The sequence below is a fragment of the Rhinichthys klamathensis genome, unplaced genomic scaffold (assembly GCF_029890125.1).
Source record: "Rhinichthys klamathensis goyatoka isolate OS25496 unplaced genomic scaffold, OSU_Roscu_1.1 h1tg000170l_1, whole genome shotgun sequence".
NCBI lineage: Eukaryota > Metazoa > Chordata > Actinopteri > Cypriniformes > Leuciscidae > Rhinichthys > Rhinichthys klamathensis.
In genome coordinates this window covers 2926685-3049898 of record NW_026606701.1, presented here as the reverse complement: position 1 = coordinate 3049898, position 123214 = coordinate 2926685, and the positions used below count along the sequence as shown (strand labels likewise).

The 123214-nt window shown below is 39.0% G+C and overlaps 10 protein-coding genes and 1 long non-coding RNA gene across 26 annotated transcripts; 3 read left to right on the top strand and 8 right to left on the bottom strand.

Annotated features, from left to right (window-relative positions):
• Nucleotides 1-821: 821 nt before the first annotated feature.
• Nucleotides 822-17818, bottom strand: chga (chromogranin A). Its single transcript, XM_056259971.1, has 8 exons — nucleotides 17534-17818; nucleotides 16823-16872; nucleotides 15781-15874; nucleotides 13289-13357; nucleotides 12949-13032; nucleotides 9403-9711; nucleotides 1938-2275; nucleotides 822-966 (listed from the first exon to the last, which is right to left on the bottom strand). Exons 1-8 carry the CDS (start codon nucleotides 17577-17579, stop codon nucleotides 883-885), a joined length of 1074 nt encoding a protein of 357 aa, XP_056115946.1. The 5' UTR covers nucleotides 17580-17818; the 3' UTR covers nucleotides 822-882.
• A 7068-nt stretch (nucleotides 17819-24886) lies between these two features.
• Nucleotides 24887-27623, bottom strand: LOC130091843 (phospholipase B1, membrane-associated-like). Its single transcript, XM_056259970.1, has 7 exons — nucleotides 27540-27623; nucleotides 26973-27064; nucleotides 26641-26722; nucleotides 26286-26387; nucleotides 26048-26143; nucleotides 25767-25838; nucleotides 24887-25659 (listed from the first exon to the last, which is right to left on the bottom strand). The coding sequence occupies exons 1-7, from the start codon at nucleotides 27570-27572 to the stop codon at nucleotides 25522-25524; spliced, it is 615 nt and encodes a 204-aa protein (XP_056115945.1). The 5' UTR covers nucleotides 27573-27623; the 3' UTR covers nucleotides 24887-25521.
• A 150-nt stretch (nucleotides 27624-27773) lies between these two features.
• On the bottom strand, nucleotides 27774-31397 carry si:dkey-177p2.18 (phospholipase B1, membrane-associated). The gene is made up of 9 exons (XM_056259969.1): nucleotides 30303-31397; nucleotides 30016-30080; nucleotides 29699-29789; nucleotides 29384-29442; nucleotides 28773-28840; nucleotides 28570-28613; nucleotides 28354-28474; nucleotides 28134-28185; nucleotides 27774-28005 (listed from the first exon to the last, which is right to left on the bottom strand). The coding sequence occupies exons 1-9, from the start codon at nucleotides 30358-30360 to the stop codon at nucleotides 27784-27786; spliced, it is 780 nt and encodes a 259-aa protein (XP_056115944.1). The 5' UTR covers nucleotides 30361-31397; the 3' UTR covers nucleotides 27774-27783.
• Nucleotides 31398-31583: 186 nt separating this feature from the next.
• On the bottom strand, nucleotides 31584-43626 carry sel1l (SEL1L adaptor subunit of ERAD E3 ubiquitin ligase). The gene is made up of 21 exons (XM_056259968.1): nucleotides 43011-43626; nucleotides 42755-42790; nucleotides 42438-42602; nucleotides 41913-42080; nucleotides 41505-41610; nucleotides 40023-40185; nucleotides 39752-39805; nucleotides 39605-39664; nucleotides 39201-39282; nucleotides 38638-38792; nucleotides 37579-37635; nucleotides 37402-37470; nucleotides 37187-37264; nucleotides 37032-37094; nucleotides 36001-36088; nucleotides 35140-35288; nucleotides 34888-35053; nucleotides 33959-34033; nucleotides 33270-33442; nucleotides 32589-32717; nucleotides 31584-32499 (listed from the first exon to the last, which is right to left on the bottom strand). The coding sequence occupies exons 1-21, from the start codon at nucleotides 43081-43083 to the stop codon at nucleotides 32293-32295; spliced, it is 2316 nt and encodes a 771-aa protein (XP_056115943.1). The 5' UTR covers nucleotides 43084-43626; the 3' UTR covers nucleotides 31584-32292.
• A 937-nt stretch (nucleotides 43627-44563) lies between these two features.
• ahsa1a (AHA1, activator of heat shock protein ATPase homolog 1a) lies at nucleotides 44564-48226 on the bottom strand. Its single transcript, XM_056259789.1, has 9 exons — nucleotides 47807-48226; nucleotides 46580-46770; nucleotides 46416-46498; nucleotides 46193-46310; nucleotides 46030-46121; nucleotides 45432-45557; nucleotides 45200-45301; nucleotides 45074-45125; nucleotides 44564-44792 (listed from the first exon to the last, which is right to left on the bottom strand). Exons 1-9 carry the CDS (start codon nucleotides 47884-47886, stop codon nucleotides 44620-44622), a joined length of 1017 nt encoding a protein of 338 aa, XP_056115764.1. The 5' UTR covers nucleotides 47887-48226; the 3' UTR covers nucleotides 44564-44619.
• A 17617-nt stretch (nucleotides 48227-65843) lies between these two features.
• On the bottom strand, nucleotides 65844-76875 carry si:dkey-177p2.6 (uncharacterized protein LOC568712 homolog). 2 transcript variants are annotated; one of them, XM_056259967.1, is made up of 3 exons: nucleotides 76345-76483; nucleotides 73361-73482; nucleotides 65844-68528 (listed from the first exon to the last, which is right to left on the bottom strand). In XM_056259967.1, exons 2-3 carry the CDS (start codon nucleotides 73402-73404, stop codon nucleotides 67823-67825), a joined length of 750 nt encoding a protein of 249 aa, XP_056115942.1. In that variant the 5' UTR covers nucleotides 73405-73482; nucleotides 76345-76483; the 3' UTR covers nucleotides 65844-67822. The 2 variants fall into 2 exon arrangements, with proteins under 2 accessions (XP_056115942.1, XP_056115941.1); XM_056259966.1 differs by lacking the exon at nucleotides 73361-73482 and having other exon boundaries at nucleotides 76345-76875.
• Nucleotides 76876-77753: 878 nt separating this feature from the next.
• Nucleotides 77754-83472, bottom strand: cdca4 (cell division cycle associated 4). 11 transcript variants are annotated; one of them, XM_056259956.1, is made up of 4 exons: nucleotides 82721-83461; nucleotides 81739-81763; nucleotides 81179-81265; nucleotides 77754-79978 (listed from the first exon to the last, which is right to left on the bottom strand). In XM_056259956.1, exon 4 carries the CDS (start codon nucleotides 79969-79971, stop codon nucleotides 79105-79107), a length of 867 nt encoding a protein of 288 aa, XP_056115931.1. In that variant the 5' UTR covers nucleotides 79972-79978; nucleotides 81179-81265; nucleotides 81739-81763; nucleotides 82721-83461; the 3' UTR covers nucleotides 77754-79104. The 11 variants fall into 11 exon arrangements, with proteins under 11 accessions (XP_056115931.1, XP_056115932.1, XP_056115935.1 ...); XM_056259957.1 differs by having other exon boundaries at nucleotides 81179-81763; nucleotides 82721-82830; nucleotides 82944-83461; XM_056259960.1 differs by lacking the exon at nucleotides 81739-81763 and having other exon boundaries at nucleotides 82721-82830; nucleotides 82944-83461.
• A 3394-nt stretch (nucleotides 83473-86866) lies between these two features.
• Nucleotides 86867-92511, top strand: ftr97 (finTRIM family, member 97). 5 transcript variants are annotated; one of them, XM_056259951.1, is made up of 16 exons: nucleotides 86867-87064; nucleotides 87207-87902; nucleotides 88021-88116; nucleotides 88265-88498; nucleotides 88635-88794; nucleotides 88889-89020; nucleotides 89206-89301; nucleotides 89403-89714; nucleotides 89904-90023; nucleotides 90175-90270; nucleotides 91259-91384; nucleotides 91456-91575; nucleotides 91745-91840; nucleotides 91944-92048; nucleotides 92208-92297; nucleotides 92392-92511. In XM_056259951.1, exons 2-16 carry the CDS (start codon nucleotides 87321-87323, stop codon nucleotides 92415-92417), a joined length of 2391 nt encoding a protein of 796 aa, XP_056115926.1. In that variant the 5' UTR covers nucleotides 86867-87064; nucleotides 87207-87320; the 3' UTR covers nucleotides 92418-92511. The 5 variants fall into 5 exon arrangements, with proteins under 5 accessions (XP_056115926.1, XP_056115924.1, XP_056115925.1 ...); XM_056259949.1 differs by having other exon boundaries at nucleotides 86893-87064; nucleotides 91920-92048; XM_056259950.1 differs by having other exon boundaries at nucleotides 86901-87064; nucleotides 91259-91360; nucleotides 91920-92048.
• Nucleotides 92512-93393: 882 nt separating this feature from the next.
• Nucleotides 93394-100332, top strand: ftr79 (finTRIM family, member 79). Its single transcript, XM_056259947.1, has 8 exons — nucleotides 93394-94156; nucleotides 94276-94371; nucleotides 94520-94753; nucleotides 96383-96542; nucleotides 96845-96940; nucleotides 99224-99340; nucleotides 99486-99581; nucleotides 99975-100332. Exons 1-8 carry the CDS (start codon nucleotides 93575-93577, stop codon nucleotides 100112-100114), a joined length of 1521 nt encoding a protein of 506 aa, XP_056115922.1. The 5' UTR covers nucleotides 93394-93574; the 3' UTR covers nucleotides 100115-100332.
• A 612-nt stretch (nucleotides 100333-100944) lies between these two features.
• On the top strand, nucleotides 100945-102771 carry LOC130091737 (uncharacterized). Its single transcript, XR_008807856.1, has 2 exons — nucleotides 100945-101563; nucleotides 102350-102771. It is a non-coding gene; the product is annotated as an uncharacterized LOC130091737 (long non-coding RNA).
• Nucleotides 102772-117830: 15059 nt separating this feature from the next.
• On the bottom strand, nucleotides 117831-121524 carry serpinb1 (serpin peptidase inhibitor, clade B (ovalbumin), member 1). Its single transcript, XM_056259946.1, has 7 exons — nucleotides 121276-121524; nucleotides 120866-121051; nucleotides 119274-119411; nucleotides 119008-119125; nucleotides 118747-118889; nucleotides 118395-118562; nucleotides 117831-118299 (listed from the first exon to the last, which is right to left on the bottom strand). Exons 2-7 carry the CDS (start codon nucleotides 121031-121033, stop codon nucleotides 117892-117894), a joined length of 1143 nt encoding a protein of 380 aa, XP_056115921.1. The 5' UTR covers nucleotides 121034-121051; nucleotides 121276-121524; the 3' UTR covers nucleotides 117831-117891.
• Between the last annotated feature and the right edge of the window lie 1690 nt (nucleotides 121525-123214).

The window sequence follows — 123214 nt, the reverse complement described above, 5'->3', positions numbered from 1 at the left end:
GTTACTAGCATGGGGTACCTAATAAAGTGGCCGGTGAGAGTATATCACCTTGATAAATTATGACAGTTTATTATTGGCTGAAATGTCCCTTTAAAATCATTGACAAATTAAATTAGCTATTTTGACCATTTAAGTTTGTTGGTCTGTTTTGTGCCCCATCGAATTGTGTTGTATTTGTACATGATGTATACTTTGTAAATATGTTAATTTTTTTCTTTTTCTTTTTTTTGACCAAAAAAAAAAAGAGCCTCTGAAATGACATAAATCAATTCAATGGACAATAAAACCAAACTTAACCTTTGGGAATTATTTGATTCAGTGTTTGTGTGCTGTATTGACATCAGTTGTGGGGGAGTTTTGAGGTTTGGTTCAGACTCACACGTTGAACAGTGCATGGAATCAGTTTGAAACACTTCATTTTGACCTTTATTTGTTTTCTTCAATCCCAAAAAGAATTTAATTACAGTCATCACCATACCTAAAAAAAACATTATTGCCTATGGATCATAAGACTCCATAATATCAGGTACAATTTGTATATTAAAATTTCAACCTAGTGTGATAATTCTGGGTAGTTTTTAGCAAATATTTTACTATTGTACTCAATGCCCAAATTTCTTCAGGAAGCAAGCACGATAAAGCAAAGCGGACGAGCTGGGAAAGGTGAAGCGATCTGACTCAAGACCTTAATGTTTGACACCAGAGGAGTCGCTTTGAGGGTTCATATTACACGCGGAGGGAATGAGCAGAGGATCTGCGGCGCTGAGATAAGAGCTTACGCTGCTGTGGACTGAGCGAAAAGCAAAAATCTCATGTTAACATGCCTTTCTACTGAAGTAGAGATGAAGGGCAGAGTGGAAAGAGAAGGAGAGCTGGAGCGGCTCAGACTCGTCTCAGATCATGAAGTTTCTGAGCCACACTTTCTAGTTCAGACTCGATGGCAGCCAGACTCTCGATCTCCGCATCCTGATGACATAGGAGAGACAAATCAGGCCATTGGTGAATTTTAAAAGGGTTTATGAACATTTATATTCATACACTATCGTTCAAAAGACTCTTATACTCACCAAAGCTGCATTTATTTGATTTAAAAAAAAACAGTAATATTGTGAAATATTATTACAATTTACAATAACTGTTTTCTGTTTTAATATATTTTAAAATGAGATTTATTCCTGTGGAGGGAAAGCTGTATTTTCAGCATCATTACTCTAGTCTTCATGATCCTTCAGAAATCATTTTAATATGCTGATTTGGATCTCAGGAAACATTCCTTATTATTATCAATGTTAAGTTGTGCTGCTTAAGTTCAAAAGAACAACATTTATTTGCAATCAAAATCTTGATTGTAACATTGTCAATTTCTTTTTGAAGTTGACATCCGTGCTTTTATTCAGCATGGATGCATTCAATTCATTAAAAGCGACAGGCTTTTAATGAATTGAATGCATCCATGCTGAATAAAAGGATTCATTTCTTCCAAAAAACAACAACTTTCTGACCCTATTTGCAGAGCAACTAGGAATAGTTCCCCAAAAACCTGACAATATTAGAGATTTAATTCTACACAGTGTGATATACAGTATATATCATATTTGTGATGCCTAAGCATTTAAAACATGTGGTTTTACATATTAGTATTATTACATATGTATTTTTGCTTTTGTTTTTTGTTCAGACAAACAGTACAAATACGCTGTGTATTATAATATCGGTTTACTTTAAGTGATTTGAAATATGATTTGTATGTACTATTTTGATACGTTAAGATGGTTTTTATGTTTTTACCCTTTTTGGAGTTTGACCAACATTGTCACTATGAACCATGGATTTATTGAAAGGGTAAACTCTACTTTTGTGTTGCACAGAAAAAAGAAAGAAAAAAAGAACTTTGGGGATTTGATCCTTTAAGAAAATGTGTCAACTAGGTGTCATACCCCTGTCTTCCTGCTGCCGCTGCCCTCTTCATCTCTTTTGTCCTGTGGTTCAGTTCGTGCCATGAGCTGCAGCTCCTGCTCCTCTGGGCTCCTCCACAAATCTTCACTCTCCTTAGAGTGGTGTGGCACTTCCCAGTGTTCATCCAGTTTTGGGCTGGTCTCCACTCTCTTGTGGGACAGTTTGCTCACGCGACGCTTTACTCCAACCTCGCTCTTCTTCTCCTCCTCTTCTTTTGAATGTGTTCTCTCTGTTTCAGCTTCCTTGTGCTCCTCTCTGTCCTCCATGATGGATTGTTTAACATCAGGATTTGCTTCGAGATTATCTGTGGCTGTTTCCCCTTCAGATAAAAGAGAGCAAAATTCTGATTATTATACTATATCTTCTCTATCTCTCTTTATCTCACTCTTTTCTCTCTTATTATTCTACACACACACACACACACACACACATTTACTTTAGTGCAGCTTCAGCAAAAGCAGCACTCTTCTAAATGAAAAGCTCTCACTTGCCAACTCAATACTCACTGCTTGATTCCTCTTATCCTGAAAAATAAACTCTCGTTCTGCCATTTTATCTGTATTACACAGATTCCCAAATTATTGTTTCTATTAACAAATACACTAAAGTAAAGTCACCCAAAATGTCTGGCATTTTTCACCAAGTTCCTCTGAGATCTGTGGGCCACATTTAACAAGCTGCAGGCAGCTGACTGATCTGGGCAGCCTCCAACATCAATTATTGAATCAATTCAGCGAACCACAGCACAGCGTGGATTTCATTTCATAGATGGAGGCACTGTCACACTGGCCTGTTCATGGAGCACGGCTAAATTCCCCCATCAATCTTCATTTACCATCCCTCCCTACTGACTTTTTTTAACCTCGTCCTGTCGTAGACACGATCTCCTGCTGTTATTCCGAACCTCTTCAGCAAAATGAGTTGTGCCTGTTATATGAATACTCCCCGGACATCCCCGTACTCACACTTTTCAGAGTAAAGATTATGTTGCTATTGATCGAATATACAGTATCATTAGCAGGAGCACTATGGCTATTTGTTCAGTCTGCTGGGCTTAAAGCTGTACTGATCATGGATGGATTATGGTCATTTGAGGTCATCAATGTTGCAAATGTGGGATTTAAAGGCGTTTACACTGGCACAAAAAATGTGATATTTTACTTACATATGACACAGATCGGAATTTGTTGTAAACACGTGTAAACACAAAAATCCGCACGGGATCCGATTTTTTCGCATCCAATCTGAGCCACTTCCAAATGTGGTTTCAGATACATATCCGATATCTGGACATCCGACCTACGTCTAAACACGCATATCCAATTCCCTTTTGAATTCCAATCCACAACAAGGCGAGGACGACACGTTTATTCACAAAGATAGCTTTTTAATGTTGTATTATGAGGGAGACGTGCCTGTATGCGCTCGCTCACAGCTTTTTATTGAGGTGGGAACTTTATATTTAAATCTTTGTAAAGAAAATAAATTGCGCGAAAACAGAAACATTCAGGAGCTGTTTTTCAACCTCTGCCCGTGACTTTTATAAATAAACGACGAGTTTCACTACGTGAAATCTCGAGGCCCACAGAGAAGGAAATGAATAGTTGAATAAAGTCGTTATTTTTGTTTGTTTTTTGCGCACAAAAAGTATTCTCGTCGCTTGATAAACTTAAGATTGAGCCACTGTAGTCACTCGGACTATTTTAACGATGTCTTTCATAACTTTTGGGCCGGCCAGTTTCGATCCCTTAAGAAGCCTTAATCAGATTTAATCAAAAATATCTTAATTTGTGTTCCGAAGATGAACGAAAGTCTTGGAACAACATGAGGGTGAGAAATTACTGACAGAATTTTCATTTTTGGGTGAACTAACCCTTTAAAATGTACTTATAAATACGCTACAGAGGCTTCTGGAGTCGTTTTTGTGAGAATTTTACTTCCGCATCTGAAAATGGGAGAGCGGTCGATTCAAACAACAGGAAAACAATGGATCGCAATGACATTTCGGATGCTGAGGAAATTGTTCATAGTCTTATGACGGACCACAGCCATACAATTATGAGCCTGCTATGCTGCCAAGAGAGTAGGGACAGGCCAGGATTCATGTTAGACAGAACAAGGGTCAGTGGAGAACAGGGCAGGTGTCTTGGTGAGAAACCAGTGTTAGTTTATAGATATATGTTCGCTAATGATATACACTGTGCTCACAATATTGTACAGATTATTACCATCGTATATCAGTTAATAGCAAAGCTATTATTGGTCATCTAGGTGTATTGGAACTTACCAATAACAGAAACTAATAAGCTTTGATCAGGCGTATGTCATGCTCATTAATTCTCACCGAGAGACAGAGAGATATTTGTATTCCTGATACACTTTATCATTCCATACGTGCTTGTGTGGGAAATGCGAGGCAATGTTCACAGACGAGGAAAGTCAGTGCTGCAGGGAGGTTGATGCATACTGGGCCTTAGTGGAAAATGTCACCCCCCAGGTCCTTGCTTCGGCATCCCATGTTAAACTCCATCATATCGCCGGGATGATAATCCTCCGATCTGAAGTGAACGCTACACACGGCCGCGTTTTTCGAAGCCGATGCGGAAGAGAAATCCCGTCTCTTCACCTGCACAAACCACACCCAGGCACGAAAGATAGCCGTCCTTTTTCTTGCTAGAAAACCTGTGGACTCGATGTCCTGAGTCCTGACAGGTCGGAGTTTTTGCAACCTCCACAAACATAATAATTTACCATGATGATGATAAATTAAAATACAAAAACTACCGAAAACACACTGACTCACGACCGTTCTCACTGAATACCAACCTACTCTGCTGCACTGAGCTGAGGCTCCCTTTCTTGACGTAAAATGACGCGATGTTGAACAAAAAAAAAGCGTTTTTTACGAGCAGTCAAAGAAACGCTCACTTTATCCACTAAATTGGTGCCCTTATGTCGTTTTAAAACATTTTAAATCTTGCATTAACTTTTCATATGGTATTTTCATACAAGGTTATATATTAATTTTGATTTTTTTTTTTACCTGCAATATGCTCTTTAAGCAGTATCTCTGGTCGTACGATGTGTATGACGTCATTGGGTCATCTGTCAATTGGGTCCGACTCACAGCGCCGAATGGCCTAGACATTCCCATTATGATTTCCATTACACAAGAGTAGATGTTAAACCTCATGCTGATTTGTACTCGGCTTTCGCCAAGATAAGCACAAACTAAGACGTAGCTTTACAGTAACCCATGCTTCTCTCTCTCCATCTCTCCATCCATTTATGCTTCTTTCCATATGGTGATGTGAATCTCCTTCTGTCCGGCGTTAACGGCTGCAGTATTCTTGGCGCGTCAGTACACACAACGGCTGCAACTACAGTGTGGTCTCCCCAGTGGACCAGAACGACAACTGTCTGGATTGAGCCGAGTAGGGGACATCTCTAGGGTCTTCAAGTGGGCACCTTCCGTCCTCAGTGTTTCGTCGACTAGCCCACGACACCTCAAGAGGGCTCGACAGTGACTCTGGCGTCCCAGAGTCACCCCCCTCTGTCCCCCACTCAACTCAGCCCAGCTTACTGACCTTTATATCCCTCCTGCTACTGAGGTTGCTCCTTCCTCGTAGTTCACGTGTGACCTAACCGCAATCTCACAATCTTGCAACCGAACCATACGCGCCAACCCGTTTGACTAAGGCTGTCGAGCCCCACTGTCTTCGTTAAAGTAGTTTCAGTGGCAACGGTTCCGTATGGCATACTACCTACCGCAAAACACAATATCTGTCCAAACACCAACCCTCATTCACGCAATATACACAGGAACGTAATGACTGTAATTACTATGCAAACCATACAAATAAACCAACAGACTCTTCGAGTTTTTCAAGAATTCTACGAAACCGTAGCGTGGCGGCCTGTACACAGCCAGCCAGAATCTTTCCGTCTCAACCACAGCCAGTTGCTGCTCCTCTCTGCTGCTTCAGATAAGTTCTTTACTGTGTGACGCAACTCTTGGCCACGGAATCCGACGTCTCTGAGGAACCGGGTTGTAGAGTGTGCCACAAATCCTCGACAACCTACTTCCACTGGATAAACCTGGACTCTCCATCCCCGCTGTTCTGCTTCAGTGGCCAGATGAGCATTCCGCAGTTTCTTCCTCTCATATGCCTCATCTACAGCATCCTCCCATGGCACTGTTAACTCTATCAGTTGAACAATGCGTGCTGATCCAGACCACAAAACAATATCTGGTCGGAGGTTAGTGGTGGCAATCTCAGGTGGAAAAATAAGCGTTGATCAAGATCAGCCAGCATTTTCCAGTCCCTAGCAGCTTCCAGTTGTCCAGTTGTTTCTTGGTGGTTGCTCGCCTGGGCGGAGGAAATTGTCTTCTGTGTGTAATATTTTGCTAGAACAGGTGGCAACTTATTGTTCATGTTGCGCTTGCCTTCCAATGCTAAAGCCAAACATCGCAGTACTTGGTCATGGCGCCAAGTAAACCGACCTTGGCTAAGAGCCACCTTACATCCTGTCAAAATGTGCCTTAATGTGGCAGGTGATGAACACACAGGACAAATTATAGGATGTCTGGAAGCAGACATTGAATGTATGGGGAAGAAGTTGCATGTAAAGTGTGTGATTGTGATCAGAGAGAACAACCCCAATGGAATTGAGTTGAAAGGATTACCCGGCATTGTTGGGATGAATGTGTTGAGTGACCTCAAAGATCTATGCATGGCCACTGGAGGTATGAGAAAGATGGACCGGTATAGCCATGGTGTCGGGGAGGCAAAAGTTCAGCGAACGTTGGCTAACATTCAGATGCAGACTGAGGCTTTGAGCTGTGGAGATCAGATTGGTTTTGTGAAAGTTGCTGGGAAGCAAGCAATCACTATACCTCCATTCAGTGAGTGTGTCTTGGAAGGTTGCTGTAGAATACCACCGAAAGTAATCTGCGAAGTGTTGGTTGAGGCCTCCTCAGAAGTTAGCTTACCCAAGAGTGTTTTAATTGCTAATGTGCTCGCCAAGGCAGCTGATGGTAAAGTCCCAGTCAGAGTGTAAAATTCTAGTGAGAGAGCTGTAAAACTCATGCCACGATGTAGGATAGCAGCACTGTGTAAGCCACAGGAGGTTGTCCCTAAAGTGCTTGTCGAGTTTGAGTAGAAAGAGGGTCTGTGGAGACTAGTGGAGTGGCAGGTCGAGTGGCAGGTGTATATAATGGTGACGGGTTGAGTGACGGGTCAAGTGGCAGCTGCCCCTAGTGGAGTGGCAGGTCCAGTGGCAGCTGCCCCTAGTGGTGACCCTAGTTGTGTGGCAGCTACCCCTAGTGGAGTGGCAGGTCGAGTGGCAGGTGTATATAATGTTGACGGGTTGAGTGACGGGTCAAGTGGCAGCTGCCCCTAGTGGAGTGACAGGTCAAGTGGCAGGTGTATATAATGGTGACGGGTTGAGTGACGGGTCGAGTGGCAGCTGCCCCTAGTGGTGACCCTAGTTGTGTGGCAGCTACCCCTAGTGGAGTGGCAGGTCGAGTGGCAGGTGTATATAATGGTGACGGGTTGAGTGACGGGTCGAGTGGCAGGTGTATATAATGGTGACGGGTTGAGTGACGGGTCAAGTGGCAGCTGCCCCTAGTGGAGTGACAGGTCAAGTGGCAGGTGTATATAATGGTGACGGGTTGAGTGACGGGTTGAGTGACGGGTTGAGTGGCAGCTGCCCCCAGTGGAGTGGCAGGTCGAGTGGCAGTTGTATATAATGGTGACGGGTTGAGTGACAGGTCAAGTGGCAGCTGCCCCTAGTGGAGTGGCAGGTCGAGTGGCAGATGTATGTAATGGTGACGGGTTGAGTGACGGTTAAAGTGGCAGCTACCCCTAGTGGAGTGGCAGGTCGAGTGGCAGGTGTATATAATGGTGACGGGTTGAGTTGCAGGTCGAGTGGCAGGTGTATATAATGGTGACGGGTTGAGTTGCAGGTCGAGTGGCTGGTGTATATAATGGTGACGGGTTGAGTGACGGGCCACAGGTCAAGTGGCAGCTGCCCCTAGTGGAGTGGCAGGGTGTGCCAGCTGCCCCTAGTGGAGTGACAGGTCGGGTCTAGTGGCAGCTGCCCCTAGTGGTGACCCTGGAGGTGTAGCAGCTGCCCCTAGTGGAGGTGCAGGTGAATATAATGGTGACGGGTTGAGTGACGGGTCAAGTGGCAGGTCTATATAATGGTGACAGGTTGAGTGGCAGGTCGAGTGGCAGGCGTATATATAACGGTGGCGGGTTGAGTGACGGGTCAAGTGGCAGGTGTATATAATGGTGACGGGTTGAGTGGCAGGTCGAGTGGCATGTGTATATAATGGTGACGGGGGACAAGTGGCAGCTGCCCCTAGTGGAGTGGCAGGTCGAGTGGCAGGTGAATATAATGGTGACGGGTTGAGTGACGGGTCAAGTGGGAGGTGTATATAATGGTGACGGGTTGAGTGACGGGTCAAGTGGCAGGTCTATATAATGGTGACAGGTTGAGTGGCAGGTCGAGTGGCAGGCGTATATAACGGTGGCGGGTTGAGTGACGGGTCGAGTGGCAGCTGCCCCTAGTGGTGACCCTAGTGGTGTGGCAGGGTGTGCCAGCTACCCCTAGTAGAGTGGCAGGTCGAGTGGCAGGTGTATATAATGGTGACGAGTTGAGTGACGGGTCAAGTGGCAGGTGTATATGGTGACGGGTTGAGTGGCAGATATATATAATGGTGACAGGTTGAGTGGCAGGTCGAGTGGCAGGTGTATATAATGGTGACGGGTCAAGTGGCAGGTGCCCCTAGTGGAGTGGCAGGTCGAGTGGCAGGTGTATTTAATAGAGCGTATGAGTCAGTTCTTTTAATGAGTATTTCAAGAAGATCAGTTACTGGTTTAAAACAGTCTGAAACCCTCTGTTGTTTACAGCATTAACAGAGATAAAAAAAATATATATACAAGCAAAGTGGGCAGGCATAGCTGAAATACCCCTAAATGAATCAGAATCTATTTGAATCAAATCAGAATCCGAAATCAAATTTGAATTAAGAGTGTGAATAGACATTTAATTGGGAAATTTAGTAGTATAGAGCATCAGAGTATTCTATTGGTGCTGTGTAGGAGCCTGGAACAGATGACACTTCTCTCTTTTTTTTTGTATTTTACATTGTGGCAGGATTGATGGCACACATTCAAGCACTGTTCATCTATCATTTGTACATCTGCAGTGGCTTGTTTCCAGGTATTGAGCCACCACAAGCTTCTCAGCAGGAGGGCCCTGAATTTGAGAAGCCCCAGAGCACTGGCCATGTTGGGACAGTCTATAATGTGTCCTTGCAGCTAATCTACAGTAAGATTGCTGCTTGCGATATCATATCATAATGAATGCTGTTCTAAACACAAATATAAACTCAGAAAGTAGCACATATGGCATCCCACATATCACATTCATCATTACCCTCTTTATGGTGAGGCGGATAATTTTCCTCTTCCTTTTCCAAGCTGGAGAGTTTCTTCTCCTCCTGTTTCTCCTCATCCCTTATTGCCGCCTCCTCCTGTGACTCTCTTTTCTTCTCTGGGTTTATAGAGTTGGAGATGTGATTGCTAGGACTCTCGTCTTCTTCACGCTCCTCTTCCTCAGCAATATGGTTCTGTTTTTTAGACTCCTGCTCTGTCTCCTCACTGTCCTGGGAGCTCTCCTCTCCTGCTACTCTCTTCTCTGCAAATTCCTTTGGTTTCTCCAAGCCAACCAACATTGACTGGTCGTCTGTATAATGGTAAAATGTTATGTTGAGGTTAAGAGCACATTTGTGTATCAATTTAGTCAGAATAAATATTTTTTTGTTCCTGTTTCATGGATGGATGGATGGATGGATGGATGGTGTGTTGTTAACCAAAGAAAAACATGTTAACACTGACTGCTTACCTCCCCGAATAAGGAGACTGACGTATGAACCGAGTGGGATGACTAGATGAAAGTGTATTTGCAATACATGCAGAACATAGAAATGGATGACACTAGGGCTGCACGATACTGGGAAAATATGCGAAATGCGATGTTGTTGAGTATCGCGATAACGATATTTCTTGCGATATAAAATTTCCCTAGAGAAATGCTATTTTTATTAAGCTTTTAAAAAAAATCATTTATATGTAATGATCAGACTAAAATAAACAGGTAGGCTAAAATATATTCTTCTAATCTTCAGAAGAATATCTCAGTTTTTTTTTCAGAAGGAGTTACACTTGCAAAACTTTTAATAATGGTTGTCTTTGAGACTCTGTTATTGTTACGTGGCATTTCGTTCGCAGTTTTGGTAGATGTGGGCTTACACTTTTTGAAGACTTCATAGCCCTGAGGGTCCGTTTCAGATGAGATGACTGAAGATTAGTTTCCTCTCGACGTAGCCACAATTTTTCCGCACGACTTATTGACACCGTCACTTATGTTCACATATCGCGTTTTTTGCGCATGCAAATTCATTATTTCAAATGCAGGCGCGCGGCAAAGCACGCTCAAAATGGAAGCACATTTGTCCATGCCCGCCCATGCCGCAATGAGATGAGAACATCTCAACTTTTCAGAATGCCGCAAGCTCACCGCAGGTCATGAGACAAAAACCAACAATCAGCTTCGGCTTTTCCGTAACAACATCGAAAGCTCGGCCCAAACAGCTGATCATAGCTGTACAGGGCGGGGTTTTATTTCTCATCTCCATAAATATATCTAGAAGTAAAGCTAATACAAGGGCTAGAAATCAACGAATCCTTCGCTGATACTTCCTCGTCATCATGGAAAGCCTTGAGCGCAGTTCATGGTTGCATAGCAACGACAGACGCAAGCGCTTGTGGAAAGAAGGAGAGCGGCGCGGCCGCACTTTCCAGGCGTTTTTTGACGCGATATGTGAACGGCCCCTTACACAGTAAGGGGCCGTTCACATCATTTGTGACACTTCTTCTCTATTGAAGCCAAAATATTGCCATATTTCAGACGTACAGGCCATGGACGTTCAGGATGTTCTCTGTCTTATGAGGCACACACACGCAAGGTCTCTCGCTCTCTCCCTCACTGCCGTGCGCGCGCTACACGACACGGTTGGAGCACAGTATACGTGTTCTGTCTCGCATGTGCGCTCTTGTTCGCTCGCTCTAGATTCCGGGAGATTTTAACTAATTTGCGGGCATCAGGGAGCCGCTATCAATATGCGGGAGACTCCCGGAACTTCCGGGAGACTTGGGATGTCTGAAATTAAATAAAGTTATTTATCGCACCTCTCTGCAATACGGATATCGCATAAGTTATGCTATTATCGCGATGACGATAATTTTTCGATACATCGTGCAGCCCTAGATGACAGAATATTCAAGGTCAGCTCTTTTGAATGAGGTCAAATGAGGTGAACAACAAAGTACACTGACAACCCACTCACAAATTAAGGCATATATTAAAACACAATCAGTGTTTACTTAATTCTGACACAGAATACAGAATGATATTAGCCTCCACATACTTGTGCCCACAGACTTCAATGCTGACATATCCAATTCAAAAGTCCATGGGGGTGGGCATAGGGTGACCAGAAGTCCCGAAAAATTCGGGACAGTCCCGAAATCTAAGCTGTTGTCCCGAATCCCGAAACCGGCCTTAATTGTCCCGAAAATTATACTAAAGCAAAATCTTGATAAAACATTAAAATTGTCCGTGGAAGTTGAGTCGTCCTGCAGCAGCCCCCTCAAGCTGCAGCAGCCGCGAGGACAGTGAATGTGCAGGCAGCCAGTCTAAACGCTCTTGGAGGATGCTCAGTCTAAACGCTCTAAACGCGAATGGATTCGTATATATATAACTATACGCGGTAGGCGCGAATTTGAAGCGCTATTCGCGTCTTGTGTGAACGCAGCATTAAAGGAGTGATTGATTGGTAGCGTCACTGTGTGCAAAAAAATACTTCGGCCGGGCCTTAATGTCTGATGTCGGGTTACACTTGAAGCAATCATCTACAAAATTATTTAGTTTTCCTATTTAATGACCACAATTTAGTTGTAATAATAATTTTGGCATAAGGCTTATTAGCGTTAGGCTATAGCCTGCCCTCTGCCCTGATTCTGCTAAGTGCAGCACTATAGAGCAGGACACCGCGGTTCACACTAAAATATGCTTCAAGAGCACTGGATGACTGTCTTCTGTCCATTGAAATGTGAAAAGCAATGCAAAATGAAAGTAGCATTTTCACGTGACTGTTTTCTTTGATAGAATCTAGGGCAAGGTGTGACCTTTAAGCCCTCAGATGGCACTGCATGAGAAACCATCATCCTACTGTGTTAAATATAGCCACATGGACTCGGGAGTTCTTTGGAAAACCGTTGTCAATTAATACAGTATGCGGCTACATATGGAAGCAAATAAGAGACATAACTATTTAAAATTTAACAGCCACTGAATACTTAGTTTTGAAATATTTTATTTTGAAAAACATTTATCTGAATTTATTTGCTCTGAATTCACCCCTTTGAAATTATTTTACTTTGGAAACCACATATCTGAATTTATTTGTTTCGAATTTACCTCTGAAATTTAAACAGGCCTATGAAAATTCTTTTTTTTTTCATTTTAAAAACCTGAAATTCGATGAATATTTTTCAATGCTCACAAAAAAAAATAAACTTACAGAATTTCAGATAAAATAGATTCAGATTGATCAAAGTTGGATTGCTCAAATTCAGATCTCAAATTCAAGTTAAATATTCACATGGTAACATCCGGGCTAACCAGGATAGGCCACGCCCCTTTTTACAAACAATTTTTTTGTTTTTTGTACTTTTGTCAGTTAAACAAAGGTTCGAGAGATTTTTTTTTTAAATTTTAAATCACAGATTATTGAATTGATTGCTTTTTACAAAATGTTCTAACTTTTCTGGAAATGTAAAAACAATGTAAAGAAAAAAAGATGTAACAGACTTGTATAGAGTCATGTATCATGGCAATTAAGAAGTGGATTCATCTCACCTGCAGTTTTCTTCATGTCTTTCGGGAGGCTGGTCACATGATTAGGTGTGTCTCCTGGGTGTCTCTGTGCTCTCTCACTGGCTCCTGAGAAGCAGTTTGGTGGAGACACGGTCACAAGTAGACATAGCAAGTTTCTTGGCAATAAAACAGAATCTATGAATTCTCTTTTAGAGTTCTTCAGCAGTGTTATACAATTCAACACTCTACATTTCAAATGACCTAATGCTGCCAAAAAAGCCATTAGCACCCGACTGTCATTCTGCTGCCATTAGCATTTCTCTATAGGAAACAGAGTTGGTTCATGCTGTCCCAATCAAAAACTGGAGCATCTGCCTCTTACCCTCCACAGCGATATCTTGCATCTCTCTGAGAAAGTTTTGGTGGCGCAGGATGCTCACAAGCCTGTCATCTGCAAAATACACAGAACTCCTCACACACAGCTCCTACTTTTTAGCAGTCAGCACTTTACTTTATTTTTACATTATTTGCGTTAATTGCCCTGAAATGTACTGCCTTGTCTGAGCAGCACTATTAATCATCAGGCCTGCTGAGACAGAAAGTGAAAGCAATAAAGAGGGAGAGAGGAGAGATTTTCGTTGAATTAACGTTGAGTCAAGCTTTTCCCTTTCTGCTGACCGACAAAGAGAGCATGCAGAGTCGGCTGCTCCCTTCGTGGCAATGCTATTCACTCTTCTCCATACTTTCCCTCTCAAAATGTCTCTTGTCTTATTTCTCTGCCAGGCTTATTCACAATCTGTTAAAGTTAAGGTAGAAAACTAGCAGCTGTAGTTGACAGAATATTACTGTAAAAAATTACAGAGTTGACGTAAAATGGACAAGCATTAGGGAATGGCATGTTGGTGTCTGTATATTTTTACAGTTATGATTCTTTAGGGTCTTAATGAAAAGTTTGTAATATACTTTAATTAAAAATTCTCATTAGTATTGTAAGAAAACACTAATTTTACCTGGTCAAAAACAGCTCTGTTTTCAGCATGCCATTTAAGTGCATGTGTCTTTAAATGATAATGAGCTTCAGTCACCAGCCCCTCTGTTCTGTGGGGCGTTTTGACACAACACACGTGGAGTGTTGCCTTGACAACAGTTGAGGGTATATTTTGGAGAAAGAATGGCAGCGGGAGTCTCTGAGGACACATCTGTGCAACCGTATCAATTTGAACCGGAGTCGGACCCAGAACAAGATCGACATTTAAGGCTCAAACAGGACGTTTCTGAATGGTGGGTAACATAATGTCACTTTGATCTATCTTTGTATGTACTGGCAAGATAGAGTAGTGAGATACGAACGCTGTGTGTTTACTGATGTATAACGTTACGTTAGTTCACTGACAGATTGTTGTTACAGCTAATGTTCATGAAAAACTTTTTTTTCATGATTTGCAAAAATTAATATAAAGGTTAATAAAACTTTACACACACTTCCTCTGGAGGTGCAGCAGGAACACGAATAGTTGGTACCGATTCTTTTTTCAGGAGCAGCTTCTTAGCAAAACCAGCTTTATACTGATCCTCGTTTATAAAGCAGTCTGCTGAGAAATGATTCGCGCAAACATGAAGGCATTGACGTTGATCGTGGGGAATATTCCCTTCGAAAACAAAACTCAGCCACTGTGTCTTCAGCGGTTCGGATTTAGGAACATCAAAATGACTGCTGTGTTCGTTATTACACCCAAGAACAGAACACCACAATCGCTTAGACGCCATTCTGCTCCAGCGTATCAACAATGACGGACTATGATGACAGCTCGCTCAGGGCGGGTCTGTGTTGAAACGCTGCTGTCAATCAACAATCGTGGGAGGGGCGTCCGACCATGTGACGTCAGACGGCTTGATTTGAGACGGGAAAACATATAAGGAGATTTAAAAAAAAAAAACACTGGATGGATTTTTATCATTATATGATGGTTGTGTATAGGCACTGCCAACACACATTTCAGTACAATCAACTTGTAAAAGTGCATGTACCATTATATGACCCCTTTAAATAATACAATTTGAATCCACTAACTTATTTGAACTATTTCTATTTGTTACGATATTAATAATAAAACAGGTGGCTTTAAGCAGGAAATCTTGGGAATGCCCCCTTTTCGATGAACAATAAAGTGAATCATATTTTATTCTTATATAATTTTTTACAAATTAGAAATTATAATTTGCAATAAATTGTGTACTTGTAAAATATACAATTCAACAAATTATAATGTTTTGAATTATAAGATGAATTACAGTATATACTCACATAATATCATTATAATTTTTTACCTCTAAAAGCAATACATACATTTTTTGTAGAATGTATTTGGTACGGTAAATTACAATTAACTATGTTTTTAGTATGTTTTACATTGTTTCTGTTAAAAATACAAAAGATTTTACAGTGTTTTTATGAAATTCTCCACTTATTTGTCCTCCTCTCTCTCGTTCAGTCAATCTCTGTCCTTCACTGTTTCTTTGTCCTAGACTCATTGTGTAAGCCTCTCACAGAGTGTTTGATTTCACTGTTGTAAGCGTTACCTCAGTAACAATACCTGGCTTGTGAATAGAATGATTGATTTTTCAACTATTAAAGTATCAAAGAAAAAGACCATGCAATGTGACTGGACAGTGCACGGCAAAGCTTCACACTATGACTGCAAAAGTCTTTAATTACTTTGCTCCATTAACTTGAGGAAACGTGCAGTCACAGCAGCAATGACAGCATATATTTATCATATTGGGAAGGTTACTGCAGAGGGAAGAGGTGCACCCAAGTGCAGCTAAATATATGGAAATAGTAGTAGTCCAGGTGTCACTATTGCAGGCACTCACCAGAGCCGAGAATGTCAAGGCAGTCCTGGGACGCTGGGATGGGATGAGGCTTGGACAGAGTATCCGCAATTACTTCCACAATACATTTCATCACCTATATAAAGACAAAGAAAGGTTGGGATAGGGAACAGCACGACATTTTTAAGCTATTATGTCATATGATACATTCTATAGACATTCATGAGATCAATGTGACAGAGGATATTTCTGTAGTGATTCTTTGATCAAAAGAACAGCTTATAAGTGAAACAGAATTTTTTGTAACAATGTTAAAGTCTTTCCTGTCGTTTTTGAATGGGAGTGTGTATGGACTCTACACACATTCATGAGATCAATGTGACAGAGGACACACAGTACTGTAGCAGCAGCTGCCAATAATATCTCAAGGCCTTTCATATCTAACCATCCTTACTGTCTTACATTACACTTTCAATCAATGTCATTTCCTCCTCAGTGCTTTCATTTCCAACACACACACACACACTTGTCTATCCGATTTGTTTGGCTGCACATTCCCCCAAAGTCAAACATTTCTCTGCTGTCAGGGAAAAACAGCCTCCCTCAGTAAGACCAAAGTGTTGCTGAAATGGCGTTATCATTTTACTGAGGAGAACAGCATCTGTTTGCAACTTGACATTGGTGATGTCGTTTTCCCCAAAATCTCAGATTTGTGCAGATTGACCAATATTAAAACAGACCCTCTCTTAAGGTGTTTTTCATTGGCAAGGACAAGAAAGGGGCATCTGATAATCTCATATAAGTTAAATGAATGCAACCCAACATTCATTTAAGTTTTAATTCAGTTGATCAAAGCACAGTTTGCAGTCATCTGTAGTTGCAGCCTCCTCTGAGTAAGCACACATGGCACCAGCTGTCACTAGGCTGAAGTCGTGTTGTTGAGTCACTGTCTCACTTATGCTGCTTTCCTCCACACTTCCTGACAACATGGACTATTGCTGCTGCCATTCTGTGCATCCTTATGCTCCTGTTTCTCAAAAGGCTGCTCAAAACACACATTCAAATAATACTACCTAAAACGTACCTTCACATCCTTATCATCCATGTGACCTGGGGAGACAGGCACCGAGAAGACTGGAAGTAGAGAGAATGTTTTGATCAACAAAATATGGCAAAATATGATATAACCAAATTAGCATAGAATTAACCCTGGGTTGACTTGACGTCTTTTAAAAAGTCAGCTTTAAACTTTGGGTTAAGCAACTCTTACGGCGAGTCGTTTAGCAACAGACAACCAATCATAAACTGCTTCGATGCTTATCTCATTAAATATTCATGTTCTTTGTACAGTCGCAGAAACTTTCACGCGCTTCGTGTAATCTGAGGGGAAACCGTTAAAAATATAGAACGAAGACTCGAAGCGCGTTAATGGACACATTATTATGTTTGCTCTATGTTTTATATGTCTTAAAACAACCAGAGCGGACCTGCGACATTTACTCAGACAATCGGTTATTAAAACTGACTGCGCTGTATTGGTCCGATTAATTTAGCTGGCCTTATGCAAACGTTAACATGCAATGGAACATTATAAACCACAAACGCGTACAAATGTCAAAAGCTAATTTGCGTTCCTTGCTAGTGTTATCCGCTGTCCTTGGTGCTGACAGAGCCATGGAACAGCTCGCATTTAAAAAATGTACAGAATCAACAACACATCATCCAAAATAACACTAAGTATTCCCACAACAACTTAATACGTTACGGTGATCATTTGCACATCTTGCACACTTACCAAAATTCACCAGCACCACGAGACCAGCGCATCCTCGTGCGATCATTTTCTTAATGTGAAGCGCAGGCAACCGTTCGGAACCGTCGTGCCAGAGGAAAGCGAATGAACGTTAGTAGGCTACTTTCCTTTCCTCAGAGTGAATGAAAACACTCGCTGATTTATGGATGCATTATGCGCATGAGGCGTCTGCTCTTATTTGTTTCGCCGGATCCACAGATCACAATGCCTCAGTGTCACTAATCACAACCGCAGCGATGCCGCCTTATATAGAAGACTTGATGAAGAGGAAATGACATCAGTATAATGTACAGCTGCTTAGTTCACCTACTTAGTTTCTACTTTAAAAGAAAAAAAAGTTAATAATGATATTTTGCATCAATACATGCATGTGTATAATACTGTATATGATAAAGAAAAAAGTTAATAATTTTGCTTTAATATATGCATCCAGATATATACACATTAGATAATGATAAATGATAAAGACAAATTGTAATAATAATTTTGATTTAATATATGGATGGATGGATGGATGGATGGATGGATAGATAGATAGATTCATCTATTCATATTCTGCTTCAGGCTAAAATGCATGCAAATGCATAAGCATATTGTCACTTCTTATCATAACATCACCCTCTCCCAAAGGCATATCAAAGCAAATCATGATTTCTGTCAATAATAATAATCATAAATAAATAAAATAATACTAATTCAAAGGTCATGCTCTGTCAAACTGATATCAGTCACAAATGTCAACAAAAATGTATTTGAAAAACATTGTTACACAAAAGTCTTGATTGACTGGTTTATGAAGATAAGATCCCATGCATTACTCAAAGAAGAACGCTTTAGGATCATGATTTCCACTAAGATATTTAAAAATATTTAACTAAGATATTTAAAATATTAAAGGAAAATAAATTCAACTTGCAGTCATTTGGTCCCAATAAAAACAAACTGAATGACCAGCTGAGATAAAGCTATACTGTATTGTTTTGCATAAATCTTTGTGCAGAATACTAAACATAAGCCGATCAGTAGTGCCTGCCATTCAAAACAGAAAGTAATTCAATTAGGGACAGCATTAAACCTTGGCATATGCAGTAAATGATGGATCTCAGGGGAACCATATGTGATTACCCCACCAACTCATTTATTGAGCACAGAGATGCATTAGAAAGAGAGGTGCAGGGGATGAAATAGAGTGAATGTGATCAGAAAGCAGATTATTAGATGTGGGATTAATTCACATGCAAATCTGATAAAACATTTATGCTTAATTGTTTGTTTGCCACTTATACTTTTACGTCTCCATAGGTTGCTTTGATATAAATATGCTTTGTTCATTGCAATACTTGTTAAATGTCCTTGTAGCTCATGAAAACTGTTTATCTGCCATTCATTGTGCATCTCAACAAGCCATTTAGGCTTCATTGATCATATTGTGCATGGATGACGACAGAATGCAAGACAAGGGCTCTGATAATGTGCACATTAGAGGCAGCTGCATTTACACATTTTATTCCTGTTGGGTTAAATTATGTTGAGTTGAGCACAGTCAAACCAAAATTTATTCAGACACCTTTAACATTTCTCACATGATCACATTTATTCGCTATAGTTTAGAAAATGGTAATAAAATAAGAACTCAGAGTTATCAAATCAGTTGATATTTCACTGGTTTTGGCCATCCTTCTGTTAGACTGTCTGAATGCTTAATTTTGTTCAGTCTGTGGTGTAAAAAGGTCGCATTAGCAATTTAAGAAAAAAAAACCATGGTCAGGTCAAAGTGTCGAAATCATTTTTGGTCCCAAATGTTTATACATTTTACTGGTATAATATGTCTCAGTTTACCTTATTTTGCTAATCTCACTTACATAAATGAACTATAGTGTCCTGCACCCACTATTAAAAAAATATAAAAAAATTATATCTGGTGTCTGAATCATTTTTTGTTTGACTGTACACAGCAAAACCTTTTTAGGCAGCAGACAAGTTGACCATTGATTTGTAATGAGAACATAATGCTATTTCTCTATTCTGGACAGACTAAAATTGGATGCAAATCGAACAGTAGGTCTATGAGTATGTGCATGTGATGGATTGCATCTAATGGCCCTCAAAGAGGAAACAAGGTATTGTTTCCTGTTTATATCACCTTGAAATGGACAAAAAACATAATGAATGTAAACTATTGGAGTTTTCACTGTAAAAAAATTTGCCTTAAATAATGTAAGTACAACCAACTTAGATGTTTGAGTCATTTTCCTGTATAACTTATTAAAAAAGTTGAAAATTGCTTCTCTTATTTTGTTAAAGCAATGTAAAAAGATATGTTGTCATAACTTATTAATCATATAATTTTTTACAGTGTAGTTTTTTCATGTATTAAATCATGTTATATTAAAATGCATAAATTTTACATTTGTCCTAGCTGTAGAAATATACTACTCAAAATGGTGCAGTGCAGTTTCTCAGCCATGCATGGATAGAAGTTTTTTTTTAATGTACACAGCTGAACAAGAGACTAAATGAGCAATTTGCTGTTTTGTGGTTTCATTTCAAACAGATTGTTCATAAGTTGCATAACCAGAAGTGAACTACTTTCTGAGAAACGCCCATCATAATGTTTCACTGAGTCCAATTATTTCTGATTATAAAAATACACAATTTAACCACAGAAAGCAGTTTCTCAGAGCTGGGTTAAATCAATAATTTGTTTATTTTAAGTGTATTTGTAATAAATAAATAATTGCAACTCCCAATACGCTTCACTTCTTAACCAACAGTGCATTTGAATTTTTTTTTAATGAATTCTTTTTGGAGGAAATTAATTCACAAAAAAACCTTAAGATTATATAAAATATATTATAAATATATAGAATATTATATATATAAATATCTGCAGATAGTTTCTTTGTAGCGAATTTCTTTTAAAAAGCAAGACTGCTAGACACCGACAGCCCTAAAAGTGGGTCAATACAAATCCCATTTGAATGAAACTACAACCACTAATAACAACAACAATAATAACTAGAATGTACATTTCCAGAAGAAAATGTGAAGTGGTGCTTGCAGTGGCAAAACTCGCCGCTCGGTTGCTAGCGTGCGGTTAGCTAGTTTTTACCAAGATGCTAGCATGATTAGCATGTTGCTAGCATCAAGCTAGCATGATTAGCATGTTGTTAGCATTATGCTAGCATGATTAGCATGATGTTAGCATGATTAGCATGTTGCTAGCATGTTGCTAGCATGATGCTAGCATGATTAGCATGTTGCTAGCATGATGCTAGCATGTTGCTAGCATGATGCTAGCATGGTTGCTATGGTGTTACTAGGTGGTTGCTAGGGTATTATGGGTGGTTGCTAGGGCGTTGCTAGGTGGTTGCTAGGGTAATCTGGGTGGTTGCTATGGTGTTGCTAGGCGGTTGCTAGGGTATTCTGGGTGGTTGCTAGGGTTTTTTGGGTGGTTGCTAGGCGGTTGCTAGGGTGTTCTGGGTGGTTGCTAGGGCGTTGCTAGGCGGTTGCTAGGGTGTTCTGGTTGGTTGTTAGGGTATTGTGGGTGGTTGCTATGGTGTTCTGGGTGGTTGCTAGGCGGTTGCTAGGGTGTTCTAGGTGGTTGCTAGGGTGTCGCTAGTCGGTTGCTATGGTGTTCGGGGTGGTTGCTAGGCGGTTGCTAGGGTGTCCTAGGCGGTTGCTAGGGTGTCCTGGGTGGTTGCTAGGCGGTTGCTAGGGTGTTCTGGGTGGTTGCTAGGGCGTTGCTAGGCAGTTGCTAGGGTGTTGCTAGGGTAATCTGGGTGGTTGCTATGGTGTTACTAGGTGGTTGGTGGTTGTCAAAGATGGTTACTGTTGAGTTTGTTGCATTTCATTGGCATGATTTAGCACTTAGCTAATCAATATTAGCATGTAGCTATTCACTGCTAGCATGTGTAGCATGTAGCAAGTCCTGTTTGCTAGCATGAGTCAAAAGAGCCAACCCCCATCTCTATACGATGTTCTGATGCAGAGATATTGGTCTTGCAAAACGGTTGCTAGGGTACTCTGTTTGGTTGCTGGGGAGTGGCTTGGCAGCTGCCAATCATGAAGCTCCAAAGTCAATGTGAATGTATAAACCCAACCCCCATTTCTATACGATGTTTTGATGCAGAGATATAGGTCTTGCAAAATGGTTGCTAGGGTACTCTGTTTGGTTGCTAGGGAGTGGCTTGGCAGCTGCCAATGATGAAACTCCAAAGGCTTCTTGTCAGTATGAATGATATAAACCAACTCCCACGCCTTTGTGACATTCAGAATGGAAGATATTCCTCTTTGGATTTTTGTTGCTAAGGTGCTTGATAATGGTTGCTAGGGAGGGGTTAGGATGTGTTGAGGTGATTCAGGATTGGCTGTTTGCTGCCCCGAGTCAAACGAGCCCACCCTCATGTTTCTATGACTCTTATATCCTGAGATATCCCTTTGATCTGTTTCAATGGAAGTCTATGGAACTTGTTGCTAAGGAGCTCTAAATGGTTGCTAGGGCGTGGCTTGATAGCTTCACAATGATCCTGAGAGACTGATTGGCCGTCTGAGTAAAATGAGCCCGCCCCCTTGTCTCTACGACACTGTGATCCAGAGTTATGTTCAATATAAAAGCGGTTTCTATGGTGTAGGACGGCCCATTTCATGGGCCGTCCTACACCATAGTAAGTCAATGGGGAAACTTTGGGCAGCTCCTGCCCCCCAGGGGTGCAACTTTTACCCCATTGTGTGGTATGTTCTTACAGAGCCTGTCAGCCTCTTCAAATGTGGTAAATTACACGTTTCTGCGACATCCTCGTTCCGAGCTACGACTCGTCAAAGTTTGACGCAATGTTAAGTCTATGGGATTTTTCGGCCGGTTTTTCGCCCCTGGGGCGACCATCGTACCCCCGATCCCTTAGAAAAGTCATAGCACACCATTCCCGAACAGGCCGCACGTTTTGACACCTCATTCATGGGTCTGTGACAAAAACTGCGGGAGGAGGAGTAGCGCGTCAAAAAGTGGCCAGAAGAATAATAAGAAAAAGAAAAAGAATAATAAGTATGGACAATAACAATAGTGTTGCCTTGCTTTCAGCAAGCACCACTAATAATAATAATAATGAAAACGCAGCATGGGCAGCACAGAAAATATCTCTCTGACTTTTTTTTATTAAGTAACCTCAAATAAGATTTGAAAAATGCAGACAAAATCAGACTGACAAAACATGAATATATTTATTCATTAAGGACATAAATGTGAAGAAACCACCATGTAGCGGCCGGACAGATCAGACTTACAATTATTTGCTATATTTCATAATCCATTTGGGAGTCATAAGACTCGATTCCCCCTCAAGACTGTAACAAGCAAAAGTCCAAGCAGGCTCCATGATGTCTGGCCTCACGCTGATCATTATCAACCTTTATAATGATATAAACCCCCTTCTGACACTATCCAGGTAACTAGTGAACCTCGAGACATTTCAGCATATCCCCAGGACATTGTGTGTATGATTACTGTTTTGTAAACTGTCTTTTGTATTGTATACTGTTTTATGCATTCCTTATGATAGAATTATTAGATAATGTAACCTTATAATGCTTCTTATAAAACGGTTAGTTCCAATCCTTGATTCTGATTGGTCAATAGCTGTGCTTTATTCACGATAAAACACGGCTATGACCGCTTCACCCAACGGTTCTATGTATCACTACACAACACCCCTAGCAACCACTCTTAGCAACTTAAACAGATGTTTCATCTCATTGATATTGTTCATTTAAAGCTAGAGCAGAGCATTGTGAGAGATCGAGTAAGCGAGTGTACCTGCATTTACAGTAGACGTAGCATTTTCCTTCAGGTCAGTCCTATATTCATAATAAAAAAATGCGTTTGAATGTCCGCTGCATATTTTGTCCTTTTAACAGTCATGGGGTTTTCCGTGCATAACGTTAGTCATCTGTCAGTTGCGTCTGTCTTCTCCGTGATCACAAGTTCGAGTCCTTTCAAAAGCCTTCTCTACAGACTCACTCACTCACTCACTCATAAAGACAGTATTTGCCGCCATCTATTGGCGAAATAATATATGTAACTTCTGTTGCTGTTCACGTTCCGGGACTATTTTTTCCAGCGGAAGGCAGGCTTTTAGTGATTTTACTTCATGAAAGTTGCATAGATACATATTTTTCGGCTTTAATATTTTTATTGTGTGGCAACCGTTTTATAAAAGCAATAAGGTACTCGAGGCAAGTGCTGTATCGTGAATAAGTAACGGCTGAAGGGGTTGCAGGCACTCCGCTTCGCGTCGTGCCTAACAACGCCCTCCAGCCGTTACTTATTCACGATACAGCACAGCCTCTCGTACCTTATTGCTTACATATCAAAATAATATATCACCTCCTCATAACATGCATTGTATTTTTGTTATATTAATCAGAGTATAAAGGGACAACTGCCAGCCCACTCTGATCCTGCAAATGAGTTCACTTCCAAACCCAGGAACTTTTCCCACCTGAAAATACACCCTTTTCATTGGTCAAGCCAAACTCAAGAGGCAGTACCTCTGCAGATGTTAAAAGGGCATAATCTCAGTGACCTTCTCTTTTCTGGTTGCAATTTGTGTGGAAAAGATTGGAGACATCTGGTCCGACCATGATGCAGTGGGGACCTCACTTCGCCCCGGCGCAGTTGGAGGGGCCTCAAAGTTACAACCAACCATCTTGTAACCTCCCATCCGGAAGAGAGAGGACTCTTCCGACCACAACCGAGTCAGACTAACATCGCTGAAGTTCGTCATTCTTCAACATGGAAGAACCTGTTGCAACTTCACCACCATTGAACAACTGAACCATCATAACTTTCTTCTGAGACTGCACATCCTATACCCAATAGGAAAGGTTATTTTTCTGTGGCCACAAAAATAACCTTTCTGAGAGTTGATTAAAACTAAGTGTTCACTGAACAAACAGGTCAATTGATTAAATATTAATTCCGCTACATCAAATTAATTTTATTAACTGATCCAAATATTTATAATTATAACGAGTAATAATTAATTATTCATATTTCATTGAGCTAATTTGCTACAGCCCATATAATTGTATTGCTAGAATTTATTTTATTGAATAATTTTTAATTTTATTTATATGTTTTGTGTAGGAAAGAAGCTTGTTTCCAAGAATGTTTAGGAGCTGCTAAGAACCTTCATGAATAACTATAAAGAAAGGTTATTTGATTGGTAATGGAAGAATTTATTGACCCATGAAGAACCCTCAGCATGTATGGAAAAAGCATATTTAAAGTAAAAACTTACTTTTAAAGAAAAAAAAAGGAAGGAAAAGAGGTAAGTATCCCTTCTGAAATCTTTATTTGAGAAGACCAAAAGCACTTCTCATGTTGCAGCATCCAAAACAATGATCTTATTACTGTGGGCATTAGGAAGATCGCAAACAGTTTACTTTTCACCATGCTCTCAGAAGCAAAACAATTGTTCTCACTCAACATTCAAATCCTTTATCCGCAGAGGCTTAATGAGTTTACAGTGTAACCTCTGGCTGTTTTTATTCAGACAACCCGGAATCAGCTAACACGGTTACCTTTCGTACCTAAATGAATTATAGCAGCATTACGCAGAGCTAAATGTGGCTTTGCACCTGCTCTTGTGCCATTTTAGTTGGGTATATCAGAAAAGGTCATCACATTAGCATATATTGTTCGATTCTGAGGTTTTAACATTTCCATTGCAGAAACTCCACAGAGCAATTAAATATGATACTGATTGTAAGTCCATTTTTCTTTTTTTAATAACTTGGTTTTTTTTATCTTTCACTCCCTCATTATCAGTTTTATCATAGATCATGCTGCAGTGGCTCAAGTCTCAAAATAGATCCTCAATGGTTCTGAGACTGTCAAAGCATTGCTATCCAGCACAAGTAGAACATCAGGTGGGCAGACATGATGTACCGTGATACTCCATATGGATGTCCTACAAGGAGGCCAGATTTACAGCCAACCACAGTGGAAGGAAAGCCAAGGCAAGCATGAGGTGGAGAACGGATAGTCTGATGCCAGCTGACGGGCCTGGCTTTACAACAGTGGGTCTGGTGTAAATGTATGGATGACTCTAGGATTTGTCAGTTTGAACAAGAAAAAAAAAAAAAAAGGATGTAATAATAGAATTAGCAAATGAATACGTAATAAAATAAAATTACACCAATAATAATTTCTTACCACAGGGGGGCAAATAAGCTCAATAGAGTTTGAAAAGCTCTCCACCAGAAACTTCTCCCCTTCAGGTTGAAACTTGCCACAAAAAAAAAAAGAGAGAAACGATTTCAGAATGACAAACTGTGCCTATATGACAGTGAAAGAGATAATCTTGTGGTGGCTGATGTGTACATCAAAATAAATAAAAAATTCTATGTTTCAGATATTACATATTTTATTTATAATACAATTGAATTAAATGGAGCTTTGTGAATTTGTTCTGAGTAAAAGAAACCGAAACTTACCATGTTGTTCCACAGTCCCTTGGCTAGCTCCTCGTGTCCTTTCATAGTAAAGTGGAAACAGTCCGGGGTAAAGAAGCTCATGTCAATCTTCCCATTCTAATCAGGGAAAAATGAATAAGACACAAACCTTGAACAGCACATGCACATTTTAATGGAAACTTTAAATTTTAAACCTAATGCAAAGCTAGCAATAATGTGGCATAAATTATAAACTTAACAATCAGTGGTCACTTCTTACAGGGAGTCTTGGAGGGTCTGCGTGTTTCAAGAATGGCTGCAAAACTACAGCAAAGTCACTCTTAAAGAAACGGTCACTGTGCAAGAGCTGCTCCAGTGCTTTCTAAAACAAAAGATATTTTGGGTAACATTTTATTTTACAGTGTCCTTGTTACATATGTACTTACTGTAATCACGTAGTAAGTCCATGTTGTTAATTAATATTAGCTCTATTCAGTAATTAAACTGTATAGTTACACTGAAACAAAGACACCTTAAAATAAAGTGCAACCACATTTACCACACAGTTTAGCACCATATATGCAAATTACAGATTTGTAATATATCTGTATAGATAACTGAGAAAACAAATCCACCTGGAATTCTAAGTTGACTCCAACCAGCTCCTTTAGATCAGCAGATCCAGCAGCTGGCTTTACCAGACAGGAGCAGAATGACCTGGAGAGATCAGAGCACTGAATATGAGAGAAATTAACCTGTAGCACTGAAAGAGCAAAGATGACATGATAACCATCTTGAACAAACTGACGCATCATGTAACAACCGCATAAACATTCGAAGAGATTTTTGATTTTGAAAGAATTACTCGATATGCATTGTGTATTTATTTTCATGCACAATTAGCATCCATGACATCATCACACTTGCTCTTAGCTCATTTTTTAAAGCTTGATTTAATTTCTTGTACCTCTGGAGCACACATCCTGGGGTGGGTTTCTGTACTTCCCTCAGGGTCTCCATCGGCAGTATCTGGACCACGTTCACTATCATTCGAGGAACCTGCAAAGGGAAGTTAATAAAAAAAATCTGTAAAGTTATATATGATATTATTACACAAGACTACTATTTCAAATACACGCTGTTCTTTTGGACTTTGATTTTTTTATTCTTATTCAGATTCTTTGATAAATATAGTTTCCACAAAACAATTAAGCAGCAAAACTGTTTTCAATATTGACCATAAGAAAATATGTTTCTTGAGCAGCAAATCAGAATTTAAGACTGATTTCTGAAGGATCATGTGACACTGAAGACTGGAGTAATTTTTTTTCTTTGCCATCACAGGAATAAATTACATTTTAAATATATTAAAATTGAAAACAGTTATTTAAAATGACAATAATTCACCCACAATATTACTGTTTTTACTGTATTTGTATTATAAATGCAGCCTTTCGTGAGAATAGGAGACTTCTTAAAAAAACATTTTTAAAAACCCAAAGCATTGATATTATATCTCGAAATCTGCTATTACCTCATTCATCAGCATTTCCAAGGACACAGTCATGTAATGGACAAAGTTCTCCACCGAAAATAGGGACTGTGTGCATAAATAGAGGACATCAATTTAGAGGCTTTATAAAGACACTCCTAAAGAACAATATGTCTGAATATAGACTCTTTAAAGGTCACTTTTACTGCCTAGCACTGCTGTTTCTCAAAGAGCAAACACATTTCAAGGCGATATTACTCATGTTGATGATCATCTCTACAAGCGTCTATGTGTTCACAATCAATATAACAACATTTGTTTTAAACCTCCTATAGTTCCCGCTTTGACATTTTGAACAAAATCTGTCAATACTGTAGAAGAATCTTCTGTCTGTAGTTTGCCAAAGAAACAGCTTTGTAAGCAATGCCTTGTCTTTGCAGTAATCACAGATGTCATTCATCCCAATTAGAATGGTCAACAGTTTCCAGTCTTCATCAAAGTCAATATCCTGCAGCAAAAGATGGAATCACAATAATGCCAAGATTTCAGCATCTGTATTTGTAATAAGCAACAGAAGCAGAGGACAAACACATTTAGTTTAGGAAACAGCATTTTCAAAACCAATAATGCATTCACCTCATATGTTTTCAATGTATCAATCAAATGTCTGACTTGTTCAGGAAGATTACTAGGAAGAAAGCAAAACTCATATCATCAACTGATACAATACCACATTCGCTAAATTAAAGGTCGCAAAATACAGTTAAAGTAAAAATATATCTTGATGGCATATTTTCAGGTGTTTGCTCTTTAACAACCATTTATGAAGAATGACTAGGGATGTACTAGCATTTACAAGGTGTTGTGTCCGGTTACAGCCAGGTTAAATCCAGTCTCGCAGAGGGGAGCTGGGGTACCATGGACCGTCTTGGTTGGGGCAGGACCCACTAAGTGGGGGTTGAAGAGTCGAATGATGTCTAAATCAAAAGCACAGAAGATCACAAATTCAATTCAGTTCAATTCACCCATTTTTACTTTTCATATGACTGATATTGAGGCAAAAAGGACGTACTTGCCAGTGTAATGACATCTTGAAAGGATCCATAGCCACCAATGCTTTACAAATATGGAATTACAAAAAAAAAATTAATAAGTTCTGGGCAAATATTTTTGCCACATTATTAGAACTTCACAAAGTATGAGAAATATCATCATACTGGATATAAAGTCACTTTATTTCTAAAAGCATGTTATATTAGTAGTACTACCCTTTACCTCCATGACACGTGACGAAATTCAATCGGTATGCCAAGAACTGTGGTTGCATTTGCACCAATGGCTGTCTACAAGCGAGACAAAAACTATTAGAGATCATTATTGCTTTATTCGTTAAACCCTTATATTATCAGTAACTGCATCAATAACAAATGTATGTACTTGTACATCTTAGTTCAACCAAAAATGAAAATTGTGTCATCACTTACTCAGTTGTTCCAAACCTTTATGAGTTTAATTCTTCTGCTACACAAAAGAAAATTAGATATTTTGAAGAACATGGGCAACCAACAGACTCCATTGACTTCCATAGTAGGAAAAAAAAAATACTATGGAAGTCAATGAAGCCTGTTGGTTGCCCATATTCTTCAAAATATCTTCTTTTGTGTTTAACAGAAGAAAGAAACTCATACAGGTTTGGAATAACATGAGGGTATAGTAAATGATGACAGAATTTGCATTTTTGGGTGAACTATCCCTTTGAGTTGTTTACCTCATTTTGCCCCACGAATGATCATGATTAAAAATAATGTAGAATTAATTCTGTTGTCAGCTAACTAATGAAAAGTCCACTAAACAGAAAAAAGGAAAGAGTAAATAATCACACTCACTGTCAGTGAATCCCCAAGGGCAGCGATCACTTTAATATCTGCTGCCCTCACCAGCTCAACTACAAGAGATACAGCGAATCAGAAGAGCAGGTAGCAAAACATTATATAATGCAGTTTGTCTGTGGTACAAGAGCCAGCATAAATATCAGTGTTAATATAAACAAAAATGTTTTGTCTCCAGCATGACTAGCATTGGCGGCTTGCAAAGTCAAGCTTGATCGTACTGACTTTAGATCAGTAGTGTGTATTCATCATTGGCAAATCTTGTCACAATGTGGAAAAATAGTCTAAAACGAAGACCCTAGACCAGCCTACCTGAGGTTGGCACAGAAGAGGAGGGGCTCATGTCAGGACACGTGAACAGTGGATGTTTGAAACCGATTGGCCTGGTCTTCTCAGGAAACTCCTGTAACAAAATAACATGCTAAACAGGCGGTTTCTGTGACATCACAACCAAAACATTCAGGCCACCCCATAGATAGACCACCTGGAGTACTGAAATTACGTATACATTATGATTTATCAAAGATAAACTAATTGGACAGTTGTATTTATGACCTCATGTGAAAGAAAAACATCCTCAACCAGATGATAAAGCCCCAAAAAATCCCGTCACAAATACACAAACGCACCTTTCTAAGCACTTCCTCGCTGTAGTGACTGAGTCCTTCTTCATATTCCAGCCTCCACTCGTCACCTTGAGATAAATATTACGATCCATGAGTACTTGAGCCTTAGCAAAAGTCAAAATATGATACAGACCGGCCTCCATTGGTACAGCACAAGCACAAAGGCCTTCAACACAGGTTCACCTAAACATGTCGCTCCACCAAATCCCAGGTCAATCTCACACATGTATCGTGGCATGGGCCCTGTGCTCCAGCTTATCTTCGCAGCTCTGGATGCTTCTAGTACTTACCTTTGACAGGGCAGAGGGCTAGCAAGCAGGTTGCCACGGCAATGAAAAGCCACTCCATGGTGGAGCGTTTCCAAGCTGGTTAGCACAATGGATGTGCATGCAGAGAGAACGGGGCCATTATATCAGTGCCCCTTTATCTCCCCCACCCAAAAGAGCTGAGTGACGAAGTTCAGGCCCACCGACATAAAGCATGATCCAGACGCACATGCAACTGCCAGGGGACTGGTGACCATTCACAACCTCAGAGAGCTTTACTGGAAATTATGTGGCACTGGGGCCTGGGAGAAACAGACCCACAGCGCAATGCAGATCAGGACCAGGAATCCTTTCAGAGAGAAATAAATAAGGTGGCAGTTGCTGTTGTGCGCACTGGATGTTTGTTTGGACTGAATAGCATTTGTTGGTCTAATTATATTAAGATAGGAAATGATATCCGCTGTGAACCCATTGATTTTTATTAGTTATTTAGAAACATTGCCAGTTGAAAATGTAATTATTTGCTTTTTTTTTTAAGACTCATCCGTTGTCATCTCTGTATTATGAGCGGCTTGATTTACATAGAAGAATCTGTTATATGATTTTTATAGTTTCAAACCATTGCTGAATTACGTGAACTCCACAAAAACAGACTAATGCTCTGGTGCATCTTCGCATGAAAAACAGTCCTTTACATCCTATTCACATATGTAGGCTTACATTACAGATTTCTTTTCTTTTTTTTTTTTTACACCAAACTTTGTGGTATTGCTACATTTCCTGAAACGACAGACACATTCCATCGCCAAACGATCAAATATTCTAGACATGCTCACAATTTAAATTATCTGGAAAAATATTTTCCTCTGAAAAAAGAACCTAAAACTAAGATTCAGCACACAAAGCCACATTCTGAAGCAAATTAACCCGCTCCAGGAAGCTGATGTTACAGAGCAAAAGACCTTATATGATAATCATCAAAAATAGCTTTGAGAGCATTCAGTGTCTTGATCTGAAAATAAAAAAGGAAAAAGGTGTCTTGTAATACCAAAACTGAGCATTTCAGCAAACAGCAACCCATTTAACAATTAAAATGTTTTGCATGTATGCAGTGGAATTTATATCAGTTGAATGACTGCTGAAGAAAGAGGTTTAACAATCTGAAACATAATGGACACCAGCCTTGAATCTTTACCATAAATATAGTACAGACAGACACACAAAATGAGGTCAAGGGCCGTCTCGATGATTCAACGTTTGGCAGGGTGAGCGTTTATGGCAATAAAAAGCCTTTTGGCAGACTGATAACCTTAGATTACTTACCATGTAGTTTATTCATCTGTAACTGCTCATGTTTTAATCAAGTGAAATCTACATCTATGTGCTGGTGAAAACAACTTTTGTCCAAATACTGACATTATAAATAATTCTGGAAAAAAAGAAAAGAAAAATCTGCTAGCAAGCCACTTAAAAGGAACACATGCTTAGAGTATGAACTTTTTACATATCGAATTCAGAGCGCAGCCCATCTCGCACTCTGCATCCCAATGAGGCATGGTGTCCGAATCCGAATTTGTACCAAACTTAATACTAACAAGAACAAAAAATCTGAATGGGTTGCACAAAATAGGTATGATCCTTGACTTTTAGCACAGTGGCAAGCAAAATTCAGGAACAACTACCATAGTTCCTTCAGCAATGTTATCTTTTTCCCCCCACATAGTGAGCGTTGATTTGCACAAATATTATTTCACCTGGCAAAACCCTGAGGCGCACGTTTAAGATATCGTAGAAGTTCATCTAGTTTTTCCCCAAGCCAAAGTAAAAAAGACTAGAGAGGGGCTGGACAGGGCAACAAGCGTCCTGAAAGCTCTTTGGGGGTTTACAGGATTAAAGACCACAGCAGGGTGTAGGTGTCAGCGGCTGTCCCGGGGAAAGAGACGCTAATGGGCCTCAATTCGTTCTCCCGTACCCCTAGTCCCGTTCGGTCACCTCCACCCTGATCCCTGCTCTCTCATTGTTCCTCAGGCTCTTCGGCAGGCTGCTCCGGCTGGCCTGGAGGTCTAGGGGGTGCTGCAGGGGCTCTGGGTATGGCTTGGTGCTGTCTCTGCCGATATGCGATCACTGTGCCCAAGAGCAGAGCAATGACAGTCATGAGGTAGAGATCCCACTCTGGACCCAGTAACTGGTCAAGATCCACCTGAGATAGAAGCTCCTTCAGCTGAAGAAAAAAGATGCAAGTTATTGGTTATTCCTTGACTTGAGACATGTCAGATTTAAGGTGGATCCTCACTGAAAGATGCGACTTACATTGAGATCCTGCAGGTACTGTAGTGCATAAATGAGGCCCAGCTTGCACAGGGCCAGGAACACAGGAACTTGGGCATCGGGACTGGCCTCTGCAGCCATGTCATAGAAACGTTTAGCCAGATGAATGTCCTGTGGAGGAACAATCAAAAACATTAGTGCACCTCTTATTGTAAGCACTACAGTTCAAATGTTTGGGGTCTTTAGAGAGAAATGAATACTTCTATTCAACAAGGATGCAATAAAAGTGACAGCAAAGACATTTATAATATTACAAATTATTTCTATTTCAAACAATGCTCTTCTTTTAACTCTTCATCAAATTCTGGGGGGAAATGTATCATAGTTTCCACAAAATGATTAAATAGCACAACTGTTTTCAACATTGATAATAATAAGAAATGTTTCATGAGCATCAAATCAAGTGACTGAAGACTGCTGAAAATTCAGCTTTGCCATCACAAGAATAAAGTACATTTTAAAATATGTAAAACCACAAAACGGCTATTTTAAATAGTAATATTTCACAACATTATGGTTCTTACTGTATTTTAATCAGATAAAATTCAGCCTTGGTGAGCATAAGAGACTTTTTTTCAAAAACATAAATTCTTACCAACCCCAAACTTTTCAACAGTAGTGTATACATGCGACTGTATATGTAAATATACATGGAGATTTCACCTGTTTGATACCGAGGCCCTTCTCATGCATATACCCCAGATTGAACATGGCCTGTGCACTATGCTGTTGCTCAGAGGCCAGACGATAATGAATGACTGCAGTCTCATAGTCCACATCAGTGCCATAGCCATAGAAATGATAGTCACCCAGCTTGATTCTGGCCACTGTGTATCCTGTAAACAAAAGATAAAACAGCTAATGTTACAAATGTCCTGGATGTTCAACAGCCTCATGGAAATTAAAATGAAATTATAAAAACAGAAGCAGAGGAATCCTGTTTCAGTCTGAAGGGGTTTATTTAGCGATAATGACCGTCTGACTATACATGATCCAGCTTGTTACGTGGATGTGTAGCAAATAAGTACATAAATTGGCATGAAACATTGAAATTTGATTTTTTCACTTCAAATCTATTCAAAAAGAGTGCAGAGTATGCAAAACGACGACAGTGTAGAAGAATGGTTGCTAGTAGCTACAATGGTCAAATACAGTTTAGGATTAATTATACAATGAAATATTGAAATATCTGACAACACATAATGACACAAATGACCAATCAGGATCAAGTATCTGAGAGAGCCGTGTAGTAAGCGGTTATATTTGTCTCACTATAATGGTTGTTGTAAGGCCATCAAAGCACTTTGGCATTTTGTTAGAGTGACTGTATGGGTTGAAGAAAACAGTCTAACCTTGAGCAGCTGCTCTGGTCCAGTGGAGCAAAGCCCGTGGGTACGTTTCATTCTCATTGAAGATCTGTGACCCCTCTGAAAAAAAGACACATACACAGACACGGAGTCAGATTTACCTTCACTAATGTGAAGTAGCTTAATTTAGCTGGGTTTTCATTTGCCAAGAGACAGTAAACATGAAAGGAAAGGCTGACGGATCTTTAAGTGGTCTCTCAGGCTCTGCGCAGCTGCTTTACCATCACGGAAGATTCTGTGACCTTCTTTGTGCATTCCCACATATTTTGACAAGAATTTGCATACATTGTTTTCCAGTCATTCTTGATTACTAATAATGATGTTTTTTTTTTATTTTTTTTTTATCATCATATAAAGATTTCCAGGCCAATTTTTCATTGCATTTTTTAATTAATATATTTAAATAATTATACTTAATAATCAGCTATATGTTAGTTTTTAAGAACTTTGTAAATTATCTACCAAAGTCAATCCAATTAATATTTTAGAGCAGAAAATAAAATAATAATAATAATAATTACATTCCCTTTAGAAAATAATATTTTCTATAAAATATAGAATATATAGGGTATATATCTTTGACTTTTCCAGGCCTAATAAAAATTAAGATTTTAATCATTTTCATCCTGTTCTTTATTACAAAAATTCCGATTACGGGCAGTAGTTACAGTTTATGTAAATTGAGGTTTTTTTTTTAGACTTTGTTATATTTAATATTTTTGCAATAAAGATATGGTTTAAAAACAAAATTACAATTACAAGGCAGATGCTGGCTGGCTTTAAGATTTAAGGATTTAAAGGGTTAGAAAGGTCCAGGTTTGCTTTCTCAGACCAGCTTTTAACTAGACACCACCATTAACATGCATGTAGATGTTGGGGGTCTGACGCCCTCTGGTGGTAGAGCCCATACTCACTTTGATCGAGGATGAAGGCCACATTGCTCTGAGCAACCTCGTAGCCTTGTTCGGCTAGCAGTAGATACTGTACTAGAGCAGAGTCTGGATCTCCCTCCTTAAAGCTTCCGTATGCCGCCATGAGTCTCTCAGACCAGCGGCCGCGCTCACACACATTCTTGAAGAGCTGCTCTCACAAATACACATACATTAAACACTATCAGAAAAGCTTTTTGACACATGGCTATGCATCATGAAATAATAATGCCTCACCTCCACTGCAGTGTGGCAGGAGCGCATGACCCCAGTCCCCGTGGCATGCATCTGGGCTAGATTATAGAAGGCTAGGATGTGACCCGCTTGAGATGCCAGGTTAAAGAATTTAAGTGCCTGCTTATAATCACGCTTTACCCCGATGCCATCTAAAATATGAAGAATGAGAGAGTCATAAAAGGCACTTTTCATACTCTCAAACACCCACCAGCTGAAATGACTAAGACACTCCTCAGTCCTCAATGTTTGTCAAGATCATGTCAAAGCAGAATGCAGGTGGGAGTTTGGCATGGCAACAATCACCTAGGTAACCAAGCCAAAAGAGTCTGCTGTGATTTAAGACAAAAATAAGATAAATCGCAATTGAAGTAATGAAACAGTGAGCTAGAAAGATAGGTAGAGGGGGAAAAAAAACCTAAAATGTATTTTTTAATTTAATTTCCATTAAATAATTAATGACAGTAATAGTTGTTGTTGTTGTTATATTCTCAGAATTTTGGAATGTCTGATGAAATGTATTTGATACCCTCTAGAAGACATTTATAAAAGATACTTCCCTGTTCTGTATTCTGAGCCTGCCTGCTAGGAATATGCACAGGAATATGCAAACTTATTTTCGTAGATCAAGAGATTATTAAATTAATCACAATATTTACATGATATAAAATGTAACATTCATGAATATTTATTCATATATTTCATGGCCTTTACTGGCTCAGTAAATTTGTTCCCCCGTTTATAATAAATGACTGCTTATTTTTCCTCTTGCAGTGAAAGCAGAAAAGGTAAAGAAACAGAAGTGAGGAAAAAAACCACAATCACATAATTTGCACATAATCTCCCTCTCCAGCACACACTTACTGTAGTACATGGTTCCCAGCTGTAGCTGTCCATCCACCCAGCCCTGCTCTGCAGCTTTCTGAAAATACTTCAGTGCCAGGTCATAGTTCTGCAGGAACGAGAAGAAACAATAACTGAAAAGGTCATTTAAAGGAGAACTCCGGCGCAAAATGAACCTTTGGTCTAATTACACATTGTTACCTAGTCAACCGTTATCTGAGATTTGTTTTCATGATTATCGAATGTAAATAGTTTTATCTCTAAAAACAGTTTAGCCTATAAAGCTAGTATAACGCTAGTATATTGGGCATAGTGTAATGACAAATAAAAATCGCTTGTTAATACCACTAACAAGGCTCAAAATAGCCCCACACTAGCACGGTAGCATAATGAGGGTCCCTACCTTCAAACCGAAGCATTGAGAACTTTGTCAGTGTCCAGACAGTTTAATAAGAAGATATTTAATACATACAGTCAACTTCGCGTATACAGGCAGGAGCCATCTTTGAAATACAGTCTTTAGCAGTCGATCTACGAACGCCGATCCAAGCCTGCTGTTCGCGCTCACCTTATCACAACTTATAGCTCGTTCACATCTCACCAGCGCACTTGGATCGGCGTTCGTAGATTGACTGGTAGAGACTGTATTTCAAAGATGGCTCCTGCCTGTATACGCGAAGTTGACTGTATGTATTAAATATCTTCTTATTAAACTGTCTGGACACTGACAAAGTTCTCAATGCTTCGGTTTGAAGGTAGGGACCCTCATTATGCTACCGTGTTAGTGTGGGGCTATTTTGAGCCTTGTTAGTGGTATTAACAAGCGATTTTTATTTGTCATTGATCTATGCCCAATATACTAGCGTTATACTAGCTTTATAGGCTAAACTGTTTTTAGAGATAAAACTATTTACATTCGATAATCATGAAAACAAATCTCAGATAACGGTTGACTAGGTAACAATGTGTAATTAGACCAAAGGTTCATTTTGCGCCGGAGTTCTCCTTTAATGATCATATAGTGTTTAGTTCAGCTCATCCAGGAAACTCACCACAGGAACGCCTCTTCCATACAGATAAGCCATACCAAGACCACTCTGGCCAACTGGATTACCCTAAAAGATGAAAACAAAAATAAAGGATTAGAGGAGAACATTTGAAAATAAAGTGTTTCTGAATTTTGACAGGGGGAAAAGATGATTCTCACCAAGTCTGCAGCCTTTTTGAAATATTGCAGGGCCGTCTCATTGTTCTGAGGCACGTACTCGCTGCCTTCAGAGTACATCTGAGACAATAGAATAAGAATGAGGGAAAAAAAGATGGACACAAGGAGGTTGAAAGATTAAGCGACACAGGACAAGAATGACATAAATTTACAGTCAAATACAAATTTAAATAAATAAAAAACACTCATGTCAATACCTTTCCAAGGAATGCCATTGCATGTGTATTCCCTGCATTTGCTGCCTGGTTAAAGTACTCATATGCTCGCTGAAAATTAATGACAAAAAGAAAGTATGAAATCATTATTTCATATCATTTAGTTAAATTATTAAAATGGCAGAGCCTGAATACAAAATACGCCTGAACAGAAATTACCTGATGATTCTGTTCTACACCTCGTCCTCCATGTAAATGTAACTGGCCCAGACCCACCTAGACAAAAAATGCAGATGTGACAGTTAACATCAAAAATACAGGTAGATCAAAATACAATTGAAGTTGACATGAAACAGAAGTTGTGATTGTAATTTTTTCCCTATTGTGACGTATATCGCCTGAAATGGCTTCGCGAATGAGAGAAGAAAAAAAATTAGGACTGCTGGACATGATTTTTTCCATTGGGAATTGATTGGATTGTTGTGGTTTGCTATTGCTGTCCCGCCCTCACTCCAGTAAACATGTCATTAGAGAAGAGGAAGTTATTTTGATTAAAGATTATGAGGGCACATGAATTAAAAAAAATAATAATAATGATGTGCATGGATAACACATTTATAATAAACACTGCAATATTCCAAAAAATACAAGTATTGCCCATTTTCATTTCATAGAGACGTTAACATTAAAATATGTAAGGGTGCTGCTTTCACATCTGTAGTTCGGTTCATTTGGTCCGGACTAAGGGCGAAAAATTATACTTTGTATCATTTTCAGGCGTTTTGGTTCCTTTTCACACCACACTGATTGCTCTGGTCCGAATCAGTTGATGAGTTGATGAAACGAACCAAAATGTAGTCACGTGACAACATCCACATCACTCGTTGGCCAGATGTGTCTTGAACATATTTCCAGAACTGCACTTCGATTGGTCAGAATTAACGTGCGGGAAAATTCCAACTCCTGGAAGTAAACAAAGAGGAGGAAAATCCGGCAGACATCCATTGATAATAATTTTGTTTGACTACGGCAGCTGGTTTAGTCCAAAAATGCGAGGAGGTCTCGTTACGCTTGTTTGGTCCGCTTTTGGTGCGCACCCGAGTGCAATTGCTGCATTCACACCTGCCCAAACGAACCGCACCAAGGGGGAAAACGAACTCTAGTGCGATTCAACTGAACTAAATGAGGCAGGTGTGAAAGCACCCTAAGTGACTATAAGTGACAGTCTATTCTCGATTTCAATAATGCCACAGACAAAACAACATGGTTTTACTATACCTGTGCCTGCACATCTCCTTTCTCAGCCAAGAACTGGTAGTACTGGATTAAATCCTCCTCTAGCATTCCACTGCTAGAACCCGGATTTTCCACTTCATCCAAGAGCCTGATCCGCTGTACTGCACTGCCCCCTGTCAGGGACACATCGCTGGCCACTAACACAGACAGACACACAGTGAGGATAACTAAGTGGTACTAGTGATTAATGGTGGGTGTTATAACCAAAATCTATCAGCACAGCATGAGTAAATTGAACCCAAAAATGTTTTACATATTACAGCATTTCTAGGTCTTTTTTTATGTTCACACTGCTCAGAAAACAATCATTTCACATGTATGATGTGAGAAGTAAGTCACTATGTAGAAAGTCAATAAACTTTTTTTTTTTTTAATTGACTGAACAAAAAAAAAATCAGAGACCAAGATCATAATAAGTAACAAGATATCATCCTTACAAGTGGCCACCAGGGATCTTATAAATTATGTTGTGCTGAAATTAGACATTTATATGTGTATGAGGAAGGATTGCATCCGAGGAAGCACAGCAATGTAACAAAATTTACCATGATTGGCCACAAGTCTGTAGTGAGTGAGAGCAGATTCACAGCTCTGAGGAACCCCAACACCTCCCCAATATCTGTAGCCCTGAAAAGAAAGCATGACAATTATCAGACAGCACAGCCATGAACTGCAGGACAAACACAAGCCTATGCAATACCAATGCATTGAGAAAGTAGTCATGGATAAATGCCATGGTCTGAGGTTTCAACTTTGCTTCATGTAACTGAGCCAATGTGTCGGTCAGAATTTCAGTAGTTACGAAGGCTTGTCTAGACACTCAGTTAGATGTAAGCGAAGTCAAATAAGACTTGATACATAAGATAAGCAAGTAATCCAAGTCTTGTTTCCTGGCTGAAATAAGATCGTTCCTTGTTTAAAATATAGGACAGAAAATCATTCTTCTTACCAGAATCATATGTGCAACTAGGTTTCCACCCAAAGCTCCAAAGGTGTAGTACACCAATGCCTGCAATTAGGTTAAATACAGTATTTTCAGTAAACATTCACATTTAAAGTAAGCATGTAGTGCTTGATAAATGTCATTAGAGGATACCTTTGCTTGACTAGAGTTCACTCCTAATCCTGCAGCATATAGGAAACCGAGTGCCTGTGTGAACACAAATTGGATGGGACATCAATGTAAAAAAAACATAATAGATAAAAAAGGAATAAAGTTTTCCTGATGCAGATGCAATAACACCATTGATAAAATAACCAAGCACACAGCTGCTATTCTTAACAAACAGCTTTAAATGAGTCACAGGACAAAAAGGCATCAGTATTAACATTAAACAGTAAATAAAAATAAAAACAGTTGCTATTACAGTCTGAGCTTTAGGGGAGCCCTCCAGTGCCAGTTTCTCAAAGATCTCCTTCGCCTGAGGAACGTCCTGAGGTAAGTAGTCTCCAAAAAGCATGGCATATGCCACCTTCTCCATAGCCTTAGCATGACCCATCTCTGCAACTTTCAGGAGTTTTTCATACAACCTGTAATACAGAAATGAATAGAATTATGAATATACTTGCGTTCAAAAGTCTGGGGTCAGTACAATTATTTTTAGCATTTTCTAAAGACGTCACCATAACTACGTTTACTTGATGATCAATACAGTACAAACAGTAATATTGTGAAATATTACAATTTAAAAATAGTATTTTATTGTAAATTATTGATAAATTTGTATTTAATCCAATGATGGCAAAGCTGAATTTTCAACAGCCATTACTCCAGTCTTCAGTGTCACATGATCTATCAGAAATCTTTCTAATACACTGATTTGGTGCTTCGAGAAACATTTGTTATTATTATCAACATTGAAAACTACGGTGGCCGAGAGAGCTCAACGCTCTGCAACTGAAGAAAACACATGCAAATAGAAAAAACACCAGCAAATTAAGAAAACAATAACATCTTCATCAGTTTGACAACTCATGTGCTGCAAATCCTCACAAAGCAACCAAATAAAGAAACATGCTGCAAATAGCACGGAAATGTTTCAAGGGGACCCCAAGAAGTGACGAACCTGGCTAGGACATGCTTTATTGCTCAGTCTACTCGTCAGAGGTGTTGTCAATGACCTGATAGGTGAGTTGATCTTGATCATATGTGCGTTGTGAGTATTTGGAGAGCGTTTCTGTATTTGGTTGTATTGTGAGTATTTGCACATGAGTTGTCAAACTGATGAAGATGTTTTCTTAATTTGCAGGTGTTTTTTCTATTTGCATGTGTTTTCTGCAGTTGCAGCGCATGAAGCTCTCTCAGTCACCATAGGAAACAGTTTTTCAGCGGGTAAAATTTTTGTGAAACCATGATACATTTTTTTTCAGGATTCTTTGATGAATAGAAAGTTCGTAAGAACATAATTTATTTTAAATAGAAAACTTTTTTTTTAAACATTATAAATGTCTTTACTGTCACTTTTGATCTATTTAATGCATCCTTGCTAGATAAAGAATTTAGAATAATATTTTTTCTTTATAATAAAAAAAGAAATCTCTTATTGACCCTAAACATTTGAACAGTAGTGTAATTCAAATACATTTGATATTTTTACACTAACAGAGAAACCAAAACTATCCTACACTGTCAGGAAAAAAAAACTGTGCATGAAGGTACAAATATGCACCCTTTAGGGGTAGGTAAGGTACAAAAGTGAATCTTTGCAGATACTGTACAAGCTACAATCTTGTAGTACAGTTTCTTGCACATTTTTTTCAGAAAGTGTAGCTTGAAGACCTAAAAATAACAGGAAAACTTTTGCATGAGCACTGCAAGCAATAAGAAATAGACATGGCACAGCACTCACTCTTTCTTCTGGCTCCTCCGGTTGGTACCATTGATCACCCTAAGTGTGGCCTGGTACAGTTCTTCAGCCTCTTCCCCCAACCTCCTCTGCTCTGCCTGCTCCTCCGCTGTGAGGACACATAGACATCACACACAATTGGTATAACAACTGCAAGTGCTAAAAATCATGACTGATTTATATCAGTCAATATTTTAGCATTGATCTTCTCATATCCAAGCTAATTATGCAAAAAAAGTATGAGAAGTAAAAAGCAAAAAACACCATTCTACTAATGTGAAGAGAACTCTTTCGATTTCAACTAAAGTAGTATCATATTTCATGTAGACTAGAGTCACAATATGAAACAATATGATTCATTTTTACAATATAAAGCACTCTAAAGTATGCTACCAATAATAGCTCACTCACTTTCACAGAAGCCCCATCTCTTATCAGTGCTGTAGTCGTACGTTGTGGCACACCACAGCCTCCCGTCTCCTCTGCCTTCAGTAGTGCACTCCGAGAACTCTTTCCCTTGGAAAAGAAAAGGAAAGACGCAGGGCTCTCCAGAGGCCGTTCCACCAGTCACCACCGGAACTACGTCACAAGATAAACACCAATGAGAAAATAACACAATAACCAGACACTTTCACAGGAAACCAACCACACACAGGTGAATGCATGAGTGAGCAAGTTTCTTTTCTCAACAGACACTGCAAGCTGTAGGCGATGAACAGAAAAGAAGGATTTTGTGCAGTGAAACTTAAACTTAAGCAACAGCAACATATGAGACAAATAGTATCAAAACCTTCATGGTGGGAGTAAAATAAGGGCTACGAAGTAGAGAGAGACGGATAAAATTATGATAAATGTACAGAAAAATCGAACTACTTAGACTTGAATGCTATATATTAACCAGGAAGCACCTGCAGACCCCATCTGGCTCCGACTCACCTTCTTTACGATGTTCCTCTGGTGGAGGGGGCTGACTTGGAAGGTCTTCCTTTTCAATCGCCTCAATCTCGCTTTCCACACCAGTGTCTGTTGTGCTGCTGTCAGGCTGGGCATCTTTAGGAACATATGCATGTCCCGACAAAATTCTGGAGCCATCCTTATCATCTGTGCTCTGATTTTGACAAAACCATTAATGCAATGAGATGCAAAGATCACTAAGAAAATAGCATTGTTTACACAAACACGTGTGTGTGTATGTGTATATATATCTATATATATATATCTTATGTCTTAATGCTGTATTACCTGAGGTGCACCGACCTGCGCATCTCCTTCCTCATCTGGTATTACTTCTGCAATTAATGCACCAAACAGCCAAGTTTACGGTTTATATAGGGTTAGACTTTACATACAATACATGTTAGTACATTCAAACTGTTAATTAGCTGTACACTTTAGTTAACGTCTAAATAAACATTTACTTTTTTTCTAATAGACTAAGCATTGAATACTTTAAGAAGTGGAATACTGAATACTTTACTGAACATTGAATACTTTCAGAATTTGACTCACCACCAGCTGTCACATCCAAAGTCACAGCTAATGCCACAATAAGGACCAGACAAGACTTCTTAATGGGATTCATGTTGCCAGAGTGTGCAAAACGCAGTGAACGACTAAAAATCTGACTTAAATAACTAAATCAGCACATCAGCTATCTGTTACCCTAACTAGCCATCTAGCTATATAAATGTGTCAGTGAACTGCACCTGACTGCATAACCCACTAGCTATAGAACTTGACCAGCAAGCCAAAACTTCTCCCAAAAGCCCAAATGGATTACAGCAAAACAATCCATTCGCATACATGTAACATTAACACAATAACCACAGCATTTGCAGCTAGCAGCTCAATGTAACTAACCTAACTCAGTGACAGCCTATCAACACACAGCTAGCAGAGCTAACGTTAAACACACAGCACCTCAGAGACTATTGCTGTGGCGCTTGCGGACCTTTAATATTATTTCCAGGACGATTTCCGGAACAATGTTTCCAAGGCAACCGCAATGTCTATAAAATTCAACAACACAAGACAGTTCAGCCGTTTTTAGGGTTTCTCGTGTTTCAGCATATTTCTGTTCACTGACCGACCACCTATTTCCTAATCCGCGGCGGTTTCACCAATCAGAATACGAGACAGTAGGCGATAGCCAATCGTTGCGCTTCAAAAGTCAGTTGACCAATCAGCTGTGCACACACAAGAGTATTCCGGCTGCTGAGATACGCGAATGGAGCAGAAGCGTACACGACAGTTTTCAGGATGTGGGAACGCCTGTGAACAGCTGACTCTCTCTCAGCCGTGTGTGTGAAGTAAACAATATGGTAGATATGAAATATGAAATAATATTAATTATTAGTTTAAATAGTCTACAAATATGAAATAGTCTAAATAAGTAATGTTTCGGGTGATAAGCATGTTTAAAGGCTCTTATAAGTTAAAACATTTATTTCCTGTTTTATTACAACAGTTTCCGATATTCCGATAAGATCTGACACACACATATATATATATATAAAAGAGGTATCATGATGATCATACAATTAATTTGACTTCACTTCATCACAGGCAAATATAATCTCACTTATAAAACACTCAGTTTTAAATTGTTCAATATCTATATCTGGAATGCCCAGACATAACATTCAAACATAGATATTACATTCAAACATGACAAACTCTCTAATGCGATGCAATAACAAATACAAAAAGAATTCAGGCAACTATTTTCATTGAGAAGGCACAGGTGTTTGTGGGCATCCAACTAACTGGTGCAGGCAGGATATACACAAGTGTTTCATATTCACACTTCCACTGATATCGATTTCTTTAATCCAACCCCTGGTTTCACAGATAAGACTTAAACCTAGTCCCACACTAAACTGCATGTTTGAGTTTTAACTGAAAGTAACTTGCTCTGACATATCTTAAAATATGTCACTGACTATGTTTTGTCTCAAGATACACACGTAATGATTTTTTTAGTGCGTGTTTATAAAAGCTACTTAAATGTCCTAAATGAATAAGGCTTAATCCTGGTTTAATCTAAGCCTTGTCTGTGAAACCAGGCCTACGTGTATTATGTCCCGAGTTTCTGGCATGACACAACATGAGTTTTGGCTTAGCAGAGTAGTGCTCCATATCCAAACGTCTGTTTAATGGCATCAAAGTAGTATCTCTGCCAGCCCTCTTTCATCCTTTCCTCCTCATTGCTGGGAACTCCTCTGGCCTCCAGAATCAGCTCTGTCTCACTGCCTTGATTCATAAAGTTTAAACTGACAGTTGCTGCATGTCCTAAAAGAGAATTAAAAATAAATCATAACTCAGATTAAAGCAAACAGACCCAACAATAGTGAAGAACACTGGCTACAGTCCACAATGAGCAACACATTCCTCAGACTTCATAGATATTCCTTAATACGTTAAAAACAAGTAATATAGAAAAATAAAATGTATTATTACTAATATTAAAAGTGGTATGTGAATTCATTAATAAGATAATACAAATAGATTAATATAAATAAAAATATAATAATAAAATAAATACATAAATAAACAACCAAATAAATAAATACCAGCTGGCCAACTTGAAAACCTCCATCTCATGACAATTTTCTGGTCTGGAATCTAAAGGGTAAGATTTTTAAAATCAATTTAGAAAATTACTGTCATCAACAAAATTATTAAATTATTATTCTTACCAGTTCTGCAAATTGTCCGTGAACATTTCCTTCCAATATTTGGAATTTGCCACCCGAGCACCCATCCACAAAAGCAGAAAGATGTGTAAATGCCTGTACCATCTACACCATGAAAAGACAAGGAGCAAGTGAGTTCCACATCTATGCATAAAAGACCACCAGAATACATCTACATGTATTGTTTTGATTGCATTTGTATAGACTGACAGAACAATAGGAGAATGATTCTGACCTCTTTGTTCAGGAAAATCCTGTACAACTCTTCTGGTGAGGTAAGGAAGGTGTCTTTCAGACTGAAAGACACTGTTGGAATTTTGACTCCAGTGTTGGAAGAGTTACCTGTAGTGGAGGACCCAATCTGTGGGGTTGGGAGATAAAAAAATATATATATATATATTTATATCTTCAATTTGAATACAGAGGTGAAAAGTTAAAGTGCACACATATAACTTGATTCTGAAAATAAGCACAAAAAACATTTAAATAACTGAAACAATAACTAAAAGAAAAACATCTGTAATGTTATACTTGCTGATCACACAACATAAGTTTTGTGCTGCTTTGCACAGTTTGTGAGAGATGACCATTTCAGACATAAAATAAAGTGGATGGATGACTATACTATATCTCAAATTTCAAGTTCAAGTTACTTTATTTGTACCCGAAGGTAGATTTTGTTTGGAGTAGAGTCCTCATACACACACATGGAAAAACAAAGGGACACATATCACACATCATTCAAACTTAACACAGTAAAAATTAGGAAATGACAAAAAATTTATTTAAATTAAATATAAAATAAGTTACCAGAAATGTTTATGAGAACTTACTTGGGTGTTGTCCAGTTTGACCTTAGCTTTTGCCTCCTGATTCTGTTTGTTAAGTGCATTTTCTGTTGGTAAAATCATACCCTGAGAGAACTCTGTAAAAACAAGTCACAAGAATGTGATTAACTATACAAAATAAAACAAAATGACGTTTTAGAACCCTCACCTGTTTTAAGATGTTTGACATAGTTGCCCAGTGCCATTCTGACTTTCTTGACTCCCTCCCTCCTCATGAGATCAGTCAGCGGTGTGCTTGGCTGGTCTTTACACAGTGAAACACAGATCTGTACATACAAACATCATTTAGATTTCCATGAAACATGATCTCTTCCATGAAACATGATCTCTTGTATAGAAAGAGTATTTTATTGGGAGAAAGGTTCACTTACATCTAAGTCATCCATGTCATTTTCATCAGAGAGATTTGGTATTTCCACAGTGCCTTTATATTTGATTCCAATTTTATTTGTTCCTAAAGTGAAGAAAAAATATTTAGAAGATTCACCAACGCACCAATTATTATGTTGTGTACGCAAACTGAACTTTCATTCACCTGTCCATGAGGCTTTAACAACCCACTCATAGAAGAAGATGAGTTTCCCTTTGCGGTTGTTGATGGAGGCCTCGCCGTCTATATTGCTGACATCTGTAATTTCGCATGAGCCTTCTTCACCCTCTACACGAATCCCAAGAAGGAGGTTATTTATTACATCTTGAGACCAACTTGTGACATCTCTCTCTGTCCTGTAAGAAGATTAAGAAAATCAAATAATTATAAATATAATTTATTTTATAGAAGTTGCATATGATTCATGTTTCAAACGAGAACTGCAACCATTAATTACAGTTTCTCCAAATTTGGGGAATAAATCAGACTGACCAATTAGACTGTCTCTTTAAGAATCTTTACAATGGCATACTGTATGTGGCATACATTGGCACACACACACATACACATGTGTTATATGTGTTGTTTGCGTTGTATTGGAACCAATAAAATAAGTGTTTTTATTGTTACGATTGCCTCCTGTGGGATTTATAACTAAACTGAGCCTCAAAAAAAGAAAAACCACAAGGGAGTCTTTACGTCATTCCTAAAGAACTTCAATCTGCGGGCGGGTGAATACTTTATAGTTTAGGCTATAGATTTGACTATATTTTGATACATACATACATAACAAAGTAAGACATTTCAAGTGGGACAGTTCAAAAATCTTACTCTGTTTGCTTTTCATCAGAGCACCCTGAGTCTAATTCTGTCTCGCATTCATACTTCCAAAAATAGCTTGTGCCAGCCCCTCACATTCAACTACAGGACATTCCAGAGGCTTCTGCAAACACTGGAAAAACTAACCTAAGGGCTCTGAGAATCTATTAGAAATCAGATGTAGGCAGTAGATATTAAGTATCAAACAGTTTCAGCCGTTCCCTGCGATGTGACATGCAATATTCAATTTTAAACCGTCTAAATCATCTATTTTTATATAGGCTGTTTCTGTCCTCACATTGAGATTGAATAGTTGAGCATGTGAACGTGGGAAGTGATCAAAAAGCTCAAAATCTGTGATCAATAACAGAACCCATTTTCCCTATACATTTATGCATATTAACTTAAAATCTAGATTTAAAAAAATGATGAGAAATATAATTTAATTTATTAAGAGACACTTCATAACAGTCCTACAGCATTAGAGGCATGCCCTTAACAATACTGTATTGCAAAGAGCTACAAAACTTTCACCTCGTTTTCCCAACTGGAGGACATGCACGTGCTACTTACCAGTGCCAGTTATTGACATTTGTCGCATCTGATCTTTCTTCCACAATCCAGCGCGGGTCCCCCTCTCCCCATTTGGCCATGACAGAATTTAGGTGATTTAATAGAACTGAGATGTTCCGATAAACTGCGGATGCGGTTAGAAGCTCAGATTGACATATGTAAATTCGTGCATAAACGTATGCAGCTGCAGCTCAGCTGATTTGCTGCGTCGATGAACTTGCGTATAAATATTCATGAGAATTTTTAGGAACAGTGAACGACGGAACGAGTAGGCCTATTTAAAGTGCACAAAACAAAACTGTTAATAGAGGGAAATCTTAAAGAGTCACGGAGCAAAAGATAAAGATGTATGTAAGGAGTAGTCGAGAGGTCAGTTGCCCGCTTAACTAGTCGTCAGCTGTCCCCCAAGACCTTTATTAAGCCCCTTAGAAAGTACCAGAACCGGAACTGGGTGAAGACGAGAAGCTTCCCCGAGAAACGAGAAACGAGAAAGCTGAGGAGTGTAGACCTTCCTGGCTGAGAATTGATCCTCATCACCTCAGTGCAACCCTCTAATAAATCTCACCCTCCCAAATATCATCTCTCAACCGGACTGAAATTCAGACAACCCCATGCACCTAGTTAACTGTAGCCTACTGAATGTCTATCTGTAGTGTATTGACGAGGCTGAATCCAGCTTCTTATTCGCACCTTCTTATTGACGCTATCCGTTCCACCTTAAATGACGCGAACTTCCGCGTTTGCTGGCTTCTTATTGACGCTCAACTTAGGGACCGTGCGGTTTTCTCTTTTTCGCGTTTTTAAAGGGATTGTGTTACTTTTGGGTCTATATTCCGAATAAAATGATAATAAAAAATGTTCAAAAGCAAATAACACTGATATATCAGCGAAAATGGACTGTACAAATATTAAAGCACATAAATATAATTAGGCTACATTATTCTTTAATTATTGTATGTCATCAGCTCAATTTAGGGACCGTGTGGTTTTTCACTTATTCACACTTTTTAGAGACCCTGTTTGTATTGTTTATATTTTTCAGAAAAGAATAATAAAGTATTTTGAAAGGTAAATAAATAATAATAACACATAAATGTCTGTAAAAATATAATTAGGCCTACATTATTCTTTAATTATTGCAAATAACATCATTTGAATGTATTCAATACATGTTTTTTTTTAAATTATTATTATTATTACAAATTAGAATTTCACAAGGTACTGAGATTATGCTCCAGCTTGGATCCAGCCTCTTATGAAGACTTCAGATGACCCAGCACATTTGAATAGATGAAACCTACCCTTGCAAGGACTCCAGAACATCAAACATGAATGATTATACAAAATTATCTATTTATAATTGCTTTAACATACACATTAATTTTGCTTAGATGCATATATGATATTTGTAAATACTATAATTTGTGGTATCTTATAACTGTACTTTCTGATATCATCTCATTAAATCCTATTGTGGTTTTGTAACATAGAAACCTGCATTTTCTGTAAAGCTGCCTTGAAATTATATGTATTGTGAAAAGGGTTATACAAATGACTGTATGAATTAAATTCAATTGCATTGACTTGAAAGTGCCATTGCATGGTTACTGTACATTAGAAAGATATGGACCCAATCTGACAAAATACAGAAGAGTTATCACATTGTTGGCCTATTTGGTTTTACTGATGTTTTACCCTGTATCTGAATATAATATATATTGAATATAATCATGCACAATTTCACGTTTTACTGTATAAAAAGCCATTGCATTGTTGGCTCAATTGGGGGCTCTATATCTTAGCTGTATTTGATGGAATTTTTTAATTTTGCACTTTAAACAGTGCACAATGAGCCGCCTAATGCATTTTCTGCCCAATTCGTGGCGCTGTTTCTCGGCCGCCTCAGAGGGTGCGTTAAATTTGACATTGTCCCATTAGACTAGAGCTCCTACTCTGACGAAATCCACATTTTGAGCAGTTTTTACTGTAGAATTTTTTTTAAATGAATTTTTGAATTTTGTACTTTAGACAGTGCACAATAAGCTGCCTAATGCATTTTCTGCCCATTTCGTGGCGCTGTTTCTCGGCAGCCTCAGAGGGTGCGTTAAATTTGACAAAGTCCCAATAGAGTAGAGCTACTACTCTAACGAAATCCACATTTTGAGCAGTTTTTACTGTAGAATTTTATTTTAATGAATTTTTGAATTTTGCTTTTTACAGTGCACAATAAGCCGCCTATTGCATTTTCTGCCCAATCTGCGGCGCTGTTTCTCGGCTGCCTCAGAGGGTGCGTTAAATTTGACATTGTCCCATTAGACTAGAGCTCCTACTCTAACGAAATCCACAATTTGAGCAGTTTTTACTGTAGAATTTTTTTTTAATGAATTTTTTAATTTAGCTTTTTACAGTGCACAATAAGCCGCCTAATGCATTTCTGCCCATTCTGCGGCGCTATTTCTCGGCCGCCTCAGAGGGTGCGTTAAATTTGACATTGTCCCATTAGACTAGAACTCCTACTCTGACGAAATCCACAATTTGAGCAGTTTTTACTGTAGAATTTTTTTTTATGAAGTTTTGAATTTTCCACTTTAGACAGAGCAAAATAAGCCGCCTAGTCCATTTTCTGCCCATTTCGTGGCGCTGTTTCTCGGCCGCCTCAGAGGGTGCGTTAAATTTGACATTGCCCCATTAGACTAGAGCTCCTATTTTGACGAAATCCACAATTTGAGCAGTTTTTACTGTAGAATTAGTTTTTTATGAAGTTTTTAATTTTGTACTTTAGACAGTGCACAATAAGCCGCCTAATGCATTTCTGCCCGTTTCGTGGCGCTGTTTCTCGGCCGCCTCAGAGGGTGCGTTAAATTTGACATTGTCCTATTAGACTAGAGCTCCTATTCTGACGAAATCCGCAATTTGAGCAGTTTTTACTGTAGAATTAGTTTTTTATGAAGTTTTGAATTTTGTACTTTAGACAGTGCACAATAAGCCGCCTAATGCATTTCTGCCCATTTCGTGGCGCTGTTTCTCGGCCGCCTCAGAGGGTGCGTTAAATTTGACATTGTCCCATTATAATAGAGCTACTCCTCTAACGAAATCCAAATTTTGAGCAGTTTTTACTGTAGAATATTATTTTTATGAGTCTTTGAACTTGGCACTTTACACAATGCACAATGAGCCACCTAATACATTTTCTGCCCATCTCGCGGCGCTGTTTCTCGGCCGCCTCAGAGGGTGCGTTAAATTGGACATTGTCCCATAATAGGACAGCTGTTCCTGTAACGAAATCCAAATTTTGAGCAGTTTCTACTGTATACATTTTTTTTAATGATTTCTTTAATTTAGCATTTTTCAGTGCACAATAAGCCGCCTAACACATTTTCTGCCCATTTCGCGGCGCTGTTTCTCGGCCGCCTCAGAGGTTGCGTTAAATTGGACATTATCCTATTATAGGACAGCTGTTCCTCTGATGAAATCCACAGTTTGAGCAGTTTTTACTGTAGACTTTTTTTTCTATGAATCTTTTAATTTTGCATTTTACAGTGCACAAAGAGCCGCCAAATACATTTTCTGCCCAGTTCGGGGCGCTGTTTCACGGCCGCCTCAGAGGGTGCGTTAAATTGGACATTGTCCCATTATAACAGAGCTACTCCTTTAACGAAATCCAAATTTTGACCAGTTTTTACTGTAGAATATTATTTTTATGAGTCTTTGAACTTGGCACTTTACACAATGCACAATGAGCCGCCTAATACATTTTCTGCCCATTTCACGGCGCTGTTTCTCGGCCGCATCAGAGGGTGCGTTAAATTTGACATTATCCTATTATAGTAGAGCTACTCCTCTAACGAAATCCACATTTTAAACAGGTTTTACTGTAGATTTTTTTTTACTGTGGAATTATTGTTTTATGAAGCTTTGGACTTGACTTTTCACAATGCACAGAGCGTATTGCGCCTTAGGCCCAATTGGTGGCGCTGTTTCTCGGCCGCCTCCGAGGGTGCGTTAAAGTGGACATTGTCCCGTTATAGGACAGCTGTTCTTAATGAAATCCAAATCTTGAGCAGTTTTACTGTGGAATTATTGTTTTATGAAGCTTTGGACTTGACTTTTCACAATGCACAGAGCGTATTGCGCCTTAGGCCCAATTGGTGGCGCTGTTTCTCGGCCGCCTCCGAGGGTGCGTTAAAGTGGACATTGTCCCGTTATAGGACAGCTGTTCTTAATGAAATCCAAATCTTGAGCAGTTTTACTGTGGAATTATTGTTTTATGAAGCTTTGGACTTGACTTTTCACAATGCACAGAGCGTATTGCGCCTTAGGCCCAATTGGTGGCGCTGTTTCTCGGCCGCCTCAGAGGGTGCGTTAAAGTGGACATTGTCCCGTTATAGGACAGCTGTTCTTAATGAAATCCAAATCTTGAGCAGTTTTACTGTGGAATTATTGTTTTGTGAAGCTTTGAACTTTACATAACCCAATGCACAAAGAGGCGTATTGCGCCTTAGGCCCATTTGGCGGCGTTGTTTCTCGGCCGCCTCAGAGGGTGCGTTAAAGTGGACATTGTCCCGTTATAGGACAGCTGTTCCTATTGAAATCCAAATCTGGAGCAGTTTTTACTGTGGAATTATTGTTTTCTGAAGCTTTAAACTCATAACACACTGCAGAAAGGCGTATTTGTGCATTGTGTAATGTGTCATGTTAATTGATTGATTGGTTAATGAGTGTGCTCCCAATTATTGTGGATTCCTCTCAGGTGTGTTTGTCATGTGTCCATGCCATGTGATGTTCTATTTAAGCTGCACCTGTAGCAATAATTGATTGTGTATTCTCACTGCAACCTGTGTAAAGCATGATTATTCTCTGTCTTTAACAGGTATCTAGTCAAGCTATGTTTAACATGTCAAGGTAAAAAATTCATACAAAAAAGAATTCTACAGTAAAAACTGCTTAAAATTTGTTTTTCGTTAGAGTAGTAGCTCTACTATAATGGGATAATGTCCAATTTAACGCACCCTCTGAGGCAGGCGAGAAACAGCGCCGCGAATTGGGCAGAAAATGTATTAGGCAGCTCATTGTGCATTGTGTAAAGTGCCAAGTTCAAAGATTCATAAAATAATATTCTACAGTAAAAACTACTCAACATCTGGATTCCATTAGAGGAACAGCACTACTATAATGGCATAATGTCAAATTTAACGCACCCTCTGAGGCTGACGAGAAATAGCGCCGCAGAATGGGCAGAAATGCATTAGGCGGCTTATTGTGCACTGTAAAAAGCAAAATAAAAAAATTCATTAAAAAAAATTCTACAGTAAAAACTGCTCAAATTGTGGATTTCGTCAGAGTAGGAGCTCTAGTCTAATGGGACAATGTCAAATTTAACGCACCCTCTGAGGCAGCCGAGAAACAGCGCCGCAGATTGGGCAGAAAATGCATTAGGCGGCTTATTGTGCACTGTAAAAAGCAAAATTCAAAAATTCATTAAAATAAAATTCTACTGTAAAAACTGCTCAAAATTTGGATTTCGTTAGAGTAGGAGCTCTAGTCTAATGGGACAATGTCAAATTTAACGCACCCTCTGAGGCGGGCGAGAAACAGCGCCACGAAATGGGCAGAAAATGCATTAGGCAGCTTATTGTGCACTGTCTAAAGTGCAAAATTCAAAAATTCATTAAAAAAAATTCTACAGTAAAAACTGCTCAAAATGTGGATTTCGTTAGAGTAGTAGCTCTACTCTAATGGGACTTTGTCAAATTTAACGCACCCTCTGAGGCGGCCGAGAAACAGCGCCACGAAATGGGCAGAAAATGCATTAGGCAGCTTATTGTGCACTGTCTAAAGTGCAAAATTAAAAAATTCATTAAAAAAAAATTCTACAGTAAAAACTGCTCAAATTGTGGATTACGTCATAGTAGGAGCTCTAGTCTAATGGGACAATGTCAAATTTAACGCACCCTCTGAGGCGGCCGAGAAACAGCGCCACGAAATGGGCAGAAAATGCATTAGGTGGCTTATTGTGAACTGTCTAAAGTACAAAATTCAAAACTTCATAAAAAACTAATTCTACAGTAAAAACTGCTCAAATTGTGGATTTCGTCAAAATAGGAGCTCTAGTCTAATGGGACAATGTCAAATTTAACGCACCCTCTGAGGCGGCCGAGAAACAGCGCCACAAAATGGGCAGAAATGCATTAGGCGGCTTATTGTGCACTGTCTAAAGTACAAAATTCAAAAATTCATTAAAAAAAAATTCTATAGTAAAAACTGCTAAAAATGTGGATTTCGTCAGAGTATGAGCTCTAGTCTAATGGGACAATGTCAAATTTAATGCACCCTCTGAGGCGGCCGAGAAACAGCGCCACGAAATGGGCAGAAAATGGACTAGGCGGCTTATTTTGCTCTGTCTAAAGTGAAAAATTCAAAACTTCATAAAAAAAAAATTCTACAGTAAAAACTGCTCAAATTGTGGATTTCGTCAGAGTAGGAGTTCTAGTCTAATGGGACAATGTCAAATTTAACGCACCCTCTGAGGCGGCCGAGAAATAGCGCCGCAGAATGGGCAGAAATGCATTAGGCGGCTTATTGTGCACTGTCTAAAGTGCAAAATTCAAAACTTCATAAAAAAAAATTCTACAGTAAAAACTGCTCAAATTGTGGATTTCATCAGAGTAGGAGTTCTAGTCTAATGGGACAATGTCAAATTTAACGCACCCTCTGAGGCGGCCGAGAAACAGCGCCACGAATTGGGCAGAAAATGCATTAGGCGGCTTATTGTGCACTGTCTAAAGTGCAAAATTAAAAAATTCCATCAAATACAGCTAAGATATAGAGCCCCTAATTGAGCCAACAATGCAATGGCTTTTTATACAGTAAAACGTAAAAATTGTGCATGATTATATTCAAGCAGATACAGGGTAAAACATCAGTAAAACCAAATAGGCCAACAATGTGATAACTCTTCTGTATTTTGTCAGATTGGGTCCATATCTTTCTAATGTACAGTAACCATGCAATGGCACTTTCAAGTCAATGCAATTGAATTTAATTCATACAGTCATTTGTATAACCCTTTTCACAATACATATAATTTCAAGGCAGCTTTACAGAAAATGCAGGTTTCTATGTTACAAAACCACAATAGGATTTAATGAGATGATATCAGAAAGTACAGTTATAAGATACCACAAATTATAGTATTTACAAATATCATATATGCATCTAAGCAAAATTAATGTGTATGTTAAAGCAATTATAAATAGATAATTTTGTATAATCATTCATGTTTGATGTTCTGGAGTCCTTGCAAGGGTAGGTTTCATCTATTCAAATGTGCTGGGTCATCTGAAGTCTTCATAAGAGGCTGGATCCAAGCTGGAGCATAATCTCAGTACCTTGTGAAATTCTAATTTGTAATAATCATAATTTAAAAAAAAAAACATGTATTGAATACATTCAAATGATGTTATTTGCAATAATTAAAGAATAATGTAGGCCTAATTATATTCTACAGTAAAAACTGCTAAAAATGTGGATTTCGTCAGAGTATGAGCTCTAGTCTAATGGGACAATGTCAAATTTAACGCACCCTCTGAGGCGGCCGAGAAACAGCGCCACGAAATGGGCAGAAAATGGACTAGGCGGCTTATTTTGCTCTGTCTAAAGTGGAAAATTCCAAACTTCATAAAAAAAAAATTCTACAGTAAAAACTGCTCAAATTGTGGATTTCGTCAGAGTAGGAGTTCTAGTCTAATGGGACAATGTCAAATTTAACGCACCCTCTGAGGCGGCCGAGAAATAGCGCCGCAGAATGGGCAGAAATGCATTAGGCGGCTTATTGTGCACTGTAAAAAGCAAAATTAAAAAATTCATTAAAAAAAAAATTCTACAGTAAAAACTGCTCAAATTGTGGATTTCGTTAGAGTAGGAGCTCTAGTCTAATGGGACAATGTCAAATTTAACGCACCCTCTGAGGCGGCCGAGAAATAGCGCCGCAGAATGGGCAGAAATGCATTAGGCGGCTTATTGTGCACTGTAAAAAGCAAAATTAAAAAATTCATTAAAAAAAAATCTACAGTAAAAACTGCTCAAATTGTGGATTTCGTTAGAGTAGGAGCTCTAGTCTAATGGGACAATGTCAAATTTAACGCACCCTCTGAGGCAGCCGAGAAACAGCGCCGCAGATTGGGCAGAATATGCATTAGGCGGCTTATTGTGCACTGTAAAAAGCAAAATTCAAAAATTCATTAAAATAAAATTCTACAGTAAAAACTGCTCAAAATTTGGATTTCGTTAGAGTAGTAGCTCTACTCTATTGGGACTTTGTAAAATTTAACGCACCCTCTGAGGCGGCCGAGAAACAGCGCCACGAAATGGGCAGAAATGCATTAGGCGCTTATTGTGCACTGTCTTAAGTGCAAAATTCATTAAAAAAAAATTCTACAGTAAAAACTGCTCAAAATGTGGATTTCGTCAGAGTAGGAGCTCTAGTCTAATGGGACAATGTCACATTTAACGCACCCTCTGAGGCAGCCGAGAAACAGCGCCGCAGATTGGGCAGAAAATGCATTAGGCGGCTTATTGTGCACTGTAAAAAGCAAAATTCAAAAATTCATTAAAATAAAATTCTACAGTAAAAACTGCTCAAATTGTGGATTTCGTCAGAGTAGGAGCTCTAGTCTAATGGGACTTTGTCAAATTTAACGCACCCTCTGAGGCGGCCGAGAAACAGCGCCACGAATTGGGCAGAAAATGCATTAGGCGGCTTATTGTGCACTGTCTAAAGTGCAAAATTAAAAAATTCCATCAAATACAGCTAAGATATAGAGCCCCTAATTGAGCCAACAATGCAATGGCTTTTTATACAGTAAAACGTAAAAATTGTGCATGATTATATTCAAGCAGATACAGGGTAAAACATCAGTAAAACCAAATAGGCCAACAATGTGATAACTCTTCTGTATTTTGTCAGATTGGGTCCATATCTTTCTAATGTACAGTAACCATGCAATGGCACTTTCAAGTCAATGCAATTGAATTTAATTCATACAGTCATTTGTATAACCCTTTTCACAATACATATAATTTCAAGGCAGCTTTACAGAAAATGCAGGTTTCTATGTTACAAAACCACAATAGGATTTAATGAGATGATATCAGAAAGTACAGTTATAAGATACCACAAATTATAGTATTTACAAATATCATATATGCATCTAAGCAAAATTAATGTGTATGTTAAAGCAATTATAAATAGATAATTTTGTATAATCATTCATGTTTGATGTTCTGGAGTCCTTGCAAGGGTAGGTTTCATCTATTCAAATGTGCTGGGTCATCTGAAGTCTTCATAAGAGGCTGGATCCAAGCTGGAGCATAATCTCAGTACCTTGTGAAATTCTAATTTGTAATAATCATAATTTAAAAAAAAAACATGTATTGAATACATTCAAATGATGTTATTTGCAATAATTAAAGAATAATGTAGGCCTAATTATATTTTTACAGACATTTATGTGTTATTATTATTTATTTACCTTTCAAAATACTTTATTATTCTTTTCTGAAAAATATAAACAATACAAACAGGGTCTCTAATAAGTGTGAATAAGTGAAAAACCACACGGTCCCTAAATTGAGCTGATGACATACAATAATTAAAGAATAATGTAGCCTAATTATATTTATGTGCTTTAATATTTGTACAGTCCATTTTCGCTGATATATCACTGTTATTTGCTTTTAAACATTTTTTATTATCATTTTATTCGGAATATAGACCCAAAAGTAACACAATCCCTTTAAAAACGCGAAAAAGAGAAAACCGCACGGTCCCTAAGTTGAGCGTCAATAAGAAGCCAGCAAACGCGGAAGTTCGCGTCATTTAAGGTGGAACGGATAGCGTCAATAAGAAGCTGCGAATAAGAAGCTGGATTCAGCCTCGAAGTGTATTGGGGAAATAAACGCAGATAATATAATATCGATTAACTAAAATTAAATGCAACTTAGGGTAGCTACTTTCCATGACAATGTTTGTTAAACCGGTTTAAACATTTAAGTAGGCCTATACTTTTTGAGAAAGTGCCCTTTTTAATAGTCAAATTAAAAGTTTTACTTTAAAGTGCTTTTTAAATCATTATGTTTAAATAACCTTTTGTCAAACCTTAAAGAAGTACACATTTTGATAGTGTAAATGATCGATTTTGTAAATTGATAGTGTGATTTTGACTAGTAGCTAATCAAAGCAGATGTAAAGAACTTGATAATAAATTTAACTGCATTGTACATTTAAAATTAATATAGGCCTACAAATAGTTTTACATGACATACAAGTTTCAATAGAAATTACATTATATAGGCCTATTTTAGTTAACTATATGCAGCACATTCGTTAGTACACAAATTTCAAAGACAACAGAAGTAATTATGAAACTACATATAAAGATGTAGTAGCCTACTTAAGTGGGATAAAAAGTGATTGCATTTGATATAAATGTAAGCAATAATACATTTTATTGTCATAAATGACAAGGAGGCAGCCTCTCGCAATACAAATCAATGGAGACGGTTGGATTGTTTTCCCCCCGGTGTGGGCGTGGCCTATCCTCGGTAGCCCGGATGTTACTATGTGAATATTTAACTTGAATTTTTCGATCTGAATTTGAGCAGTCGAATTTGAGATCTGAATTTGAGCAATCCAAATTTGATCAACCTGAATCTATTTTATCTGAAATTCTGTAAGTTGTTTTTGTATCTGAATTTGTGAGCATTGAAAAATATTAATCGAAATTCAGGTTTTTAAAATGGAAATCAAGCATTTTCATAGGCCTATTTAAATTTCAGAAGTAAATTCGAAACAAATAAATTCAGATACATGGTTTCCAAAGTAAAATAATTTCAAAGAGGTGAATTCAGAGCAAATAAATTCAGATAAATGTTTTTTTTTCAAAATAAAATATTTCAAAACTAAGTATTCAGTGGCTGTTAGATTTCAAATAGTTATGTCTCTTATTTGCTTACATAATTATCCCAAATCAAATGCATAGTGTGTCCAGCAGGTGGAGCTCAGGTAAAGAGTGCTGACTGATCTTTGATTATCAGCCTGATCTTCCATGTTGTTGTGTAAGAAAGTAGCCTGACGTCGTCTCAGATTCTAGTCAGAACTTCCCATCCTCAAATGTTGTGGGCGGGGCTAAATTCGGCTGGCATCCAGGCTAGTAAGAAAGTGTAATGATTCTACAATTATTTGACAGTCATTAACTCACTCCCACTGTCATTAAATTAGAGATCTTCATGTTTCTCCTCACAACTGCCTGATCACCCTTTGGAGTAAATAGCCATTGGCATTCTACATAAATTAACTGGACTGACGTTCTATCAGTTTATCATATCAGAAAAAACGTTTACCATTATTTCAGGAAGGCTGCTAGTGTTAGTATAGATTGTTAACTATCAGTGTCTTGGTAGCAGCCTAGCAGGACACTTTATATTGCCTTTTTTCTCCAATCACATATTTTAGTAATCGCCATAAATTAGGTATCATTCAAAAACACTCAAAATTCATCCTGTGAAAACAGATTTAAAACTAAAACTGTGTTTCCATTTAAACAATACTTAAAACCGTTTGTCAGGCTCAATTTTTTTTTACATCAACTTCAGATTTGGAACACAACTTGGTTAGACATATGGTTTATGTGTATAGTCCAAATTATTAGTCCAAATTATTTTGTAAAACGTACTCGGTTGCTAATGTAACCTCGGTTCTCTCTAGATGAGGGAACGAGTGTACGGGAAAATCCCTTTTCTCGAGAATACTGAAGCCAAAAAATTAGCCTTAATTTAGCATTAATTTAAAACGCATTGCTGCACAGAGCAGACCTAGGCAAGGCAGCTCGCGTGCCTATTGGTTGCTCTGCAGCAACTGCTGCAACCTATCGATGGACTGTACGTGATGTAAGCACCAATGAGGGCGCGGGGGCCCGCGCACGTCACGTCCCGCCAGAATGGGCGTGGCTTATGTCTATATAAGCAGAGTCCAGATAGGGTGTTCTTTGATTTTTCATACTGAAGCGAAACCAGAACGTAGCACAAGTACGGCAGGGTTACGCAACACTCGTTCCCTCATCTAGAGAGAACCGAGGTTACGTTAGTAACCCAGTACGTTCTCTTACGAGAGTACTCTCGTGTTGCGTAAGGTAGCTTACGCTAAGAGAACCCAATGTAAAGCGCCGTGCGTGCTAAGGTCGTCCACACATGGCCCCAAGGGCATGTGCCCAGGGTACACATGATAGTTGGTAATGCCTAGGCCAATGAGGAGTGGGCCTAAGAATATAACATAGCCATATGTATGTTTCAATGGAATGGGTGCTTAGCACAGTATAAAAGTCAGGATGGACGAAGTCAGCCTGAGCTGCATGACAGAGTAATAATACAGCCTGTCAGTCAGGTAGTTTTTTAGACTGAAAACAGCTTAGCCTGTAGGGCAGGAACTTCCAGGTTGTAAAACCTTATAAATGTAGACGGAGAGGCCCAGCCTGCCACCATACAAATATCCTGGAGTGAAACCCCACTGGACCAGGCCCATGAAGAGGCCATGCCTCTAGTGGAATGGGCTCTAACACCTAAAGGGCACCGAAGGCCTTTAGACTTGTAAGTCAGAGCGATAGCGTCGACTATCCATCTGGAAAGGCTCTGTTTCGAGGTGACTAGTCCTTTAGTGCGGCCGCCGAACGAAACAAAGAGCTGTTCTGACTGCCTGAAAGCAGCCGAACGTTCGACGTATATTCTTAGTGCCCTGACTGGGCAAAGAAGATTTACTTCGTTCTCACTATCAGATCCTGACTCTGAACGGAGTGGAGAGCACTTTGGGGACGTAGCCGTGTCTTGGTTTGAGAATGACTTTAGAGTCGTTGGGCCCAAACTCAATGCACGTAGCGCTCACAGAGAGCACGTGCGAGAGCCATGAGAAAAGCGGTTTTGAGCGAGAGACACCGCAGATCCAGACTGCAGTGGTTCGAAGGGGTCGCCCTTCATAGCGTCTAGGACCGTGGAAAGGTCCCAGACCGGAACCAGAGGGGGTCGAGGAGGGTTTAGCCTCCTAGCCCCTCTGAGGAAGCGGACGATGAGATCGTTCCTTCCCAATGGCTGGCCATGCAAGGGTTTTGTAAACGCTACTATGGCTGCAACATACACTTTGAGCGTGGAGGGGGACCTGCCCTCGTCCAGAAGCTCCTGTAGGAAGGAGAGAATCTCCGTAACGCCACAGCGCTGCAGTTGCCTTTGGCTTGCTCAGTTGGGGATATTCAAATTAAATGACCCATCATACCACTGATCAGCTCTACCAAACTTGGATGTCTTTTCCAGTAATAAACAAACACTGTTAAGTTGTTTTGATTGATACTGTGAAGCAGCTTTGATACAATCTGTATTGTGAAAAGCGCTATATAAATATATTTGACTTGACTTGACTACATGCATGCTATGGTTTTTTCGCACATGCTTATGTGTAGGGGTGGGCACTGGGAAGTGGGCACAAGTCCTACATTCATAACACCTTCGGCGTGAGCCGGACAAACAGACATAATGCTCTTTTTGAGATTTATCTGGGTAGCCGTGAAAACGGCTTTTGGGTACAGGCGAGCGGGTCACATGGCAGGCTCGTTGGCTGTGAAATACACTTCTCCAGCCGCCTCTGTTGAGGGAGCTGAGAGAGCGATGTGCATTGTCTTTGATGGCGGACCGGCCGCGGCGGGACTCAACCATCTTCGTCTTCTCTGGGTGGTCAGGAAGACTTAGAGGGCTCAGGCTTCAGCGCGACCTTGGGCCTGGGACCCCGGGGGGGAGGCGGCCCGTGGCGACTGGAACAGCGCGAGCGCTGCCGAGAGTCCCCAGGGCGACGACGCTGTGAAGCTGGCGGCGGAGGTGGTGGTGGCGCTGAGTTCCGGTTAGGCAGCTGCTGTTTCGAACTGGAGCGTCTCGGAATAAAATGCCGCATGGCTTGCAACATTTTCTGAACTTCAGAGAAACGCTCAGTGAAGCCTTTCACCACCGGGCCGAAGAGACCGGATGGAGACACGGGCGCGTCAAGGAAGGTGGCTCTGTCGGACTCCTTCATTTCGGACAGTGTTAACCATAAGTGTCTCTCGGTGACGGTGAGAGACGCCAAGTTCCTCCCGATGGCCTGTGCAGCGGATTTGGTGGCTCGCAGAGCTAAGTCCGTGGCGCTTCTGAGATCTGTAAAGTTCTCAGGGTTTGGGCCCGCCTCGTCCATAACACGGAGAAGGTTGGCCTTGTAAATTTGAAGCACCGCCATCGAGTGAAGCGCTGAGGAGGCCTGACCAGCGGCGGTATAGGCGCGACCGATGAGAGCCGAAGTAGTCCTGCAGGCTTTCGACGGTAGAGATGGCTTGGACAGCCATCCAGTGGAGGGCGGGCATAAGTGTGTGGCCACGGCTTCCTCAACCGGAGGAATGGAGAGGTAGCCTTTGTCTTTCGCGCTGTCAACAACGGAGAGTGTCGAAGAGACCGTTGACCGCAGCCTGGCAGAAAATGGTGCCTTCCAACTCTTAGACAACTCCTCGTGGAGTTCTGGCAGGTAGGGAGCGGGCCTCGTGTGAGGTGTCGAGCGTCGCCCGGGCAGGAAACAGCCGTTAAGCCTGCTGGGCGCGGGTTCCTCGGGCGGCGACCAAACGAGGCGGAGCAGTTCGGCGACCAATTACTTCGTAATGAGGGGGAGCAGTTCGGCGTCGAAGCTGACCCGCACGCCGCTCGACTCCTGCAGGGAAGGGGCGGGGTCCGGTTCGGGGCCCGACCATCCTTCACTCTCTGAGGCGACGAGAGAACAGGCGTCCTCAGCCGTGTTGTCCCCTTCAGACTCGAGATGCACGGTGGGAGCGGTGGGGTGCTGGTCGGCCGTGATCAAGGCGGGGGAAACGGAGAGCGATGCACACGGGGAACTCGCCGGCATGCGGTCGCTCACTGGAATATCCTCCTGGGTTCTCTGCGATTGGTGCTTCTTACGGCGCGGCCCAGACGAGAGAGAAGCGGAAAGTGGCTAATCGAGCCCGAAGGGTCGAGACAGCCATGATGTCGCATTCCGGGCAGCCGCACTTGGAAAGCGCGAGGTCCGCGTGGCTAAGTCCCAGGCAGGAAACGCACAAGATGTGGTGGTCCCTGTCGCTGAGAGGGGCTCGACAAGAGCCGGATTTAGAAAAACGAGGCATTATAACGCCTCGGCTCTTTTAGGAGAATAGAGTGAAAAAGGATATAGGCGCCGGATATAGGCGCAGACTTCTCCAGAGACCAGCGATGTGCAGTGAACACTTTGCTGAAGAGATGAAAAATCAAAAAACACCCTATCTGGACTCTCAGTACAGTCCCTCGATAGGTTGCAGCAGTTGCTGCAGAGCAACCAATAGGCGCGCGAGCTGCCTTGCCTAGGTCTGCTCTGTGCAGCAATGCGTTTTAAATTAATGCAAAATAAAGGATAATTTTTTGGCTTCAGTATTCTCGAGAAATGGATTTTCCCGTAGCGTAAGCTAGCTTACGCAACACGAGAGTACTCTCGTAAGACAACTTAGGTTTATATTCCAAAGCATTCATGAATTACAACTATTTAAGTTAAGATCGGTGATGAAAAAAAAAATCATAAAAAATGACAAAAATATGTTGTTTAAGGATTTGCTATATTTTAAATGTTTTTTCTTGGTAGGAAATGTATTGAGCAAATTAAAAGAACAAGAATAAATGCCTTTTAAAATGGCATAAACAGATTCCTTTCAAATAGCCAACATATAATCAAATTAATTATTCAGAGGAAACTGACAGGTAAGCATCTCATGCACTTGACCAGATTACCTGAACAGTAAGTGTGTAGTTCTCCTTTGTGTGCAACAGTGTTGTAAACGTAAAATGAATACATGACAAAATGTAGTCTTGACACATGTGTAAATACAAATCATGTTGTTAATAATTGTTAAAACTGGTATTTTTCTGGGGTTTTCTTTTTTTGGGAGAGCCAACATTATACAAGAATCTAGTCTAATCAGTAAGAATATGTTCAGATCACATTTATCTGAGAACCACAGTCCTGTCACCATGCCACAGCAAGGAAGACTTTGAGAGCCACATTGGTGTTTTCTTTTTTTCAGTCTAAATTGACTTCCCCCACTTTGCTGACTTTGTTCTTCTTGGCAGCTGCCATCAAGCACAGCAACTGCAGAGATATCCCAGGAGGAGTGCAGCAGGGTGCGTCTCTGTACCCTCCAAAAGTGGTGTGTTTATGAAGAAGAACCTGGCATTTGAAATGCTTATAACACTTTTAATTCGCCAGCTATAAGATAGACATAAAATAAGAATAGAATGATGGCTGAGACTTTATGGGGCCGATAGCAGATTTCTTCATACAAGATGCTTCAAACATCTGTTTGTTGCAAGCAATTCGAGCCATGTGCAAACGGCCTCCAGAAAGCCATCTAAGAGTTTAAATTCAAATGGTTAACAACTAGAAAGTGAACATAATTTTTTAATTAATTTCTATATGCATCATGGTGTAAAATCCCAATTTTAATGCACAGCTAAAGTGGTACCCTTTATATGACGATTCATTATACCATTTATGTTTGTGTAGTATACGCAATATGTTGAATAATATATAGCATATAATGCCAAAAGAAAATCAGTCAATATCTATTCACATGCATTCAGAGTTTGCCTTTAGGGGGCAATGTCAATCTTTTCTATATTTTGAACTGCCTTGTTTACTCCACATTGCCTGTCGGTTTTTATCCATTTACTTCCAAAAAAAGTGTACTTGACTTGTTTTGGATGCCGAGTAAATACACAACAGGTTTCCATTTCCATTTTTTTTTATTTGACATACTGACCTGCTACAATATTGCATAGAATATGACTGCAAAAGAAAATGCTTTATTATTTACAGACCTCATATAAAATCTGTGGTCAAAACAGATAGCAACAGATCAAAAGACAGTTTCTGGGGGAAGAATAAATTGTAGGGATTAAAGTCATTGTTTTATATAAATAAATAAAAATACCTATCCATGTATTCATTCAAAGTTATATAGGCTCACTACATTGTGTCATTTGCAAGTAGGCAAAACAGCGCTTTATATTCATTTTTTTCATATTGCACTTAGGACAAAGTGACATTTTGAGGTTTCTGATATTACAATTTCATTAGGATATATATATATTTTTTTTCTTTTTTAACTTCGCTTAAGAAATAAACTGCCGAATTAACAAGATGAGGTGATGTTTAAAGCTTGCTATTTTGTGCATAACAACCAAGCAAATTTGAGAAGGACCATGAAAATACAAACTCTTGCTGCTTTTTGTATTCTCTGTGCAATCGGTACATCAAACGTACCGTACATTATTTGAGTAAGCCGTTCACAAGTTTACAACACAGTGTGAACTCCTTTTCACAGCTGCTCTGTGCATTACTGCAATACATGCTGAGACTAAACCATAATGAACATTAGTTTAAAACCAGAGGCTCCTGGGGCTGATTATTGTAAAACAAATGTCCTTCAACAGACTGAAATTCAAGCAGCAGGACAAATTACATTTAAATGAGGCCAACAACTGAAAGCTCTCCTCGATTAACTTAACCACTTTCGCATAAAAAGTTAAAAGCTGCCTAAACTGCCTGGTCCAAAGGGAACTGAACACACAGTAGAGATTAGAGAACATCCCATCATTGTTCACATTGTTCAGTTCAGAGTCAGCACAGATTGAAACCTTTACAAATATCTTAATGATAAACATCTCTTCATAATTCTGTATCATCTATGTACATGATAATTATTACTAAGAAGAGGAGGTGAAGTACAAATCACGCTTCAAAAAACAAATAAACCCTCCTAAAGACCGAAGTCTACTGATGATATTTCACTCTTAAATAAAAGCAATATATTATCTCATGATCTTCAGTCAACAAAAAAAATCAAAACACAAGAAAATGTATAAATACAAATTATATATATATATACAAACAACACAAATTAAAAGAGAAAGAAACAGGTTGCTGATATAACACCAATGGTCACCATAATCTGGTCACATCTAACACAAGCATGTTTTCTAAAATCTGTGTGTAAACTTTGTGAGTGTCGGGTTTTCTCTGCGGTGGCGGTGGTGCATGTGTCTTGTGAGGGGGAAGGCAGGGTGGGGCGTCTGCGAGCCACATTGAACTCTATAATTAGTTTATTATTATTATTATATGAATATCTCATTGTATTTTTGCTGGAATGCCTAAATTTAATCCAAATTAAGACTAAGTCAGTAATGATCAGAGAGCCATCCATAGACAAGGGAATACATTCCAACCAAATTGAACCGTTTCTTGTTATTCTATTCCACATTAAGAACAAAGCTCCTCCCTTGAATCAAAACGATTGGTCGGGAAGAGAACGGAGCCCCTCTGGGTCTCGCTGGGGGTGGGGCTTGTTTTGAGCACACCAATGAGAGTGAACACATACCAGCTGTTGTCAAACTCTCAATGTAGCATTTACCACTAGCACGGCTCTTCACGTGACAGAAGCTGTTTGCTTTAACTCCCCCCTCCCCCCTTAAACTCGCTCTGTAGTTCTTCCCCTCCCCCTTGTCTCTGCCCTGTCTTAATGCAGACCGGAGCTTGTGGCTCTTTGCATTCGATTGCACCAACTTGTAGTTCAGTGGATGTAAATGCAGCACAAATATGAACTGCCTTTGCTCTGGTCTACCATCTTGTGTTGTAGCAGTAATAACTTAAAAGTTGTGGATGAGATGGCTCAAACAGGCCTAAAACTTGTGATGAGAGGAATAAAGTAAGCAGGTGAGACATCAGTTCGGATTAATCTGTTTCTCGTGAGTAAGCTTGGACATTCAGAAACGGTCTTCGAGACCACAGCACAAGATGCATCCACGATCAGCTTTTTGCAGTGTAGATCACAATGAAAGACAGTATGGAGATGTGGAGCCATATTCAGGTAATGGCTTCTTTAGAGGACAGAGGGTCGTGCTAAATGCTCAAAAAAGCGGCAAACAACCCATGTAGGGAAGTTCATGGGGTAGAGCTAAAATCTCAGGCAAGTCTATGTGCGGTTCCACAGTGTGCAGTTCATCGTCGGCAGTCTTCATTCTCCATTATAGGCACTATGTTCATACGAGGGATTCGACGGTGGCTGTGTCTGACAATCATGTACGTGAAAAGTAGAAATAGCATTAAATTCCAAGTGATTAGAAAATATATCTCACTTTTTACACAAGCAACAGCTCGTTCTGAAACCAAAAGTCAGAAACGTTTCGGAAAAAAGTTGAATAGAAAGATGAGACAAAAGCATTTCTTCTACAGCTTTAGCTTTGGACTGAATCCTACCATTTGAGGAGAGGCTTTCCTGTGAACACAGAGCCATATATAAAACAATCAGCAGTTTTTTAAAGTTATTTGAAGAGAAACCATTCAAATACAGTTGTAACAATGACAGTCTTTGTATAGAGAAAGAGCTCTTGGTATCTTGAGAGGTAGTGTGAGTGCTGCATGTGCATGACATGATCTGATAATTGTAATTACTGACAGTAAATGTAATGTTTCAGAATAGAGTGGAAATCACAAAAAAAGAAAAAAAAAAGTGTTCAGCTCATCAACAGCTACGGAGCATCCATTATGATCCACTTTTCTTCCATCTCCTCCTCTTAAAGTAGCTATTCAATATAAATAAGTGTCAATGGTAATACTTCGTATTTGTTTCCAAAGTCCCTGCATATTCATATCTTAGTTTGCTTAAATATGAAGGATGGCAGCACAAGCTCGGCCATCTGAAAAGTCTTAAAAATGTGCATTTATCCTACAGTGAGTGTGTGTCAGGCAGTTTCCTTTTATTATATATAAATATAGCAGTCCTTTGTATAAAAATAGATAAAATATTTGTTTGTTTAAAAAAAGAAAACGCATTGTATTATTCATTTTCCATAGAAAACATCGGGATGGGTGAATGAGGACACTGTGGTGCGAGCTGTGGTTCAGGAGCGCACCAGGATCTCCATGATGTGGTCCAGGTCGTTGAGGTCTGAGAGACAAAGCTGCAGGCTGCTGTTGGAGGTGCAGCTGGAAAGGCTCTTGAGGCCATCATCCACCCCACCGCTTCTCTGCGCAGGACACGGCAGAACGGAGATGTCAGAGGAGTCGTACATTGACGTGTCGATGTCCTCAAATATGTCATCTAGTGCCAAGTCTGTCAAGTAGCTGGTGGAATTTGTAATCTCAAATGAGCCAAAGAGTGAATCCAACGACCTTGTGTCGTCCTCACCAGCGAAGGATGGCAAAAGAGTCTCGTTTTCGGCACCGCCCAACTGGACCTCATCATCATCAGCCGTCGTGAGGGGAAATGAAGGGGACAGTGCTCCAGTTAGGGGTTGAGGACAGTCTAAGGGCACGGGAGGCAGGTCAGGGAAGTGCCGTGGGGTCGAGGCATGAGGGAGTGAGGGGCCGAGCAGGGCTTGTGGCAAACAGGTTTCCCCCTCCTGTCTCATCTCCTGCTGAATCTGGCGGAGGGTGTTGGCCAGCAGGACCGAGCGGTGTAGGCTGGGTTCAGCTCGCCGCTGGCAGCTTTGTAGCTTGTCCAGACACAAGTCCAGCACCAGCTGCCTCTGCTGAGGATATGGCAAGTCCTGGGAAGGGTCCTCACATGTGCTCAGCTTACGTTTCACCCCCCTGCCCAACATGTACCTACAGACAAGAACAAAGGAAAGTTAGGAAAAACTGGACAGGAATACTTAGTTAGCTGACCTACCTTGCAGTGAAATCAAACAATGCATAAAGGAGCATGATAATTACTTGTACTTCAAGCTTTACTAACAATATAGTTTGCAAGAACACATCAGAGGGATGTTATGTAGCAACAGCAACTCTAATGTTTATTCGCAAGTGAGACGCATTGCACAAGCCTCTCTACAGACTACTGATCTATAGATCAGTCTGGTCACAGAACAAATTAAATCCCATAGGTGGGTCAATGACACATAAAAGTGTCCACAATAAATAGAACAAAAATAATCTCAAAACAACTGGCCAAAGTTTTTTGTTTTTTAGGTAGTGGCATGTTTAATTTTTGACAGGAATGAATGAAAGTGGGGCTGTGAGAAATTAAAGTACAGCTTGTTCAATGGATTGCACCGTTGTTTATAGGGGTGTCACGATTCTCCAAATCCTCGATTCGATTAAATTTCCGATTCTAAGGTCACGGTTCGATTCGATTCTCGATTTTTACATTTATTTTTTTTAAAGCCGAAACCGGCCAATCAGGATGCTCTCTGTCTTACATGCGCTTCACGAGGCACACACGCAAGGTCTCTCGCTCTCTCCCTCTCTGCCGTGCGCGCGCTATACGGTTTGGAGCACAGTTTTTTCTGTCTCGCATGTGCTGAATGGCTGTAGCTAAGTTAGAGGAGGTTGACCATTTTTTTGCCGCTTGGCACGCCGACCGGACGTGACATGGGGGCGTGGCAGCATCGACGATTCCTTTTTTTAATTCGAAGTTCAAGATTGTGAATTAATTTCGGTCGATTTCGATTTAAAATCGAAATCGAGACACCCTTAGTTGTTAAACAACATGCCATTTTCCAGCTGACAAAACTTCTTTATAAAAACTAGGGCTGCCCCCCCAATAGTCGACTAAACGTTAATCGATGAGAAGAGGCTTAGCTGACCAAATTTTTATTAGTCGGTTATAGGGGTGACCCCGAATAGTCGAAGATTCGATGCTTCGATAGGAGGAGCCTGATTCGACTACCAATCTCACGGTCGAATCTTCGCAGATGTGTTATTAAACGAGGATTATGTCATTTTGGCTATATGAGTGTGCTCAATGTCTGATTTCACATAGAACTACTGGTTTTCTGTCAATATGTTAATATACAGCCTATTATGATAATGCTGTCGATAAAAATGTGCAAAGAAAGAAGCTTTTAATAAATATTTTAACGTGCGCGCAGGGTGAATAAATCCAAACACCCCGTGACAGATTTAAGTTTCACTTTCGATCCGTGACCGACAGAGGAGCGTCTTGTCGGCAGGGATTTAAATCTTTAAAAATGTCTGGGATAAGACAATCTAAAGATGCACACCATCAGAAAGGATATTCTCCAAGGCTGGATTCAGCATCAGGAAAGCACTTCTGCCGGCCAACGTTAACAGGCTGGTTTTCCTCGGGACGTTCTAAAACGCTTAACGTGAAAAAAGCTTTTAAAACGCTTAAATGGCACTTTTACGTGCTTAATGTATGTACACAGTAGGCTACACACCTTAAGAAACCATTCTATGTGCAGATAAGCAGATGAACCCAGAATATGAACGCAACGCGTTTCTCCTATTGAAAGTCACGTAAAGCTTTTTCTTTAACGGTTTTCTATGGGAGGAAAATGCTTAACGTAGCCTAAGTTATAATAAAACGCGTTGCGTTCATATTCTGGGCTCATCTGCTTTTCTGTAGGCTATATAGTATGCTTTATTAATATAAGGTGTGTACAGAATTTGATCTTTTAATATAACAGTTTTAGGACAAAGCCGTTAAGCGTTTTTCACGTTAAGCGTTTTAGAATGTATTTTATCCGCGCACACAATTTGAAAAGACTCAAACGGACACAGGCCGAGTGAAAGACTGGATTTAGTTTTTTCGATCAGGTATGAATAAGTGATTTCAAAACATTTCAGCCGGTTCTAATTTGATTTTTGGATACTGTGAACACGTTTAGCTAAAAAGACTGCCGCTCCAGTTTAGCGTTTATTGTTGTTTCTGCAGTTAAAAAGACAAAGTTGACCATCCTGGCCATACTTTCGTTATTTTAATAATTTCTTTATTTTTATTTTATTAATTGATCACTCAGGGTGATCTAATTTAACTATTTGTGACTTGTGTTTTGAATTTTGTTCCCCTGCACTTTAGGCATTTTGCACACATTTGTTCTGCTTCTTGTGATTTGATTCTGACTTATTTCGTTTTGTATTTTTATTTATTATAAAAGTATATTATGTTCTTAATTGTTGATTATTTTTCAGTGCATCGATGTTGCGCTGTAGGCCTACATAGAGCATGCTCGTACAGGCAATTCAGCCGATTTAATTTGATTTGCATGTGAAATGCAAATCCTATCTGCAGTGTGGCCTTTCTGCAGTTATTTATGTTATTTCTTAGTTTTATTGATCCAAAATGTTTTTATACATTTTCTTCTTTATCTTTGTGTGATGTTCTGTACATCGCGGCTTTAAAATGTTAAAGCCCCGCCCCCGCCCACACATGATTCGACTATTAGTCGACTATAGGCAGGACCTGACGAATCTGATTCGACTATGAAAATCCTTAGTCGGGGACACCCCTAGTCGGTTATTCACAGAAAAAAACAAAACAAGAGTCCGACGGACAGATCATTAACACGGCTTGTCAATGTGGTAATTATGTCGGTCAGGAAATCCAACCGTTCGCCTTTCATCCGTCGACATCAAACATGGCTTCTCATTTGAAACAAGTACCGTAATTCCTCAAATAAAGACCGGGGCCTTTATTTACCTGAACTGCAGATGGTAGCCGGCTTTTATTTGAAGCAGGCTTTTATTAGAGGCAGGCCTTTATTTCTAATTCGCGATCCCCGCCCGCCCGCCAGCCAAGTTTCCATGGTGACGCGTCATGCTTGGCACGTGTTCACCACAGCCAAAATAGCGCTGTATGACAGATGTAGCGCTTTTATTTCTAAATATTAACAAACTTGCTTACCATGTCATCAACTATCTTCTATTCTGACTCTCAAATCCGTGTAAGTGAGTTTGTTTTGTCGTTTAAAACCCTTTATAAATTATCTTGATCTGTAACGTGAGATGGGCACCGCAGTTCAGAGATTCCTGTCTGTTGGATTTGTTACGTTACAGCGCGTGAATTCTTCAGTTTCTCCCGAAATACATGAAAGTAAGTGGCCGGTGAACTGGGAGAAGAATAGAGTAAACTTTATAGTTACTTACACTGTGTATCTGATATGAATAAAACACGTCACCAAATATATTTGAATGGATTGTTATTGCTGCTTCCATAGACACCATTGTGTATTTTACAAACTATAAATGTATTGTTTTGCTATAAATCATATCTATTTAAATGTCTGAAACCTAAAATAAACATGTGGTTAAAAACACTGAATAGTTGTGATATGACAACCGCTGAGCGAGTCCGTCTTTGAGTGTACACTAATTTTTCCCCGGCCTTAATTTGAGACCAGCCTTTATTTGTCCGCGTTGACCACGCCCCCGGCCACTATCAGAGGCCCGGCGTTTATTTGAATACCGGTCTTTATTTGAGGAATTACGGTAGTTGCTAAATTTTAGCCACTTTACATAGACGCTTGCTAGCTCTAACATTAGGCTAAATCTAAGATAAATGTGCGCTATTATTAGGCGGATAGCCAAGTGCTAGTGTGTGGAGTGTGAATGCTAAATTAGTACAGAGCTTACTTAATGACATGTTTAATGTAACATGCATTTCTCTCTATAGACGCATTCACTATACTGTGGAGATGACGAGCCAGCAATGTTCTTTGCCGCCGACATTGACTCAGAAAACACTAGTTTATTAATAAATTAAAAAGTTCAGATACCTTAGCCCTAATAACTTTCAGTAGATAAAATCTCCATAAAACATTTTGAAGTCTTGAAAATTGTAATTTCTGTAACTACATGTGATCTAGGACCTTTATAAGAATGCTTAAATGTTCTACTGTTTCCTGCGCAGTCCATTGCGCAGTTTTCTCCAGTTATTAACTTTGCATGATAATAAACCAACTGTGAATGTAACAACACCATGACAGTCATCAGTTCAAACAGACTATTGCTGAACTCTGTTCTTGACGAACTCTTTTGCCTTGAAATTTGACTTATCTGAAACTCGACTGATAAAGCTTTAACCCGACACAGCTCCTCATCCCAGAGTGGGGCTTCCAGAGAGGTGGATGCATTAGCTGAAGCTCCTCTGGTCTGCGACTGCAGTACACTTGAGAATAAGATCATGCTTCATTAGCGCTCCCTTCACACAGCGGAGGAGGATACGCAGCACAGGAGCGCAATGCTTCCTGCTGCAGCTCTCTAAAGCCTTCTATCCTGCAAACGATACTTACAAGCAAAGACCTCCAAGTCTAATACATTCTTAAAAACCAACGTCCCAAAAAGGGTGTTTCACAGCGATGCCATAGAAGAGCCATTTTTGTGCTATTGAAGAACATTTCAGTGAATAATTCTTAAAAGAAGAGTTTTTTTTCTCTCTCCAAGTGTCAGAAATATTGTAATAATCTAAAAGCAGATATTTGCCCCAATTTTTCAGTTCATTTAAAATATGCAATTTCACACTCAAAGCCACAATTTTTGTTTGAGCCAAACATTCATGCACAAAGAAGAGCGAAATGTGGCTTGTGGGCACACGATTTGAATTCCCACCATAACTGCTCTGTCAGATAGCTGCCTCGGATCTAATGAGCTGAAGTTTGAGTGGAAAGGGCTGTAAATGTGAGAGACTGTCTATCCACCTCTGCGCTCTCTGTTGTGTAGGCGCCCCCCTCTCTACATCCATCACTCTGAACGAAGGCAGACATCCCCCGCAGGTCTGGTCACTGACTGCTCTTCTCTCTACTGCAGGGTGCACAGGAAGCTGCAAGAGCCAAGAAGAGCCTCTCGTGTTCAGAAGTGAGATGGATGCAATGCATTATACTGCGAAGTCTCCATCCCATCATGTAGAAAAATATGCAGTCTGAAGTCTTAGTTTAGATAATAGATACAGCGGCGTGAACGATAGCAGTCGTGAACCTTAAATGAGGCATGAAGGGAAAGACAAGGAAGAATAAAAAGTCATTAATTAAAAGAACAACTTACACCATTTGTTATTAAAACAAGTTTGATTAAACACTTTCAAAGCTCAGAAACAGCCCGAGCATGTGTGGCGCATGCATGGACTGCAGCGTTCAAATGTGTCAGGCTGGGGCTAGCAGTTATATAACCACCCATGCTAGCAGAGCACTCTGGGCTAAATTCCTGCTCAGCCCTATAGGTGCCTTTCACAAAGTAGTCACAAGGCTTCAAAAGGGACATTTTGTATTCCTGCAGATTTCACAGCTGAATTCCGGCAGGAGCACACACGTCTCTGTCAGCAACAGAAAGCTAGAAATGAAATGTGAGCGAGCAAACCACCTCTACGCAAAAACAATATAACCAATTAGAATAAAAATTTGCTTTAGAGAGCTTCTTTAAAAAAGGCAACTGAACAACTTGGAATTTGACCTCGTTGCTATAAAGTCTTGCAGCTTTAAAGCAGCAAGACATGATTTAAATTAGGCCCCTCTGGTTAGACGGGCCTCTGTGGTCCGCTTGCCATGGCAACAGCGGTGGATGAGAGACTGGCGCTTGAGTGGCACACAGAGTCTGCAGCTCAAAGACAATAAGCACAACTACATAGACAACCATCAAAGTGGGTGAACACAATAGGATCCATAGAAGCAGCATTGCAGCAAAATATGTTGGGTTGCATCAGTTCAGGTCTGCACTATACATGATGGTACTTCAGCCTTTATTACTTTTTATTTTATTAATTTTTTTACACCTAGTGGTGAATCAGAAGTGAGGCCCACCATGGAAGTCCCACCAAGACTACACAATACAATGAAACAGAGATACTGAATTTTTTATATGCCTAATAACCAAAATGCTTTACTAATTTTTTATATTTCTGCAGTTTGACAATAATAACCATGATCATTATTTGTTAATAATAAATAACACTCAATATTATTACCTTTATTATTGTTTATTAATGAATTATTATTGAATAAAACTTTAATATTAACAACGATTATGTTGTCCTTAATGTATTGATGAAATGTTACTGTGTGAAGCGTAGTCTCAATAACAGACTTTACTTTCTTGTATAATGATGGCGAGTAAAAAAAAGAAGAAAACATTCAGTGTTTTATAGACCATCAAGTTAGTATTCATACTGATTGTGAAACGCGCAAAAGAGGCTGAACATCTGAGAAGTGCACTGTACTTTATACTGCTACTTTCACTTACAGCAGCAAACCAAAGCATAAAGAGATACAAAGAGATACAACAGTTTCACTTAAGGTAGAGAGATAAGGACTTCATTTCCATCACTGTGTGGTTAGTACCTAAAATAAATAAATAAATAAATGAACGAACTAACTGAAGACCACAAAGTGACAGACACAGCACTGAAACAATCTTTAGTCACATTCTGAGCTCAAGATAAAGAGGTTCTTTAACTCGTATACTGGTTTGCATTATGATACTTTCTGTACAAGAGCAAATCAAACTGATGTGGTTGTCATTTTTTTACAATCTTTTTCTCTTTAAGTTTCCCTCCCTTGGGCCACCCACTGCCCCATTAGATGCAGTCACGATAAAGAGGAGAGCAGGAAAGTCTTCAAGAAAAAAAAAAGGAGCAAGTGCGTAAAAAAAAAAGAGAGGATGTACATAAGGCAAAGCGAGCAGGAGAGTCGAGAAAGGTTAGTCAGAGAGAAAGAGGGAGGAGAACGATGGATTGAATTGAGGACTGTAAGCAAGTGCACAGGGGGTTGACTGAGTAGGAGGGAGGAAGTAGGTGGCAAATGCCATTGACAAGCAGACTAAGTCTTGAATAATGAACCATTGGGTACACAGGCCGGATGTCTTAGTTTGGGCAGCTTTGTAACTGGGCGGCTCCAACAGACTGATAAAGTGACTCAGGGTGTTAGTCCCGCTGACAGACGCTCATATACAGCACGCTTGTCTTTATCAATGGTGTATCTTTTGAGTTAGTGGTGAAAATTCTAGAAAGAGATTCAGATGGATTTTAATAAACTCACTATGACATTCACTTTCCGAAAGATAGCTGAAACTGCACTTTACGTTTAAAACGCAGTATGAAACACATAATTACTCCTTAAAAATTAATGTAAAATTACACATTCATTCGAATAAGAATTTTGGTAAAACCAAAAACACTTGATTTCCATTCATGTATTTTTGACTTTCGCTTTTACTTCAGTTATACATGTTTACGAAAATGCATCTGAAAAATCGTATGTATATTTTATTCTTTAATAATAAGTTAGAAAAAAAAATTGGCCAGTCACATTTCGACTGAACGTTCGTCGGGTCCAAATATCAGTGAGGAAAAATCGATCCCGTTACGCAACCGAAACCACGTACGACTAACATGAGAAAGAAAGCGGGAGGTACAAAAGTTGTGTTTATATGTTCACAGCGATCTAGCATAAAACAATAATTTTGCTAGGACTCCTCCGGTTGTAAATAAACTAACGTTAGTGTGTAACGGAGTAGGCAACTACTCAAAGCTCAAGTATCATCATCAACATAAACTCGAGTTGTTACGTAAAGCGGGACAGTGCTGATCAGTGCTTATATATAAAATAATTTCCAAAAACAAAACGATACCTAAAAGATCGCCGACCACAATCAAAAGTCATTCAGAAAACAGTTTATGACTACAAGTCTTTACCTTGACGAGGAAAGGACACCACCATCTCCGCCGGGCTCAACTTCTTTCTTCACAACAGGGGACTCCACATCCAGTCGACACATAGATACAGTGGGAATACCGTTTTTTCTTTTCATGGACGCCTCGAACGCTTTGATATCCCTTTGACCCATACCATTATGTTTGGCTCAACCAGTTGCTTCGTTGTTTAGCGTTTATTACAACCAACTACTCTCGCAAGACGTGGGCGCGCACTGTTAGCCTCCGCGGCTAAGCTCACAGTGATGCGCAGGGAATTAGCCAGTTAGCTAGTTCGTACTTGGCAAAGTACGGTCTCTGTCTATATGGAACTACGAAATTATTTAACACGAGTTACTCGAGCGACCGCTACATTCTCTTTGATGATAAAAAATAAGACGCACGTTTGCTTAAATCGGTCGCTGAACTCCGCGTTGAGCTTCTGGTCCAAAGTATATGAACATTATTTTGCGCAAAACTACGCGACCGACCGCGCAGGCACGAGAGCCGAACTCTCGATATACTGTAGAATCAACGGGAAAATAACTCAGCTGATTGACGGTCGTCAGGTGGCATGGCTGTGATTGGTCGACCGCGACCTCAGACCCGCCTAGTAACTGCCCCTGATTGGTGGAACGCGTGTTCTGCCCCCACCTATCTAGTCTATCACATCAGTCCCTCATACATGCCCACAGACCGAAAACGTGACTGTTTGGAGCACTGGCTACCGGACTATGGTACATCTGCATTGTAAATGGCACGTTTGTGGCTTTCCATTTCCTTTTTGCTTTTTTTTTTGCCAAGCAAACCATATATATTTTAGGAAAACTATCTGAATACTATAGATGATGACAGCTATATTTTTTGTTGAATTTCTCTAAATGATGCATGGTAAAGCTGATTTATTTTAGTTGAATCTGAAACATTAGGTAACAAAATCTCACAACAAGGGGGTTGGACAATACAACAATTTCTGACATACAACCTAATAATATCCGCGAGGCGGAGGGGTTTAAACATTGACGTTCAGAGTCAAATCTGCTGACGTCACTTGCGTCAGAATTCACTCCGTACAGAATAAAACCATGACGTTGATTTTTAGGAATGGATTGGATGTAGTACTGTACGTTGTCTCTGGTAAAATTGTAAGTTTTGTGCATATAACATACACGTTTTTGTGTTTTCCTGACATTACTAACAATTAATAATCAAGTCAATTCTCCGCTACATGAAAACACTCAAACCAGTTTAGAAAAATAAATCGACACCAAAACCATGTAATCACTTACTTAATCTTGCCACTTTAAATGTCACACTTCTCACCCAACAAATGTTCTCTGTGCTCATCTACAGACATTGATGACTGATGACAGCTTAATAGTTACTAAATAGTTAATAAAAAACACACAGCATTGTTTTCATAAGATGTACCTTTTATTAAAAAACGTTAAAAAAGCTACAATGCTCATATAAAATGTGTATACTCTATACTAGTTTAAGATCATACAATAAAAAAAATCCTCTTAGAATTTAAGTGAGACACAATGTAGAAGAACACAATTATCAAAATGTAATAACCTATAATTTGCACAAACATAGTTTATGCAAAACTTTACTTTAGGCAAAACCAAATAATATATGTAACAACGGGAAAATGTTGGGTAAAATAAAACCATCTCTTGTTGACTGATTCTGAAGTATAAAAAAAGAATACTGTACTAAATGCATTTTAAACACTTCATACATAAAGTGTTATGACACTCAATGCATAGAACTAGACAAATGTCTTCTCATTATGAGGGGTCTAGAGGACTAATAGACAGACATACTTAAGCCATTCACCCATATTAAAACAGTCAACTTGCTTAAAATCAATACTTAAACCAATGATTGGTGCAAATCAACTTACAAAGCACTAATTCTGTGACCGATTTACTATGAGCAAAAGGCTTTGGTCAATCAGTCCCCTAGAGTTAAAAAGCCACCCTGAGTTTGACCACAGCCAATACTCACCATTTGCAGTAAATAAATTAAATAAATTAAGTCACAATATAGAATGGGTTGGCCCCATTATACTTAATTTGTTGATTAGACAAAATATAAGAACGTTGATGTCTAACAACAAACAAAACCTACGGCTGAGCTGATTGACAGCCAACTGCAAACAAACCTTGAGAAGAAAAAAAATACTTTGTGCAAACAAGCACATAAATGTAAAACATGCATCATTGTATGTATATTTGGTGCTTTTTTGCATACTGTTGTATTGAATTAAGTTCCTTCAGTTTATGGATTTTGATAAACAGAAAAGTTGAGTTGTTGCACATAAGAATCTAATCTCTTCGTTTAAAATCAATCTGCAGAACATGTACATAATGTACAGTAACATATTACAAGAAGAATCTATTGTAAAAAATATATATTTATGTACACATTTTAGACAATCTTTTGTCGTCTTATGAAAATATCCCAAGCTTTACAATGTTTGTATACATCTTGTTCTGCTCTCTGTAGTGTCATGAGTATAACAAATAAATAAAAAAAAACACCATGTCTGGACAGACAAATACAGAAAAAAATTATTAAAACATACAAAGGGTATGCAAATAATATGACTATGGTCAGCTCATAAAATCAAGGCCATCCTTCACAAGACATCAACTCTTTTCCCTGAAAGGACTCCAGACTTTACTTGCATTCCATAAGGAACAGAAAAGCCATTAACATTAAGACAAGCGTGTAAGTCTCTGAATAAGGTCTAACCTAAGAACCCACAATGATTTCCATGATGTGATCCAGTTCATTGAGATCAGAACGACAGTTCGGTGTTGACACTATGGAAGGGGAACCATGTGAAGGTCCCAAGCTGTCAAGGAGGTCATAAGGGCCCATCTTGGGTGCACTCTGCATGCCAGTCAGCATGGTGTCCAGATCATAGTAGGAGGTGTCTACATCGGAAAAAAGCTCCTCAAGAGCAGAGTCTGGACCCGGTGAACCGTTTTTTATTTCAAATGTCCCAAAAACTTGTCCAATGGTCTTTGGACCCTCAGTGGAAGCCTCATCCTCTGTGTCGATCTCCTCATCTTCTCCTGAACCAAGTCTAGAGTCTTCAAGGACCTCTTCATCCCTCTCTATGCCACTGAGCTCATTCTTCTCCCAGCACTGGCCCATACGCCCTGCCAGGTAGACATTAGAAACAGTATCTCTAACTGAAACGGAGCACAGTGTTTCATCAGCTACCACCTCCTCTTCACGGCAACCTTCGTAGCTGATGACAGAAAAGACCTTAGGTTCTGCATCCTGCTCCCGTGACCTGCAAAGGACCTCAGTGGCCACCAAACGCTCAGAGGGGCTCTGGCCTGCATTGCAGAATGCTTCAGTGACCATATGCCAGCTGCCATCATGGGTCATCTCCTCCTGAATCTGCCTGACCGTGTTGGCAATGAGAACCGAGCGGCAGAGGTTGGGCTCCACCAGCATGTGGCATAACTGCAGCTTAATGAGGGACATGTCCAGCAGCGACTGCCGCTGCAAGCTGTATGAGGATGCCACCCTGGCACCTACCAGGCCTTCTTCGGAAATCTCTTCACCACCATCGGAAAATTTACGCTTGGTGCCCTTGGAGAACATGTTTAGCCTACAGACAAAAGACAAAAAAAAAACAAAAAAAACAGGAGAGTGATGGTCAGTTCACATTCATCCACTCCTGTTTAGGGAATCAAGTCAATCCTGACAATATCAGAACTATAATATAAAACCAATAGAGGAGTTGTCAAAAAGTACCGACTTTGGTACCAAGTCGGTACTGAAATTTAAAAAATGTGACACTTTGAGCGCTGTTGAGCGGAATCGTAAACACCTGATTGCCCATTGTACTCACGCGCTCATCAGATATGTCTGTGATTGGCTACAATGATCAGCGCTTCAAAAACAAGTTGTAAATATACATCAATGACGCGAGCGCTTACACATTACAGACGGGAGCGTTTGAAATCAGGAGTCTATCAGCGGATCGGTTTCAAACGCTCCTGCTTTTTTTTTTTTTACTTTCAAACACTTCTGTGTGCTCTCAAGCGCTCCCGTGCCTTGATCATTGCAGCCAATCAGACATATCTGATGAGCGCGTGAACACAATGGCCAATCAGAGGCATTTACGATTCTGCTCAACAGCGCTCAAAGCGTCACAATTTTTTTATTTCAGTAGTACATACTTGGTAGTTGGTACCGAAGTCGATACTTTTTGACAAATTTAACCAATAGAAATGTCAATGACAAAGGATAAATTCAAGAAGCATCATTCTATGAAAATCCAGTTAAGTGAATTCAACCTAACAAAAAAAATACGAACAACAAATCCAAAGTGAAAATATTCTGTTAGAACACCTAAATAGTATAAAAATGTGCGGTGAGTATATATAAATAAATCATATATATCATCATATATATAAAATGGATAATTAACTAATGTATGATTGATTAATTACTTTGAATTAGAATAATAAATTCTATTCTAAATTAAATACCGTATCTTGGTGAGTAGAGCCTAATAAACTATGGATCAACTAAATACTTTAGTCTAATTGAAAACTAATTAAAATGCAACAAACTCCTACATTAAGAATATTTTTGAGGCCACAGATCACATCTTACATTCATGGTCAATCCACAGCCACCTTAAGTATGAAAAATGCATTTTGGAATGTAGATATTTGCTCATGATGAGGATCTTTTTTTTTTTTAAAGAAGAAAGTAATCTACACTAGATTTAGCTAACAAAATGTTGGAATTATGCTTCAAGCCTTTGAATATGAATAAAAATGGAGGTGAAAGTAGATACCCCAAACAGAAAGTCTAATGTGGAGAGCCACAGTACTGAGACGAGGAGTCCCTGTCTCCGTGGCCAGCCAACCAGGGTTACAGGAGCCTAAAAGTAACAAACATGCATCCAGTATAGGAAAAACACATGACACCAACCAGCATGACAAAGCACATTATCTGTCATCACACCAGCTCTTGACCGACTGAGTGTTTGTGAGCATGTGTGTATGTATGTAGGGAGGAGAAGGGAGGGGGCACAGGGAGCTCTGATCAGCTACTTTTGTCAAATACTGGTGGGTAGGTGAGAGGTGGGGAAGACATAAGACGAAAGCTAAACAATGGTAATGAGTTACATTTTACACATCAAACTCTATGCAAAACAAGCAAACCAACAAATTCATTGAGTGCAAGCACACACAAAAATCCACCACATAAATTGCAAAGTCATTTCATGTTAAGAGGGATGACTTAACATAATGGAGATGATTTGCTTGACAGTTACCAAGATCACACACAAGAACTTTAAACCCATAACCACATTGTTAACCAGATATATTAATGGCATGGTGGTTTGCCTACCTGAAGCATGGGTGACATCCCAGCACTGTTGAAAAAAAGACCAGAGTGCAAGCTGACACACATCCACTGCAACTAAAACTACAACCAACATTTCGTACACCAGCACTGTATTCTGTTTATGTAATAGAGAGTGCTGCAGGAATGAGTCCTAAAACCCAGAAACGAGTTAGCATTTTTTAACCTCTGATTCCATCATCCCAAAGTCAATAGGTTTTTGGATAAATACCTAAAAAATAAAGTCTGATAATAAAAAAAACTCAAGATATCTTCATTCATGTTTTATTCTATAACATTAAAATACATCAGTAATACCCCACTCCTGATTTTTAGGCTTTTATGTTTTGAAAAAGGCGGTTGCTAACAAGTGGGTCTACAGAGGCTATCAAGGATATTGAACATCATCACGTCAAACAGGAAAACTCATCTACCGCTTTTACAGCCTCATTGTATTTATACTCAACTATTCTATCTCAAACTTTCCAAATGTATCATTGTTTAAAGAATGATAGATTTGTCGGAAACCCAGTGATGGTGACTTTGAAGTCAAATAACCATGGTATAGTTCGTTTATAGTAACTTTAACTTTTTACTTCTGTCAATTGCATTTAGGCATCACAATTCATAAAAGTTGTTTTCATTTGTGATGATTATGACGAACAAAACTGGTGAGAAGAAGCATTCAATTTTGTTCATTACAAAGCTTATTTTTTTGCAATTATCCAAATGCCAATGTAAAAATCCTACATGTTTTTTTGTCAATGGTACAGGGTGATGCTAACTTCTGGGCTGGCCTATAACAATATGTTATCCCTGCTGCACTCTATATCTAGAAAGATTTTCAGGAGATCTTCATTTGCCCATAGGTATAAGAGTTAAGGTATTCTACAGAACTGACATTCTTATTCTACATTGCAAGTTGTGACACAAAATTAATAAAAAAAAATCCTTCCAGTAGCTGGAGTCTAAGCTACATCAAACTTACAGCGAAGGGGGCAATGGGTAATTCATCCACAGTGAACGTATCATACAGGCTCCACCCAGACAGACTCACTTCCCCTCCCCCACCGCACTGACGTGGTCAAAAGTGCGCTACTGGGTAAGTAACAAAATAAATAAAAAACCAGTGAAATAAACACCCAAACTCTTAATACTAAGATTCGATAAACAATAAACCACTAGATGTATATAAAAAGGAGGTTACTCACAGACTCCCTGACATGCGAGACGGGGAAACAAAGGTATAAACCTCTCTGCTGAGACGACAAAGATGGAAGCCATTTTGATTTTTCAAACGGGTCCGCTGGCTAGTCAACTTCGCCTCGTTTACGGCCAACCCAAACAGCATCTTCAACTTTTCCACACGTTTACCGTGTCGACAAAATGCACATGAGAGTGAAATATATACTTCGAAAACACACATGACATGTAAAGGCAAATAACAGGGGCGGCTAAACATGGACCGCACGGTCACTTCCGCAAACATGCCGCTTTTCGAAATCGACCGCGCATTTAACCATCGCGGATCGAGATCTTCTAAAGCGGCGCGACTACATAATATATATTTTATTTAAATCGCACATCCAAGTAGGCTAAGACTTACCTCTTGTTTTTTTGGTGGCGAGCGTCATAAGCGTTTCGAAGGCCTGGTTTAATACTAAAGCTGCAGCTCCTTCGGCCTCACCAGCACAGATTGCAGTGAGCATAGCATACGGCAAGCAGCAAGAAGCAGCCAGCTGCAGCAGTGAAAGGGCCGATGGGGGCGGACGCTTTTGCATCTTGATCGACAGCAGGCCATCGCAGGAACGGGGAGCCCCGAACAAAAGCGTCTGTGATTCTACCCATGGGCCCCAACTTCAACAATGCTCATCTTGTTTTTGAGGAATCTTAAAAATCAAATGAACATGCACGAATTTATGATTTCACAAAGTACACACTGAGTTATTTATTGGTCCCATTTCTCAGCCATTCCCAGTGCAGCCCAGAAATTACATTCAGAAAATCAATTAACATTTGAAAGATCCACTTTTTATTGAAAGTAAATTAAAGACAGTGCCAGAAATTAATTTTGTTATAATGTGTCTATTTGCACAATAGCTTAAATACGGTTTTCAGGGTTATTTTTTAAGATGTGAAGATTTATTCATTTTATGTAGGCTAATCTAATTCATATGCTTAAATTGAATCAATTAATTTAACATTTAAATAGTTTCGGTATCCTGGAGAATATACAAATATTTGAGAGGCCAAGAGATACAAACTGTAAAACTGAAAATAAAAGCAATATTCTGAGGAAAAACAAAAATATGCTTTAAGGGTTGCTATTCTAGCAAAGCAAGATTACTCGGGGGTTCCTCGGGGGCCCAGACCCTTACTATTTCTTATTTATATAAATTATTTGTCTAATGTTTCAAATATTCTTACTACAATAATGTTTGCCGATGACACAACCTTAGTTCTCTATCACTCAAATTTTAATTAATTGATTAAGAATGATGGTCTTATTACTTATGCTAATTGGTTTAAATTTGGTTTTAAATAGAAAAAAAATGTTACTGGTAAGAAATGATACCCTAAGGATTTATCAAAAATTACAATTGAGTCTATTGAGGTGCCTCAAGTGTCTACTACAAAATTACTGGGAGTTTTTGTTGATGAGAGCCTGAGTTGGAGGGAACAAGCTGACTATGTGAGCAGATAAATACATACATTTACTGGTATAGAAAGGAGGGCTAGGCATCTTGTCTTCTTACTATAGTTTAATTTATCCGTATCTCTCATAGGGCGAGCACTTTTCCTAGTACTCTTCAATGATATTACTATTTATGATATTAATGTTTCTCAAATATGTGTTTTCATTTATAAAATATATTCAAGTGAAGGTATCATTCCAGAGCATTTTCAGATGTATTTTAAAGTAAATTCAAAGGTTCACTGTCATTTAATTCATCAATCTTCAGATTTTCATCTTCCTAAATTTCTCACTAGAGGTCAATACTCAATAAGATTTAGGAGCATTCAATTGTGGAATGGTTTATCCCATCTAGCAAGAAAATGTTCTTCTTTAAAATGTTATAAAATATGTATAAATGCTCATTTTATTGCTGCATTGTAACTGTATTTTCTTGTTTTTCTTGTATTTTATATTTGTGCAAATAAACTAAAGCTAAAAAAACTAAAACTATATGTCACTGCGTCACTCACTGCCCTTTGTCAATTCGAATGATTCAAGCAAATAAAATAAAAGCAAATTCATTAGCCTATTATATATATATATATATATATATATATATATATATATAATATTTTATATAATAAAGTTTAAAATTAATTTTTTGCCACATATTTTCAATATATTGTACATTTACTTTTACAGTTCTGCTACTGTAAGGATGAAGTTAACTGTTTTTCAAATGATAGAAATTCTTGTCTCTGGTACTCCCTAAATTGTTTCAATTTCAATCAAAAGGCTAATCTGTGCCAATTTCTTGCCAATTGTTTGTGGTGAATTTGTGTTCCTCAGTGACTCTAAATACTGAGGGATAGTTCACTTAAAAATTAAAATTACAAATCAAATTCCCACCCTCATGTCTTTCCAAACCTGTAAGACTTTCATTCATCTTCGGAACACAAATTAAGTTCTTTTTGATGAAATCTGAGCGATTTCTGTCCCTCCATTGGCAACTACGCAACTACCACTTTGACGGTAGAAAAACTAATCCAAATGAATCGAGCGGTTTAGTTCAAATTTTCTGAAGAGACACAATCGCTTTATAGGATGAACAGATTGAATTTGGGCTTTTATTCATATAAACATTGATCAGAGAACATAAACAGAAGTTCAACCGAACCTGCTTGACGTGCGAGAACAAACCTCTTGCGGAATCTCAAACGTGCTGCAAAACACAGGAGAATGAACCTCATTGGTTCTTGCACGTCAAGCGAACATGCTTGAGCTTCTGTTTACCACAAATTATGTGTGACTTGATGAATGTTTATATGTGAAAAAAATATTATTTTCAATCTGTTCATCATATAAAGCCATCGTGTCTCTTCAGAAAATTTGAACTAAACCACTCAATTCATGGATAAGTATTACGATCTCTTTTTTCATTTTACAGTCAAAGTAGGCCTAGTAGTTGCGTAGCCTAGACTGTCAATGGAGGGAGATAAATCTCTCAGATTTCATCAAAAAGATCTTCATCTTCATTTGTGTTCTGAAGAAAAGAAAATCTTACGGGTTTGGGAAGAGGGTGTGGAATTAATGACAGAATTTTCATTTTTGGGTGGACTATCCCTTTAACTGCGTGACTCCATTTTGCTGACAATAGTTCAGTCCCCTTAAAGGAGACCTATTATGCCCCTTTTCACAAGATGTAAAACAATTATTTGATGTCACCAGAGTGTGCATGTGAAGTCTTAGCTCAAAAGGTGACTGGCTTTTTAGAAAACATTGAATCTTGGAGAGAATTTGTCTCAAGATCAATGCTGCTAACTATCAGCTATCAGTGATAATGATCTTAATGATGGTGTCAAAGGATTTACATTCGTTTAATGTATCTGCTTATTTAAAGGTTCTCTAAGCGATCCTGGGTGACGTCACTTCTTGTTGACGTTCGAACTATTGTCAAACAAAACGGAGGCTAGCTAGACCCTCCCTCCTCCTCATCCGCACACTAACCCCCCAAACCACACCCCCAAACCCTTCTTGTCGGTCATTGGCTGGAACAGTTTGTTATGTTTTGGGGAGCGGGTCGCTGCAGTTTGTTTTTGGTGCTGTTTGTGAAGCATGGGCTGTCTACAGAGATCGCGTTTCTTTACAGTGTGTTCAGGGGACAGGCAGCCAGCGGATAGTGAGGAGATGTTTGCTGTATGTGACAAAAAATGTTTTGGCCTAAAAAACACATGACATCGCTTAGAGCACCTTTAACCATGCTAAAAAAAATCTCCGTTACATACTCGTCTAAAAGAAGAAGAAGTTTATTGTCACATAACAGATTAAAACCGAATCCAGATTCATTATTTTCTATTTGCTGTCTCCATCTAGTGGTTCTGGAGGGGAAACCAACACACTAAAGGACACGCACTCATTATAGCTTTACGTTTACACAGTACCCTCGAATCTTATTTTTCGCTTTTTAACTGAGTTTTTTCTTTCTTCCTTTTTATGTCTGAAAGTAAGACTATTTCTAAATAATAAATTTCATACGCAATAAAATTGTGACAAACGTGCACTTTCAACAAACAAGCTGTAAAATAGACCAAAGGTCAGAATTCTTTGAACGTTTCCTGCCACCATACTATGAAGCAAACGACGGATTGTCAAAAGGTAAATACTTTTTCCCCCTTCCAATTCTGTATTTAAACTGTCTGTGTTGTTTGTGTAGGATGTTTCACGATTATTATTTTTTATCACGGTAGCCTACGTGTTAGACCAATTCTTTACTTTCACTTTCACTCTCTCTTTTTAGATTTCACAACACAACTTTTCTAACTTGAGTGGGTCTTTGCTAAACACCCTTTTTTGAATCGACAACATTAAGAGACAAATCTTTTGCAGTGTCTCACAACGTGTTGTCAGCAAAATGGCAGAGGCTATACTCGGAGATCACGACCAGTACAGCTGCTCGATATGTTTGGACTTGCTGAACGATCCCGTGACAATTCCTTGTGGACACAGTTACTGTACGAGCTGTATTAATGAATGCTGGAATACAACGGATAATAAAGGGACCTATAAATGTCCACAGTGCAGACATGCCTTCGATTCAAAGCCTCCACTCAACAGAAATACAATACTTGCTGAAATAATGGAGCAACTGAGGCTACGAACAAAGCTACATGAGTCAGAGGCTGCTCAAAGTCTTGCTGGACCTGGAGAGATTGCATGTGATTTCTGCGCTGGAGAAGTGTTCAAAGCTGTCAAGTCTTGTCTGGAGTGTCGAGCCTCTTACTGTGAGACACACGTACATCCACACTATAATGTTCCAGCCCTGAAGAAACACAAGCTGGTGAAAGCTACCGTCATGCCAATATGCTCCAAACATGACAAGCTCCTTGAGGTTTACTGTAGAACAGACGAGGTTTGTGTCTGCATGCACTGCTTAATGGATGACCATAAAGGCCATGACACAGTGCCATCTACAATAGAGCGTGGTGAGAAACAGGTGAAGATGTCCATCATTTCTTTCTTTCTTTAATGACTCGTTAATTAACCCAATTATAAAATGCTGTTCACAAATGTTTTCAGTGAGATTAAACAGACTGTGATGGATTTGTCCTTAGACGAAACTCACAGACACTCAGACAAAAGTCAAGCAGACAATCCATGCAAAAGAAAAAGAGCTGCAGAAGATGAAAATGGACATCACATCCCATTCAGTGAGTTCTGGTGCAAATAACTTTAACATTTTAACTGAACGATTCTGCATTAATCAGCTGACACAATGGTTATTACTGGGGTGATGGTTCTTGTAATTGTAAACAGCATTTAAGAGATAATATTTTATTTTGCTTTGGTTCTCCTCAGGATTCTGCAAAGGAGGCTGTGAAAAACAGTACGAGAGTCTTTACTGAATTGGCCAAATTTATTGAGAAAAGAAGTAATGACGTGATTGAAAAGATAAAAGCTCAAGAAAAGGCTGATTTGGACCAAGGTGCAAAACTACAAGAGAAACTTGAGGGGGAAATTACTGAGCTGAAGAAGAGGGAAGGAGTCCTAGAGACTCTTCTACAGACAGATGACAACATCCACTTTCTTCAGGTACAACCACCATAAGCAATGTGATTATTTATTAAGACATAAAGGACTGTTCAAATATTTGACATTTATAAAAGTGACTATTGCCAGTTCTTTTGAAAGTTATATTAATTATTTTTTGTATATTTTACCCCCACAGAATTATGAGTCTATGTCCTCTTCATCTGGATCTGATGAGTTTCCCAGTCTCTCATTTCAGCCGTGCTGCTCTTTTGAGGACATAAACAAAATTGTATGTGAACTTACTGGAAGACTGAAGACTACTTGTATGCAGGAAACAAACAAAACAATTAATAAAGGTGAATGTATTAATTAATAAATTAATTTTATGATTTCTTGTATCTAATTGTTCTTATGAGTGATGAAATGTTTTCTGTAATCTTTTTCTTTCAGTTTCAGATTTGTCAACAAAGAGTCCTCCATTTGACATTGAAGTTGGAGACACAGTCCGCGTGAAGCCGTCTGTTGTTATTCCAACACACAAATGGGGATCGGTTACTTGCATTAGCATTGGTGTTGTTAAAAGTGAGAGCATTGACTGATATTTATCTGATAATTTATATTAGGCATGAAAATTCATGCCATTTGCACAATAAGTGAAATAATGAAAATATATGTTGCCGTCTCACTGTATGCCCATGGTACTACAGAGTGAGAAAATGGGACATAGTGTATATTAATGATTTTTGTTGTTGTTTTTACTTCTGCAGAAATTCAGGGCAAGTTTTTGACTGTAGATTTCCCCGAACAAAAAAACTGGACTGGTGTAGTTTCAGAAATGGACCGTGTGACCAGTGCTGGTTCAGGTAATCTACTGTATTCATGACACAAAAGCATGCAGAAACATGTAGAACATCAAACTGTTAGAATATTACAGTTATTAATATTAAGAATATTATTGTTTCAGATTTGTTAACAAAGAATGCTTCAGTCGACATCAAGGTTGGAGACAGAGTCAGAGTAAAACCCTCCATTACTACCCCAAAACATAACTGGGGTAGAAACGTCACACATAAGAGTGTGGGTGTGGTAAAAGGCAAGAGCTGTACAACTTTCCTTACACAAATCATTCATTATCAAAAGTACAAGTGTTACAATATGAACTTGTTCTGTTTAGACATTAAAGGTGATGACAGTCTGGTTGTTGACTTCCCTGGACATGCAAATTGGAAAGGAATTCTCTCTGAAATTGAGCGAGTAACTAATGATGAAGAGATTGGTAAATAAATGTTTGAAAAGTAGCAGCTCCTGCAGAAATATGAAATAGAGATTCTACTTCTACAAAACAGTTGCTCATCTAAAGGATGAAGCACAAAGTGTTTAAAACAACCACATTTGATCTATGAGAGAATAATCTATTATAGTCTTCCATCAAACACTCATCTCAGACCTCCATGTGACATTTCAGGATCTTCAAGTCTAGACTCCAATATTAAGATTGGAGACAAAGTCCGCGTGAAGCCGTCTGTTGTTACTCCAACACACAAATGGGGAGCAGTCACTCACAAAAGCATTGGTGTTGTTAAAAGTAAGAGCATTGAATGGCATTGCTTTCATCACTTATATTAGTCATGCAAATGTCTGAAAATTATGAATGGGGAAATAAATTGTTGTAGGCTCACTGTAAGAGTGAGAAAAAGCAGCATACTTTATATTAATGATTTGTTTTACGTTTGCAGAAATTCAGGGTGAGTCTTTGACTGTAGATTTCCCTGAGCAAAAAAACTGGACTGGTTTAGTTTCAGAAATGGAGATTGTGGCCAGTGCTGATTCAGGTAATCCATTGTCATTCAAATAACTGCCGACATTTTCTTCGCTGCAGCTTAAAACGTTGTGTTGTGCCCTGAAATATGCCTACTGTAACATTTTACTTGTTTCAAATTTGTCAAAAATAAACACTCCAGTTGGCATCAAGTTTGGAGACAAGGACAGAGTGAAAGCTTCTTTTACTACACCAAAACATAACTGGGGTGCTTATGTCACAGAGGTGGGCGATATACCGGTAGGCACGATTAACTGGTAGAAATTTGTCAACCGGTGGAGATTTTGGACGATCGTCTCTATCACGGTTACTGTTTAACAGTATATTGGATCCGTGCATTCGATCTTAAAGTGACAGCAGCCTAATATACCTGCTGTGGTCTGTGTCATTAATTTTAATCAAACAACAAAAGAGAAAATCTCTCACTGCTCTTGACTGAATCACTTTTGTAACTCTTTGTAACATTGTGAAGAATATGCAGTGTTTTTTTTATACATTTGATTAGGCCTACTTTATACAATTTATGTAGTATTTCTTATTTGTAGTGCTTGATGTTTTTCAGGTAGGTCTATTTCATTTGCGTCTTTGTCCTATTGTAGTTTGTTGTCCTATTTCTTGAAATAATTTTCTTTGTTCTTATTTTATCACTAACTGTTAACTTGTCTTCTGTAAGTTTTGAGAAGTGCTTTTTTTTAGTTTCCTTGTGATATTGAAATTGGTGACAAGAATTTTGAAATTTCAATAGTATCAAAAAAATGTATATCATAACTTTATTCAAAGCAAAAATATCTATATTGTTATAAACAGTATATTGTTATCATGAAATAAAGTTACTCATATTGTGATATATGATTTTGGTCATATCGCCAACCCCTTTGTCACATAAAAATGTTGGTGTGATATAAGGCAAGACCTGTTTTTTCCCCTCAAATAAATAATCTATTATTAAGCAATCCTCACTCAAGTGTATGCTTTACAATATGAACTTGTTCTCTGTTTAGACATCAAATGTGATAACGGTCTGATTGTTGACTTCCCTAAACATGCAAATTGGAAAGAAATGTACTCTGAAATGGAGCTAGTAACCAAAGATGATGAGTTTGGTAATAATACACAGTATCATTACAGTGTGTCAGTGACATTTAAGTAGCAGCTATAAGTCTCGTCTCAGACCCTCGTAACACTCTTTGTATTTCAGGATCTTCAAGTCTGGAGTCCAATATTAAGATTGGAGACAAAGTCTGCGTGAAGCCGTCTGTTGTTACTCCAACACACAAATGGGGAGCAGTCACTCACAAAAGCATTGGTGTTGTTAAAAGTAGGTGCACTGACTGTCTTTATTTAATCATTAATGCATGCATATTCAAAAGATTGTGATTTTTACTAAAATAAATTAAATGATAAAAGATTTTTTTGTAGACTCACTGTGTATTATATTTGAGGAGTTGATGATGATTTTTATCTTTTTTTTTTTTTTAATTCTGCAGAAATTCAGGGTGAATCTTTGACTGTAGATTTCCCTGAGCATAAAAACTGGACTGGTTTAGTTTCAGAAATGGAGCTTGTGACTGGCTCTTGTACAGGTAATCTTCCAATGCAAATTTTTGTATCTGATTGTACTTGTAAGTGAAAATGCTTTCTGTAATATTTTACTTATTTCAGATTTGTCTACAAAAAATGTTTCAGTCGACATCAAGGTTGGAGACAGAGTCAGAGTGAAACCTTCCATAACTACACCAAAACATAATTGGGGCGAACATGTCACCCACACGAGTGTGGGTGTGGTAAAAGGCAAGATCTGTGTATTAATCTCATAGTCAGAACAAATTTAAGGAGATCTAAACTACTTTCATATTTTTAACATATCCACATAGATTTACATTTAGTATACATGGAGTTGCTCTTGGAAAAGAATGTATTTTAAGTGGGTTTGTCCTCTGATCTGGCTAGAGATCAAATTTGAGGATGTGATCGTGGAATTCCCGAAACACAAAGGATGGAAAGGGATTCTCTCTGAGATGGAATTGATAAATGATTCAGGTCAGTTACCTTAAGATTTTTTTTCTGAACTAGTTTTTGTTTGTGACCAACCTGCAATCAAAATCTTAAGCCTTTCTGTTATAATTTTCCATAGAGGCTGACGTTTCAGGATCCTCCTAGATCATGATCATGTGACCCTGGACTTCCCTGCTCACGTTTTTCTTTTGTGACTGAGCTTTGATCATAAAAACATGTCTGTGTCTTTTTGTTTTGTAAGTTTCCTTCTGAACTCAGGAAAGTTATTTGATTAGACATGCATAAATATTGCGAAACCAGTTTCGAAACCAACCCTGTTCCCATTTTGTTCTGTTCTTCATTTTGACTCATGTGATTGCATATTTTAATATAGCTACATGGGTGCTGTAGTTAGAAAGAAGAATATGTTACATGTCTTTCTTAATAGGTATATAGACAGACATTAATAGTAAATTATCAACTGAAATTTATGTTCCAGCTCAGGGAATGTGCACACACACAGAATATTTTTACTTCAATAAGATTTTTTAACAAATTATTAATAAATTAAAGGCCTACATTTAATAATACAATTCCTGTCAAAATACCATACAAGGATACAAATAGTGCAGCTATTTTGGTATTTTTGTCTTTTGAGTGAACTTAATAAACTGTGCCCTTATATTCAACCTGTGGTCAAAACTTGTTTTTTGTTTATATGTATCTGTGACCCTATCACCCCCCAACCCCCCCAAATAAACAATCATGATGGGAAGCTAATTGTTATTACTCACAAATTAGTTGTGTTGACCAACAGTTTCGTCTACATTTTGCCTTGCGCGACAAAACTACATTTCCCATCATGCTCTGGCTCATTTACCCTTCATTACCATTCATTTACGCATTGTGTTGCATAAACGCTAAAATTATTTCTTGTTTGTTTAAAAAGAGGACAAGTAATGTGTAACATGTAGATTGAATAATTTGGAGTTCGTAAGTAGGCTAGCCTAATTTTAAGAGGAATTGTTAAAGTTCACAGATATTAATAGGCCTAGGTTTCTCCATCTAGTGGTGATACTGAAAACCACTTAAGTTAAAAATTCAAAGATCTACCACCTCAACCCGAAGCACGCGAGTCTCTTTTATGAAGAAAATACAAAAATATTGTGTTTTTTACGCTTTCCAGCTTACATAAATAAGCTACAATTTTATTTTTATATAGTGTAAAGTCTACAATGACCAATCATTTCCTGCTTTCAGTTTACTTTCACTTATAAGCTCACGGTTCTTTATTGACACAAGTAGCTTTTGATATTAACGACATGGCAGAGGCTATACTCGGAGATCACGACCAGTACAGCTGCTCGATTTGTTTGGACTTGCTGAACGATCCAGTGACAATTCCTTGTGGACACAGTTACTGTACGAGCTGTATTAATGAATGCTGGAATACAACGGATAATAAAGGGACCTACAAATGTCCACAGTGCAGACATGCCTTCAATTCAAAGCCTCCACTCAACAGAAATACAATACTTGCTGAAATAATGGAGCAACTGAGGCTACGAACAAAGCTACATGAGTCAGAGGCTGCTCAAAGTCTTGCTGGACCTGGAGAGATTGCATGTGATTTCTGCGCTGGAGAAGTGTTCAAAGCTGTCAAGTCTTGTCTGGAGTGTCGAGCCTCTTACTGTGAGACACACGTACATCCACACTATAATGTTCCAGCCCTGAAGAAACACAAGCTGGTGAAAGCTACCGTCATGCCAATATGCTCCAAACATGACAAGCTCCTTGAGGTTTACTGTAGAACAGACGAGGTTTGTGTCTGCATGCACTGCTTAATGGATGACCATAAAGGCCATGACACAGTGCCATCTACAATAGAGCGTGGTGAGAAACAGGTGAAGATGTCCATCATTTCTTTCTTTCTTTAATGACTCGTTAATTAACCCAATTATAAAATGCTGTTCACAAATGTTTTCAGTGAGATTAAACAGACTGTGATGTCCTTTGTCCTTAGACGAAACTCACAGACACTCAGACAAAAGTCAAGCAGACAATCCATGCAAAAGAAAAAGAGCTGCAGAAGATGAAAATGGACATCACATCCCATTCAGTGAGTTCTGGTGCAAATAACTTTAACATTTTAACTGAACGATTCTGCATTAATCAGCTGACACAATGGTTATTACTGGGGTGATGGTTCTTGTAATTGTAAACAGCATTTAAGAGATAATATTTTATTTTGCTTTGGTTCTCCTCAGGATTCTGCAAAGGAGGCTGTGAAAAACAGTACGAGAGTCTTTACTGAATTGGCCAAATTTATTGAGAAAAGAAGTAATGACGTGATTGAAAAGATAAAAGCTCAAGAAAAGGCTGATCTGGACCAAGGTGCAAAACTACAAGAGAAACTTGAGGGGGAAATTACTGAGCTGAAGAAGAGGGAAGGAGTCCTAGAGACTCTTCTACAGACAGATGACAACATCCACTTTCTTCAGGTACAACTACCATAAGCAATGTGATTATTTATTCAGAGTCTGCGTTATCATAAGCCATATTCATTATATATATAAGCACATATCATATTATGTGCAGTAGTCTGGTTCTGGAAATAAAAATCCCATTCATTCATAGGGGATTTGATTTTTAATGATAACTTATAAACCTTTAAAGACAGAGATGTGAGCTACTAGGTTGTTAATTGATGGTATATGCTTTTGTTGAAGGAAGCCATCTGGTGCAAAAATACATTGCCCATGATTATGCGGAGCAATCTCCACCAATCAGAGAACCGAAACAAACAAATCATGCCAAAAGAACCCTTAAAGGGATAGTTCACCCAAAAATGAAAATTCTGTCAGTAATTACTCGCCCTCATGTTGTTCCAACCCCGTAAGACTTTCGTTCATATTCGGAGCACAAATTAAGATATTTTTGATTAAATCTGAGACTGTCTCACTCCTCCATAGGCTTCTATGTAATTGAAACTTGCTGGCCCAGAAAGTTAGTAAACACAATGTTTAAAATAGTCCAAGTGACTACAGTGGCTCAACCATAAGTTTATCAAGTGACGATAATACTTTTTGTGTGCAAAAAACCCCAAAAATAACGACTTTATTCAACTATTCGTTTTCTTCTGTGTGGGCCTCTGAGTGAGTTCACGTAGTGTAACAGCGCAGCGCTTCTGGGTTGTACGTAAGAACGTAGGCTTACTTTTGGCCAGCATCACACACATGACCAATGTCGGCCAATAGTGAGCCTACGTTCTGACGTACAACCCAGAAGCGCTGCTATTAATATCTAAATTTGTGTTCCGAAGATGAACGAAATTCTTACGGGGTTGGAAGAACATGAGGGTGAGTAATTACTGACAGAATTTTCATTTTTGGGTGAACTATCACTCACTCCCATGAAGCACTGCGACTGATGTAATTGAGTCAATCCCCCTTCACTCTCAAACTATTTAAATATTTACATATATTTTCAACCCAAAATATGCTGTTTCTATAGCTATACACAATCAACATATTTTAATCGATGGTTTTATATTTCCATTTTTAATTAAATTATGTCATTCACAATGCTTCAAGGGACTTTAGATCTTTCTCTCATTAAAGCCATTGAGGGCACAGTTTTGTAGCTGTGATTCTTCTCATAGCTGCTTTGTTTGGTTCATGGCTCATAACTCTTTAACAAAGACTTCATAAAATTATTATTATATTTCCGTAACCAAGTCCACTGAAAAATGTACTATTGCACTATTACACAGCTCTCTGGCATACTTTATTCTGATTGGTCAATCGCGGTATTGATTGGTCAGTCACAATATTCTCCGTTGACTATTAGTGCTTTACTGTATATCAGTCCACTTATTCAGATATCTGAAACCGCTGCTACTTTCATGTCTTATATCACACCGCAAACTTGTCTTATGTTTTACATGAACTAAACTGGCTATATCTACCATCTCAAGAATAGATTGTATTAAAAATAACCTTGTAATGTTGCTAGGTTTGGATATTTTCTACATGTTGTACTATAATTAAGTTTTCCTGTATATGACACATTTGAAAATCTAAACTCAATTTTTATTAATTAGACTATTAATGCATTTATTTTATCTGCAGAATTATGAGTCTGTGTCCTCTTCTTCTGGGTCTAATGGCTTCCCGAGTTGCTCTTTTAAGCCTTGCTGCTCTTATACGGATGTAAGCAAACTTGCCTGTGAACTTAAAGAGCGACTGGTGACTGTTTTCAAGCAGGAAATAAATGAAACATTTAAAAAAGGTAAAATTACTAAGGTTTACTTTCACTGGTCGTATTTTTATTGTACCTATGATGAAATAGGCCTATAATATGTTGTACCAGTTTCAGATCTAGCCACAAAGAACAATCTAGTTTGCATTAAGGTTGGAGACAGAGTCAAAGTGAATCCTTCAATTAAAACCCCAAAATATGACACGCTTATAAGTGTGGGTGTGGTAAAAGGCAAGATCTGTATTATTCTCATGGTCACAAATGGTACATTATGGTGCAAGGCATCACAAATGAATATGTGCTGCACACTCATTTACATGTTCTTCTTTTAGATATTTACAGTGATGAGAGTTTGGTTGTCGACTTTCCTGGATCCTGGAAAGGGATTCTCTCTGAAATGGAGCCAGTAACTGATGATGATGAATGTGGTAAATACAGAGCAGGACTTGAGTTTTTGTCATTTAAGTAGTAGCTGGCCTGCAAACATCTGATTAGATCTGAACTGGATAAATATTTTTGCATTGAACCTCTTTTCTACAAAAATGTGACATTTACAAACGGGATGCTATACTGATTTAACCCAGCTCTAGAGAGCGAGGCATTAAGAGTTTTAAATTGCCACGTCAGTAAATGATAGCCTATAAAAATTAAATTCTGCTAATTTTATTTCAGGATCCTCAACTCTCACCTGCAATATTAAGATAGGAGACAAGGTTTATGTGAAGCCATCTGTTAAAACCCCCAAATATCTATGGGGTTCAGTCAACCACAAAAGCATTGGCAGTGTAATAAGTAAGAGCATCATCTGCTGTCACTGATCTGACAGATTGATACAGTTATTGTTAATAACTTTCAGATTAGTATTATTTATAATCTTTTTTAACATATTAGGCTTGCACATTTCTTTTTAGGATTTTAAAATATTTTCTCTCTCTTTAGATGTGCAGGGTGAGACTGTAACAGTAGATTTCCCTGAGCAGGAAGGTTGGATTGGAGAGGTTTCTGAAATGGAGATTGTAGTCAGTACTGATTTAGGTATTGCTGATTTGATATATTTTGATGCCTGTATATACACTCACCTAAAGGATTATTAGGAACACCATACTAATACTGTGTTTGACCCCCTTTCGCCTTCAGAACTGCCTTAATTCTACGTGGCATTGATTCAACAAGGTGCTGAAAGCATTCTTTAGAAATGTTGGCCCATATTGATAGGATAGCATCTTGCAGTTGATGGAGATTTGTGGAATGCACATCCAGGGCACGAAGCTCCCGTTCCACCACATCCCAAAGATGCTCTATTGGGTTGAGATCTGGTGACTGTGGGGGGCATTTTAGTACAGTGAACTCATTGTCATGTTCAAGAAACCAATTTGAAATGATTCGAGCTTTGTGACATGGTGCATTATCCTGCTGGAAGTAGCCATCAGAGGATGGGTACATGGTGGCCATAAAGGGATGGACATGGTCAGAAACAATGCTCAGGTAGGCCGTGGCATTTAAACGATGCCCAATTGGCACTAAGGGGCCTAAAGTGTGCCAAGAAAACATCCCCCACACCATTACACCACCACCACCAGCCTGCACAGTGGTAACAAGGCATGATGGATCCATGTTCCCATTCTGTTTACGCCAAATTCTGACTCTACCATCTGAATGTCTCAACAGAAATTGAGACTCATCAGACCAGGCAACATTTTTCCAGTCTTCAACTGTCCAATTTTGGTGAGCTCTTGCAAATTGTAGCCTCTTTTTCCTATTTGTAGTGGAGATGAGTGGTACCCGGTGGGGTCTTCTGCTGTTGTAGCCCATCCGCCTCAAGGTTGTGCATGTTGTGGCTTCACAAATGCTTTGCTGCATACCTCGGTTGTAACGAGTGGTTATTTCAGTCAAAGTTGCTCTTCTATCAGCTTGAATCAGTCGGCCCATTCTCCTCTGACCCTCTAGCATCAACAAGGCATTTTCGCCCACAGGACTGCCGCATACTGGATGTTTTTCCCTTTTCACACCATTCTTTGTAAACCCTAGAAATGGTTGTGCGTGAAAATTCCAGTAACTAAGCAGATTGTGAAATACTCAGACTGGCCCGTCTGGCACCAACAACCATGCCACGCTCAAAATTGTTTAAATCACCTTTCTTTCCCATTCTGACATTCAGTTTGGAGTTCAGGAGATTGCCTTGACCAGGACCACACCCCTAAATGCATTGAAGCAACTGCCATGTGATTGGTTGATTAGATAATTGCATTAATGAGAAATTGAACAGGTGTTCCTAATAATCCTTTAGGTGAGTGTAGGTCACACTGATAAGTCTATTAGATGTAGTTTTGTTATTTTTGTTTATATACAATTTCAACAATTCATCAGTGCTCAATGTGTGCCACTCCACTTGGTTTACTCTACTTTAAGTACATGGTCCAGGCACTGATGTAGTAGTCATTAAAACTGTTTTTTTTTTTACAAAGACAATATCTTCAAGAGATAACTAATCTGTGCAACATAGCCCATTGTCTTATTATCAGAGGCCTGATATTTATGTCTGATCTAATTCATTTGAATGGCACCACATGTGTAGTGCATTTTTCCCCTCTGTATTTTTTTTATTACACCACTCAGTTTTATATCCATTTGTTCTCACTTTTTACATGTATTGTTGCCTTGTGTAATATAATAGTCTAACTTTATGCCTAACTAGTAACACTACTTCTTAGGGTCCCCCGCTCATAACTGCTTCAAGGTAGGAAACAGAGTCAGCATAAGACCTTCAGTGAAAGAACCAAAACATGGATGGGGATCAATCACTCACAACAGCATCGGTGTCATTAAAAGTAAACACACACAATACCAGTCAATGATTTTACTAAATGCTAATGTACTGTGAGATACCTTAGTCTGAAATTATACTTTAATTTATGCATCACATACACATCAAATAATTTTAAGGTTATTGATATCATCTTTTATTTTCTGCAGAAATCCAGGGAGAGTCTTTGATTGTGGATTTCCCTGAGCAGATAGAATGGACTGGTGTACTTTCAGAAATGGAGCTCGTGAGCAGTGATGTTTCAGGTAATCTGCTGGATATTAGTATGTTATTAAACAAAAACATGTAACCACTGCTATGGTATAATTATGATACTAAAGTAGTTTTTATTAATATTTTGAATTAGTTTTTGTCAATAAAAATTACATGTATTTTTTTAATCAAATATGTTTTAATGTCTATATAGTTTTATTCATTTTTATTTCAGTTTTAGTTATTTAAGCACATCAAATTCAACTAAATTAAAATGAGAAATGTTACCTTTGCAACTTGTTGAAATAAAATAATTATATATATATATATATATTATGGTCTTTGTTTTAGTTAATTATAATAATCCTGATCCATTCCTCCATGACATTAACAAATCCTGGTCCATTCCTTCATGACTTTAACATTATTGCAAATATTTCTTTAAGAACCCCTCAGTTTAAGCCCTGGATCGAGGGTCCGTGTTAAACCCACCATCAGCACTCCAGCACAAGGCTGGGGAAGTGTCACCAAGCACAGCATTGGAGTGGTTGTAGGCAAGTGTTATTGGCCAGTTAGATTGTGCTGAAGAACTACAGTATTTAAATGGGACCTATTATGCCCCTTTTTAAGAGATGTATAATAAGTGTCTGATGTCCCCAGAGTGTTTGTGAAGTTTTAGCTCAAAATACCTCACAGAAATTTTCAGACATTGCCACTTTTTGGGGGTGAGCAAAAACACGCTGTATTTGTGTGTGTCTGTTTACATGCAAATGAGCTGCTGCTCCCGGCCCCCTTTCAATAAGAGGGCGGAGCTTCATGCACTCATGCTTCGGCAACAAAACAGGACAATCTCACGCATTGAAAATATCAGAAACTGTCAGCAGTCTGAATGATGTCCAAAATTTTACTGATGAGTTTTATGAAGTTTATTGTACATCACACAAAACATGAAGCGTCCGTTTTCACTCCAGAAAATTACAGTAAAAGCTGAATAAAACAGTACAAGAAATGCGCATTAAAGTCTTATCCATAAACTCTCTCTCCCTTGCATTATCATCAACATACACAGTGAATTACACAAAAACACTCGTTACAAGTACAACTAACAGTGAACAAATATATACAGACTTATGCCTTTTTGGGAGGGGGTTAATAAAACAACTCTGATGAACCGTAATAAAGTGTGTGCTCTCCCTTTCATTGTATCGCTATAGACTGTAAGCTGGATCACGAACAGTACTGAGTAACAACTTCAACCACAGTGTCCTCAGTGACTCAGATGGTGAACCAACAACAGAACATTTATAATGTAATCACTCAGGGCGGGATCTATGCTAATAGGGCAGATACTCACCAGTCATGGGCGGAGCTTCCCTACTCTTATCTCCCCTTTTCCACGCGTTTGGAGAGATTGTTAATGATTTTTACCATTATAGGCTGGTTGTATACACACTGTGAACACACATCTGTGTTCAAACACCTTATAAAAGAGAATTTTGCATAATAGGTCCCCTTTAAGTCATAGCTAGCATTTTCTGTTTTATAAGAGTCAATGATGCTTTCTTAAAACATAGACAATCAATAATGACCACAAACAGAAATGTCAAAGTATAGCAGTAAAAATGTCTTTCTTCCCAATGTCTTAACAGCTATAGATGGCACCAAAGTGACTGCGAACTTCCCTGAGCAGTCTAATTGGACAGGCATTGTCTCAGAGATGGAGGCTGTAACTTAATGATGATACACAACATTCAGGAGCTGTTGATTACATTTTACTGTGCAAGGGTTTAAAATATACAGATGTTTATGAATGAGGTTGCTGTTAACACGTGTAGAGTTTTATGAACATATTATTACTGCCCACTGGGATCCACTTGGATGGCCTGATCCTTACAGTCTTAAAAGACTAAGACTTTATTTTACAGTGTCCTTGTTTCATGTTACATGTAGTTTCTATAGTAATAACTATAAAATATGCATAATTGCATGCAACCTACCCTAAACCAAACCCTAATCCTGCACTATTCCCTACACTGTAAAAAAAAAAAAAAAAAATTTCACAGAAATATACTGTATTATTTTACAGATATTTTCTGTTTTTTTAACATTACGTGTAAATGTCATTAAAATACAGAAAAAAACTTTTATTAAAAACATTAACCATAAAATAAAAGTAATAATCTGTAAATTCATATAAGGAGAAATTATAGTTTTTTTTACAGGATTATTCTTTTGTTTAATTGGCTTGAATGTTAAATTACATTAAATTCTATGTAAAAAGAATCACTTATTTAAAATTAAGACAACTATGTGTTTTTTTACTGGGAAACCTTAAATTTAAGGTAAATACGTGTAAAAAAAACAATCGTAAAAAAACGGTAAAAAGTCTGGCAGCAAAGTTGCCAAACACTTTCCGTCAAATTACAGTAAAAAACCTTAAGTTATTCTACGGAATAATTCTGTTTTTTAAAATATTTGTATAAATATTTGTAAAAAATATTTTATAATATTTATTTTATTATATTTTATTATATTTTAAAATATTTATAATACCTTACAATTATACAATTAAATGAAGTCTTCTGTTTTTACACAGTATTCTTTGGTAAATTCATAACATTATCAATTACATCCACAAGAACTCCCCGTCAAAGTACAGATTTTTAGATGTAAAACACATACTTTTCACATTAATGTATAGGTTTACTTTGAATAAACTTACTTTTATAGTAATTAAACGCAACTATCCAATATATCTACATTACTTTACCATTAATGTATAGGGTTAGGGTTAGGTTAGGACCTCACACCTATCAAATAGTAAGCACATTAATTATTTAATATTTAATTAATATTACTCAGTACTTAAATGTATAATTACACTGTAACAAGGACACCTTCAAACCTTAAAGTTAAGTGTAACTGGACCTAAATGTGAAGTTTATTACATAAAGATTGCATAAAAATGCATTTTCCACGACCATAATATACTAAAATGAATGTGTTAACATATGCTAATATATATGTATTTTTTATGTATTTGCAATATATGCTAATATGTAGCTTATGTGTGTTTATGTTCTTTTCATTTTTGTATGACTGCTCACAAGTAGGATTTGGTTTCTTGGGTTGACTTAGAATTGCTATTTCTTTTATTCATTTTCATTTATTTTGGAATGTTTTTGTAAAGAATTGTAATGTTTATGTTTTAAACAAATAAATACAAACTCTGCATCCCAATTTGTATCCGTCCTAAATAGTATTCGAAATTAGAATTAGTGCTTCCCAAATTGTAGTATGTTGAAATGATCCAAAGATACCCGGAAGGTCTACTTTTTACAGAATCTGAAGTGCAGATCACTTAAAAGTGCGCACTGTCTGTGTCCGAAAACTTAAAAATGCTGTCTTTGGAGGCTGCATTCCAAGGTAGGAAGGCATCAGGGCACGTCCGAATCCAATGTTAGCTTAATTTCCTGTCTCCTGAGATACCTTCATCTGGTTGATTTTTTTGAAGGCGTATCTTTTGCTGCCTTTGTTGGCAAAACATACACACATGCTTAAATAAAAACAAAAAACATACACAGCACCAAACTAGATCCAACATATCCATCTTTTTCTGATCATGGCCATTTTGCTGACATTCAGAAGAGGGTCAGAGCCATCCTGAGTCACATCCTCACACCTGGTTTATTTTAAATGGCATTTCTTTCAGTGTCCCTTGCTTCAAATTTGTGCATCCAGTTCCCTTTGAAGTAGATGCCATTAACCAGAGCTATAGCCTAGTGAACTTATTTACCACACCAGGCTGAAGAAAACCTTTAATTTTATCTCAAATTAAATAAATAACAGATTTTAATTATTTTTAGTGTTCTGATCATTGGCATGAAATTATATACTTTTTATTTCACTTTCACAGTTTACAAAAAGACTATCAACATCACACTAAAGCGAATAAATGTATTTCTGATTTTACCTTCAACCCAAATCAAAAAACACCAGCCTGTAATTTTAAAGTAATTCTTTAAACTTGTATTAGATTGTTCAGTTGTGTTTGATTATTGTTAGAATTCAAATGTGCGGGACAATGGCCCTCCAGGAGCAGACTCATCCCCATTTACCTTGCCATCCACATAATTTCACTTTCATATTCTAATGATATTATCTTCTCACTCTCAGTCTGCTCTTCCACCCATGTGTTAATGAGCTGTCTTGACTTGTCCGATGCTCCAATGCAGTGACGTAGGTTTGATTTTGAAATTATATTTCAAAAATATTTCATTACTATATTTTAAGTTTTGATCGAAATTATTGCTAGGGATATATCAGTGTCACTGGATATTGGTAGGGACACGTCCCTAGCGTCCCTACTAAATTCTACGCCCCTGCTCCAATGAAGTCCACAGCCTGAAGGTCAGCGTGGTACAGCTTCAGGGTTGAGTCCAAATACTTCTGCACAAAAAAAGGCAATGCTGAATAAAAATGAAAAAAAAAGCTTTAAGATACACCACATGCTTTTGTACTGGTTTATAGCCTACATTATTTATTTTTTTCAGATAAGGAAGCAAAGCATGGATTTGGCAAAGCTCATGAAAGCATCAAAATGTCATATTGTTAAAGGCAGAATGGACTCACAGGTAAGAAGCTGAAGGTTTTCTCTCCATGAGAGGCGGTTGGGCAGTTTGAGGCTGATGGACTGTTGATCGATGAGGTGAGGGTCTCAAAATGAGAGTGAACATCAGAGACAGAACTGAAGGACAAAACCTGCTCAGAGAAATACAACAGGTGAATCTCACAAAACCAACCCCTTAAGAACATGTTATAGACCTTATGCACCAGAGAAACAAGGGCGCAGCCATCTTTAGAATATTGTCTTTGAACTTCCGTTTTTGCGGTCGCTCTGTATATCTCTATGGCATTGCTGTCCAGGAGTAATTAGCTTTTGAAGTGGATTTACTTAAAGTCCCCGTGAACCGGAAGTTGCAAACGACTTTTCTCCAGTGTTGTGACGTATTTCCGAGAGAAACGGAATACCAAATGAGGCAAAATAGTGGGCGTGGCTTTTTTTCCAACTAGCACCTGATTGGATCTAGAAAAGTAGGTGTTTCATGCAGCCTGTCTACTGTCAGTTGGAGGGGCGTGGTTACAGATGTTAAGCAGACACCCAAACCGTCAAACCTACGTCATCAGGGAAGGTCCTCCAATGCAGAGGGGAGGGGAAATTTCAGATTTTGATTAAAGATTACGAAGCCAAAACATTTTTTTGTGTGGATTGACTTGCATGGATGAATTGTTCACCACAAAACGATCAATTTAGACAAACAAAGTAAGTATGGCCAATTTTGAATTCATGGGGACTTTAATGTAAAGTTAACGAAAGTTATCATGAGGATTGTAATGTTTAAAGCAGATGTCTTAACAAATGTCAGTCGACCGGGAAGATTTTAAAACGAGCCGTTCATTCATAAATACGCAAGATCGCTGTGAAAATACAGCCCAAGACTGGTTGCCCACTGAAGCTAAGCAGGGTTGAGCCTGGTTAGTACCTGGATGGGAGACTCCTGGGAAAACTAGGTTGCTGCTGGAAGAGGTGCTAGTGAGACCAGCAGGGGGTGCTCACCCTGTGGTTTGTGTGGGTCCTAATGCCCCAGTATAGTGATGGGGACACTAAGAGCACTGTCCTTCGGATGAGATGTTAAACTGAGGTCCTAACTCTCTGTGGTCATTAAAAATCCCATGGCACTTCTCGTAAAGAGTAGGGGTGTAACCCCGGTGGCCCTCGGATTGGCCCTTGCCAATCATGGCCTCCTAAGAATCCCCATCCATTGAACTGGCTCTATCACTCTCTCCTGTCCACCTAGCTGGTGTGTGGTGAGCGCACTGGCGTCATTGTATTGTGACTTCCGTCGCATCATCCAAGTGGATGCTGCACACTGGTGGTGGTTGACGAGAGACCCCTGATATTATTGTAAAGCGGTTTGGGTGTACAGTTCATATGAAAGTGCTATATAAATGCCTCATTCATTCATTCATTCATTCAAATATTGCTGGCCCACTTTGGCTGAATGTGTTAGATAAAGTGGGCCAGGGGGATTGAGGTAAAGTGGGTGAGCTTTAAGATTCAGTAATTATACTCAAATTCATTAAATAAATCAACATTCACTGGTTATTTTATAGATTACATGTATAATCTACTTTTTTTTTAAACAGAAATGAGTGTGCCATTAGGAAATTCAAGTCAGAGATGGAAAAAAGGAAAGAAAGAGCAGAAAATAAGACGAGGCATTACGTTCAATCTGTGGAGTGAAGAAAGGGTGAGAGGAGCGAAATGTAAATGCAGAATATAACGCTTTAAAATATGGACACAATTTAAGTTCATTTAAAGTGTTTAGAGAAAACATAGATTTTTTTTTTACAATGGTTGCATTTTAAAGCAGCACTCAGTAAGAATTCCGTTTTTGTCAAACAGCGACCCCTAGAGTAGCTGTGGAGTACTTGTACTGTCGTGAATAGCACTCACGCAGAGATGGCTCGCACTCACAGCCGGATCCCCTCCCCCTGTACACCGGTACCTGTTCAGTAGGATGGACGCTGTAACGAGTGAAAATAAGGTATGGCCCCTTTAAGAGCTGCGCGCGCCCAACACCACATGTATACGGCGCCGGGTTATTTCTGTTTGATGCTCATTTTATCAGATCTGTTTTTTTGCCGTAAAGCAATTCGTTACCTCGCGAGACCTGATATCACATGATACTTCCTAACACTCAGGCCGGCGGCTCGCCGGCCCAAAGTTGCAAGGGTGGTTTTGCGGCTCACAGGCACCAGGGGGGTGTGAGATGACCACCATTCAACACGAAATCAGTAATATAAACATTACAATGACTCCAAAGCTGTTCGGTTAAGGTAAAAAAGTTACTTAGTTCACCTTTAAATGTTCCTTTTATTGAAATGTTGTTAGCCTATTGTTGTTGCATGTGTTTACAGTCCCATTTTTAATATAGACATACATTTAATGTAGATTTCATTTTCATCCATATTCTGATTTCTGTAACATTCTGATATTCAGATTTAATCAAATTTAATGTCAACACAACATGTTCTATCAGTTGTTTTGAATTTCACACATTTATTGAGTGAACTGATGAATTTTACTCATAGCCAATGGCTTTATTCAAATCTTGCCTATTGTTGCGCGCCTTCTTATCGAATTCAAATGATCATCCTCTCCTCTATTTTGCTTGGGAACTAATGTGGTCGGAACCAAAGTTTACAGGACTGCGTACCCTGGAATCCTCTCAAACGGAGCACTTCTAAATTCCGATTAGTTGCCGCCGAACCACGTCATAGCTCATTACCATAAAGTTGACCTGACTTCAACTTCTCCTCACCGCTCTCGCCGTCCAAGATGTGCCGCGCCACCCTCGCCGGAGCTCGCCGCCATTGCCGCCATTGAAAATGAATAGGCCACTTTGACGCTCTCGCCGGCGGCGGTGTGAACGCACAGTTACCCCCAATTTCCACCAACTGCAGAACGGCTGCGGATCCGCTCAGGAACGGCGGCGGAGTCAATAGGTTTCCAAACTTTCCATTAAAGTCAATGTGTGCATTTTCACTGACTGCGGAACGGCTGCGTTCCGACTCCGTTCTGCAGTTGGTGGAAATCCGGTGTGAAGGGCCTGACAATTTTGGACTGGAACGCAGCACAAGACTGCGTGTCCGAAGCGGCGGGGTGAACTTCCAGAACATTCGCCCATTGCAACACTCTCAACTTCCACAGCCTTTGGATTACATTGCGGCTAAGGTGGCGCTACTGAACTGCAGGTATGTGTCAAACAAGACGTTCATTTTAAACAACTTTTTTATCCAGCGAGATCTGGACATGATGTTTTTAATGGAGACATGGATTGGTCCCGGTGCTGGTGAGTCATCTGTTTTTAGCGAACTTTGCCCCACAAACTGTTCATTCATAAGCACTCTGAGGAGTTCGGGAAGAGGAGGGGGAGTGGCTTTGATCTTTAAAAATCGGCTTAAGGTACAAACACTTTCTGCTGGAAGTTTTTCTTCCTTTGAAGTAGGCTACAATCCTTAAAAGTAGAATCTGCTACCACACCATTGATGTGCACACTTGTTTACAGGCACACCCTTGATTTGATTTTATCCCATGGGTTTTCCATTGCATTTCCAATACATAAGCATTGAGGATGCATTTCTCTCTGACCATGTGCCTATTGTGTTCAATGTTAAACTATTTAACTCACTGACTGTATAGGCCTACAGCCAGAACTTCTGGCCACTACTCTCATCATATTGACCCTTTTACTGCAAATAAGTTTTCTGAATGTTACTTGGGAATAGAGCTGGGTTTAGATTCAAATTTCAAGAATCGATTCGATTCCGATTCTCAAGATCTTGAATCGATTATCATTATTCGATTCGATCCGATCCGATCTGATCCGATTTTCGAGATTTAGATAAGTGTTTTTGTTTTTTCCAGCTGTTACCTGAATTACAGGACTGTAGTTATGCAACATATTGATACTATTAGGCTATTATAGACATTTAACTGCTTGTTTTGAACTTCATGCATGTGTATTGAATGTTAAACAAGTTCATAATGATAACAAACAAGACTGTTTGTTATCGTGGTGATGTAGCTAGCCTGCAGAGGCTTCGCACAGACAGTGAATGAGAGAGATCGGCAGAGCGCGTGCGGATTGCGTCTGTCTTTGAAGTCATATGTATTCGTGAAAAAGGTTGCCGTGTCAAAGGAAAGCGAAATATTTGTCGTATCATCCTTTTAACGTTCACGTCACGGGTATTTACCATAAATGCGCGTCAGGAGCAGCCCTGGTCAACATTCCACAGCGCGAGGAAGCCGCGGGGAAATAAAATCAGCGAGTCACGCATTGAATCAATGCCATATTGGTCTCTAATAAGTGAAGCATCAGTTTCAGCGTTACCCATGCGACGCATTGCTGCTCAGCTGAGCCTTCAAAAGTGGAACTCAAAGTTAAAAATAATTAACACCTTGTTTCATCACATCTCTTTTAATGAATCAGCTTTTTTACTCACTTAAAGCCCGTTGTTGTAAGTGTGCGCGCTGAGTGAAAGCCTTTAAATGCGCATACAGGGATCTCCCAGTCGCGGCAAGTTAAAGTTCACGGGGAAAATGTAAGCCTATTATTAAATCGATCCTCTGAGTTACGGATCGATCTTTAGAAATTAATATGAAAATCGATTCAGAATTGGTGAATCGATTTTTTCAACACAGCCCTACTTGGGAAGTAATATCACTGCCCATGATCACCTCTTGAGCCCTGATGAGCTAATATCCTCCTTCAACACATCTTGCTCAGCTATTCTTGAAACTGTGGCCCCTTTTAAACTCAGACACCCTAATTTTAAATCTCAACAGTAGCTTGATGATTCGACCCGCCATCTCAGGCAGGTTTGTCGAAGAGCTGTGCGTAAGTGGAAAAAGGATCACCTCTCAGTCTCTCTAGAAATATTCAGAATTTCCCTGGCCAATTTTCAAGCTGCAGCTAAAAAAAAAACAGGCCTAAGTATTTCTCTGACATTATAAGCAAACATTCCCATCGCCCTAGAACTTTATGTAATACCATAACCTCAATTGTTAAATGTCGAGGCATCCTTCAATAGCTGAGAAGAGTTCTTGAAGTTTTTCCACTGAGAAAATTGACCACATCAGAACACAGTTCACTCCAGTTGTATCTGAAACATCACCACATTTCCCCATTGCTACACCAACTTTTGACCAATTTCAAGCAGTGTCCTACACTGAACTTGTGACATTGTAAAGCATATGAAACCATCAACAGCTCGACATGATCCTATCCCTTCACAGATTATCAAAGATGCTTTTGACGCTATTGGTCCCTCCATTCAATTTATTCTTAACTCCTGCCTTGCAACCGGCACCGTTCCTACATGTTTCAAGCATGTGGTTGTCCAGCCTATGCTAAAGAAACATAATTTGGATGCAAAATGTCTTAATAATTTCCGGCCTATCGCTAAACTGCCATTTATTTCAAAAATTTTGGAGAAGGTGGTTTAACACAGATGCTTCCATACCTCAACTCAACAGAGATCCTAGAGCCATTTCAATCTGGGTTCAAAGCCCGTCACAGCACTGAGACAGCCCACTTAAAGGTGACAAATGACCTGTTGCTCACTCTTGACTCAGGTGATAATGCCATTCTGCTCCTGTTGGATCTTAGTGCTGCATTTGACACTGTAGACCATGGCATATTACTAGAGCGTCTCGAACAATGGGTTGGTATTAAGGGTATAGATCTTAACTGGTTTCACTCCTACCTCCACCAAAGATCTTTTTCTGTATCCATAGGCCAGTATTCTTCATCCTCTGCCCCTGTGTCTTATGGTGTCCCCCAGGGATCCATTCTGGGTCCAGTACTTTTTCTGCCTTTACATGCTCCCCCTAGGTAACATCATCAGAAAATTCAATATTGCATTCCATTTCTATGCAGATGACTCCCAACTTTACATCCCACTTAAATCCGGCAACTCCATGCCTCTTTTAGACTGTTTGAAAGAAATTAAAATCTGGATGGCTAACAATTTCCTTCAGTTAAATAACAAAACTGAAGTTATTGTCTTTGGCCCTTCAAAATAAAAAAAATTCCATTCCTGCCAACCTTGGCTCCCTTGTACTATGTTAAATCCCATGCACATAACCTGGGTGTTATTTTAGACTCCCATCTTAACCTGCACAAACAAATATCATCTGTTGTAAAGACTAGTTTTTACCAATTAAAGGTGCTCTATGTAACTTTTCTACTAAAATGAATCCTTTTTTTATTGCCTGTGTGTGAAGGGGTTGTAATCACACATTAAAATGATCCACTTGTCGAGTTTTGCTATTACCTCTGAAGGCCAGTCTTCCTATTTCTATGTGAAGTCTCCGGGTCGGATTTACCGCGAAATCCAACGGATGTGACGTGCATGCGCGCTCCCGAGCCTCTCTCCTTATATACAGTCTATTGTAGACGGTCAGGGAGTTACGTCCGGTTAAAGGCGCACGTTTTTCGGCTTATATCTCAGTCAATCTTTGATCAATATTCCCAAGACTCTAATCGTTCGTAGTGCTGGACGGGGCCTTTCGAACGAGCCCACCCCCGAGGTCCAACTCGCCCGGCTCCCCGAGTTATAGCCGTTCGAAATCGGGGGTCCCAGCGAACGGCGATCCGGTAGGGGGCATCCCCGAGGCCCGCCACTCTAGCGTTCGGGCAAGGGTTCCCCTGGGACCTCCTCCCCCGAATTTGAGCTCTCTGGGTCTTTGCGTTCCAGAGATACGAGCGATTATCTTCTGAGATCGTGACGTCACCGGCGTCCGCAATTTTGCAGCGCGCCCGATGGTTTTCTGCTAATATCTCCGCGTAAACACAACCAAAAACTATGGAACTTCTATGGTTCTTTTCAGCTCGACTAGATGGTCCCAACGAGCTCGGTGCTCGCCGAATCCGTCAAGTATTCGCCGAGATATTTGCGTAATAGACGGTATTGTCTATGAGTTCGAGCACGAGCGCTCTTGTAAAATTTGGTTGCAATCTGAAACATCACCACTGGAGGCCGCTAAAAGTTACGTAGAGCACCTTTAAGAATAATTTCCAAACAAGTCTGTTTTATCATACAATGATCTGGAAAAAGTCATCCATGCCTTCATAACCTCCCGCCTAGACTATTGTAACTCTCTTTACTTTGGTCTTCCTCCGACACTGGTCGCACGGCTTCAGATGGTCCAAAATGCAGCAGCTAGGCTGCTCACGAATACAAAAAAGAGTGAACACACCTGTTCAAGCCTCCTTGCACTGGCTTCCAGTCCAGTCTAGGATACAATTTAAAGCTCCAGTCCGTAATTTTTCCTCTTTGTCGCCATCTCTCTGTTCGAAATCTGTAACTGCAGTGATTCGCGGAATTATCATCTTTACGTGGGTTGTAAATCGGCATGAAACAGCACGGATGAACACAGTGCTTTGAGGCGAGTGCTGCTGTCAGTCACCGCGCTGTGTGGATAGCCTACTGTCATACAGAATCACAGATTCACTTTTTGAAAGTTTGACCAACATAAGAATTTTCATAAGAAAATGTCTTCTGAACAAGTAAGTAACATCCATTTTTGTTCTGACCAACTAAGGGGGAAAAAGCATTCGACATGATAAGCTTCGTTAGATTTAATCAACGCGATTTACAGCAACCGTGCAAATTATAGCCTACTTTGTTCTCAAATTCATGTTAACAACATCACATCAGCATAGCGTGACTAATGTTAAATTTAATGTGTTTTATGGTTACCTGTGTAGTTCAGAATTCATATTCTCCATAATAGCAAAACGAGAAAGGCACAACAAAGGAAACTCCATAACTGTGTGAATTAAGAAAACGTAACGTACTGTTACACGATTGAACTATTGAAATGTCTTACTTGTTCAGCAGAAAAAAGCCGTCTCTTTTTCCGTTTTGAACCCCTTCAAAACACGGAGTTCACGCACTTTTCAAAAGCCCCGCCGATGTTTAATCCTTGTGTTCGCATGAGACGGTTTCTTTCTCTTTCTCTAGCCACCTTAAATCCGAAGTACGAAGTCTTTTGGGTTTTATAACTGCTGAATCTCCAGTTGACACTGATGATTGTTGTTTGGATCTTTCTGGATGCCATAAGTTTAATCATGTAAAGTGCTGCGAGAAAAGCCTATACACATCTAAACATCTCGTCACGCGCAGTATAGCCGAAGGAGCCGAAACTCCTTCTTTATGTGTACGGGTGTGACGTCATGACGCAAAGACATGCTCGAATTTCCCGCGGAAACCCACCAGTACCACTGGAATTAAAATCATTATTACAAGCTAACCGTTTTGAATCTAGCTATGGCAAGCAGATAGTTTTGACCACTGGCAGAATAAGTTTTTTTTTATATAATTATTTTGGATTATTTTTAACTTAAAAAAGTTACGGACTGGAGCTTTAAAATACTGTTGATGGTTTATAAAGTTCTTCACGCCCTGGCCCCCAGCTACATAGATGGTATTATTCATCCGCATGTAGCCCCAAGGTCCCTCAGATCTTCCAGCCAAGGTCTCCTCAATATCCCAAGGTAAACAAAAAGGTGATAGAGCCTTTTCTATTGCTGGTCTTCAGCTGTGGAACCAATTGCCACCTGACATCAGAAATGCCTCATCAATCACAATTTTCAAAACCAGGCTCAAAACTCACCTATTTACATTGGCCTTCCCTGTGTTTTAACTGTCTTACTTTGTTATGTCTGTAATTAACAGTTTTTCTCTTGATGTCGTCTTAGCTTAAATTATTGATTTGTGAGTGTATTTATTTTATTTTATTATTTTGTGGCTATTGCGCTTTGTTTGGTCAGCGCGAGCTGTTTAAATGTGCTATAAAAATGTATTTTACTTACTTACTTACTTGTTCAGATGACATTTTCCGGTGAAAATTCTTATGTTGGTCATACTTCCAAAAAATAAAATCTGTGATTCTAAATGACAGTATCCACACCGGCGCGGAGACTGACAGCCGCACATTCTCCTCAAAACATTGGATTCATCCGCGCTGTGCGGCACAACCCACGTAAAGTTGATAATTCCGCGAATAACTGCAATTGCAGATTTCGAACAGAGATGGCGAAAAAGAGGAAAACTACGGACTGCAGCTTTAATTAAGATGCAGGATAAAAAAAATTAATCAGGGATGGCCCACTTTACCAGACCAGTTGGCCCATTTTACCTGAAAATAAATTTGCCTGGAGTGCATGATCTCAAAATGTTTATTGGTATATTGCAAATAACACATTATATCAACCCTATTCAAAATGTAATATTATAGCTGGACCTTGAAGTTAACAAAAGTAATAAAGAAGAGAAAAGAAAAAAAAACATCTAGGTATCTAAATGACACGTTTAACAAAAAGTGGCTCACTTTACCTGCATTCACCCTTCTTAAAAACTTGTTTACAGTGTAATAATAATTACTGTGATGTGAAAAAACACTGATATATTATTTTGAATTGTATTATGATGTATACCGTAATGTGAGTATTTCTTGCAGTCTATAATTAAGCTGAATAAAAAAACATTGCATTAATGCTTTACAATATAATAATCACAATGGAAATGACAAAAAATGCTAAACAAAAAAAGCTTTTATTTTTTTTATGAACAATATTTATTCATTTTTATTTTTGTTGTGAGTGTATTTAATGATCCATTTCCATTCAGTGTAACACTTGACTAGTAAGAGACTTAACTAAGACAGCAGTGGTATGATTTACAGAAACAGGTTATCTCACTTTACGTAATGCACTACAATTTGAATCCAGTGCAGTCAGAAAATCTGATTGACCGCTGAAGTTCGTCAATAGGCTAATGCAGCCTATTTAAAATCTAAATAAGATTGAAATTAATAGCACCAATAGTAACGTGTCAGTTACTCATACCTTTGCCCTTTTTTTGGATGTGTCTCCTCGGGCCCCTAAGTAAACCATGCTGAGTGCTGCGCTGATGCTCAACGGGGAAAAGAACATGTTTCCCTCCGCGTTGCTCGCGCTCAGAGCCCGATAGAGATCCAAAGCGAAGAGACTGTTAGCACGAGCGAGACCCTCCATGACTGATGATGGCACTGCTGCAAATACAAGCCAAAACATCAGCTGTAAATACCATTGTGCAACCATCTTTCAATTAACTTATAAATGTATTATTTTACATTTGTAAACGATGTCCTTTCCCTAAAAAAGAAAGCCCTAGTGAAAGCTCATCCCTAAGCCCTAGTGGGTTAGAGCAAATCAGGTAAAGCGTTTGATAAACGCCCAGGCGTGTTTTAAAACGCCCCCTTGATTGGGAAACGCCCATTAGTGTTCAGAGAGCCTGTCCCACCCATAGACAGTAAAAGAAATGGACACAGCGACCCCATAGACTTCAATGGAGAAAAGTGAAGTCAATTAGAAGCACTCACTTCCTGATTGCCAAGCGTACTGTGCATGCTCAAACTGAGCTTGACGACGTAGATGTGACGTGAGCAACCTGTCTGACAGTTGTACGTCTTCTAGTAGCGGTGCCAAGAGGAATCTGAATCATTCCCTTCCGAATCTTGCAGACTAGAGCCGGAGATCGTAAGTATTAGCTGTCCATGAGCTAGTAGCAGGAGCAACTTTACAACTCTCTATGGGGTTCTCCCTTGACTTTATGCCTCCACGTCCCCCCGATTGTGCGCGAGCTTCTACTTCTGTCTATACGGTAATTTCTCTACTGCGCGACAGAGTCGCGTGTTATGACGCAATCGTTAGCCTATTTTTACAAAAACTGCTTCTACGGGGCCATAACGTAAGATACAAGGTAATGGAGCCTTTTATACATTGTCGTGTTTCTTTAGAAATAAACAATGGACAAATGGAGTCTTTAAACGCCTCAGATGTAAAGTTATTCGCTGTCAAAGTGACGCCAAAATGAATGGGAGTCAATGGAATGCTAACAGCAGGTGAAGGCTTTTTAGCCAATGGCGGCCCCAGGTGAGACTTTAGTTTCCGACTGGTGGATTACCGGGTCCCACCAGGTTTTTACACTTGACTGTCGATTGACATGGACTGCATTTGGTCTAAGTGTTCAAGTGGGCATGAAGATTTAATGTCTGTTTTGTTTGTATATTTGTTTGATTTCAATAAAAAAATCAAGTGGCATGAAGACAGCAAGAGAGTGTAGAACCTTTGATTTCCCCTATGCACTCCCAAATGTGAGCTGTATTTACACATTTTGAATTTCAATACTTTGCACATAGATTTCTAAATGTCTGTACAGAAGTCCCTATGTAATGGATGACAAAAATGTGCTTCTATTTAAAGTAATACAAAGCAGTTGTAAACGTTTTACAAAATACACCTCATCTCTGCAGCAATTCAATATGCAACACTTTTCGTTTTACTTCCAAATTGTAATATCTAATTAATTGACCTTGCACTGCAAAGTTTCCCTGACATCTCATTAGGCTTGTTTGAGATGCGCCTTGCCTCGCCTGAAATGTAGTCGAGAGTAGGCGGCTGCAGTGAGGGAAGGAGTGAAAAAAGTGCAGTAAGCCGGACAGATCTCTCTTCTCGCAGTGGATCAGACACCTGTGAGATCAAAGGCGGATATCGCGGGATTCACGCCCGTGCACGCGGTGTTGCTAATAAACTGGATGTAATTTAAGTTTTGTTGTTTTTATATGAAAATAAATATAATGAACAAGACACCCAAAGTACTTATTTAATTCCATTTTAAATAGGCCTACGCGTTTATCAATAATTTTTTCTTTAATACAGACATTACATCACATAGATCGCAATGTCAGAGAGTTTGGGAATATCCACACATAATTTATCCACATAAAACATGATATCAGAGTTTTAAAATCATGATTTTAAAACAGAACAATACATCACGGTTGTTTAAACCAATGAGCATTAAGCTGTGCCGTCAGCAAGTCGTTTCCGGTCGTTTCCCATCGTGCTTTTGATCAGCGCAGTCGGTGGAGAGCAACCAAGGGGGTAATCCATCAGCCGGAAGTTGAAGCTGCCTCCGGGGGCTGCCATTGTAGCTGGCTATCACCTGCTGTTAGCATCCCATTGACTCCCTTTCATTTTGGCGTCATTTTGACAGCGAATAACTTTACATCTGAGGCGTCCAAAGACTCCATTTGTCCATTATTTATTTCTAAAGAAACACGACAATGTATAAAAGGCTCCATTACTTTGTATCTTACGTTATGGCCCCGTAGAAGCCATTCTTGTAAAAATAGGCTAACGATTGCGTCATAACCACGGGACGCTCTGTCGCACAGTAGAGAAATTACCGTATAGACAGAAGTAGAAGCTCGTAGGCAATCGTTTACTGTCTATGAGGCAATCGAGTGGACATGGAGGCATAAAGTCAAGGGAGAAGCCCATAGATAGAGAGTTCATAAAAGCAACGGGACAAAATATTTCAACAACAGATTTGTTTCAGATTTCAATTCAGATTTGTCTCCGCACAGCTACTAGAAGGTCAGAACGGTTGCTCACGTGACAACTACGTCGTCAAGCTCAGTTTGAGCCTGCGCAGAACGCTTGGCTATCAGGAAGTGAGTGCCCATGTTGGGCTTCAACTCTCTCCGTTGAAATCAACGGGGTCGCTGTGTCCATTTCTTTTACTGTCTATGAGAGCAACTGTGCGCGACTGCAGAATCCGACACGTGCGCCTTGCGGTCAAAGAGTATAGAAGATCAATAGAGTCAATATACCTTCTTTGCTGCGGTCGCGAGAGTTTTTTGACATATGTCAGCATGACATCAGAGCAAGGCGGACCATACTCGGACACATTTCTAACCGGCATGCATCTCGCGCTGATCGGTTATCTGCGCAGATTTTGCTCATCTCAAACAAGCCTATTATTTCTGAAGCTCTGAAGCGGTATTGGAGAATGTGTTGATTTAGTGTGTTTCAGCTGCATTATCCATTTTTTAGCAAACAGAAACATCAGCCTGCTTAATGACTGTATTTTGATTTACTTTTTGTCTCGGCTTAGCCTGGCAAGCCAGACCTACATCAAGATGTCTCAATCCAAGGGGCGGGATAAACGGTTGTCTTTCAATATCCCTCGGCACGCAATAGGACAGCGCTACAACCAACCAGAGCAACGAACGGCTGTGGCTGTGTGAGTCCCATGCGTTTTTCCACCAGCGGAGCTAGTTGATATATTAAACTTTTGCCGTATCCGATCGTCAAAACTCCGAACACATCTTCCTTTTTTAAGAATGACTTAAGTGACGTTCTCTTAACTCCAAGTCCTCCAGAGTCGCAGGCAAATCCGATTCGAAAGACCGCTGTTCACCAGCAGCATCTTCTTTGTTTATTGGGGAAATCACCTATGGAAATCACGCGGAACCATCACATCTCTGCCGTCATTGTTAAGCCCGCCCACCAACTCTATTCACGATGTGATTGGCCTGACCAGAGTTTGGTTTTTCCAGCTCGAAAAGCCAACGGAGAGTTGCTAGACCACATTTTGCTGCAAAATAATTTTTGCTGCCGCTAGGGTGCGTCTAGATTTCTAGGCTAGTCTCGGCTAGCAAATATGCACAAAACAATACTGTGATAGTCTTAAAAGCATTATCAAAAATGTGTTGAAAATGTATTGAATTGTGAGCCATGCATTTTCCATAAAAAGTGTTAATTTCTAAATGTATGTATTTCAAGTAAATCCATTATCTTTGTGTTGTGGCGCTTCCTCTTAAAAACCGAACACACAAAATGTGAATTATTTAATAATAGTATTTATTGTTTATATTTTGGTGTTAAGACAAACATCACAAATTTAAGATGATCCTCTGAATCTGCCAAAGAAGAGGATGCTGTTGGTGGGGTTGTGCCTGATGTAGAATAGGAACGGGTGATCTGCCATGAAGTGCTCTTCTCGAAACATACAGAAGGCCACAATGGCTGCTGTAGCTGCTGCCGCCTCTGTGCCTTCTTCATTCACATCAACAAATGCCTTGTGGGCCACCGCTGAAATGGAGAGGCCACCCTGAGCGTTCATGCCTGTTAGATCAGCCTTTCCATCCTGGAACACAGAAGTCATCCCCATCCCCATCAATGTTTCTACTAAGGAGCTCTCAACCTCCAGTTTGAACTTTGGCAAATGGACTATGATATCTGTCTGGGTGTCCATATTGTTTCTGTTGGTCCATTCATGAAGCTTGTCAAGGGTCAACTCACTCTCCAGCTGTCAAACACACATATGCAAATACTGTTGAGTCTCTGAACATACAAGATACCAAATATAATCAAGAGGATCAGTACAAAAAACATTTTGCCAACCTTCAGAAGAGGGTCAGAGCCATCCTGAGTTTCCTCAGGAAGAAGAATCAACATGCTGAGCTCCTCCTTTACATATGGCAACTCCAGCACTTGCAAGCGGTGCTCATAGATGTAGTTGAAGGGGAACTTTTTCTTCTGGTACATCATTTGCACTGGTCGGCTCTCATTCTGATACAAGACAGATACATGTGCAAATGAAAGAGTGAACAGGAAGAATATGACTCTCTGTCAAGTAGGTATGATGTAGTACATCAAATCTAAGGACGTACCACTGCAGTTGTACAATATTTTGCAAACAGACTTTGATTTTGATTCAGCACAGAAATGATTCTGTGTGAAATAATAATTGCACCTGGTTTATTTTAAATGGCATTTCTTTAGTGTCTTGAGCATTAAATCTCTGCAGCCAGTTCCCTTTGAAGTAGATGGCATTAACCAGAGCTAGTCTGGTCATTCCAGTCACCATTCCTGGTTTGAGAAGATCTCTGATTTTATCTGAAAAACACAAGTTTGTGTTTCTGACTTCACATCTGACTTTTTAAAAAGGTTTTCTAGCAACAGGTCCAAAGGGATTCTTTTATCAAAAATAGAACTGTATAACTGTTCTTCTCACTCTCAGTCTGCTCTTCCACCCATGTGTTAATGAGCTGTCTTGACTTGTCCGATGCTCCAATGAAGTCCACAGCCTGAAGGTCAGCGTGGTACAGCTTCAGGGTGGACTCCAAATACTCCTGCAGGACACATGACAACAAATTCAGCAAAAAAGAGGCCTTAAGAAAGACCTCAAGATTAGAAAGTTAAACAATAATGGAGCCAAAATGTTACATATATCTTGGATTAGCCTCAAATGTCATATTGTTAAAGGCAGAATGGACTCACAGGTAAGAAGCTGAAGGTTTTCTCTCCATAGAGGCGGTTGGCCAGTTTGAGGATGTAGGAGGCTGATGGACTGTTGATTGATGAGGTGAGGGTCTCAAAATGAGAGTGAACATCAGAGACAGAACTGAAAGACAAAACCTGCACAGAGAAATAATTTTTAAATAATAATTGTGATATATGCCAATAGTGTGAGTGCAAAGGTTTTTCAGTACATGTATATTAACTGTGTTTGTTTACACAGGAGAGGCTTTGCAAATATTTTACAATACTGGCATATTATCATAGATTTCTCTTTTATTCAAAACAAAAACAAAAACATGCCTGTGGGAAGACTAAGCTACGAGTGTGCACTGAAGAGCCTGTTCTGAGCACATTTATTGCAAGGAATAAAACTAAATCAAGGATTTCATGTAATTGTCATTGAAGTTTGAGGTCCGATGTCAAGCCAGAATGTATTATCTAAATGAGTCTGTAATTAAAACAAATACATGCAACATGTTCAGGGTAGGCACAAGTTGGCCTTTGTGGCTACAATCTTGAACACTTTATTCTAGGTCCATTTTAGTTGTTTTTTCTTTAGTATTTTGAGGCATTTTCTTGAACTATAAGCTTCTTCTAAAAGAGCCACTGGTGGAGAGTGAGAGAGCAGCTGTTATCATTCGTTTACATTTGTTTACATACTTCACCTCTTCCTCTCTCTGTTGAGTCAGTCGCTCACTGGTGGTTTCACAATGTGCATGCACTCTTTGGCCATTAAATTGTTCTGCTGTATCTAGTTAATCTATAAAAAGTTAATACTTTGCATTCATTATTGAAGCGAATTGCAGTCTAAGCATATTCAACAACTTTCTAAAAGACTAAAAACATCTTATTGACAATGTATTCAGTCAGCATAGACACTGCTGTGTTCATGCAAAGAACATTGCCATTTTCTAATATGCAGTCAATATGTAACTGCAGACTACTTCTTAACAAATACTTCTACCATGAATTTATTTGTAGGGAACTGAACTCATTTAAACTGAACGACAATAGGTTATTCTGAAAGAGAGCACTGTTTGCTTTGGAAATTGTAATGAGATGCCCACATCAACATGAATGATGAACAGAAATGACAGGAAGAATAATGATAATTCAAAGAAACTCAAAGTTACACAGAAAAAAAAATGTTAAAACTGTCGTAATGTTTTCTCAACCCTAAAATGAAAGCTAATTTATGAATGAAAGCATTCTCAAATAATTTTTAAAATAATTCTCAGGCTCTATGATAATTAAATGTATTATTCCCCCCCACAAAATCTAGCTTAAACTTACTGGGTAACCATTGCATAACTGTGTGCCATTGTTTGAATATGATGAATGCATCTCTGTACTAAGCTCAAACAATCAGCAAGTGTTTAATCTTATGACATCTGGGCCTCGCCCCATTTTTCAATCATAGGGTTGTTTTTCTCCTTGTTTTGGGTTGTGTTATGTTTTCAAGCAGGATTTCCCAGTCACCGATTTTGCGTAATAACTTGTAGATTTCACAATTACAAAAAATGGAAACCCTCACAGCCCTTGCTTGTTCTCCTGCCGCCTATACATTATACCTTTGCCATTTCTTTGGATGTGTCTCCTCGGGCTCCTAAGTAAACCATGCTGAGTGCTGCGCTGATGCTCAACGGGGAAAAGAACATGTTTCCCTCCGCGTTGCTCGCGCTCAGAGCCCGATAGAGATCCAGAGCGAAGAGACTGTTAGCACGAGCGAGACCCTCCATGACTGATGAATGATGACACTGCAAAAAAAAAAAACCAAGCATTATGATAGCACCATAATTTATCCCATCGTTACAATAGCGCTTCTGACAAAACAATTAGCCTTCATGTCAGATAATCTGTCAGAGAAACGCGGAAGTCGCAAAGTCGTACATTGTTCATTACTATGGGAAACAAAACTGCAGTTGTGTGCGCCGTTTTTTAGACACACATATGTGTATTGATTAAGTAGCTTATTACTTACATTTTATGAAAGATGCTTGTCCCAAACGTACGTCCGTGTGAAAGAGAAACCTGCCCCAGAGTCATGGGATATAAATGATCAGCAACGCCCATAAAGAGCAGAAAAACTAGACAAGCAAACTGCAGAAGTTAAGCTTGACATATAGCCTAACAGGTGAGTCAGTCTCACACTCACCCGCCCTTTTATTACCTTTTTTATATGCTTCCCTTATTTTACTGCATGATGTCCAGCCAAGTTCAAAAGTGAATAAAACATTTGTTGGAATGGTTGTGTGCTTTCTTTGGAGAGAGACAGAAAGAGAGCGAGAGCGAGTGAGAGAGTGGACAATAGGAAATAGACTTTATGTTTTGTCAGCAACACAACGCAGATGCATTCAATGAATGTGACAGCTCTGGACTAATCAGTTGGACTTTGTGCATAAAGGCTGAGTCACACAGTTGGATCAGAGGTTCTGCGCAATAAAACCGTCAAAGGCCTTTCACAAAAGCTGTGTTCGTCAGAAATGCTTCTTCCATCTAGTGTTTTTCTGTAGCCTATCAAAATGGTTCTTTGTTTTTTTATTGATCTATTGGGCATAAACTATTGATTTATTCAGGATAACCGAGGTTTCTACCTTAAGAGATAACACCAAAAATTTGTCAGGATAAGGAATTTTGAATGAAAGAGTTGCACATTAAGTACAGATTGAGCAACTGAAAATTGGACATTGCTCTGTTAACTTAAGGTTGGACCTATACACACACACACACATTCTTGTAGATCTCTTTTTGTAGATCAACATTCATTGACACAATACAATCTCTAGCTCCTAACCCATACAACTAACTGCCTAACCTGAACCCTTAACCCTAAACCTATCCCCTTAAGTCTTTACCTTCAAACCGGCCTTTAAAGGGGTCTCAGAATAGTTTGGGGTCAGTAAGACTACGTTTTTACAAAGCGGAATTTATTTATATATTATACCATATATAAACAGTAAAAACAGTGATAATGTGTCTTCAGTGTCAGTCCTTCAGAAATCTTTATAATATGCTGATTTGGTGCTCAATAAATATTTCTTATTATTATCAATATTGAAAACCGTTGTGCTGCTGAATGTTTTTGTTTATTTTTTTGAGGATGTATTGATAAATAGAAAAAGTTCAAAAGAACAGCAATTAGTTGAAATAGAAATCTTTTGTTGCATTATAATCGTATTTCACTTTTGATCAATTTAATGTGACCTTGCTGAATCAAACTATTAATTTCTAGATTTTTTTATCTTACATTATTCAGCAATTATACAGTCTACTAAACAAAACAGCTGAAAACCCTTTGATTGTGAACAATAATTATTTTTAAGAGCTGAGTAGACAGAGTACTGTAATTTAAATATATAGCCTATATATTTAATATGCAAAGTAGTGAATAAGTACAGAATGCTTGAGGACTCAACAGCAGCACATCAATTAGCCTATACAGTGTAGGAAAATAAATTACAGGGGATTAGGCTTACTGCGATAGTCAGTGTTGCCGGTGTTACCGGTGTTACTGATGCTCAGCCGAAACACCGATTAGGCAAGGCAAGTTTATTTATATAGCACATTTCATACACAATGGTAATTCAAAGTGCTTTACATAGAAGAAATTAAAAAGATCAAAAGAAATAACAATCATTAAAACAGTTTAGAATAAAGAAATTAAAATAATCAAAACAAATAAGAATAATTAAAAGAGTTTAGAATAAAAAAATAAAATAAAGTACAGTAAAAACAGTTGGACGAACAGTGGCACAGTGCTCATTCAGTAAATGCATAGCTAAACAGATGTGTTTTGAGTCTGGATTTGAATGTAACTACTGTAGGAGCACATCTGATCTCCTCTGGAAGCTGGTTCCAGCTGCGGCTGGCATAATAGCTAAAAGCAGACTCTCCGTGCTTAGAGTGTGTATAACGTGATG

Bases quoted from the DNA above. Each gene is read 5' to 3' on its own strand.
- chga (XM_056259971.1), bottom strand. From the start codon at position 17,579: ATGATCGCACGAGGATGCGCTGGTCTCGTGGTGCTGGTGAATTTTG. The intron at 15,875-16,822 runs GTACGTTTTAGG...GTCTTTATATAG, and splicing joins TGGATGATAAGGATGTGAAG to GTGATGAAATGTATTGTGGA. The intron at 9,712-12,948 runs GTGAGATGAATC...ACCATTATACAG, and splicing joins AGACATGAAGAAAACTGCAG to ACGACCAGTCAATGTTGGTT.
- ftr97 (XM_056259949.1), top strand. From the start codon at position 87,321: ATGGCAGAGGCTATACTCGGAGATCACGACCAGTACAGCTGCTCGATA. The intron at 87,903-88,020 runs GTGAAGATGTCC...ATTTGTCCTTAG, and splicing joins TAGAGCGTGGTGAGAAACAG to ACGAAACTCACAGACACTCA. The intron at 90,271-91,258 runs GTAATCCATTGT...TTCTCTGTTTAG, and splicing joins TGTGGCCAGTGCTGATTCAG to ACATCAAATGTGATAACGGT.
- ftr79 (XM_056259947.1), top strand. From the start codon at position 93,575: ATGGCAGAGGCTATACTCGGAGATCACGACCAGTACAGCTGCTCGATT. The intron at 94,157-94,275 runs GTGAAGATGTCC...CTTTGTCCTTAG, and splicing joins TAGAGCGTGGTGAGAAACAG to ACGAAACTCACAGACACTCA. The intron at 94,372-94,519 runs GTGAGTTCTGGT...GGTTCTCCTCAG, and splicing joins TGGACATCACATCCCATTCA to GATTCTGCAAAGGAGGCTGT.
- sel1l (XM_056259968.1), bottom strand. From the start codon at position 43,083: ATGAATCCCATTAAGAAGTCTTGTCTGGTCCTTATTGTGGCATTAGCT. The intron at 39,806-40,022 runs GTAATAGCAACT...GTGTTCACACAG, and splicing joins GCTCCCCTAAAGCTCAGACT to GCACTCGGTTTCCTATATGC. The intron at 37,636-38,637 runs GTATAGTAAAAC...TTTTTTGTCTAG, and splicing joins AAGGAGATGTGCAGGCACAG to GTGGGTCTGGGCCAGTTACA.
- LOC130091843 (XM_056259970.1), bottom strand. From the start codon at position 27,572: ATGACTGTGTCCTTGGAAATGCTGATGAATGAG. The intron at 26,723-26,972 runs GTACAAGAAATT...TGATCTCTCCAG, and splicing joins CCAGGATGTGTGCTCCAGAG to GTCATTCTGCTCCTGTCTGG. The intron at 26,144-26,285 runs GTAAGAAGTGAC...TTCCCTGATTAG, and splicing joins CAGACCCTCCAAGACTCCCT to AATGGGAAGATTGACATGAG.
- serpinb1 (XM_056259946.1), bottom strand. From the start codon at position 121,033: ATGGAGGGTCTCGCTCGTGCTAACAGTCTCTTCGCTCTGGATCTCTAT. The intron at 119,412-120,865 runs GTATAATGTATA...TTCTCTGTGCAG, and splicing joins CATCCAAAGAAATGGCAAAG to GTTTTGTCTTTCAGTTCTGT. The intron at 118,300-118,394 runs GTTGGCAAAATG...TGTGTTTGACAG, and splicing joins GCTCTGACCCTCTTCTGAAG to CTGGAGAGTGAGTTGACCCT.
- cdca4 (XM_056259954.1), bottom strand. From the start codon at position 82,764: ATGATACGTTCACTGTGGATGAATTACCCATTGCCCCCTTCGCT. The intron at 79,979-82,720 runs GTAAGTTTGATG...TTTTGTCTGTAG, and splicing joins TACCCATTGCCCCCTTCGCT to GCTAAACATGTTCTCCAAGG.
- si:dkey-177p2.18 (XM_056259969.1), bottom strand. From the start codon at position 30,360: ATGGAGTGGCTTTTCATTGCCGTGGCAACCTGCTTGCTAGCCCTCTGC. The intron at 29,443-29,698 runs GTAGGCTGGTCT...TATCTCTTGTAG, and splicing joins CTCTTCTGTGCCAACCTCAG to TTGAGCTGGTGAGGGCAGCA. The intron at 28,006-28,133 runs GTGAATGCATTA...CTTTTGCTGCAG, and splicing joins ATACATTGAAAACATATGAG to GATATTGACTTTGATGAAGA.
- ahsa1a (XM_056259789.1), bottom strand. From the start codon at position 47,886: ATGGCCAAATGGGGAGAGGGGGACCCGCGCTGGATTGTGGAAGAAAGA. The intron at 46,499-46,579 runs GTGAATGAAAGT...TCTTCACTTTAG, and splicing joins TGTTAAAGCCTCATGGACAG to GAACAAATAAAATTGGAATC. The intron at 46,122-46,192 runs GTGAGGGTTCTA...TTGTTTTTACAG, and splicing joins TGTCAAACATCTTAAAACAG to AGTTCTCTCAGGGTATGATT.
- si:dkey-177p2.6 (XM_056259966.1), bottom strand. From the start codon at position 76,496: ATGGGTCAAAGGGATATCAAAGCGTTCGAGGCGTCCATGAAAAGAAAA. The intron at 68,529-76,344 runs GTAAAGACTTGT...TCTTGTCTGTAG, and splicing joins GGTGTCCTTTCCTCGTCAAG to GTACATGTTGGGCAGGGGGG.